The sequence below is a fragment of the Diadema antillarum genome, unplaced genomic scaffold (genome assembly GCF_040938485.1).
Source record: "Diadema antillarum isolate AM-2024a unplaced genomic scaffold, OU_Dant_1.0 seq00000049_RagTag, whole genome shotgun sequence".
In the NCBI taxonomy this organism is placed as follows: Eukaryota; Metazoa; Echinodermata; class Echinoidea; order Diadematoida; family Diadematidae; genus Diadema; species Diadema antillarum.
In genome coordinates this window covers 1,059,635-1,170,000 of record NW_027271158.1, presented here as the reverse complement: position 1 = coordinate 1,170,000, position 110,366 = coordinate 1,059,635, and the positions used below count along the sequence as shown (strand labels likewise).

The 110,366-nt window shown below is 38.0% G+C and overlaps 2 protein-coding genes across 2 annotated transcripts; one reads left to right on the top strand and one right to left on the bottom strand.

The window, feature by feature from the left end:
- The first annotated feature begins 3,650 nt into the window (after nucleotides 1-3,650).
- Nucleotides 3,651-97,760, top strand: LOC139725552 (phosphatidylinositol 3,4,5-trisphosphate 5-phosphatase 1-like). The gene is made up of 26 exons (XM_071636643.1): nucleotides 3,651-4,108; nucleotides 28,123-28,189; nucleotides 46,949-47,090; nucleotides 55,615-55,864; nucleotides 68,493-68,586; nucleotides 69,365-69,445; nucleotides 73,317-73,556; nucleotides 74,484-74,622; nucleotides 77,014-77,108; nucleotides 79,183-79,285; nucleotides 80,016-80,224; nucleotides 81,083-81,200; nucleotides 81,870-81,966; nucleotides 83,411-83,549; nucleotides 84,306-84,405; nucleotides 85,498-85,586; nucleotides 86,435-86,516; nucleotides 87,793-87,882; nucleotides 88,879-88,998; nucleotides 90,071-90,165; nucleotides 90,859-90,946; nucleotides 91,623-91,719; nucleotides 92,376-92,443; nucleotides 93,152-93,244; nucleotides 93,645-94,567; nucleotides 97,525-97,760. The coding sequence occupies exons 1-26, from the start codon at nucleotides 3,969-3,971 to the stop codon at nucleotides 97,741-97,743; spliced, it is 3,978 nt and encodes a 1,325-aa protein (XP_071492744.1). The 5' UTR covers nucleotides 3,651-3,968; the 3' UTR covers nucleotides 97,744-97,760.
- A 7,401-nt stretch (nucleotides 97,761-105,161) lies between these two features.
- On the bottom strand, nucleotides 105,162-110,091 carry LOC139725535 (mediator of RNA polymerase II transcription subunit 11-like). The gene is made up of 3 exons (XM_071636621.1): nucleotides 109,930-110,091; nucleotides 107,968-108,098; nucleotides 105,162-106,312 (listed from the first exon to the last, which is right to left on the bottom strand). The coding sequence occupies exons 1-3, from the start codon at nucleotides 110,006-110,008 to the stop codon at nucleotides 106,187-106,189; spliced, it is 336 nt and encodes a 111-aa protein (XP_071492722.1). The 5' UTR covers nucleotides 110,009-110,091; the 3' UTR covers nucleotides 105,162-106,186.
- Nucleotides 110,092-110,366: the final 275 nt, after the last annotated feature.

Below are 110,366 nucleotides of genomic sequence, written 5' to 3'. Positions count from 1 at the left end.
TATATATATATATATAATATATTACATGGCCCCAATACAAACATTAACGTCAACGCACCTATATACTGCACACGCACAGCACTCACTCACATCTTTGGTTTCCCTCTAAATCATACTATTGCAATAGGAAAAAAAAATACTTTTCGTGAGAGGCAAACCCAAACTATATTCCTAATGAGGCCATCAGCTCAGTCAAGCCATGCTGACGGTCTCCTGTTTCCTTATTGAATCAAAATAATGTATAACACTGCTTTTTCTGTATCATATACAACTATAAATGTTATAAGATTTTTGTTATGCATGTAGTATAAACTGCACTTTCGTATCGCTCCTTTGTCATTTAGTTATGTTTTTTTTTTTTGGTTTAAATTTTTCATACCCATGTAATTCATTTTGATTTGATTTGAAAAGCAAAATAAATACGGTACGAACGAACGAACGAACGAACCTGTAGTTTGACTGAAATTGCGTGCTGCCTTTTATACTGTTCTGAAATGGCTCTGGTATAGTGAATGATATCATATACACTCAACTTGATTCGTCAGCACCTTTGCTGACTAGGCCCCCCGTATGACATAGATATTGTTTCACGATTTGATAGGTCATGTGCATTGATATGCATGAATTTGTAGATTTTAGGCATTAATTTTTTTTTGGGGAAAAGCCTGACAAATCTAGAGCCGGAGAAATTCACGAACTGTCGATAATGTGCGTATTGGACAGTTTACGAAAACCAGAAATCTTCAGTCATAAGCGGTCACAGAGAGGGTTTTCTCGAAATCGGGTCAGTATATACCACCCGCACACATCCCCTACGGACAATTTGTTATTACACTTCATCATAATAACAGAATAACAGCATGAGTTACCCTGTCAGATCTGTGTCCCTGAGTCATCCTGTATGTAAATAGACCGAATTCTTTCTCTCAGTCTATAAGATTGACAAGAAAGTTGTCATGCGTACTCGGTATAGGACCGAGAACAGGTTGTACAGAATATTTACAGCAGCTTTCTCGTGACCACTGCACGAGTACAATGTATTATCATAATTGCTGCACTTGTTGGATGACCTTCGAATATAGGAGGGAAAAAAAGATCCTCAGGCAGGGATACTGTAAAAATGCCTACCTGCAAATGTGTGTGAGAGTTATTTGAACACCACATACAACTTCTCAATTTCATAACACTCGTGTGTGACATCTGTGACTTGCACACGCGCATGTCCATATAAAATGACTCACAGAGAGCTCTCATATCATATACTTCCACAAAAGAGTCATCGTTTTCAAAGAGGATAAAATTTGCATTCAAGTGCTATAAAAGGAACAATGAGGGGCAGGGACTACACCAGGGACTACACCAGATGCAACATTTTATTAAAGAGGGGATTTCCCCCTCTCTGTATATGGAATACAATCCAGTTCGGAGTTAACTCATGCAGTCATGGGCCATGCGGTACGAATGACATTTCTTTTTTTTTTCCTCAGTCGGTTAGGGGCACTTCACTCGTTTTCAGAGCGACATAATGCATAAGTTTTACGTAAAAATATATATTATGGAATTCATCAATCCTGTTCGAACAATGAACTTGCGTAGACTAAGATGACTAGAATGATTCGTGAATTAACACTTGGGAAAGCATCCATTTCATTATTTTGCATTGAATGTATTAACAATCTCTTTCTATTGACATTGCCAAATACCACTTTTGCTGTCAGGTGGATGTGCTGGCAAGCAGCAAGGATTACATGAATAATCATAACATCACAGATGCTTATCCCACTTAAAAACTAAAATGCCTGTTCATACGACTTTTTTTTTTTCTGGCCTATACTCATGCGCAAAGTAGAACTGCAAACTGACTTATTAAACCCAGTTCAAATTAAAGCAGTAAAGCAAAAATTAATTTTCAGTTAAATCGTGACAGTAGTGACATTGATAAGAATTTGCTTTGTTTTGTTTTGTTTTTGTTTTTTTCAGCTAGACCAATAAAGAAAAGAAAAGAAAGAAATCAAGAAAAAGCCTAGGAAAGAACATGGATAAAAAAGTCAAGAGAAGAAAAGAGCAAAAAGAAAATATAGGGCCCCGAAAAGGGAAAGAAAGATAAAAGAAGATACAAAGTTAAGTAGAACAAAGATATGTATAACCACACTAGTATAGTAAAGTAAAGGAAAGTAAAGTAAAGTAAAGTATATAGAGATAATTAAGATAGAAAAAATCCGCCGTATGGTTGAAACGCTCACCAGGGTAGTCTAATAGTAAATGCGGTCAGAATTCGTTATTTTGAAGGTCTGCGATTCCGAAAATAAAATAAGTTTCGTTATTTCGAGGGTTCGTTAATTCGAAAACGAAAAAAAAAAAAAAGAAAGAAAGAAAGAAAAAAAAAAGGTTCGTATCATTATGGGTTCATCAAGCAAGCACCTTTTTTTATTATCGGATTGACGATGCTTAGGAATATCAAACCTTATTTCATTTTAGGAATTACGAACCTTCGGAAATACTCTATGGTTCGAATCATAATAAACCTTTTTCTCATTCTCGGATCATATTAACATCTAGGTAATAATAATAATAATGATAATCATGATATTAATAATGATAATTATAATAGATACATTTTTTTTGCGCCATTTTCCATTCCGATTAGATGCCCAAGCAAGGCGCTTTGCACCGAAGCAAAAAGACTGAAAAATACCATAAAGAAGCCAGAAGAAGAAGAAGAAGAAGAAGAAGGAAGAAGAAAAGAAAAAGAAATGAATACTGTTTTTAAACGCACGGTTAAACAAGTAGAAATTTAGGCTGTTTCTAGAAGTACGTAGTTTGAGTTTTTCAGCTCAAAAGAAAATTCCACAGTATGGTACAGCTTGAGCGAAAGCTCGTCCCCCCTCGTTTGATTGTAGAAATAATATGGACTTTCCTCGTCACTCATGGTGAAAATATGTTGTATAGAAGAAAAAAAATCAGAATCATTGATACAGTTTATAAGAAAAAATATGATTAATTCACAACTAGGGAAGCGCTGAAATCACCGTACACAACTTTTTGACACAACTTTTTGATAGAGCGATTCGAAACGGATTCAGGGATTGTAGACCTATAACTTTCCATGATCACAAGTGGATTTGAACATCAAATGTTATAGCATTTTTCCCTTGAAAGATTACATTGAGGATAACTGAATCAACATTGTTGCATGACCTAAATAAGAATACCATTACCCATACTTTTTTTTTTAATCATCCTGCCTGCGATTTCATCATAGCTATCCGGTACTTGCTCAAACAACGCCTCTACTATGAACTCAAAAGTAAGAAAGCCTATTTATTACAAACTCGATCAAGACAAACTACTCAGCAGTTATTATGTGAGATCAAAAGAATGAACAATTAGCTGTTTTTTCTTGTCACAATCACAACCACAATCTACACATATAGCTCTTTTGGGTTCTCTCAAAAGCAGACGACCAAAATTAGACAGTGCACTCAGGAAACATAATAGACAGCAGATTCATGTCCCCCCCCCCCCCCCCCCCCCACCTTACCTCCTCCCCCTCCCCGCCCAAGCAGACGCTACATACGGCTAAACCCTAAACAACCTTGAAACAACTAAATATAGCGCCCATATTCCCAACCCGGAAGTTCCAAGTGGAAAATAAACATAAGCCGTCTCACAGTTCCTACTTTTATTTGACGGATGAATATTTTCTTTTCGAGAATCCAGCCATTACTTGTCGTTATGGGTTTACTGGATCTTGAGGCAGTGGTAAGATCGTCTGTCCACGTATGGAAGTAATTGGAGAGTCGATTTGAACAGATGGTCAGCTGAAAAGTAATACGGACACTGCACGTGTAGTATGTTGTGGTCGTCTTGCCATCATCACACGGGCTTACAACTGACTGGGCTTAGCTTTGTTGCTGTGAGAAATCCATAACCATATATTCCACGTTGGAAAGTAACGGCGGAACAATATGGCTACACACTTTCCGTGGTATCACGGAAGTATATCGCGACTAAAAACCGAACAACTCTTACATCAGTCTGGGAAAGATGGGACCTTTGTGGTACGAGATAGTGAAAATATCAGAGGAGCATATGTGTTGTCAGTTCTGTGAGTATTACTTTGTCGTAAATTGAGATATTTCAGCATCATATTTTGTCGACAGTTTGCGGTGCACCACCCGCAGCTTTTCAATAGGGTATCGGTGGCCCCATTCTACCCCAGAGTTTCGGCGCGGTTGTGAGCGTCGGAGACGTACCCATGTGCACAATACGCACAACGTCTGTGTTTGAGAAAACAGTGAATCACTAACGTGCATTTGTCAATATGAGAGATAGGCAGAAGACTAAACTAAGCCAATGTTGAATTAAATACGTTCAAGCATATTTTGTACTCCCATTTTGATATTACAACCTACTGTACTAACACATTACTATTACTATGAATAGGTACGGTAGGTCTACTTCGTACTTGTCTAGCTTGGCAACTCAATGCAAGATGACGATTGACCTTGCCTTGTGAAAAAATGTTATTTTAATGGAATAGTAATTATACAATGTATTTGTAGTCAACAGGGCAAGAGTTCCATATGTACCCCCTACAAAAAAAATTCAAGTGATGTATAAGTAATATGATTGAATTTAGGTGGCTTTATTAGGGTTTAGGGTTAGACTTTAGAGGTTAATAGGCCAAGGTTAGTCTATTAGGGCAATGTATACTCTCGGTGTCCTTTAGGGTAACACGGACCCCGGAGTCCTACAACACTATATAGGTGGGGGGGGGGGGGGGGGGTACATATGAAACTCTTTTCGTCAACAGCAAATAGATGGAACATGGAAGAGTTCCTTTTGGGACAGCCACAAAAAAAAAAAAGAAAAAAAAAGAAGAAAGAAAGCTTTGGATATGTTTTAGTGAAAACAAATGTATGTAGAAAATTTTGGGGGTCACTACATCTGTAAATACTTAGGCAGTTAGGGTATGAATTATAATGCAGACTCCTATATCTTGAGTCCTAGGGCAGGGTACTCAGACTCTTGAGAGATTCTAGGGTCAGGGTGTGATTCAGGACAGGGTTTGGATTCGGGTTAAGTAGGAAAGTGTTAAAGGACAAGTTCACCTTCATAGACATGTGGGTTGAGTGAATGCAGCAATATTAGTAGAACACATCAGTGAGCTAGAGTTTGAGGAAAATCGGACAATTCGTTCGAAAGTTATGAATTTTTGAGGTGTCTGCTCAGTCACGGCTGGATGAGAAGACTACTATAGCTTGTGATGTCACATGTGTACAATGATATAAAGAAAGAATAAAGAAAATTCATCATATTTCCATTTTTCTCGCGTAACAAAAGAACACTCGACTTCTCACTTTCAGAAGGCAGGGGAAATAATATTACCCTTAACATATGTCAGTAACAAGTTGAAGAAATGCACACTTTAATCAAAAAGTACTTTTGTGAAATTCTCTTTTTATTTTCCTTATATTGTTGTATGCATGCGACATCACACACTGTAGTAGTCTTCTCATCCAGCAGTGACTGCGCAGATAATTTAAAAATTCATAACTTTTGAACGTATTGTCCGATTTTCCAAAAACTTTCACTTATGTGTTCTACTAATATTATTGCCTTCACTCAATCCACATGTATATGAAGGTGGACTTGTCCTTTAAAGATGGAGTAGAATATATTTCTCTCTGTTGATGTCATGTCTGACGCAGCCGAAGAGTTGTGCGCTTTAATAACTATATGTGGTACCAGGTGCTTTGACGAAAGGGCGTATCTGTAATCAAGGAATCAAGGCTGTGCTTTCATAGCAGAAAAGACCTCCCCTGCCACAGTTTGCTCTCTCCCTCTCTCTCTCTCTCTCTCTTTCATTGTGCTGGCAACAATTAATATAATACGTATGCTTTAAACTCTAGTAGCAAATCAAATACACTTGTACAGTGTAAAAATTACTTTTACGTGCAGAAAGTATAAAAACATGATGGAACATGCTTTAGAGTGCCCGGGTATTTTATTTGAAAGATCAAATATGCCATCTGAAGAAAAGAAATTAACAAGTGCATGATTTGTGATTGTTTGCGCAATGGAAAAATATTGAAGAGGACCTGATTTTTATTTCATTTTGATGGTGCTTTACAAGGACTGAAGGAAAATAGAATTAAATTTGATTTGAATTCTTTCATAAACTGTCCTCAACAAATTTTAGTAAAGTGGTATCTCATCTAAACTTTTCTTGTAATTTAGTGAGATGTGAAACTTTTTCTTTGTCTCCAAAATTTGTCTTGGAGATAGAGACATCTTTGTCTAAATTTGTCTTGGAGATGCCGAGCACTGTATGAAAGTATAGAGGAAGGTTAAAACATTCCCTTGTAATGCTTTTTCACCCAAACATGTGTTTGCATGGATTATGATGATATTCCACTCTTCCCATTCATGAGATAACATTTCCCTGTGTTAAAGGTATCGTATAGTTTTTGTTGAGACCTAATTTCAGGTTTGTAACATTTTTTGGTGAGATAATGAGAAACCTCTTATGAAATATGAAAGAGCATCTAATTCCAAGAGGAATTCAACGTTTATTTGATGAAAATTGGTTTTGAAATGGCTGAGATATCCAAAACAGAGTGATTCTAATAAGTGTGGGACCCACACTTTATTACGATTGCTTTGTTTTACTTTGTTTTTGGATGTTTCATTCATTCCAAACCCGATTTTAATCAAATAAACTTTGAATTCCTCTTAAAATGGTGTGCTCTGTACTATTTCATTTAAGTGTTTTCTTGGTATCTCGCAAAAAGTTAAAAGCCCAGTTCTCATCTCCACCAATGCTGTACCATCCCTTTAAGGTTGGTTGGTTAGTAGTATATTCTGATAACTCATGTTTCGGGTGGCTATCCAGAAAGGAACTCTTTCCATAAATAATTTTAACAGTACCACACATTTGGCAAACAACACATCTATAGTTTAGAATGTTGCTCTATAGTGGATGTTGTACAAACTGTAGATCTGACATGGTGTGCTACTGCCAATTTCAGATAACTTTCTAGGATTGTGAAATAAAAAAATGTGTGATGGATTTAAGTAAGGGGAGCCTGAGTCATTCAATGTGGTCGTATTGCATATAATTCTGAGATTCTGCAATTCTATGAACACAGTCTACATAGTGTAATGCATAATTAATGATAATAATGATAATGATAATAATAATGATGATGATGATGAGGATGATGATGATGATGATGGGGATGATGATGATGATGATGATGATAATAATAATAATAATGATAATAATACAATACATTTATTAGGTGCTTAATATGGATGTTTCTAAGCACACAGTTTACTGGAAAATCAATACTTAATTCAAAATAATACAAAAATGCAAAAATACTCGCCCCCCCCAAAAAAAAAAAAAAAAAAAAAAGAAAAAAAAAGGAAAAAAAAAGAAAAAAGAAAAATGTCAACTCGTCAGTTTTGTTTGTCCACTGAACTGGGATGCTGGGGTTAGGAAAAGTCTACATTTTTAAAAAAGACAATAACTTGGTGACAACTTACACTTGTAATATTTCTAACAAAATAACTTTGTTCACAAAACAAGTGTCAAGTTTCTCACAAAAACTTTTAAAGTTGATGGCTAACTAACATTATCTATTGCACACTTGTTCATCCTATGATGTGCATTGAGGTTCTAACAATGAGGTTGCCAGCTAGCGCTCAAAAGGTGGCAATCTTGAGATCAGTGGGCATGATGAAGTTCAACTCGGCAAGTGTACCTTACTGCGATATACTGCATTACCTGTAGAACAACGTCTGAATGTTTAAAGCAGGGAGTCGGTCTTGAATTTATAGAAAGTGTAGAAATGTGAGAAAACTTGATATCATCAAATTTGACTTTGAAATGTTCTCAGCGATATAGAATGGAACTCTGACTACCCTTTTTATAATGCCAACAAGTCAGAGAGAAAAAAATGCAGGTTGCTTCTAATATTTCAAAAGAGTGTTTATAAAACACTTCTATTTTAGACCACAGCTGGAATCAGCACTGCATACAATCGCGGGATAGGTGTCATTTCCTGATATTACATGTGCCTTCCCCGTGAGCTATATTAAAGAGACAAGCCACACCATGTTCATGTTGGCTTTTAGAGTACCGATATTTCTCAAACAAACAGACCTTCTAATTTTGTCATATTTTGTTCGATATTTAGTGAAATTGAAAAAGAAGTATAATACTTAACATCATAATTTATGGAGTTGTCACAGCTTTGCACTGATGGGGAAGGGGTTTGTGGTAGGTACATTATGCACCAAAAACTTGATTTGTATTTTGCCTCTAAGTGCACGTCAACTTGAGAGTTGTGAACTGATCACATCATCGCATCCAATACTTTGTGTAGGGATGTGTATAGCAGATATGAATAATAGTATGAATATAATAGTGTAAAAAGTGAAGTTAGCAGAAATTATAAGTCTATGTTTAGTTTTCAATCATTTTGGCTGACTGCGCTTTCAATAGTCCACTGGATATGAAGTGTTTTTCCACTTTAAACCAATTTGGAGTGGGATAGGAAGTGCACTCTGGTCAGACCAAGCCAGAGTAGTCTACAACTACAGCTGACTTCCCTTGATATTGTGGGCATAATTTTAAGTGAATTAAAGGGAAAATCCTGTATACCAAGCTCACTATACACTGTACAATGAGGTACCACTTTCAAGAAGGTGACGAATTTGGCAGTCCTGATCTTCCTTTACTGTAATTAGTATGTTTACAATGAGGTACCGGTTAAAACGAGGTAAAACTCGGTGGTCCTGGGCCCTGTTTTATGAAGAGTTATAATTGATTATAGTTGATTTCTATCATAAGTCTATGGCAGCCTGTGTGGTAAGGAAATTCATAATCGATTATATCTTTTGATAAAACAGGGCCCTGGTGATCTTGTTAACAGGGTTTCTCTGTAGTACTATCATACCAGTACATCATTGATAAACTCATTAGATAGACCTTGTACATGTGGTACATAGTTTATCAAGAGTGACCAGAGCCAGTGTATTCTGGCGGCTTTCTTCAAAGTGTTATATCTTGTATCATGACAAACTTTCAACTTTCAGATAAGCCTAATTATGGAACATAAGACACCGACCTTTCGCTTTCGGATTCAATAATTATTGTTCTGTAAATGAAAGATATACAGATTGTATCCTGTTGTGGGAGATTGAAGCCTGGGAAAATGATGATGATAGCTTTCAGACACCCACATGAACGATTGTTAAAGGGGAAATGTCACTCCATTATCAACTCAACAGTAATGAAAAAAGAAAGTCAAACAAACATGACAATAAAAAAAGTCATTATGTAGATCCAAAAAAGAAAATTATAAAATGTATTAATATTAATGTTTGATTTCTTTTTTTTTTTTTTTTTTTTTTTTTTTTTTTTTGGGGGGGGGGGACAAAATGTGACAGCGATGACAGTCACTGTATGCAGATGAGATCAGGGTCCCGTTTCATAAAACTTGTTATCAGTAACAAAATTTGCCACATTTCTATGACAAATTTGCTCTCAACCAATCAGATGCAAGGATTTTAGTAGCTTATAACAACTATCATAACTTGCTATTGATAACAAGTTTTATGAAATGGGGCCCAGGTGCTGTTTTAAATGCTGCTTCTCAACTCTCACAGGGAATTACTGAAAATACAATGTACACGTAGGTCATAAATCTTTCTTATCACAGAATGTTAACAACTTTAAAATGATTTGGTGCAAAGGATGTGATTTCCTGTTAAATTAATTCTTGCAAAAGAGAGGAAATTTGGTACAGTTTTAAAGTTTGTATGTATTGTGTACACAGAAAAGAACAGTGTATCCAGCAATATCACACGAGATTTACTGTAAGCAAGCTCACATTAGTGGTGTCCAAAAGAAGCTGAGGTAAAGATAGCGATAAACATGCACTTAGATTAACAGAAGTATAGCCCCTACTCACACTCTTATTCTTGTTCCAACCTACAATGTATAAATTTACTGTGTGAGATGGGCCACCTCATCTATCATTGTAGTAGGCTTCCTTGACCAATCTGGCCTGTAACTCCTCTCATGCTTCACAAACATTACTATACTGTATGTCCCCCAAAAAAATTACGAGGAGACCCTCCGCAATGATATCTTTAAAGATAGTGAATCAATCCAAATACAAATTCAGGGTAGGAAACTATAACTCATTGCCCACATCTTACAGAAAACTCAATTCGATTTGCTTCAGTGGTCAAAGAGAAATAAGGAATTTTGTAGAGGATGTCAAGAATAACATCTCTTCCTTCAAAGTTCTGTCTATTGTATTCACACACAAAAGCATCGAAGCGCTAAACTTGGAAGAATCAGACTCATGACATGCTTTACAACATTCCACATTTCTCTGTGACCGCTTAACCAAATTGAATGAGGTTTTCTGCAAAATAGAGCTATAGATATTATATTTTAAGACCCTGCAGTAGCATTTAGGCAGTTTAATCATATTGGGTGTTATCAATGCGAAAATTTGATTGTAATTTTTTTTTGGACATACTGTACTGTGGCAGTCGACTCAAGATTAAGCCAGTTTACATGGATCTCTGAACTTTTGAGAGAGAATGGGGTTGCATATACTAGTGCATTGTACTTCTGTACTACACAGAGAGTGGTGCAATAACCCATTAGTCACTAAAACCCCCAAAACTGCCTGTCCTTTTTATACTTTACCGCGTTACCATTTTTTAAAAATAGATATATTATTTTTGTAAGTTTTGAAAATGCCAAAGGTCGAAGGTCAATGAATGTATGTCAGAATACCTAGTTGTGACACCCCATTCTCTTGGTAAACTTGTAGGCTTTCAAATAAACATGATAACTTATGATAGACAAAAATAAACATGCAGTGAGCTATTTCAAATCATTCAGATTGTTGTTAAAATGAGAGCAATATTGCTGCATACCTTCCAGTGAACCATAGGCCAAAAGGTTAAGATGTGAAATGAAGTTAGACAACAGTGTTGGTTTGTTTTAACGTGACTGCTATGGAATAAATGCTTGAAAGCACGCAACCATGAGACTGACAGTGTCATGTTCGCTCTTAAGGACTAGGCAATGAGGACTAGGCGATGCGGAATAGGCAATGATGAGTAGGCAATGAGGATTGGGCAGTGCGGACTAGACAGTGAGGACTAGGCAATGAGGAATAAGCAGTGAGGATTGGGCAATGAGGACTAGGCAATGATGACTAGGCAATGAGGACTAGGCAGTGAGGACTAGGCAGTGAGGACTAGGCAATGAGGACTAGGCAGTGAGGACTAGGCAGTGAGGACTACAGGGTTGTAGGCAGTGAGGACTAGGCAGTGAGGACTAAGCAATGAGGACTAGGCAATGAGGACTAGGCAATGATGACTAGGCAATGAGAACTAGGCAGTGAGGACTAGGCAGTGAGGACTAGGCAGTGAGGACTACAGGGTTGTAGGCAGTGAGGACGAGGCAGTGAGGACTAAGCAATGATGACTAGGCAATGAGGACTAGGCAATGATGACTAGATGCAATGAGGACTAGGCAGTGAGGACTAGGCAGTGAGGACTAGGCAGTGAGGACTCGGCAATGATGACTGGGCAATGATGACTGGGCAATGAGGACTAGGCAATGAGGACTAGGCAATGATGACTAGGCAATGAGGACTAGGCAGTGAGGACTAGGCGGCAATGAGGACTAGGCAGTGATGACCAGGCAATGAGGACTAGGCAATGAGGACTAGGCAGTGATGACTAGGCAATTAGGACTAGGCAATGAGGACTAGGCAGTGATGACCAGTCAATGATAACTAGGCAATTAGGACTAGGCAATGAGGACTAGGCGATGATGACTAAGCAATGATAAAGAATAAATAAAGCTTTGAAATTACAGACGTTCTACTAATTTTGTGTCTGATCGAGTCTCATCAATCTTTAATCATTAGAATTATCTTTATCTTTTCATTATTTTTTTTTAATAATGTCAACTGAAACATTGTGTGGAATTGTATTTTAATTAGCTCATTTGTAGCTGTCATTGTGGAAGCTCATCGAAGATGTGGTTGGCTATCTTTTTGTTTACATTATCTGGTCATCAAAACTAATTCAAAGTACTTCGTCTTCTTCATGACTCTGTTTTCCATAGTGCTATGTGTCATCTCTCGATACCATCTGTTGTTATTAATCTTCATTGTCCGGACTTGGGAATAGTAATACATTGTACTCACTCAATCTCATAATTCATGTCTGAGTGAACAGTGTGATGGTGGTGGTGGTGGGGGTGGGGGGGGGGGGGGGGGGGAGGGGGCAACTCTTGTTGTTTTGCTGTGTTCAGGTGACATATATATGCACTCATTTTGCACTATTGTCTGGAAATTTTGAATATAATTGATGTGAAGTTTAGAGATAACCAGTTAGTAACCTAGCGCATACAGTTGTATATTTCTTTTCACAAAGATACTGAAGCATGTTGTTATATAAATCACAAGGAACCTATCAAAAAGAAATGGTTAATCATAATTTTACATCAAAACTTCTTTTCAGTAATTGTACAGTGCTTTGTGACATATCAAATGCTGTGAATTGGGACTTGCAAGACAATTTCACATGTGATTGAAGCAATGATTTCTACAGAGTGATGGGATGCGATATGCTAAGAACTATATATATCCCTTTTAGTTCTAGGAGAAACGTTAGTGATTTTACACCTTGGATTATGATATTACTACAGTGTACCTAAGGTATTCATGTTTAGGAAACAGGAGGCAATTATTGCTACAATGTAGTAATTTGCAAAATATCAGTCAACTTGCAACATTTGTGAAAACAAAAACCATGAAATGAAATACTACATGATATTATACAGTATACTGTTTTGAGTGCTATTTGAAGGTTTGAATACAGACCTCACAAAAATCTAATTTTTTGGTGTTTTCATGTGTTTATTGTCAGATGACCTGACACATTTCCTGTCTTTTCCCTGTAGGAGATAAGCGTATGTGCAGTGCTTACCTCAGAGAAGTGTATTTAGTGAATTGGGCCAGAAATACCACGGTATTTTGTGAATGAGAATGGAGTACCAACTGAAATACCATGGTGTCTGTTACGGTCATGTCATCAGTGAGAACACAACAGTGACGACAAATTACCATGGCATTTATAGTACCGCAGTAATTCCAATGTAAATACACTTTAGAGTCAGACTAGAATAGAGAGTTACCATCTCACTTATTCTACAAAGTGCTGTATACACCATACTGTAAAACGAGGAATTTTCGCGTGCATTTTAATTTCGCGAATTTTGCGAGTGCCAAAATTCGCGAAATTAATTTTATGCACGCGAAAGTTTTTGTCTACACTACATGCATTGAACGCCAGTGGCAATTCGCGAAAATTTCATGCCACGAAAAAGGCTGTCGGCTGCAATTCGCGAAAATTTCATGCTGCAAATATATCATGTTTTATAGTATTCTTTGTGAGGTTTTTATTCTTGCAAATTTTGCTACTTAGTTGGGTCTAAGCGAATTTAGCAACACATGAAATCATTAACTCGATCTCGACATGAATGTGGTGTGTATTTAACCATGCATACGTTTCTCCGTTCGTAACTGTACTCCACGATCGCAAATTTGACCACTTGCTGAATTGTTGGGAAATTCTGAGTCAAGAAAATTTAGCATGTCCCCAGTAGAGTGGGTGAGAGTGAATGGGAGAAACACCATCAGCTCTCCCCCCCATGGGCTGCCTAATCAAAATGTTATGCATTGAAAAACGGCATGTGTCCAGACCCACGTAGTATGTTCCTAGCACTCTTTCTGAGGCTCATCCAAACATTGTTTTGTTTGTTTGTTGTTGTTTTTTTTTTGTTATCTGATTTCAGGAGAGAAATGGCAGCAAAAAAAAAAAAAATATGAAGACCTCTTTAGTCTTTTTGTTTTTTGTTTTTTTGCTTGTCAGCCAATTTGACAAGAGAATTGTCATTGGGTGAACCCCCCCCCCCCCCCCCCCCCCCCCCCCCCCGCTTAGCAAATAGCTAGATGTACCCCTGGAATATGATCTCTGTGAACAGATGAATTTGTGCAAACTTTCTTTTCATTCTGCCATTGTCTTCTTCCTTCCCTGAGCTCTGGGCATTCTTATATATCCTCTTTTTCCTGTGCGTCATTTTCGACGGAAACTGAAACGTGCTGCAAGAAGACCAACTTGTAGAAATGTGCCCATGCGGCGCTCACTGCTGAGAAGTCACCTTCTTGCTTTCTTATGGTAAACAGGGTGGCGAGACGAGCTTTAATAGAACATTCTATTTGCATCTTGTAACTCTCTTGCACTAAAGAGCGAGCTAGGTTAATTTTGAAGAGACAACTTCTCTCTTTCTGGTCCTGTAGAAGGCACCTTGATGTGTTTCACCAAGTTGCTTTCACATAGTGTGTATGACATGAATTCATTGCTAGTTTTTGGTCATCAATCTCTATATAGTGTACTGTATACATTGAATATTTCACAAGTTTTTATTTTTGCAAATTTTTGCGAGTCAGGTGCTATTTGTGAATTTAAAGACATGCTGAAATAGTCACTCTGATCCTGACGTGAATGTGATGTGCACATACATTTCTCTGTTCAGTACTGTACTCCACAGTTTCCAATTTAACCAACCCTCACAAAATCGTTGTGAAGTCCCAATATGGTGTAATAGTATGTTTGGAACCTGAAGTGTTGACATTCGTTACTAAATTTTAGATCATCAGTCTCTATAGTGTAACTTGTGATTGTTTAATCTGTTCTTACAGCTGGTGATTTACATGTAACTACATGAAATGATTAATTACATGGTAAACACAGCTGGTCTTAGAGGACTAACTTATGTTGTTTAGAGACTAAACTGATCATTATCTTCCTAAGTGCGTATAAAAGTTCTTGTTGTTGATCTGTGAAGTGATTTTAACAATTTGATGAATCTGTCATTTAAGGGGATGGTATAGTTTTGGTTGAGATGGGGCTTCGGGTTTCCAACTTTTTTTGTGAGATAATGCGAAACCTCTTGAAATAGGAAAGAGCATAGAATTCTAGGAGGAATTTAAGTTTGTATTTGATAAAAATTGACTTTGAAATGGCTGAGATATCCAAAGGCAAAGTAAAACAAAGCAGTCCTAATAAAAGATGCCACCTTTTATAAGAACCTCTTTGATTTTGTTTCTAGAATAAACTGTCTACAGTTATGGTTTATTGAGAAAATCAGTGATATTCTCTATCTCCTTATGTTTGCAGCTTTATTGCGAAATGTTTGTGCAGTAGGGTATTTTGTGACCAGTACAACTTAACATTACATCATGCAACAAGTCATTGATCCCTATGTTGATTAGTGGCTTTAAAGTTCAAATGATAGACCTCGATAGCAAAGATTATGATGGCGATCACAAAACGCTGCTGTATGATCAGTTTGGCAGTCAGATGTAAACGGCGGGGTTAAAGCTATTTTTATAGTTGAAGCTCTGCCTGTACAAATGTATTTCAGGTCACCTAAGGTCATAGAAATGTTGAAAGGAAATCTCACTCTTGATACTCAATTTAACCTGTTTACTCCTACATCACACATATTTTTACAGGTTTTACCCTTAAATACTTCTCCGTGGAACAGGTGTGGAAGAAGTGGTAGGATTTGTACTGCAAAATGGTTGCTCATTACATTGTATTGCAACAATGTTCTTCACTGTGTAGTGTTAGAAGATTTGTTGAAGGTGTGAGTACGTCATCTATTGAGCTACTGTAGAGCTATAATGGTGCTGATACGCCCTAAGCAGATAAGCCCTAAAGCCTATACATGGGATGTTGAGAGAGCCAGCTATTTTTTTTCCCCCGTCCTCCTGCCCGTGAGCCGGAGGGGAGCGGGGGAAGTTAGCAGGCCCACCATCTGGCCAGCTCGCCGAGCGCTGTCGCCTTCTGGAAGGCAAAGGAAACGCTTCCTGTAGATTAGGCGAGTCGTGATAGACACGATTGTACGGCTTTCCCGAATTGCCTTCAGACTACTTGGAAACGCCGTTATTTTTAAAAATCGACCTGTCAGCATGCAATCATAGTAAATCTCATTCCGGTAGAAAATTACGTCAATTTACATGATTTGCTAAAAAGCAATCTAATGGATGTGGTTATCAGAAAGTTGAAAATCAATATTTCCCTTCCCTTGCTGTGAACTATTTTTGGAAGACAAACTTTTACCTGTAGACTTCCATGATAAATTGTATAATGTGCATGACATATATTCAGTGGTGGTTTATATTCACACGTTTTGTAAACTGAGTGATGTTAGCTTGCAAAATCAACAAAATGGCAACTATGGACTGGTAGGAAATCACAAATTTTGTTTTGTGGAATGTGGTTCTCAATAGCAAAATTGTCTTAAAAGCTTGCAATCTAGGAAATATAGATAATATATGCTTGCAAAATATGCAGCATATTATACAGAACATATTAGACTTCTATAAGAGGTTTCGGGGAATCAGACATACATAAGAGATGGGGGGGGGGGGGTGGGTTAGTGTGTGCAGGTTTTGAATTGTTTTCCCAAGGATATGATTTTATTTGATTTGACAAGGTGTCAAAAAAAACCCCCAAAAGACAATTTTCAATGGATTACAGATTTACATCACAATCAGCTTACATACTGTTTTGTAAACAAATGATAATGGAAATATACCTGTAGTGTACCAAGACGACACAATTGTTATTATTAGTATTTTTGGAGTAACCTGAACAAGTACAGTATCTCCTAACAAAAATATCATCCATTGCCACTGTAACAGTAGTGCAATAGACTTTCCAGAAATGTTCCAAGTCCAGTATTCAAACGTGTACATAAATAGCCAACTGCTGTAGAATGCATCAATTAGTCGTAGAATACTCACAAACACACATGGATGTAGATAGGCTTAACATGCAGACATGTGAGACTTTGGAACTGAACTGTGCTCTTGTTGAAACAGTTAGGAAGGGCTTTGCCAATGTTAACTACATGACCTTTTTAAAAGTGGAGATAAGAAAAGAACCTGATATAGATTCCGATTGGAATGCAAACTGTTACAACAGGAAAGAATTTGAGACAAACAGGAAAAATACTTGTGTACAACAACAACAACAAGAAGAAACAAAACCGTCTGGCAAATATAACTTTATGAATTACCCAGACATTTTAGGATTGTAATTACAAATACAAATGATTAAAAAAAAGATAAGCTTGTTGTCAGAATGTTGCTTTGTAACAAGACATCTTCTGCTTTGTGACCATAAAGAAAGAAGAAAATAATGGTGGGGGATGTTCCTTCCAAAATTGATTATGATTCACCAAACTTAATCTGGAGGGGGGGGGGGGGGGGGGAGGAGGAGACCTGGTACCTTGCTTGTATTGAAAGCTTTAAAGCAACAAACGAAAAACCCTGAACATTTCTAGATTTTACGTAGAAACTATGGTAAACGTTGTGAGGCAATTACATATAAGCAACTCACCACTTGCATATTCATATTGACAGTTCAAGAACTTTTTTTTTTGTGAAAAAAAGTTAAACTTCACAATTTCATAACTACCCTCCTTGTTATCTGATTCCGATCTAATTTTCATGTTGTGCTTGTATAATTTTACTCTTTCTTTCTGGACTAACTTTTGAGTAGTCTGCAGTTTCCCTTTAAAGAAAGAGCCATTAGATGATCAAAAGATATCACCCATATGACTGATACTAGAAACTTGTAAAGCATCTACGTGATATAAAAAAAAGTAGATCATCATAAGGAGAGAGAGAGAGGGAGAGAGAGAGGTAAACGTTGACCCACGAGGGAGCCCTCCTTTCATCGTGGGCCTCGGAAATGGGGCAGACCTTGCTAGGCGTTTCCTCTGGGAGGAAGAGTCAAATTTATTGGCAGGAATCAAAACAGACGCAGAGCGGCTACCGCCACGATGGTCGCAATGGCAACAGATCGCTGGGCAGAATGACACTTGATACCCCAGCGCCTGGCTTGCCTTGCCTCGATGTTGGGGTACGATGAACATAGCCGCTTCTTTCTTCAAATATGCACATTATGAATACCACTATGAAGATGAACACTGCATAGACAAACAGTGCAGATGAGTGAATGATTTACTTTTCGTGGGGTATTAAAAGAAAGGTTGGAAAGAGACTATCCAATCAAAACTCCATAAACTGACTGTTTTGAACTGCCTATTTCCTGTGTCTGGTGGATTGACAATGACTTATTCTGTAAAGCTCTCTTTGCCATTATGACGATAGATAAAGAAATCCATATTATGCACAATTGTTCATGCTCTTGCTGAATAGGATTTGAAACTTTTGCTGAGTTCTTCAAATCGATGTGCTGTTTGCTGTCATTGGTCTCTCATTCCTCGTCAATGTAGAAAAATAGATTTTAGATATTGTATAGAATTATCAACTTCAGAAGACAGTATATCTTGTGTAGTTATGATGGCAGCATGAAGACATGGCTTGACCTGATACATTTGTCTGTTTCTGAGAACACACTACAGTATTCAGAGAAAACAGGAAGGAAACATCTCACTGCTTCTACCCTTCATCCATCTTAGTGCCACAGCATGGCAGCCATATATATTTGATTCCAAGAAAAATCTTGAATAAGATTGGGTTACAAATTTTGAAATTTTGCCAAAGAAGGAACCTTCATCATGTAAGTGCTAGGTTACTAAGTTATTTACTTGTGATCAGTGAAGTCCTAGAAAGCACACACAAGTGAATGAGTGTTGTTTGGTGCATTAGATATCTCGTTCAAACTTATGATTACATGGCTGTAAGGAAACTTTGTTACAGCTGTGTAAACATTCAAGTCCAGAAATTATTATCTACAGCTGTATATAATATTGTCTTTTTATTTAATTTGTTAGGCCGTGACAAATTTTCGAAATACCGAAAAGACAACAAAAAAACAACTAAACTGCTGGGAGTCACCTGTAAATAATTTTGGGTGAAGAATTTTCAAAGCTTTTTGATTGCTGAATTTATTACTGATTGTCAAACTGGCAACATACCAAGAAGATTAAAGTTTTAATTTCTCTCTCTAACTCTTTCTGATTTTGTGCAGATCATTGATTAAATGCATTTAAGTAGTTCTATTCTAATTTTTTCTCCAATGTAGGATTCAGAGTGAAATTCAGTTGCCAATTTAAGGATGAAAGTATGATAACTTCTGCAGCAAACTAATCCCAGGACCTGATGGGTTAGACCAAGTACTGTAAAAGTGTGGAAATTTTCGCTCATTTTCTGCAACCAGAAGGTAGTGCGAAAATAAAAGCACCCAAATATTTTTGCATGCCATATGTTCCAGTAATTAATGTCCTGATTCCGCGCGGCATTAAAACATGGGAAATTTATCTTACACGGCCCAGCACAAAAAATTACTCATGCAAAAATAATATTATCCAGTTTTACAGTATTCTTGATTCCATGGTTTACAGGGAGAAATTTTATGCCATGTTCATATTTCTTTGCAGAACCACCTTCAAAACCAATGGCTTAATTGTCCCATTGAGGATAAGCTGATTTTGCTATAATATGTACTGTATACGCTGTTATTTTCGCGCACAGATATTTTCACGAATGATGAGGTCATAGACATTTTCGCGAGATGTTGTTTTTGCGAATCATCACTGACTTTTATTTTAATGCTCTATTAACACAGCGCATGGAGGCATTTCGCGTGTTGTTAAATTCGCGATCCAACTGTGATTCGCGAAAATTAAACCCTCACGAAAATAACGGCTTATACAGTATTTTCCACAGACACCTGACTAAAGGGTACTCAGCACTCGTCTTCAATGCCATAAAGATTATCAGTCGTTGGTGTTATTGATGTGCGCTATTTGTTTGCTTGTTTGCACCTGGTAGAACACCGGTGTCTGTATTTTTGCAAAGCCTGCAGGGAACAATTAATGCCACCCTATACTTTGATGGATTAATGAATGAATTTTGAATTTATTACCCACGCCGATGAAAATCGGCAGGGGGTTATGTAAAGGGTTCCGTATGTTTGTTTGTTTGTTTGTTTGTTTGTTTTTTTGTTTTTTTGTTTGTTTGTTTGTTTGTTTGTTTGTTTGTGTACAAGATAACAAGAGAACGGGTAAACGGATTTGCACGAAATGTTCAGGGAATGTTTGGATAATGACAGGAAAGAATCGATTAGATTTTGGTGATAATCGGTTGACCCTTGCAAATTCTGTGTGACCTTGAAGTTTTGACCCCATGGTATAGTGACCATTCCGAAAATTTCCCGTTTCTCACTTTGCGATTTTCCGCTACCATACGAAGACATAAACTCCCCAACGATCCGACTTCGCTGCTCAAATGTTCGTAAGAATTCCGAAATTTACGTTTAGGCCTATTTGAGGGACTATGTCCTTCTAGATTTATGAAAGTTCGTTCTCCGTCATCACAAACTGGCCCGTATTTTGATGATTTTTCAAATTAACATTGATTGTTTTTTTCGTTGGAGGAGCATTTTGCTCGGTCGCAGTCACACTGCACGATATGCGTGCTCAATGTCAATGCGTGTGCAAGGCCGCTGAAAATGCATCGCGCTCTACACTGTTGGTGCAAAATTGCACCGGGGACGTTGCGGCGCTCGTTGGTGGCCGAATACTGGTGCAGTAGACATTTGCATTCAACCCTTGCATTGAATAATTCCCGTAGACACTAATCATAGGGGTAATTGCCTAGGGGGTACGTAAATTTTGTTTTTCTTTTTTGCTTTTGTGGATACCATCAAAGATCGTACACTCATACGACCTTTGATATCATCACACTCTCGGCTTGCTATAATCAAAATATCCCGCAAGAAAACGGCGTATTTCTCGATTTTTAGCGCTTTTTCCGCGACCCGTCGCGTAGACAATACTCTTAAAACTGGACTTAATTCGCGCGCGCTTGGAAAAGTTCCGATTCTGCACTTTTGACGGTGGAATTTGGGATTTTCGATGGATTTTTGGAGGAGACTTAAGGACTTTCCTGTACGTGAATGAGTGTTAATACCGTATGTGTAATTATGTGATTTGCGTGTGATGTGACTGTAGAACCAAAGATCGTACACTTCAGTGTACGATCTTTGGTAGAACTCACTGGCTGGTGATAAAGCACGCTGGCAATTAAGTGGCCGAATTCTGGTAGATGACCGAATGCACATTATGTTTACCCCGACTTTGTACTTAGGCGTGGGTCTGCCGCCTTTGACGGCCCCTCTCTAGTTATCCAATGCAATAATAATCATTGTGCTTGGTTGTAAGTATGCAGTCACGTAGAAAAAGCAAGGATAGTAGGAAGCAGAAAATAGCATGAATGCTAAAGTCGAGTCTGGCCCCTTTCAATTCAAGCTGTTGCAAAGTACTTGTATTTTTTCTTATTTATCTATTTTTTTTTTTACTGTGCAGTAATATGTTACCACAGTTATTTTTCTCCCTTATTAGTAGTGCAATAATTTGATAAAGAGTTCAATTGTGTCAATTTGTACAGGACAGAGAAAATTGTGACATGAGTACTTTTGTGAGATTCAGTGATACGTTTGATTATGGATGAAAATATCTTTGTAGCTCAAAAACTGAAATGGTGTTTTGTTTCATAGACTAACTGTAGCTTTAAAGTGGAGTATTGTACAAATATTATGTAGGCGTCAGTTGGAAGTGGTTGTAACTTTCTGGATCAAGTTACCTCCTATATAGGAAATGAAAATGGTTTGGGATTTCTTGAATTTCATATTATTTTTTATATCCTCAATATCACATTCCTTTTTGGCCTCTTGATAGCTCTGGCCTAGTTTTCTAAACATCATGTTGAGAATGAAACATGGGGATTTTGTTCTACAGTGTTTTTGGTTGAAAAGATGAAAATCCAGCACTGTTGTACGGACTATGAGAATTGATACTGTAGTAGCAATAATTTGCTCAACAATCTGTACTTTACTGCAATATAAAGGTAAAATGTAGTCTTTGAAACCAGTATAACAATTTGTTTGTTGGTAAATGAACTATCTAGTTAAGTCAGTGTTTTGATTATTAAGTGGTGGGATTCAGACTATCTCCATGCTCAAAATGTATCAAACACAAATGCCACATTTCGTCTCCATTCGAATAGTACATGTATAGATTTGCATAGTACATGTATAGATTTGCATGATGTTTATGTATAGATTTGCATGATGTTTATGTGTGTGTACTTATACTTTAGACTAACTTTAGTTGATGTACTCCTTTACTGTTAAAATCTTGGTGTGATACAGTAGGGAGAAATTTGCTTTTACATTTGTTATTATTATCATATTTGTTATTACCCACGCCGATGAAAATCGGCAGGGGGTTATGTAAAGGGTTCCGTATGTTTGTTTGTTTGTTTGTTTGTTTGTTTGTTTGTTTTTTTGTTTTTTTGTTTGTTTGTTTGTTTGTTTGTTTGTATGTTTGTTTGTTTGTTTGTTTGTTTGTTTGTTTGTTTGTGTACAAGATAACAAGAGAACGGGTAAACGGATTTGCACGAAATGTTCAGGGAATGTTTGGATAATGACAGGAAAGAATCGATTAGATTTTGGTGATAATCGGTTGACCCTTGCAAATTCTGTGTGACCTTGAAGTTTTGACCCCATGGTATAGTGACCATTCCGAAAATTTCCCGTTTCTCACTTTGCGATTTTCCGCTACCATACGAAGACATAAACTCCCCAACGATCCGACTTCGCTGCTCAAATGTTCGTAAGAATTCCGAAATTTACGTTTAGGCCTATTTGAGGGACTATGTCCTTCTAGATTTATGAAAGTTCGTTCTCCGTCATCACAAACTGGCCCGTATTTTGATGATTTTTCAAATTAACATTGATTGTTTTTTTCGTTGGAGAAGCATTTTGCTCGGTCGCAGTCACACTGCACGATATGCGTGCTCAATGTCAATGCGTGTGCAAGGCCGCTGAAAATGCATCGCGCTCTACACTGTTGGTGCAAAATTGCACCGGGGACGTTGCGGCGCTCGTTTGGTGGCCGAATACTGGTGCAGTAGACATTTGCATTCAACCCTTGCATTGAATAATTCCCGTAGACACTAATCATAGGGGTAATTGCCTAGGGGGTACGTAAATTTTGTTTTTCTTTTTTGCTTTTGTGGATACCATCAAAGATCGTACACTCATACGACCTTTGATATTTGATGATTTTTCAAATTAACATTGATTGTTTTTTTCGTTGGAGGAGCATTTTGCTCGGTCGCAGTCACACTGCACGATATGCGTGCTCAATGTCAATGCGTGTGCAAGGCCTGAAAATGCATCGCGCTCTACACTGTTGGTGCAAAATTGCACCGGGGACGTTGCGGCGCTCGTTGGTGGCCGAATACTTGTGCAGTAGACATTTGCATTCAACCCTTGCATTGAATAATTCCCGTAGACACTAATCATAGGGGTAATTGCCTAGGGGGTACGTAAATTTTGTTTTTCTTTTTTGCTTTTGTGGATACCATCAAAGATCGTACACTCATACGACCTTTGATATCATCACACTCTCGGCTTGCTATAATCAAAATATCCCGCAAGAAAACGGCGTATTTCTCGATTTTTAGCGCTTTTTCCGCGACCCGTCGCGTAGACAATACTCTTAAAACTGGACTTAATTCGCGCGCGCTTGGAAAAGTTCCGATTCTGCACTTTTGACGGTGGAATTTGGGATTTTTGATGGATTTTTGGAGGAGACTTAAGGACTTTCCTGTACGTGAATGAGTGTTAATACCGTATGTGTAATTATGTGATTTGCGTGTGATGTGACTGTAGAACCAAAGATCGTACACTTCAGTGTACGATCTTTGGTAGAACTCACTGGCTGGTGATAAAGCACACTGGCAATTAAGTGGCCGAATTCTGGTAGATGACCGAATGCACATTATGTTTACCCCGACTTTGTACTTAGGCGTGGGTCTGCCGCCTTTGACGGCCCCTCTCTAGTTATTATTATTATTATTATTATTATTATTATTATTATTATTATTATTATTATTATTATTATTATTATTATCCTCGTCATCATCATCATCATCATTATTGTCATTATTACTACTACTACAGCTACAATTGTTATTTTCACATTGCTATCAGTAGGAATATCATGTTATCTTCAATTTTTACCAAGTGCTTGATTTTGCCGATAAATCTTTACAGCACTTACAATTCACAACACCTATGCTGAATCATGCCTTATCATTTTATGCTTAATTCTTGTTGCAGAAATGTGCAACATCATAAGAAAAAAAACACCTTGTGTTATCAGTAGCTGCATGTCATGATAAAATAGCCAGAAAGTAGCAAGCAGTGTGTGGTAAAGCCTTATCACGTTGTCCATCTGTTTGTAGGCGTGTGGATGCAACTATGTTGAGTACCATATGACAGCAACGATCACTGACAGTTCACCATTGAATGGAACAGAATTACTGCTATAAATAAACCAGCTTTTCATGCCAAACAGCTGATGCCAAAATTGTCAGGTTCTTCAAGTTTGTCTGCCAAAACACTACCTGCAATAACACTGCCCATTTTAAAGTCATAAATAATAATCGCCAGTATACAGATACAACACAGATCTGGACTGCATGCATTGGCTATAGACATAAAGGAATAACAACATACATACTAAGTAGTTTATGTCAAACGTTGATGATTAGTATAGCATTCTAATACAGCACACTTGAGATTATTTCTCTCTGAATTTGATGGATAACCATCCTATTATTTCAGATTTTCATGAAGTATACTTAAAGGAGAACATTTTTTGCAATCTTAAAACTGAGTGTTTCACAAAATGAAAGAGACAATGGCCCACAGTATACAATGTACATGGCAATTATTAAGTCTTCCTTGTAAAGTTTTGGCTTGAGAAGATGTCTGTGCAGTAAGCACATGAAAGAGAATTTCAAGAATGCTCTTAGGTTGATATTTGCAGGTAGGGGTGTAGATTTGAACTTTTAGCTTTTTAGCATGAGACTTCAGCTAAAATTGTATTTCTAAGTTGGTATACTGCCTGTAGTTGTTCAAATGTGCATGACATTATATGGCTTTGCTATTAACTCTTTATGTGCCATTTTCACATGCCCGACTCATGCGTGCCAAGTTTGCATATTTTGCTCAAACGCACAAACCCGCACAAACCAATCGATAAATCACCAAATGCCGCAGTACAACGAAAACTTCAATCGCTATTCCATTCCTGTCACATGTAGCTCGCATTATGTAGTGATTGAATATCAACCTGTGTTCCCTATTGGATTTGTAAGTAAATTCTAATTTTCTGTCACTGTTTACAAGGGCAAAATTTATGCTTTGACAACTTAGTACCTACTGATCATTTGAAAGAAAAGTAATCATAGATTTGTCATAAAATTCACATATAGCCTATCTCAGCATTTTTTCTACAACTTTACTTTTTGCATGTCCAGTCTAACATACATCTATAAAAAGTTACATGGATCTAAAAACAGAATGTTTTCCCCAAATGCAAGCCTACGTGTAGTCGGAGAATAATGTGGCACACAGGAGGTTTACACAGTGGCACATAAAGAGTTAATAAAGAGAACTACTGCGTCAAAATCACGTCACCAGATATCTTGCTGTCTGTTACTATAAAGAAGAAGTGTAACAACCTGAAGAATTTGTTAATTAGAGTTGCTCATCTGCATAGAATACAAGGGAACTTACCTGGTAAACCCCAGCAGTCATATCTATTAAACATCTTACAGTGTCTGTTGGTATTAGCAAACATGATTGTATGAAAGCACCCCCCTTTAATACTAGAAAAGGGAAATTCCCTTGCATATGAAACTGTACAAGGGAAGCCTATGTCAGATAGTGTGTGTGACGCGGAGTGTGTGTGTGTGGGTCAAAGTATCTCTGTGTGTGATACACATTTCATAACTTCCTGTACTGGAAAAAGCTACCCCGTTTCCAAATAAGACACCCTTTTTTGTGACCCCCACCGGGAGGAATATCACAGTGTAGATGTGGTTACAATATCATCTGGAAAGAATAAATGTTGAAAAGTATGATTTTTCCCGTCTTCAAATCCTTTGCAGTTCCTTTTGTATGATGTATGCTTCTCTCTAGATCTCTGAGTTCTACTTGTTTCTGTTTGATGGAGTGTAAAACAATAGTCTCCTGTTAAGTGCCATAAAAAAATTTTTAATCATTGTTCAAAGGAGCATAGTATCATCACAAAGACCCAACATGCATGACAGTTACACTGTTACAGATTAAAAGACTCAACAAATGTATTTAGCTAAACTTCAACCAGAAAGTAACACAAAAACTAGTAGATCATCCAATTTGGTTGCGTTTATGTTCTTTGCAATTTAATATCTTAATTCATTCTACTGATTTTCTTCTTGATATTTATTATGCCTCAGCCACAGGGTGTTGCTAGAGCCATTATATTTTTGGGTGCTGTTCATTATTCCGAAGGTTCGTTATTCCGAAGGTTCGTTAATCCAAAACACACAAATTCCCTATGCCTAGAGGTTCGTTTATCCGAAAATGAAAAAGGGTTCGTTAATCCGAACATTTGTGGCGTTATTCTGAAGGTTTGTTAATCCGAAAATGAAATAGGGTGCGCTATTCCGAAGGCTCGATTATCCGAAAATTAAATAAGGTTTGTTATTCCGATGGTTTGTTAATCCGAAAATGAAATAGGGTTCGTTATTCCGAAGGTTCGTTGATCCGAAATGAAATAAGGTCCGTAACGAACCTTCGGAATAACGAGCCTTATTTCATTTTCGGATTAACGAACCTTCGGAATGGCGAACCTTATTTCATTTTCGGATTAACGAACCCTCGGAATAACGAACCTTTGGAATAAAGATCCATCGGAACAACGAACCTTTGGAATAACGAACTGTAACCATATTTTCAGGTTGTTCATCTGTTCATAATTGATTTTGTGGCTTACATTTTACATAAAAACCATGTTAGGTATGCACATGAAACTTGGCATGTGTACATCACAATTGCTTACTAATGAGTGGATGAAACTGAGCTCACATGCTCAAGGTCAAAGATCATGGTCAAATGCTAAAATTTCACTATTTGATGAATGATGAAACAGCATTTATATAGCACTATTTATCTTTAGAAACATTTCAAAGACTCTGCCTATGACATTTTCTGCCAGTCACTGATAAAGTACTAATATGTTAAACAAAAGACACTGGAATGCACCTCCCCGTAGACTAAGCATAACTTCCATGTTTCATTGTCTTTTGTTAATCAGTTCAGTAACAAGCTATAAACATGCTAGTTTTGCTTGGTCTAGGGGAAGGTGCATTCCAGTGTCTTAAATTGTTAACCACATCAACACTTAAGCAATGATTGACAGATGATATCACTGGCAGAAACTTGGGGTTAAGGAGGTTGTTTTTTTTTTCTGTAGGCAAATGCAAGTTATCTGAAAAAAGGAGAATAATTATTGTAGAATATAGCATGTATTTAGAAGTTCATTTGGCCACATAGTGATTGAGGGTGTCATGAATCGACACAAGTCGTGCATTTGCATTGCATACCCAGTAGTTCCTTTTATGGCAAGAGGAACTGTTTGTGCAGTCTGGATTTATTGAACCCCTGAGCAGAGTTCGAGCAAAGAATGATGATGATAGTAATGACCATAATAGTGATATAAAATCCATCCCCCACCACACACAAAACCCGACAACGAAAGCTTTCTAAATTCCTCCCATTCAAAAACCCAGGATTCTAGTAAAATACAGTTGGTTTGCTTTTATGCCAAGCATCAAGCATAGCACCTTTATTTTCCCCTTGATTTTATTTCAGCTTTAAACTGATATCTCTATTGGAATTATATATCTACATGTAGGTGTACAACCTGCATTCTCATACAGTGGTTCTTACACTCATCAACTTCACAGTGACATCAGTATAGCCCCATCTAGAGGGCATAACCATATAGGGTGTGCAGTGTGTACATGATCTAATGACATGTTGGAGAATGACTTTTGATGGCGAATAATTACTTATCCTTCTCTCTCTCTCTCTCTCTCTCTCTCCCAAACTTATTTTCTCTAGATGTGATGGCCGGATATATCAGTACAGAATTGTGCCAAACGTTGATGGCACTGGATTCCTCATGAAGGTGAGTTCATGACAAGATCTTTGCTGCCATAATGGCAACCATTTTGTAGTACATTTAAAACAAAACAGATGATTACAAATTATATGCATTGGATGGGAGTTGGTTGATTATGGAATTTATTTACCATGGTTGATAAGCTGCGATCTGTTGACTGACACATATATATTAGACATAATAAATGTTACTTCTGATGGCTATCTTCCAAAAATTGGTACCTTTTTTTTAAACCTGAAAATTAAAAGTATTATGTGAAAAACAGGGGAGAAGAGTTTATTATGCTAATTATGAATGTATGAACATGTGTTGGACAAATTGTGCATGATGCTCTCCAATTTTGTGCAAAATTTGGCATGGCCTGCACAGACGATATTTACATGGATAAAATCATTAGTCAATGTGCCAGTTAACAAATTTTAGCCTGTCTACCAGAACATGATAGACCTGTGTCCTGTGGGTAATTTTCATTATTTTGCGGTTTCATTAATCTGAAAGTGAAACAAGGTTCATTATTCTTAAAGTGTGCAATTAAAGAAACACTTATTCCATATACCTTTATGTTTTTTTTTAAATCTGAAGATGAAATAGGGTTTGTTAATCCAAATATTTGTGACATTATTCCAAAAGTTTGTTATTCCATAGGTTTGTTGGTCTGAAAATGAAATGTTAATGATTCATCATTATGAAGGTTCATTAATCTAAAAATTAAATATGGTTCATAATTCCACGAAGGTTTGATAATGTGAAAATGAAGTAAGGTTTGTTAATTCGAAAAAGAATAAAAAAGTGCTTACAAATGAACATTTGGAATGAAAAAAAAAATTGTTTTTTGGATTAATGGGCGTTCGTAGTAACAAACTTTTTTCTTTTTCAGATTAGCAAACCTTTTGAATAGTAAATGTTCTTTCATGTTCGGAATTACGAATCTTTGGAATAACGGACTGTAAATGAGTCTAGTTACCAAACAGCAGACTAGAGATTATAGTGTACACATGGTTAGTGTGTCAGTAGCCATGTTGGTCAGGGAACTTTGGGTGCGTTTATCAACTCCTTTTCTCGGCAGAAACAGGTTATCCAAACAGCTTTCAAGGAATTTTTACGAGTTGATAAACGCAAAGCTGTTTTGATAGCCCTTTAGGAAAGCCTTTTACGAAAGGGTGCGTTTATCAACTCTCCTTTCTCGGCAGAAACAGGTTATCCAAACAGCTTTCAAGGAATTTTCACGAGTTGATAAACGCAACGCTGTTTTGAAAGCCCTTTAGGAAAGCCTTTTCGAAAGCCCGAAATTTGTGACGATCCAAACAGGTTTCCTAAACAGGTTATCAGAAACCTGTTTGTAAAAGCCTTTTGAAGTTGATAAATGCAAAGCTGTTTTGAAAGCCCTTTAGGTCGCCCAATACTGCGGTTGCGCAACCATGCGTTTCCAGTTTCTGAAAAGACGCGCGCCACATAAAGTGCACACGAGTACGTGTACACAGGTGTATACATACAGCTGTGTGTAATGCACACATATGCTTGGAACAAGGAGATGTTTCTCTCACCAACAAGGTTTGAGAAATAAAGTAACAACAGTCTCATTCCCTTTGATCCCATGTCTCATGCCGCTACTCAGAAATATTTGAAGTATGTGCTAAACTGGAGCTGCCTCTCAGATAGGAAGACAATTGATTCATGTGGCATTGTATCATGACTCCTCACTCTCAAAGGAAGATATGTCTTTATGATGGTAATTGCTTTTCGCCGTCCCTTCTTAGAAAACAAGCGGCACATTAATAGTACAGGCAGTCAGGGCTTTGGAAAGGGCTCTCGAAAGGGCTATGGAAAGGGCTATGGAAAGGGCTATCGACAGTTGATAAACGCAGCCGACGAAAACAAGCGGCACATTAATAGTACAGGGAGTGGACAGGGCTTTCGAAAGGGCTATGGAAAGGGCTTTCGAAAGGGCTATGGAAAGGGCTATGGAAAGGGCTATCGAAAGGGCTTTCGAAAGTCGTTTAAACTGGGGAAAGTTGATAAACGCAGCCTTTGAGAGTTGTGTATGTGTGTGTGGTTAAAAGAGAAAAGTTGAATCAACTACAAATGTACTCATGGTGGGAATACACCAGGATGAATTAGAATCATGACTATGGGCAGCCCAGCATTGACAGGTAGTTTATTGCTCCAATTGTAGTACTACTGCAACATGAATGGAAACCATGCAGAGCTGGCTGGTTATAGGTAAGGTTTCACATGTATCATATACTTTTCCCTTGCTTGAAATATTGAAGGACTTGTTTTGTGACTTTAAAAAAAAAGATATAACGAGACAAGACAAATCATTACAAGACGGTACAGGACAGTACAGAACAAAAGAGAACTGCAATTTTCACTGAACTCCACAAACATCATGCAAATGAACAGATTCCAAATAACAACCATAACCTGTTACATTTGTGAACTCAAGAGGGAGCTGTTCAGTGAGATCACAGATTTGTAGCTGAAGTCACAAGCACAGTAGTTGGTATTTTAGTGCTGTATTTCTCATTGTGTTATCATTATCTGAATAGATGTTTCCATTTCTGACTTTGTAGCATTTGATTGAGTCATATGAATTATTCTTGGTGCAGCTTTGGTTTTACCCATTGTCACTTTAGTGAACCAATGAATAATGTATCTTGGAAATGCAGAAATAACACGGCTTGGAAAGTTCCTGTGATATAGCCAGTAATAGTGTTAGAAAATGTTTGCTCTTTTCCTTTCATGAACCTTTATTTTAATTTGTGAAAGAGAGAAAGTCAGGGGGTAAGAGAGACACATTTCTTAAACTTGTTATAGTGATGAAAGTGACATAAGTTAAGTAATTATCCAAATTCATGATATGATGTCATCTTTAATATTCATTCAAAAAAGAAATATCTCTCATTGGTATGGAGATTAATTTTTTTTTCTTATGTGCAAACCATACACAAACAAGTACCAGTTCATTTCATTTCATTTATTTCCACAGGGTAGATAAAAAGACATACAAACATTACATGAGCGCAACTTACATCATGCAAGATGCAATGCAATAAATATATAACATGTGGGGGAATCAACAATAGGCCATAAAGGCCTTTCAAAGGCTGATCCCTGACAATTAAAAATGGTACAATTATTAATTACTATCACAGAACAAAACATTACAGAATACAATGGACTATACAGATGACAAAACATTACAATAAACAAGTGATTAGGCAAGCAAAATATTATCTAAGTCATTCATGCATGTGTCAAACGAGATTACTGAATCAAAAGAAATTGTTTATACTTTCTTTTAAAATGACGAAAGACTAATGGTACTTTTAATGTTGTCTGGTAAGTTATTCCACAAAAGTGGGCCCGCATACCTTATAGTACGTCTAGAAGCATTGTATTTATAAAATGGAACATATAACTTCTTTAATACTTCTTTCATTTAATCTTAGGGAACATCACATTTGCAGTGATTTTTTTTTATAATCAGAGGATTTGGATGTGTTTTTTTTAATGCTAAATGTGTTTGAAGTTTCAGGTGAAATTTGAAACCTAGTGATCTGCCAGGACGTGTTATCTCGTAACAGAATTTGTGGGTAAATTAGAGGGGAAGGCAATGAGTGTCATCAGTTAAAAGCTAGACAGGAAATACAAAGCAACAGCAAGGCAAGGACATTGGAAAAGAATAAATGAAAGATGTACTTGTAGATATCAAATTAGTGCCAACTGTTTCCTTGGATAATCTGTGGCCTTGTGCACATGAAATTCCAACCTTGGCCTTGGATAATCTTTTCACTTTCCTGCAAAATAGGTTTTTTTTTTCTCCCTCAGCATGAGCTGATGGTATGTTTTACATTCTTAACCCGTTGAGGACGGTTTGATTTTGCTACAACACGCATTTCTCATAGACGGTTGCCCGAGTATACTCGGGACTCGTCCTCAACGGGTTAACAAGCATGGCTTTAATTTCATTGCTGCATTTTTCATACTCTTCTTTGGGAAGAAAGAGTATGACAAAGATGATTTATTCATCTGTAGTGCTGTTCTCATTGCACTCAAGATATTGTGTTTCTTGTTTCGCGATCAGGATAGCGACCCAAATTTCACATTTTTTGCAGTGAGAACAGAAATAATACCTTTTTTTTTTGCGCGATTTGGGTTGTGATCCAAATCGCACAAATTAGTGTTTGTTTTTTTTTGCAAAAAAACCAAGTTGTGCAGTAAGAATGGTAACTGCAAAATAAAATGTGAGACATTATATCCCACAATGCACCACGAATGTTGCTCCTTGCTATTTTCACCATGCTTTGGCGTGCCGCAATATATTGAATAGGCCTTGAGACGTAGACTAGTAAGCACACATGTACCATTCATAACACGCACGGGTCAGCTCTTCACAAATAATCATGACCCAAATACTTTTTTTTTTAAAACAGTGAGAACACTGAATCAAAAAGACGTTTCCCTGATCACTACCCAAATTTTGAAATTTTTGCAAGTTGTATGTGTCTAAGCGTATCCATTCATTTTTTAATCATTTATCTATTCATTTACTTATTCATTCTTTCATTCATTAATTTATACATTCATTCATATATTCAATTCATTTCAATTCAGTTCATATATTTTATTATCATTCTTCTTTTTCCCAACAAAACATAACACAAGATAAATCAGGTATTACATCATAAACAAAAACATTTGCCTTTGCAATAGATAAATGAAATCGATAAACATAAGAGCGCATACTGGCAAAAAAGATGATACAAAGTCATGCTTCAGTTGAAAAAAAAAGAATAGAGAGGTCCACTAAAAAGCAAAGTTTGTATATTGTGAACCACTCATAAAAGTTATGAAGTACTTATTTACAAACACTTGTCACAAATATGATATAAGACAGGATGGGACAAAATATTAATTCACTCATTTAACTATCTTTTGCCATTTGCAATCACTAATAATGATAATGATAAAGTGATATTTCTCAGGCTGAATTCAGTATTCGGTGACATTCTCCATTGCTATAGGCCTTGCTGTGAAAAACATATTGAACAGTGAAAGCCATATTTCATCAGTTATATCTCCATTTAATAAATTTTATATTTTTCTAAGCTTTTCATCTGTCCAGTCAAGCCCCATCAAGGTTTAAGCTACTGTAGCTTTGATCGTTATCCAGAGCGAATCAGAAGTCAGATATATATGGGCCTATTAAAGCGTTATACACAAAACCATGAACATTTAAAAGCCAAGAATACACAAAGCTCTGTGAATCTGTGCTACAGAGTTCAGGGACATGGATCTACATGATCTAAATTTAGTCGCATCAAGGCTGCGTTTCTCGAAAGAAGGGGATTTCTATAAAGCACGGCATTAAAAATTCTCCTATCAGTCCTTTCAAAATAGTCTCTGATTTGGGCAAGCGAATCCCAAATCCGACATCATACAATGTACTTGACATTCAACGGCACTCAACATATCGTGTGTCCTTTCCATGTCATCAAAATCTCAACATTCCCATAACTTTTAGGGATAGATGAAAGTAATTCATGTTTAGTTTTTGAAGTGATAGGGCAAAAATTTGTCAAGGATGGTACTTATGTGCAATGCTGAATTTGATTAGGATACTTCATCGATCTAGATTTTGCTTTCATGCAATAACTGTTTTCCGTACATTGGTCTTTACTATATCTACTACTTCATTTAATTGATATACATTCTTTCTCATTCTTGTGCTTCTTCTCCAACCCATTCCAAGCATTGTTGATCACTATTCAGATCTCACTATGGATAGAACACATGATACATGACACTTGGAGTTCTGCCAGTACTACTGACATAAATATTGATGTATGATCACGATGACAAGTTTAATGATTCTTCCTGCATCTGCCTGAATTGTTGTAGGGGAAAAAAATTTGCAGGGTGAGCAGGAATGAAATAAGAAAATAAATATAAGTGAAAGAGATTTACCTTTCCCCATTGCTTAGACAAAGTTTTTCAAGTCATTTAAAAAAAAAAAATGAGATTCTGAACTAGTGGAAGCTGCTGTAAAGATGTTATTAGTATCACACTGTGCTGACTGCAGAAAAGGAAAAAATAGATTTGTCACATGACTTCCACTGTTATACCTGTGGCCACGTGTGAAATGAGCAGCTAGCTGGCTGGGCTCCTTTTACGTCATGATCAAGGGTAGTGTGCGACAGACTGTTCTGCCAATCATGCACATGCAGATTTTGTGGCATAAACTCACAATCCTTTTTTTTTTCCTTTTCGGTGCTGTAACTTTGCAAGTTTTAGCTGCATAGTGAATGGAAAGGTCACATGATTTTGAGTGCCGCGATATTTCCCGATGAGAATGAGCCCAAAGTACCCCGAGCTGATGAGGTAAAGATTCTTACCCTTCCCCCACCACCTGTCAAAAGTCTGCACCCCCATCCCTTGCGCATCTCCCCCTCCTCCCCCTTCCCCAATCTCTCTGAGCTATCGTTTTGTAAGCTCGATGGGGGAAACACGTGCAGTGCCTAAAGCTTAGTGTCAGGTTCAAAGTTGTCCCGGCCTCTGGAATGCTGGAATGACTGGCTAAATTTGCCTCCTCCCCACATGTTTCACGTTGCACACTAGGAGCGCTGCGGCATTAATACGTCGTCAGGTCTTTAAGCCCGTCTCATGGATAGCATTATCACTGTCGCAATCCCTCGAGCCCCTGCGTTTCTAATCCCAGTGCGGAGTCTACCATTACTGCACTGTCAAGGTTTAAAGTGTAACACCACTCAGTGTACGAATTAAACGTAATAGAAAGAATATGACCAAAACTAATAGAAATATGTGGTATTTGAAAAAAAAAAGTGAAACTTGAGACATTTAAGACATTCACATATTTTCATCAAACTGTTTGCATTCATAATCATATTCCCTGATGCAAATTACAAGGAGGTCGTGATAATCTTTATTGTGTTGCATTTTTGCTGGTAGCTTCATCAGAAATCTTCACTAAATTTGATTCCCCCCCCCTTCGTGAATTCAAATAGATTATAGGAAATCTGCTCATCACATGAAAAGTTGTGAATAATTTTGTAATGATGATTAATGCAAACAAGAATTTTTCTTTAGGAGGAAAATGCAATTGCTCAGTTATTAATTCCAAAATGATCTTACCATTCACATCCTTGGCATAGACTTGTGTTGTGAGGTGATGACACATATTCTTCTATGCATAATGATGGCTACTAATACCACTGTCTTGTGAAATATGTGAAACTAGAAGAATTCATAATTTTTTTGACCAAGTTTAGTAAACTTGCACTTTTTTCTTGATTCTTGTTAATGTGGTCAACTGCATGACTGGTATGTTTTGAATAAAAGATGCAGAAGTATCTGTCTCTTGAGCTTTGTGTTAAAAAGTACTGACAGAATTCTGAGATCTCAGTATGACATACTTCACGGCATGACTTTCGCTTTGTGTCAGGGAGGATGAGGAATTATTTATCACACATGATGAATATCATATGGAAATTTATTATCCACACTTAACAAGAGATACCAGAATAAAAAAACAAACAAACATTTATATGAATATTTTGTTTCCTATCCTTCACCCATGTAAGCCTATGTTAATAAATGTAAACAAGTTGACAATCAGATTCAAAATATATGTGAAATTCATTGTGCAAAAATTGTCCTTCTCAGCTATACTTAGACCCAAATATAAAGAAGAGTAAGTGTTTAGGTTCAAACTGAAGTGATACTATGATGGCTTGCATTTAGGATTTGACAATTTCACCTAGCAAATAAGAAACAAAATGACTCTGCTAAAATGTATTGGTCTGGAGACAAGAGAATGTAGTGGTAAAAAAAGTATATATATTGTATAGCCAATTTTGATAGCTTTTTTTTTCTTTTTTTCAGCAGAATGGATCCCCGAGTGGTTTGCATTTACGTGCATAGTTACCATGACTGAAACAGAGAGACAGATTAAATGTCCTTTCGACCCCCTTCATTTTTGAGAGCGTGCCATCAGAGGGAAAAGTGGGGGAACTCCCATTGTGATCCAGACCATACTCTGCCAATCCTCCCCCTCCTTTAGTACTGAAACAATAGCACACCTTGCCCCACCCCTTCCAATATCCTATCCCCCTCCCCCTCCCCCCTGGCTCCCTCCAATACCCTTGATGTTGATTGACCTTCTCAACAGACCCCAAATCCATCGCCTTCTTCTTGCTCTTCCCCCTCTGTGCCAATGCCGTGGTGACATGGCAAGCTCTCTGCCAACGACGACGAAGAGGGTTTTTTCACTCCCTCCCGTGACTAACCACAGTGTGCTTCTTTCCACCTCCCCCACCCCCATGCCGGCCCTACATTCTCACACTGCCCCCCCCCTCCCCCTTTCCTTTGGGCAGGAATGCAAACCTTATTGCTCATTACCTACTCTCTCATCTTGTCTCGGCACAAGAGAATTAGCGGAGAAGGTGAATCCCTTTTCCCAGTCGTGGCTTTGATTCTCGCTCACCATCGAATCGTTTCTCGATAGGTGACCCCCCCAAGAGGCTGTTTTGCGCAAAGCATCGCTGGCAAACAGTATGCCATGCCCTGGTGACGCACCTACAATACCCCCAGCGCGCACCACGCCACCAGATTTCAAACACGGATCACAGACTGTGACGTTGGCCGTGTGTGACGGTGGAAGTCGGGAGCACTTCACAGGTACAGGGATTTCGGAGCGTCTTAGTCACTCGCTCTGCGCTAGAATTCTGTCACAACTTTGTCAATCAGCGACCTGTGCGGCATCAGCTGCTAAGTCTCATGTTCTCTTTGGCACATTAATCCGAGCAATGATCTTCATCGCACACGTTTGCCCCCTCCATTGTGGTTGAAAGAGGCATCACCGTGGTGCTTTCCGAAGGGTGTCTGTAGATGTCTTCTGAATCTTTCGCGCAAATGTTTGTTCATCGGCGTAAGTTCAAGACAATAGTGGATAGGCACGACTGTCTGAGACAGATAAAGGCCATGCCGGTATTGTCTTCAAGTTTGGAAATGATTAGGCTTGATGCTCTCGAACAGGCGTGACATTTGGATGGCTCGAAGTAGCCCAATTTGTGCCGTCACGAGTAATTCCCCATCGAACCGCCTCGACTTTTCTCTTGCTGCACTCCTCCCTGGGTGTCTTTCCTATTTCTCTCTCTCATTGCGAAGAATGCGACATGTGCTTTCCCTTTTCTCAGGAAATAGTTTCTTCATCTTAGTCACTCAGATGACGTTGTGACGGAATCTGCAGTTGGATGCACTTGCGCCAAGCCTGGAATCGGCTTTGGAATCAATCGGGTGCTGTCTCACGACAAGAATGATAAATGGATTCGCACTATCGTTGGGAATGCCTACAGATAATGCCACTGTATAGAGTGGGATTTTGACTGTGGATTTTTTTATCTTCTCGTCAAAGTTTTTTTTTTTTTTGACACAGTGGATGTGGTTCATGGTTTTTATGTGGGGGACTGCCATCTGGAGTATATATGCATGGACAACAAGTACCACCTATCAATTTAAATGAATAGAAGCTACCTGCATGGGGCAAAGAAGAATCGTTGCAGTCTTGAATGAAATGTGACGTACTGTACATCTCTCAAGCAGGATTGACTGAACGAAGGGTCTTCTATTTGCATTGCAACGTGACACTGTTATGGCACGGAGTATTAAAGAGGGACGACCAGTGACTCACAAAATTAAATGGACTGAATCATGAACCAGATTAGACAACACAGTATGTCACTCGGAAGGAAATGGCGCAACTGCATAGTCATTTTTTGCAAATTATGTTGTAGTAATGACCAGTATTCCACTTGACTTGAGATCTGTGTTTATCTTCTACTTCTGTTCGATGCTGCTTCAGGGATGCAACTTGTAGTGAAACTACCGCACGTTTTTAGAACGAGAAGCAGTTCAACTTTTGAGTGTGGTGATTTATAGATGTGTTCAAAGCAGCTGCCAGTGCACAGGGATGTTTCACCGAAGCTAAACTTGTTAGAACATCCAGGCCACGGCGGAAACCAACCAGAATTTTCCTGGACGACCTTGCTTATCTTCCCCCATTGTGTGTTTGGAATCACATTCGCAACGGAACATCAGTCCATGGCAAATTTTTTGACAGATGCTGTGTGGGATGTGGTAAATAAAGCAGAACCTCACTGTGCTAGGGTGTATATAAACTGACTGACTTTTACTGAATGACATTGCGTCTGGTGAATCTTTCGGTCTGGCTGGCACACGTTGCAACAGTAATTGCATGTACCTCATCGACTGAAAGAGATGACCAGATAAGTGAGAAAGTAGACTCTATTGCAGACACAACTTTTATGAAATTTCACATTTACTGTGAGCAAGCAGAGGGAGATAGGAGTTTAAACACCCCCCCCCCACCACCACCACCTCAAAACAAGAGAAAAACCAAAAAACACAACAACAACAACAAAAGTTTAGAGGTTTTGGACTCTCGTATGATGATTAATACCCTGGGCTATACAAATCGAGTCAAGGTTATAGCAGCCAGGGAAAAGTGCAGTGGAAAATCAGACAGCGATACTGTTTGTTCTTTCTTTTTTTCATCGTTGGCTCAGAGTCAATTGCTGTGAAGTTTTAGCTGATTTGATGTTACATAAAGTGAGGGAATGCTTTCTTTGGCTTGCAGTGTGGCTCATGCTTCGGAATTGTAGTATGTTGTGGTGCACTGAGCAGGACTCGACTACGATTTTCTGTTGGATTTGAACTCATGCTTATGAGCTCGTGCATCATCGCCCCAGCTCTGACAGTGCTAGATCGTTTCAGATGATACCTCACTGTGGAACATCATGAGAATGAGATGTTGCATTCACACGTTCGATGAGGAAACGTGAGATATGTTGATGATTCAGTTCCGCTTTTGGGGGTGCATTTCATGAGAACAGCATTCCTGTTGGCACCGCTCTGGTTTTCAATGCGACACAAAGACCGACGCTGGTGTGCGACATGCAGCCCTAAAATTTGGCAGTAACTTTGATTCTCGTTTGCGTTATGTGCAACATTTGTGAGCGGTAACCAACTGTTATGAGGAGGAAGTTACTCGTTTTCCCCGAACAGCAGGAAACAACAGCAACCACATCAAACTGTAATGCGAGAACAATACCTTTTGGGAAACATTGGACTGAAGGGGGAGGATGCACAATCAAGGACATTCCTTTCGCTGATGTTGCGACATTGAAACTGTGTAGACGGACACATTGATATGTGAAGTGCTTCCAGTAGGTATACAAAAATTAGTACATGGGTCATTTTTCCACCATGATCAAGACAGCGGTAGCCCAGTTTGCCTTCCAGAGCCAGTATGGCCGCAGCAAGACCCCAGTCCCCCCACCGCGGAGGAGGACCAACCCAGTTAGGGCCAGGTCCAAGGTAGCACGGTTCCATGTAAGTAACAGGACTACCACAGCATTTAATATCATCACCGTATGTTCTTCTAGTTCCCAGGGCCAATCCCCTCTGTATATTAAAGCACAGCTCATCCAAAGGGCCCAGTCATAATATTGCCGAAGCATGGTCAGATATTAGTGATACCCATTTACAAACACGGGTCTTAACTATTAACGTGCCATGGTCGCCGAACGGCGACCTTAGTCCTGACATGCCATGGTCGCCGATCGGCGACTAAGAACAGCGAGAAAAACATTGATCATTTAAGTTCTTGTGGTACTGTAATGTGTTACACCAAGCAACTGCCAATGATATGTACTGGTAGCTGATTAGCATAGCCATCGTTTCCACTAAAAATATGATCATGCTTACATTGGAAAATTTTGAGTAAATACACAATTTTTCAGCTAGATGTATTTTTTTCACATCGGGAAAATCCGCAGCGGGCGCACCCTCTGCGAGATGTGTATGGATCAAAAGTCTCATAGGTAAACCACGCGTGTGTATGCTATTGACTCTGCGTGTATTGTCTATGCGGTTCCACTCGCGTTGTTCCGCTTGGACGCTGTCCTGCGGGAAGCTGCTTTGATTTTGTCCCTCAAAGAGGGTCAGCTTTCGTTCGTCGGTCAAGTCTTTCATCCTTTTGTTTTGGTGAACGTCACTAATCGTCCCCATGCTAGCATAGGAATTGCGCGTGGACAAAGGCCTGCCGATTTCAATAGAGTACGCCCGCCCGCGGTCCGCATAGACAAAAGGAGGATTAGCAGGTTCTTCCTTCTCAGGTGGACAAAAGACACTATTCCAGGGCCCGGGACAATTACTTTAGTTTCAAATACAGGATCTGGGACTAAAGGACTCAGATTTGGGAATGAATTACTGAGGCAGAAAGAGAAATTGCTAAGACAAAATAAACTGCAAGTATCTTTGGAATCATACAATTCTAGAAGGCAATTTTGTTATCATTTGAAAGAGGAAATGTTGCTCTAAAACTTTCTCACAGAGTCAAGGGAGCGTTCCATTGAAGAAAAAACAAGACTGACTCTTTTTTTTCCATACTACACAAAAATTTCTAATAATTTTTTTGATATATCAAATATTTCTGCAATATTTCAGATTCAGATAGATATTGTGGCAAACTGACTGCATGACACGAAAGAGCAAACATTTCTTGATATATGTTGTATAGAACTCAATTCAAAACAGTCAATAGTTTCAGAGATATGGCGGTTTCAAATTTCATTGTCAGTCCAGTTTCGAAACGTTCTGGCGTTAGGTAAAAACCTCTGGCACGTTAGGGGTTTTGGGCCTGGCACATTAAGAGTTAAAGGGACAGAGTTTAGACTGGGTGCAGCATTTTTGGTCAAGGATCTATGCACAAGGTGGGGTTTGAACCCATGATCCAATGGGTCTAGAATCATATCCACTACACCACAGTGCCCCCACCTTGTTACTCTTCACTCATTGGTGCTTGAGTTCATCTGTAGGGGGTGTTTTGATTTTTCTCTGCTATTAAATAATGAGCTTCAATGATAATGTGAGTGGATACAACAAACCAGGAGTTATTTTGTTTGGCATGGTAACTAGACTTTTGTTCTAATAGTTGTGTTTGATTTACCCTGAAGTGATGCAAAACCAAGTGTAAATACTGCTGCATTTTTTTTGAACAGTGATGTTTCTGGTGCAAATTCATGATCAGAGAGAAGTGAAACTAACCAAATGTTGTAACCACAACATGGCAAGGAAGCCACCTGTTACAGATTTTTTGTTGTTGATGTGTTTGATTTACCTTGAAGTGATGTAAAATCAAGTGTAAATACTGCTGCATTTTTTTTAAACAATGATGTTTGTGGTGCAAATTCATGATCAGAGAGAAGCCATTTGTTATAAAATTGGAAACTTTTGTGCAAATGAATGTCACTTTGGGCAAATTTTACTTGACTTCACTTGTGTGTCATTTTGTGGACAAGAATATTTTTGTACATAAAATGGTATGTTTAGAAATATGGTATTATTTTTTGTCAATACTTTGTGGAGTGCCAAATTCTTGAAAATTTCCAAGCTAGTAAATATTTTAGGTTTTCAATCATTGATTGGTAAGAAAGAAAATTTCATGCTGCAAAATATCTTGCTTTACACTAGCAAGTCTACACGCGGATCGCACTTCCCCACAATTTCGTAAGTGTTTAAATTCACAATCATGGAGTATAGGTAATGAAGAGAGAAATGTTGCTTGCATGGCATATTCATGTCGAGATCAGAGTTGATATTTATGACTGTTGTAAATTTGCAAAAAACAACTGACTCGCAAAAAAAAAAAAAAAAAAATTAATCTTGTGAAATATATGGCTTATACATTTTGTCATACAATATCAGAAACTAACTAATACTTGGTTGTAACCCTTGTTTTAGACATTGAAATACTACAAGCTTGAAATAGATTTGCTCGGAGGTGAATATATCGCCAGTTTGAAGGAGTTTCACATGTGCATCACGCCTGCTGACTCAACCCTTAACCTGTTGCTTAAAATATCACGTCTCGTGTCTGTTGAATGCCTATGACAAGACTACACCGCCCTCTCCTTACGCCAGCCACACCTCCTATAGCTGGAAGGTCTAGTGTTTCATGTAGACTACTCCAAAATTAGTTAATTGATTTCTATTCAGTGTGGTTGAGTGAAGGCTTGTTTTTGACTCTCGGCTGTTTTTTGGTTTTGAGTGCAACGTGTGAGTGTGCGGCGGACCTGCCTGCTTCCTCCCATGATGTTGGTGCATCCCAGCATGTCCCATGTTTTTTTTTCCCCATTCATTATTTTCTTTATCCCTGTCCCATGTTGTTGGATGCACATACCTCCATGGGTTAGTGTAAATCCCTCTAATCACCAAGGATTAGTTCCCCCTTCCAAAACAGGGGAGAGAAATTTCCCCCATCCTTGTGTGATGGTTAGACGTCCTCCCGCAGCTTCGACTTGTTATTTGCTCACCGGTAAAATTCTGTAGCTGCCCAGTATCAGTAGTTGGTCGCTAGTAATTGCTTGCTCTGCTACATGAGTTCACCTATGTCTATGTGGATTGAGTAGATGCGGCAATATTGTTTAAACACATCAGGGAAAGTTTGAGGAAAATCTGACAATCTGTTCAAAAGTTATGAATTTTTAAAGTTTTGGTGCAGCCATTGCTGGATGAGAAGACTACGGCACTTGTGATGTCAAATATGTATATAAAGGAAATATTAAGAAGATTCAACAAATTTTCACATTTTCTCACATAACGAAAGAGCCCTTTGCTCACCTCTTTCAGATATTCAGGAGGAACGATACTGCCTTTTACTATGTCAGTAGCAAATCAAGGTAATATGTTCCTTTCATTCCCCCCAAAATGAAATTTTATGGAATTTTCTTTTTGTTTTCCTCATAAGTTCTAAGGTAGGTTGCCAAAAATCAGTAGATTTTAGTGAAATATCAGTAGCCAGTTCAAATCTTTAAAAAGTGGTGTTGTTCCTTCAGAATGGAGTAAAGTTGGCAAGCATGTGAATGTGATTGCTCTAAATGTGACTCATTTCTGAACATTATCAACTGGTACACAAAACCATTAGTGTATCACGGTAGATAATTAGGTGATGTCCACTCTCTGTTTCAAGGCTATTAATCACATGGTTGACTCACATCTATAGCATGGGCAATGGCTATTCACTTTCTGGAGCACACCTGTGAGGAAAGATGGTGAACATTACATAGCTAGCAGTACACACCTTTCATATGTGTGATAAGGAAATCTTTTATGCTAGCTAGGCATTGTGAAATCATAAGAATGATAACTGAATTAAAACCATATATTAATTTACTCATTTCATTTCATTTCATTTCATTTCCGACAAAAGATAGAAGTACCAAACATATCATGCAATTGAATACATAAACAATACACATATTGTACATTCAGGATAAAAGATAATATAATCACAATATGATAGGTTGTAAAAATGCATGATTTATTTGTATTCATTCTATTCCTGGTTTTCTTTAAACCTTTGAGCAAATTTGATAATTTTTTTTGATTTTTGTACTAGTAAATCTCTCTGTGCTACAGTGTACAAGTAAAACACTGAAAGATGGAGGTCTGGAATACTCCATGGCAGTATGATAATAACACCTATCTTCGGTTTGACAGTCATATTACAATTATTAGACTCACACAATACTTCTGTCTTTCAGTGTTATCGTATAAAACCACATTATATATATGATCATATATTAAATATATGTGCCTTTTTGATGTGGTCATGTGTTCTTTTTGCGGATCCAACTTTCCCACTCAAAATACCAGACTAAGTTGACAAATGAAAATCTATCTTGATTTGTCATTCTTACATAACAATTGGTTTTAATAGGGAAGACTCGAGTATCCGTGGTTTTCCCCCAAATAGTTTAGAGACGTCAGATTTTGAATCCCATTCTATGAATTTCAAAAATCTCATCATGATGAAGGCTATGACACATTCATGCTTCCCCCGACGCATGTGCGCGAGACATTTCGTCATGGAAACGAATTTACCCAGTCTGTCAGTCACAGTATACTTCCTCTGTGTGGGATGGTCTCCAGAGTGCTGTGTGTTTGTACAAGTACTGTAGCATACGGCATGTATTTCGCAAAATTTTTATTTTTGTGAATTTTGTGAGTCAGGTGCTATTCGTAATTTCAAAAACTTATGAAAGTATTAACTCTGGTCCTGACGTGCATGTGACGTGAAAGCATACATTTTTCTGTTCAGTCCTGTACTCCGGTTTTTGCGAATTTAACCACTTGCGGAACTGTTGGGAAGCCCAGATTCGTGAAAATTAGACTTGCTAAATATGTATGACGTACAGTAGCTGATTCAGCCTACAATGAAAATTGAATATCAGCTCCTTAGACACTGTGATAGTTTGTCCACCAATTCTTTGTATAATTATATGTTTTGTTTCTTATTTGAACATTATCACAGAATTTCAGGTCTATTCACACAGTATTGATGAGATTCATACTGTTGAAATGTGTTGTCAGTCCACAGTTGAAATGTCATTAAATGCTTTTCAAGGAATTGAATTTGAAAAAAAAAAAACCGATTTGATTGGAATGGAATGGAATAGAATTGAATTGAATTAAATGGAATCTATCATTCATTCTTATCCCATTTATACTATACATTGTGCAAGTAGATGTGTCAGATTGATCATTTTGTTTTTAAAACATTACGAATGGGGTTATTAATGTTTAAGAGGACTGTAATAAATATCCTTTAAATCATGAGTCCCTAACTCCTATAAATGCTTTTTTGCATAGTTTCAAATGGATGATTCATATTAGGTGGTAGGAAAGTCACTGTGTCCTTTAAAAATAAAATAATGTTTGAATGTAATTAGAAGAATACACACTAAATCAAGTGCAACTCCTTGAACCAAGGGTCTGACGTCAGAGCTTACGTAGACCTCCCAGTGGGTTATAAAGCAATATTCGGATGAAAATTTTCCTTACAGATGAGCTGGGAAAAGGATTTTGTAGCTGGAGCAGTGGTGTTTTGGTATAATGAGCAATCCATGTTTACATTGATGTGTGAGTCATAAAATGAATAATGGCTGGTCATTGAACCTCCTTAATTCACTCACCTTGGCGTAACAGCATAGTCCCCCTTCCTGTCCCTCACCCACTCGCTGTACTCCTACATTCATTCTCCATTGGTGGTAGGCTGAGGAAGAGTGATGGTGTGTGGGGGGAATCCCCCAACTCACATAGTGCACCACATGTGTCTAGTGACACATTCCCATACGTAAATTACTCCTTAAAGGATAACATTTGTGAGTCATTCTGCTCTGAAGGCCCACAAAAGAAGCTACTCATGACATGATCCCACGTGAGGTTGAGCACTAGTAATAGCACCCAATGTGTCATCTCGCATCCCCTGGGTAATTCATCCATTAATTATTATGGCTTGATAAAGAAGGTTGACTACATGTATGACATCTTTAAAAATATGTAGTGCCCGAGTCAGAAACTACTCCCCAGCATACTACACAGCATATGATTCTACGAAGATAGAGTCATAGTCCTAAAAATGTGATGACTATCAATAGTACAAGTGTATGTATTCAAATTGGCAACACATTAAACAAACTAGTGATATGAGTGCCTATTATTGCAGGATATTATTAAAACTTTTCACTTACGCATGTAGATCACTTTAGGACAGGAACAAGTAAGATTGTCGCAGACACAGCCTGTTGTAAAGCTTTTGAAGTCAGTGGAGACTACACTTTGACGTTAATGGACCATTTCAGGCTTGAATCTGAATCTAAATCTGAATCTGAATCTGAATCTGAATCTGAATCTGAATCTGAATCTGAATCTGAATCTTGTGCTAGTTTTTTTTTTGCCATGAATTAGCAAATTAAATGTGATTTTATATCCAGTCATCTACTGTAGATGGCAAAATGTCAATAGTCAAAGGTCAAAGGATCATGAAAGTCGTAACCTTTGCTCGGAGCATGAGCCCTTCTGTAGGTGCTTCTAAGGTAAGGAGCTAAAGAATGTTGTGAAATTCGTGTTAGATTATTCAAAAATTGTATCTTTAAGAAAATTACTAAAACTTGCTGATAGTCTTTTCATTGTTCTCACTACTCTTTGACATGGCCCTGCTATCATTAATTACCCAAGGAAGGCATTTCACAAAGTTGGACTTAGTTTATGGCAGGTCATTCATGCCCTTGTACCTATCCAGTGCATACCAGGGGGATTTTAAATGGGCATGATGATGGCCAACCATACACTTGTAGCTTAACCCGTTGAGGTCGGGCTGATTTTGCTACAACACACATTTCCCATAGACACTTGCCCGAGTACACTCGGGACTCGTTCTCAACGTGTTAAGTGCGATTGAAATCAAACTTGATTTCATGATCAGTACATCTTATAGTGAAACACCCTCCAGAAATGTCATACGCCTATCATTATAGGTAGAACAGATCTATTATTGACTCCATGTTTGTCAGGACATCACAATGAATAACATTTTGTGAAATGTTTTTCAGCCGCAAAGTTGTGAAATCTTAATCATAGTGTGCGTGTGCAGTGATCTAAAGAATAAAAGATGGATTTTTTTTTTTCTGATGTCTTATATGGTACTTTAGTGTATGCTGGTGAGGATGGTGTCATTGACAGCTTTGTCTGGATCAGAAAGCATTTCTGGACATCTACTAACAGTTGATATTGGCATCTTGCACTCACAAATAATATAATATGTTCACACACTCTCTCTATACTCTCTCTCTCCCTCTCTGCGCATCTTCTATCCTGCAGTCTTCGGACCCAAACAGTAAGTTCCATCCGTTCAGCAACCTGTCGGAGCTGGTCAACAGCTACACGGTGACCAACAATGGTCTCTGCTGCTCCCTCCAACATCCGGTGGAGGCCAAGAAAGATGAGGAGGAGCAAGAATCGGGTGAGTTGATTGGTAGGCCTGGGACCACGAAGTACCCCATTTTGGTATCTAGAACCGTAGGAGTATTACGGGAAAGATGATAACTCTGAATCCTGATACTCTGTACTGGAGGTGACATGACATTTGTTCCTGTGACAATTTCTACGGTCCTATTTTCTCCAAAGACTTAGGGTTAGGGTTAGGGTTGTGGTAGGGTTTTAGGTTTAGTTTGATATGAGGATTAGGGTAAGGGTTATGTTTATGGGTAGAATTTATGTTTGGCTATTCAAGCTTGCAGATACAAAGTTCTTGGGAGCAATTGTTGCAGTCCTGAGCAAATGTCATAGAACCGTGCTGTGGAGTAGGTAAATGAAGCTTGCATAAGCCTAGGTTGGCAGTTCTTCGAAGGGATGGAAAATCCTGACCCCAAGAATGCATTCTGTCACCACGCTAATGCCGAACGTGTCTTTCTTCACTCATACTGTACTCCCCCTTTTCATTCCCTTACTTCACACATGTATAGACCTTGCCAGAGGTTAGATGCACTGCATAAGAAAAGTTGTTGCCATTATGACGTTAACATCATCATGACCAAAGTCAGAATCATATAGTAGCAATGTTAGTAATTTCAAGAGCTCTGTATACAAGGAACTGTATTTGTGACTGCCCAGCTCAAAATCTACAAAAAGTCCCAGATTGGGATTCTCTGTAATGGACCAAAATATGTCATTTGGGTTGACAAACTCCAAATTTAAAGTTTGTTTTACCTGATAGACTATTTTTTTCTCTTCATGCTGTCAAAATTTGGTGGCTGAAAATAGGGCCAAAATTGAGATATTAATGTCTTTTCTGGACCGTTTAATCTCTTTATGTCAGTCACTTTTTGAATGGGTTAGGATTGTGTAATTTTAACAAGTTATTTATCATTTTAAAGCTTGGAGCAAACTCTTAAAATATGTACAAAAATATCAATTTCAGCCTACTTTTTGTGAGTTTTTAGCTTGGCGGTCACATACAGTGTTGATGACTGCACAAACCGTAAAGGGAATGGTATTACAGATCATGGCATTATGAGCTAACAGGGCGTGGCTCGGAGAGTATGTCATTTGTAATATGGACAGTGTGATACCTTTCACGGTTTGTGTGATTGGTGGCTGTTGTAATGCCACATCTATTATTGCAGTAATTGACGGGAATGTCACACATTGTCTGACAGTGGTAAAAGTGCAATACCAGAGGAATTCAATGATTTGGCAAATATAGCCCTATTCCCTTAAAAAAAGTCAGCAATCTTTGTGGAAATGTGTGTATGTCAATGGGAGATTTGCATGGCCATGCTGCTATCACCACATCTAAAGTTGCATTCTAGTGTACTGCTATAATAGAATGGTGATATGGATCCTGATCAAATGATTGGCTGAGAGTAATCACATGACCAGTCTTTCATTTTGCCTAACATGCCCAGTGGGCATAAGTTTTTTTACTAATGACCGGTACTAATGACCAATGTTAGGGACTGCTCAGAGATACCACAATCGCTCAAAGACATGACTTTGTTCATTCAGATGGCTTGTACGCCATTGTGAATGGACAAGATTTCATTGTTTTGTTTACGAGCAAAAATGGCTAATTTTATCAAATGACAAGGATCTACTTCATAATTCTCTAAAGGAAATACTATAATACCCATCATTTTGTTTGGCATTTAATTGTATAATTACCTACACCTGGCCCTTTGAAATAGTCCAAACACCTTTGACTATCGCCTCGGGCATGCTAGACTTTTCAAAAGTTACTGTATACACTGGATATTTCGGGAGGTTCTTATTTTTGCGAATTTCGCGAGTCGGGTGCTATTCACAAATTTAAAAACAAGCGAAAATATTAACTCAGATTCCGACATGAATGTGACGTGCACGCATACATCTCTCCATTCAGTTCTGTACTCCACAATCGCAAATTTAACCACTCGCGAAATTGTCGAGAAGTCCCGATTCATGGAAAATTAGACTTGCTAAATATATGGCGTATACAGTACATTGTATCTTGTGTGCATGGGTTTCTTACTAGTCCTTTCACTGATGGGTATTATTTGTATACTACTATCGTGGTTTCATGATGTTGCGGAAAATCTAAAATTCCACAACTTTCTTGGTTTGGGTTGGATTTTTATGGAACCTGTAACTATTCTGCTCGTGCAATTGCTCTCGTTTCATTACAGTCAACTTTAAAGAACATGATGTGGTATTGCAGTTTTAAGTAGTGATCATCATTATCTCATTCCCTGGTGTGGTATGAATCACAATGCCATTGAAGTAAAGTTTGAAATGGAACAAATTTTCCATGCTGAATCACTTAATTCTTGTAGTTTTTCTGCATCAGTAGAATTTGAAACTCTACAAAATGAAAACATGAAAGGTATCTTGTTATCATGAATTCAGAATCTTCTGTGATGTCATCAATCAGCTTCAACAGTCTGACAAATTACAGTGAAACAAGTAGAGTATAGCTGTCTTCCCAAACTTGATGGTACAACATAAGAGAAGGTTGATGGTACGTCTCGTGTACTACAGTAGTTATGGGTCACCGACACCATACTTTGACCATACATAGAGACCTTGATAGGAAGTCCATTATCATGGTGTATTTGCCTGATCATACAAGATTATTATTTGGCCTTGGGAACGTTGTCATATGCCCCCATTTCTCCAGGCCGAAAGCAAAGTACAAATGCATAGGAGGGACTAAGTATTGACGACTTCATCAAATAGTTATTTGTCCATTTTTGACAATCATTGTAAAAAATGGACAAATAACTATTTGATGAAGTCGTCGATACTTAGTCCCTCCTATGCACGTAAATAGCATGCATCTCCTTTTCCCATTTGCAACAGTGCACTGAAATCATTGGTCAGCCAGTAACACTGAGCAGATAGCATGTCAGTGTTGGCATTTTTGAATAAAAAGTATTCAATTAACACAACATCTTGTTTGAGACAGTAGCCAAATTTATGCAAGGAAAAAACTGTCCTTCTTCTGGTACATTATAGTTGCAGAAATAGAATTGCAAAACCTCCATATTGAAGGACTTTTATCTCAATGATAATTTCATGAATGAATTAATTTGCACACACAAGCAATAAGAATTGTTCAAATGATCTATCAAAAATATTTGCAGACCTTGTTCAAACAAGAATTTTTAGAAGCTGGGAAATGTGGTGATGAAGTGTTCCCCTTTAAAGCGGAGGACCTCATGACAGTTGACAGGTGTCATAAGAGCCGGGATGCCGAATCAGCAGGTTAGATCAGCCAACGTTAGATAGCTCTGCAGGGACTCACCCTCCTGGGGTAGAGGAAAACCCCCCATGAGCTCAATGGATGAGTCCACTGATTACCAGCCAATTTCCTGGGCAGACAGATAGTGGTGATGGAGGTGGAACCAAATTGTTTGGTGGGGGGTTTAAAGGAAAGGATGGGGAGGGAACAGAACTTTCTGTGTTTATTTTGCTTTTTTGCCTCTTGCTGCTGCTGTCTGTATTACATTACAAAACTGTCAACTTCAAGGTCCACCATTTCCGTGCCGTGAATTGGGGTTGAATGTACTTGACTGTAATATTTATGTACCAGGTAGTCACTGAAAATTTTGGATTCATTTCTTTGCATAATATGTAGAAGATAACATGAACTCAGTTAAAAACTTATACTTTCCCCCGTGATGTAAAATGGACAACCTTAACCCTTCGAACCCTGAATTATTTGCATGTTTTGTGAGCTATGCCCTGAATTATTTGACATACTTCGCATATTTCACTTACGTATAAAAATATGCCAAAATAAGAATTAATAGATGTAGGAATGTGAACAAATCAAGATCACATAAATTCTTTATTAGTCTACAATGAAAAGTAGTAACACATAAAAATGAAATAATGATTATCATATGTGAAGGAATGTGCTGACAAGTTAGAATAAGAAAACTTCCTTCTTCTGACTAACATTTTCTTCCGTGCCTTCGCTGTGACCATCACCATCTTGGCCATGACCACTTGCTCCATCAGCACACTGACTATGATCTCCCCCGCTTGCACCCGGCTGGGAGGTGCTTACAGAACCACTAAATCCACTAACATACCTCCTGCAACCTCATCCCCGTATCAATTTCGTCCTCAAGATCACTACCTTGACAATATTCAGAGTCATCAATGTCTTCTGCATTTTTTCACTTTTTTTCTGATCAAAATGCACGAAAACTACGCCTGAAATGCACAGGTCCCGTACATTGCCATAACTGAGCAGGAAGTCATATCAAGCTGCAAAGAAGTCATATGATGTGAGGCCGGTAAACCGGCCTTTCGTGTTATTTTGCTTTCACGGCGTGGCCAGAAAACTGGCCATTTGGATTCAAAGGGTTAACACTGAGGGTTCCATTGTGACCAGACAAGTGACCTCTGGTGAAACGTTCAGTTTCCCTTTTTTTGGTCTTTTGTTTTGCTTTTTACGACAACCTTATAATGTAGATGTCTCTTTGGTGTCATTGGCAGCCTTCTGGTATAATAGAAAAGTATAAAATTGAGAAGGAGTGTACATATTGTAGTACCTTGAGTATGTGTCATCTTCGGAGCACTGCCTTTGTGCAGCAATACACCATGCGCCATTTTATGTCAGCCCGTTAGTGTGAAATTGAAACTGTGTAGTTACTTTTGCTGGTACTTTAGATTGAGTATTTTAATATGGATGTTGTGACACCAGGGTGAAATCAAGGATTTTTATCAGTCAGTGCAATCATGAGAGGAATATTCCGACAGGCGGAACTGGAGAGAGATTGAAACAGTTTGTGATACTCGTATGTGTGTTCAGTTGTCGGTAGGACACGTGGGTGATTACTGAGGATAACTTGATGTGGCAAAGTATGTACCTGTGGATTTTGAAATCGTTTCTGAAAGCCATGATATACGGTAGCGGCAATAATTATCATGCACTGTGTCCAAGTCCAGTAAGATATTGTGATTTATTGCCAATAAATAATTGACTACAAATTACCAAATGATTGGTTTTGATTGGTTTATGGCATGATTAGGTTTGATGTTTTGAGCTGCAGTCAACTAGTGAGCCTTTGTGCAGCTTTCTTTGGCTGTGATTTATCTGCTGGTTGCTTTGACATGGCATGCGAGTTTTCTTCATCACTTTTAATTGTTTGTTTTTTTTACATGTGAATGTTTCTCATCAAATCTGCACCATCTGATCATATGTTTTTTGTGTGTTTGTTTTCCTGTTGTCTGTTCATAAAGTTTGTGTTTCGTTTTGTTTTCTTCAAAATCAGAGTACAGTTCACCTCATTGGGTAGTTTTAGAGGATGTTAATAACAAGTGGTTAGGATTGCTGAACACTTTGACAGATAATTCCATCGCAAACTTCACTTCAAGTTCGGCAGAATCAGGAATAATTGCATTATACCCATTAGCACAAGGCCAAACTTGAATATGAGTGATTCTCCCCTGCAAACAAACAAACTATAAAAGCCTGTGGCTTGTTCTGTTCATTGTAGAAATATCAAAGCAATGGGTGGTAGGTCTGTGAGTGAGGCGTGTTCATCCCTGGCCCCAAAACACTTCCCCTCTTCATTCAAATCTTCCGAAGCCGACTGATTTCTAGAATTCAGCTTGCAGACCTGTGACCAGAGAATCTACTTGAACATAGAACTGGACTCTTTCCTCGTTGAGAATGGCGTGCAAACTGGTTCCACATAATTTGCTAGATCACAGGATAAATTTTTCAAGATTTTCACAAAGTCCTCGCTGAACATGCTGCGTATCACAAATTAAAGTATCAATGACAAGTATTTAGTTCGTGAAAAAACAATGACAACAACTATAGTTTTAAGATCCTCTTGTTATCAGGCTGCAAGTCTTTAACTTTGATCTTGGGAAGCCTTACGGGAGTTTGACAAGATCATGCAAGTTGAAAGTCTGATGTAGGAAATGATTAATACTTGACTTCAAACTTTTCTTAATAGCTTGCCTGAATAACACATTGACCTGTTTTATTGTAGTGCTTTATAAACGAGGAGTCATCTTTTGCAATCGTTGAAGAAAAGTGAAGAAAAATTCTGCTTTCTTGTGATAAAAGATAACCCTCTGGATTTCACATGAAGTCATTTTTTGGGGTGTTTTTTTTTCTTTTGCAAAGATGTGGAAGCATGCAAGTGTCAAAAATTTATCTATAGATCATTTTAGAAATTGTGTCATGAAAGAGTTAATAGAAATCTTCATTTATTGCCCCATAAATCAGACTAAGATAATCTAGATTTTCAATGCTTACTGAGTTTCAGCTACTGATGAATACAGATCTTTCTCATACAAGAATCCTCTTGAGTTTCTTTGCAAAGATGTCAAAGTGTGTAACTTGTCAAAAGCTGTTGTGGATTTCGAAAGGCTGTGTCCGGCCAGACAAGTGGCTTGGACAGGGAAGAGGGTCTGGGTGAGAGACTAAGCCACGTAGAGCCGCGTTCTATTTTTGGAGTCTGGAGACAGTGGAAGTTCATCCGCCGACTGCGAAGATTGAAGGAAGATAACGCGAGGGGGAAGTTTGTCATATTGAATCTCGCTGGGAGGATGTCAAATTATAAGTGGAAGATCGGGCGGAATGTTTTGAAGCCCTCGTTTGAAGTTTTTTTTTTTTTTTTGTTCTTTCGTGTCATTGTTAGTTGTACGTGCTGTACGAGGATATGTAGTGTTATGATAACTTATGTCTCTTCTTACTTTTCTGTGTTTGTGTGCTTGATAATGCCTCAATCTTTGATGTAATCAAGTGATATGAGTCACAATGTCATAGGATGGCTTTTATTCAGATGCCAGCTCTTGTACTGTATCCTGAACAGACTTCTTTTTTTTTTATGAGTGAGTTAGATCTGTTTGATATCCGTGTAATTAATACATACATGACTGCAGAATATGAATGATGTACTGTATAAGCTGTTATTTTCGCGGACAGATATTTTCGTGAATGAGGAGGTCACGGACATTTTCGCGGGATGTTGTTTTCGCGATGTGACACCGAGGCTATCGTAAGGCCACCATTAGCCTAGTGTACGGTGACATTTTGGCGTGTTGTATAAATTGGCGGTCCAGCCGTGATTTGCCAAATTCGCGAAAATTAAACCCTCGCGAAAATAACAGCGTATACAGTAATGTATTGTAATATAGCAATGTGACCACAATGAAATACTTGGAATTTAGTGTGCAGGCACAAGTAAATAAATGCCACCAATTCTGTATAAATGCAAACAAAGGGAAACTGACCAGAAATTAATGTAATTTATTAGTGATAAATTGAGCAAAGAAAATGGGATTCCATCGGGATTGGAACCCAAGACCTGTGGATTGCTACATTGTAGGCCAGTGCTCTACTGACTGAGCTGTAGAAAGCTTTTTAAAGGTATACACTGTAGGGCATTCCACAAGATTCAGCCCTTATGAGGTATAATTGCAAGACCTTCAAAGAACTTTGTCATGTCTCTTTAACATTTTGTTACATTATCCCTTATTCTGCTTTCTTGTACTTGTAAAATTTTGGCAGAACACTTCCTGATTTGATATGGAAAGGTTTCTGCAATATTGTGAAGTCAAATTAGGTGAAGTCATTTCATTTAATGTATGCCCTTTGCCTTTCAACCAATCATACACTGCTGTTCCAGAAACGATCAGGAAAGGTTCTGAAATTCCTGTAGAGTTGTGAAATGATTTCTCAGTTCTGATATCCACCCTTGTCCTTCTACCCCTGTGCCTACTTTGCCTGATATGATGAAGTGAAGATCTGCTGAAATGCTACACATTTGTGCCTACTTTGTGTGTGTTACAGTAGAATCTTGTTAAAATATTAAGGGGGATATAGTGAGATTCCTGACATGAGGAAATCATTTTGTAGACCATTTCTTTGATGTTCTATTGTCTTTATATCTGATGATGGTAATGAGATACCTGACATAATGAAGAAATGTCAGTATTACCAAGCAGCTCATCATAAGCAAGGTTCCCTTTATTTCCCACTGTACTCCTACCAATCTTTTTGTTGCAGTTTGTTATTCTGAAGATTCATTATTCCCAAGGTTCGATAATCCAAAAATGAAAACAGGTTTGTTATTCCGAAGGTTTGTTAATCCGAAAATGAAATACGGTTTGTGATTCTGGAGGTTCATTAGTACATGTATGCTTCATCTTTACATTTTTGTATGAACCATATTTCATTTTTGGATTAACTATAAACTTTTGGAATAACAAACCTCATTTCATTTTTGGCATTGTGAACCATCACAATAATGAGCCTTCAAAATAACGGCACAAATGTTCGGATTAATGAACCCTTTCTTATTTACGGAGTAACGAACCTCTAGATATACAAAATTTGTTTGATTGGAATAACTAACACCTAATAACGACCCTTTGGAATAATGAGCCGTATTTCATTTTCAGATTAAATGAACTGTAGGATTAACAAGGCCTTAGAATAACGAAAACCACCCCAATCTTTCTACCAATCTCACCTACAGAGGATGAGGACGAAGAAAAGTATTCGGGTGTGGATCTGACTCCATCTCCCGATGGCCCCGAACACCTCCTCCAGGCACGTCTGGATGCCATGGACCTCGCCCCACTTGAGGCGGGCGACTTCGTGGGACGCCTCAAGGAGTACGTGGCCAAGGGAGTGCGGGAAGACTCAGCGGAAGTCGTCAGGGGTGGGTGCACTCACCCCACCCAGCTACGGAACCTGGTTATGGCTTCCACCAAAGAACTCACCAGGTAGGTGGAAGAAATGGCAAGATACAGTCGATTCTTACTTGCAACCTTGACCACTGTAATCGCCTTCATTTGTCTAAATTCTTGTCTTTCCCAATAATGTATACAGCATGTATTTAGTAAGTCTAATTTTTCGCGAATCTTTACTTCGTGACAGTTATGTGAGTGGTTCAATTCGCAAACGTTGAGTACAGTAATCAGAGCAGAGAAATGTACACATGCACATTGCATTTATGACCAGTTCAGAGCTCATACTTCCATGGGTTTTTAGATTCGCGAATAGTACTTTAAAAACTGTAAAACATACGGAGTATATGGTATACTGTCCAACATACCAATGTTGTTTTCAAGTAGAAGTTATGAGGTCTCATAACTTTTACTTGAAAAACAACAAAAATCGAAATGTGATTGAACAGGGATATCAAACATGTGAAATCCAGAGGGCTACAAAAGGTGATCAAAGTGATATATCTGCTGCAGTAAATGGTCAGTAATTAATGCTGCATATACGGCTGGCCACTTTAATCTTGTGATAATGTGCATCATGCATTGAAATGAGGCTGTAGTTGGCATCTGCCCCATTCTCTTTGAGGTCCCTGATAAAGCCAAATTTCTGTCCTGAGTGCTATGTGAGTGTACGAAAAACTGCCACCAATTCATAGTGGATAATAAGAAAACAGTAACTAAAGCAAGACGAATAGATATAGGCAGTGGATGCTTCCACAGTTTGTAGTCTCGCTGCATCAGACATATCGCTTAGCAAAGACATTTAGCTTTTGAATAAAGCAAAGACAATTAGATAGCTGCATTCTCCACCTACAACTGTATATTATAGGCTAGGAACATCACTAATGTCACCATGCTCCAATTCTTGACAGATAAGGAGCAAATGACATTGTACAGATGCCTATCTTTCTAGATTTTAAACATTGCCTAGTTGGTATTTTTAGTCACTGATCTATCTGTGCCGAGATTGTGTCAAATACTGTATACTGGATGCTGGGATAGAGGTTTAGGAAGGGGTAGTGTATATTGTGGATACTGACTAGAACCTGTTGCATTGCATGTCTTTAAAAACTGTCATGAAATAAGTCCTCAGAGCCTCCTGTTAATCATCATCCTGATGACTTGTACATTGTAGTTAACTGAATATTATTCCTTATCCTTGGGCCACTTTGGGGGAATTCGTCTCAGCATGCTTATCCGTCGCTAATTCGCCAGAATTCCGTCGACATTACGAAATGAGTAGATTGTCTTCTCGGCCGACTTGAGTTGGCATTCACGGTGACGTAGTTTGCAGCCTTGCCAATAATCACCAGTGTCAAGATGACATTCATCAAAGCAAATTATAAAAAATGATATGCATAGTGCTTTGTTGTTGTTGTTGTTTGTGATTTTTTTTTATTTTTAAAACCCAGGAGCCAGCTGTCTAAGTAGGGATTTCCCCTACTCTAGAATTCTCGCGCCCGCTCCACCCGTGGCATAGCTAATACATGTATATGATGAGTCATGTTGATTGTGGAATACCGGACTAATAAAACCCCTCACATCCTCCTTCCTCATCCCTTCTAAGAAATGGAAGAGTCCTCGGTGCATGCTTCATGAAAGAGGTTGTTAGATGGTGTGCTAAATTGTTTACCATGTAACAGCATCAAATTTCCTGGACCTGTTAATGTGCGAATGCCAGGATTCTTTCTCTGTTTTAATAACCTCATTAAAGTGAGAAGATTGTTGAACATTATCATAACCCACTGTATTCTTCATATGAAAAGGATATTTACAAGAACTCAGTTTTGTTATCAGGACACTGTTGCACAAAAAGATGCAATCAAACGCAAGTCAGAAATCAAATATAAGTCAGGTATCGGCCAATCATCATCGAGTATTCAGAGACTTATGCTTGATTTTCAACCTTATGTTTGATGTCAACTTTGTTGCATCAGGGTTCGACATTACATGTAGCAGCACAGTGGCCCAGTGGCCTGGGGCCAGTAAAACTTGATGTCGGGCCACCAAATGTCCAGAAAAAGCTATCTTTTGGTGGCCAGATCGGGCATTGTAAGATTCGAAACAAATTTTTTATTTTTCCCCTTGTTTTGGGGCCACAACATTCTTTTTTGGGCCACCAAAATGTCAGATTCAAAGATTTTAGTGGCCTGACCGGGCCACCGGAGGGAAAAAAAAATGTAGAGCACTGTTCAGTCTTGGATCGAATCCCAAACCTGCTCCATATCCTGTGATGTGATATTGTTCGTTGTTGCCTGGCAACAGTATGATAAGTCTTCCTCTCTCCTCATTTCTTCACTTTGACCCCTTGCGACCCCCATCACTTAAATGTGAGATGAAATGTTGCTCTTAAGTCATCATTCCTTCTGTAATCAGCTTTTGGATGTTTACAAAATATTCCGAGGTATGCACATGGTGTACTGCATGAGCATACGGCTAGCATCTCTCAGGTCATGCAGTGAATTTGCACAAATTGCACCTACATGTAATTCTGTGGCATTTCTGGTGATATTTTGCGTTTTGAAGCCACAGCTAAGAAGTGGTCATCCTGATAAGTTGATCAATTTTGCGCATGCACACTTGAGATGAAGAGAAATATGTTATGGTTGGATGTTGGAAGCTAAATTTGTAGAGTCTATTGGGAAAATGCCACTGTCAACAGCGCATATTGGACATGCTCTGAAATTGGATGCATACAAGTTGCAGGCACGGAACATTTGTGTATATTATAAAGCTGAATTGCTTTATAAATGTCATAATTGAACATAATGGCAGAGAGACTGATACACGCATAATCATGAAAGGACGTGAGACGAAAAAAAAAGAACAGAAAAAAAGATGCCTTTGTGCTTGAAAGTGAAATTAGAAAGAGCCAGGTCATTGTGTGAAAGTAGAGATCTTCGACAATGAATCACAGACTTAGAAATGATATGTGCTGAGTTTTTTTATTATTATTTTTTTAATGTATGCTCTTACAGCTTTGATGATGTCAAATAATGTCTGAAGCTTTTAGAAAATTCGCTACTGTCATTTTTTTTTTTTAAACAATTCAATTTCTGTGGTTGCAAGTTGTGGCTATGAGAGTATAGAGATTGCTGCACTATACGCATGTTTCTGATGTGGGCGATGTTAGTAACGAAATCCATCTGGCAGTGTGAGGAAAAAGCTGACCTTCTCTATGAGTCATCCCAGGTTGTTATGCCTTGAACATCACAATGGCAATGAAATATGAGTATTTTATTCCAGGGTGTTCAGACGCAAAAAATTCTAACTACAACGGTATAGCTATATGATGAATATATACATCTGAACGCTGACTAAACAAAATGACGTATAACAAAATGATGGTTAGTGTGACATTTCAAACTAGAACTCGATAACAAATCAGCATTCCATCATGTCCATTGTGCGTCTGAACGTATGGCGACCATAGTATGGTATAACTGGGCAAGGCTTAATGTGAGCTCATGCAAAAGGTGACCCTATTCCTGTCGCTAGCAGCCATGTCATGACCATAACAACATGCGCAGTGGAAAACTGTGCATCTGTGTGACGATTTCCAGAACGGTCAAGATTAGCGTCTGAACCATGTCTGAACGGTCTGTCAGCTATACAATGATTCTTTATACGTTGTTTCTTTATCAAATTTTGGTATAAACTGGCTTGCGTCTGAACAGGGGGATCTTCACATACCAGCAATTTTTTTTTTCTCTTTTTTTTTTTTTTTTTTGAGTGCGGCAAGTGTTTGCGAGTAAAGGACTTCTACCTTGAACGTGGTGTGACATTGTCTGCATGTTCTTTTTCCCTTCAGCGATTCCTCCTCCCCTTGCGTTAATTTATTGCTGTTATCAAGAAGAGGAAGTTGGAGGGGATATGGAATCTTGCCAGAGCGAAAAAACATATTATATTTTGGCTGAGCAGTCTCCTCTTTGGTTGCACTATGTCTAGTATTCAGAATGAGACAAACTGTGGTACATGTTCAGTATGTTGCTGTCTGCAATTTACTACATTCTGGCATTATATGAAAGCATAATGGTTTGAATACTTTAGTACTTAGTAAAAAGATATGTTTCTTTCCATCGTTGATTTGTACAATATAAGTCATTCCATGTGGCTGTTAATAAAGCAATTATTCTTTTAAATGAGGCAACCTCAAGACAAATGGCTATATTAAAAGTTCCTTATCTTATTTCAATATGAGCCTTAAAGGACAAGTTCACCTTCATAAACATAAGGATTGAGAGAATGTATAGCAATATTAGTAGAACACATCATTGAAAGTTTGAGGAAAATCAGACAATCCGTTCAAAAGTTATGAATTTTTGAAGTTTTTGTGCAGTACCCGCTGGATGAGAAGACTACTGCAGTGTATGAATAACTTAGATGTCACATGCGTACAACAATATAAGGAAAATATAAAGAGAATTTCACAAAATTCCATCTTTTGAGAAAAGTACACATTCCCCTGACTCGTTACCGACAAATGTTATGGGTAATATTATTCCCCCTGCCTTTAGAAAGAGGCAAGTCAAGTGCACTTTTATTATGCCAAAAAAGTGAAAATATGTTGAATTTTCTGTTACATTTTCTTTATACTGTTGTACGCATATGACTCACAAGCTGTAGTAGTCTCCTCATCCAGCGGTTCCAACACAAAAATTTAAAAAATTCATAACTTTTCCATCGATTGTGCAATTTTCCTCAAACTTTCACTGATGTGTTCTACTAATATTGTTGCATTTTCTCAATCCTTATGTTTATGAAGGTGAACTTGTCCTTTAAGAAGATATACCCTATACCAGATGAAATGTCATTTCATATTCTTGAATACATAGGTGTGTGGGGATGACATAACTGTCAATTCCAGATCTGTATCTTGAATATCAATCAACCAAATATCAACATTGGTTTCAAAGACTTGGTACCGGTACACCTGTGGCTTGGGGAATTTATGGGTGGTCCAATCAAATAGATGTTCTTTTGCTGCCTGACGGGTACTGTAAAACACGATATATTCGCGGCATGAAAATTTTGCGAATTAATTGGAGCCAACAGCCTTTCTTGCAGCATGAAATTTCGTGACTTGCCACTGGCATCCAATGCATATTTTGTAGGCAAGAACTTTTGTGTGCATTTTAATTTCGTGAATGTTGCCGCTCACAAAATTCGCGAAATTAAAATGCACGAGAACATTCCTCGTTTTACAGTACTTTTGAAAACCAGGAATAGCAACAGTCAGCAAATATGTGCATTGAAGTGTGCCTCTCATCAGTAATGATCGACTCCAATCAAGATAAAGGGAATTAAAGGGATGTTTAACAGTATTGGTGCAGATGAGAATTGGGCTTTTAAATTTTTGCGAGATACCAAAAAAACACTTATGATGTAGTACAGAACATACCATTTTAAGAGGAATTCAAAGTTTATTTGATGAAAATCGGGTTTAGAATTACTGAAACATCCAAAAAACAAAGTAAAACAAAGCGATCGTAATAAAGTGTGGGTCCGTCCCACACTTTATTAGAATCGCTCTTTTTTTGACATATCTCAGCCATTTCAAAATCAATTTTCATCAAATTAACGTTGAATTCCTCATAGAATTACATGCTCTTTCATATTTCATAGGAGGTTTCTCATTATCTCACCAAAAAGTGTTAGAAACCTGAAATTAGGTCTCAACCAAAACTATACGATCCCTTTAAGCTGTTTCATTACCAGTCTGTAGCAAACCTATTTGCACATAATGTCAACAGCATATCATAATAGATGACCTGAAACAAGAAAGTGAGCAAAGAGTTAAAGGGGCATTCCAGATGATTTTCATAATTTCACATCATGTACATGTACATAAATCGACAACTCCATGTATAGATTAATTTGTGGAATTTATTTTGGTCCTTGAGCAGAGAAACCAATACTGTGAAAAATTGTAAACAAATCACACTGAACAATGTTGATGACATTGTATTAGCCTCACTTATTTGAATCAGAAATGTAGCAGTGTAATTCCATTACAATACTGCTTGCTTAACAAGTTCCCCTATGTACGTACAATCTGTGCGTGCCCTCTTTTTTTTTTTTGTTCTGCTTCCTTGAGCCCCAACTCATGCATTCTTATGGCAAGGCTGCCATATCAACATCCTTGTTCATTGCAATTTGATATAAACTTTGAAAACATTCTTATTCCTCATCCCAATCACTATAAATTCTGAAACTCTGTACTCATTACTATGACTAATTTATTGTTGTTTAAATGTAAAAGTCTGAAAATCATCCACAGGTCTCCTTAAAGAGACTTTGACATTAGCTACTGTAATTAAAGGAAGAGAGGAATTTCAAACCCAACGCATTCTAATGCCAGTTATCATGAATGAACAAAATGAGGATGGTTTTGTTGGAGATGGATGTTCCTTTCTGATGAGGTAATAGTGCTTGGGAACATGGTTCAGATTAAATTCTGCCTAGTCCTTTTGCTACTAACCAGGATTTCATGTTGTATTGTCTTTTTCTAAAAGCATCCCAGATTGGATTACATCATGAGGAAGTTTTTAGAGAGGCTTTTGTTACTGACTCTAGTCTGAAAGGACATCATGGAACACAGGTTGAGGTTTTCCTCGTGCTCATGTGCCGTGAAATTTCCTTGTTCCTTAGAGTGCACTTTTTCGCCAGGTATCCCTCCAGTTGGTTGTCTGTGGGTACTAATGCTGTGAGCCATAGCTTCACGATGTGAATTTGTGATGCTGTTCAGAAGAATTTTGATAATGAATTGATGAGTTGACGTGTCATGTTCTCGGGCAGCATTGGGTTCACTGCATGTGAAGTATTTAGAAGTGCCAGGAATATTTTATTTCATTTCCTTTTTGCAGGGATGCCAGAGAAAAATTTATTAAAATCATGGAGCTGCCCACACAGAGATGTGATAACTTTTTACAGTGATGTTCTTGGTTGAGAGGAGCTAACGGTAGCATCTCAACCTTACACTGCCATTCCTTGTGTTGCTTGGCTTCGAGGTTCATGGATTATTCACTGATGAATGTGAGGATTCATCTGAGCCGAGGAGTGCTATGTCAAATCATGGATTTCAGGTGTATTGTGCTAAGCCAGCAAGAAGGCAGCATGGAGGAGTGTTTCTTATAATCTCCTGATAGCGATGGTGTCTTCCGTCGGAGAGATCAGTATAATGAAACAGTGATTGTGATATGTTTAGCTGTTTCAGGAAGACTGATTAATCAAAGATTGGACTGAGAACCCATGTATGCATGACTGCTAACAAAAGACTTGTCAATATCAGCTTCTCATGCCCAATTTCCTCAAGCAGATACAATCAGGTAAGGATTGAAGTCTGCCATTTGCATTTGACGGGTATTTTAACTCATGGAAAGATTGAGCTCTGAAGGTATTTGTACGTCTTGATGTGAGTGATCCACACTATAGCTCAAAACTATTCCTTTTAATATTTATTTATCTATCTGTTTGGATCGAAGGTAAAATGACCATGTTTTTGTCATGACTCCAGCAGAGGTTCAAATAAAATCATTATCATTAGAAAAGCATCATGACTTCAATTTTTTTTTTAAATCTTTGTGAATTCTCTTTGTTACCCCCCTCCCATTGATTCACACTCAAACACTGCAACAGAATTATTTCATTTATTTCCTGCACTAAACGTCAGAATGTCATCAGCTAAAATGTTTGAAATGTTACTGTTTTCCCAAATCCCATCTTTCTCACTAATTTTGGTGGAAATTGGGAAAAATTTACCAAAGGAAAAGAAAAGCATTTTGGAAGTTTCTGTCGGTATGTTTGAAATCAATATTAAGAAAAAAAAAATAATTGGACATTGTTATTCTTGTCCACTAGCACGATTGAGAAGTAAAACCCTTCAGATTGCAATATTGTACTCAGAATCAACCTAAACTTTTTTTTTTTAAACATCTCCATTCTTGGATCCACCAAGCAAAATTAGATATATGTCTGTTTTGAAAAATGCAATTCAAATTTGGAATCAAGATTCATAAAAATTGACTAGATCAGCTTGAAATGTGTCTCTCTACGCTTGAACAGACAGGTTCCTTTTACAAGGTAGGTACCTCTCTACATGATGTACTGTAAAGCAAGTCATGTGGGGTTATGAATGTATCAGTGTTTCTTTGGAGTGTTCACATTTTAGCAGATTCCCTTTATCTGTGCCCTTTATGCCCTTATTTGGGAATGTAGCATAAATGGAGTGCATACATACTGAACAGTGGTGCATATTGACCCTGATAATTACAAGGTTACGAATGAGTACGAGCGAGCAAGAAAGGCATACTCGACTTGGCCACCGGCCAGTTACGTTTCGAGAGTTGCGTTTGTGAGTATGTATGTCGCGATCACGTTTGTCGCAATCACGTTTGTCGCAATCCTGCACCGGGGCCCTCAATTGATGCACACATGTGTAGGAGAGCCTTCAAAATATCACATGTGTGTACCTCAAACCGATGGCCATTTATTGAGGAGGAGCCCTCAAACAATTGCTGCAAAGTGGCGATGAATCCCCCAGTCTATCAGAGCTCAGGGGGGTGTTTGGATGAGTCAGTGTGTAGAAAGGAAACCAGCCAGGGTGTTAAGGTGACCCCTCGTTCACCTGTTACTGGTCTGACATTTGTGGTTTGGAGAAACCAAACAGTCACCTCATCATCTCTTGACACATTTATATGCTTGTACCTGTTGATTCTCTATTCTTCTCTATCCCTTCCCCCCCCCCCCCCTTTTCCCATTTTCACACTATGCCCCATTTTCATCTCCTTATTTTCTCATGTTATCTCTTTTTTAAAGTATGAATAACAACAAAATATGTCTTTTGACTATACAAATGCTACCATAACTCTGTGTTCATTATTGTAGCTCAAAAATTTGTCTGTGTGAAGCATGTACAAGTAATAATCAATATGACCCACACAGGAATGTTGTAATTTGACATCCCCCCCCCCCCATCTACAACTGTATATCACGTTTAGCCTCATTTTCATATTTTTTCATTTTATTTATTCTACTTTTTTAAAATAAAGCAGAAACAATAACATCATACATTAAATTGTGCACATACTTCTGTTGACTTTGTCGTCTTTTCTAAAGCTCAAAGTTTTGCTAGTGTGAAACAGGGACTGGTAGTATGACCTTTATGTAGAAATTTGGTGGTTTGATATGAAGGCTGAAGTTTGGTATGTTCGATGTTGCATTAGGAAGTGATAATTCATTGTTACCAGACTTGCAGGTGTTGCTTCCTTCCTCTTATCAGGGCAAATGAATCAGAAAAAAAAGGAGTTTATCGATCTGGCTTTTTGTTTTTTCCAGACATAATTAAAATTGTGAGACTGCATAGAGGAAGGTAATTTTCCATGTAACAATGTCTGTCTGGGGATATATCAGCAAATTTGTTGAAAATCAATAAACGACGTAGCGGGCAAGGCCTCACAGAGAATCTAGATAAATGTAAAAGCTTTAGGCAAAATCCTGAAGTTATTGCAAAAGCAAATTTTTCCTCTTCCAATGAAATAAATGAAGATCCTTATCAATATCATGTGACAGCAGTGATTAGACATTAAGGAAAAAGAAAAACTTTTATGGAAAAAGCTTGGTTTTCAGAGGGAGTACATTATAGTTCTTATGAACAAACATGTATATATTCAATACTACTGAGACATTCATACAATTTTCTTCATATATTACCATATATGCCGGTCCATTCGTGCAACTTCTGAATAGTTTCTCTGCGTGATATTGTTCCAAAAGATTTTAGGGGTGGGCAGTTGTATCTTTCAAGATACATTTCATTCTCGAAACATGATGGGTCCTTTAATTGTTGTTTTTGGTTGATGACATGACGGGTGATGATTAAATTGCCTGCGTAGACTATTGCGGTGGCTCTCCTTACACAGTCAGGTCTTGTAGGAAATTGTCGTCATCAGTACAAATGGGGCGGCCTACAATTTCAGAGATTTTTCGAAGTGATGTAATTGATTCGGGCATTGTGTAATATCTATATCTGTCTCCTCTGTCATGACGAGTATGTAAAGCATGAGGATGCTCTGATTTTTGAGGATGTCATTAATTTGTTCATGTGGAACATGGGATGTGAGGTAGAAAATATTGGACAGTTTCGTTCTTGAAACTGAGAAGTTGTTGTTCATGTTAAACATGGGAAATGTTAATTTGTCTGATGCCAAGGTGTACTGTAATCCAGTGTAGTTTTGTACAAATGTACAAGTTAACCCATTGAGGACGGGCTGATTTTGATACAACACGCATTTTCCATAGACATTTGCCCGAGTATACTCGGGACTTGTCCTCAACGGGTTAAGGGTTGGTAGATGTCTGTCTTTACTCTCTGTGTATTCTCATAATGCTGTCCACAGAACGGAAACAAAGTGAGATATTTCTGTGCAAAGAAAATGAAAGTACAATTAGGGATCTTTTCTTGAGGTAGGTATGGATTTCTTACGTGTTGATAGAGTGTGAAGAAAGTAGGAGATGCCTGATAACAATTTATCTGTATCCAAGTACTTGTTTTCCTTCCAAATGAAAGTTTAAAAAAAGAAAAGAAAATGTTAGTCTTTCTGCTGAATTGGTATGATGATAGATTGTCACAGATTTGCTGACCAAGCTTTGTATAATCATATTCAAACAGATGAAACAACACTCAGATTTAGAAAAGAATTTGAGATTACTCTGTCAGTATCAAATTATATTTGATCAAATATCTTCTATGAACAAATATTACTATCCTTTCAAATGAATTTCGTAACAGATTTTCTAAGATAGCTGCTTGCTGGAAATCTTGAGTTAATTAATTGTGGCCATTTGTAGATTTTTATCATTTTTTTAAAGGCAGTGAACAGTTATATTTAACAGCAATTTTTTCCTTTTTTTTTGGTCATACCTTCATCTTTAATAACACACCAGGCATATGTAGGACCAAGCAACTCAAAAAAAAAAAAAAAAACCCAAAAAACCATGGAAGCATTGTGATAATCAAATGTCTTGAAAGGGAAATCCCATCCAAATATTATGTTGTTTTGAATATGAAAACAGAAAAATTAGGGAAGTAGATCAATGAAAATATGGGAGAAAAAACATCAGACATAAAGAAAGAGTTATGAACTACAAAAGTTTGGAGGGTATGAATAGTTGACATGTATAATGTACAAGTACCGGTAGGTATTGAGCAGTTCTGCATTCAGTTTGTACAAAAAATGTACCAATTTCCATTTTTCTCAAATATTTTTGCATAAACAGAACTTAAATGCTGAGGAGGACATACAAAAACATACTTTATTCTCACTACAAATTGTACATACCAACCAAGAACAGGTTTCAAAACAATTTTTTTTTTTTTGGGGGGGGGGGAGGGGGCAAAAATGGAAATTGGTGAGTTTTTGTGTACATATTGAATGGAGAGCTGCTTAATATGTGTACATCACACTGAATTGCCAATTTGTCTTAAACTCTAAACTTTTTCACTTCATAGCTTGTTTTGTGTGTCTGATTACTTTTTTCTCATATTTTCACTGATCTATGTCTCTGACTTTCCTATTTTTATACAAAGCAACATGATGGAATTTCCCCCTAAGAGGTGCAGTAGTTTGTTTGTAAGATATATTGTGAGTATAACAAAGCCTAGCTGTATAACTGATTATTTACATGCACAAATACAGTATGTAAATAAAGACAAGGCTCAGACTTAGCACTGCTGTATCTGATGGTTGGAAAAATTAGGCCATAATAGAGTGACATTTGTTACTGTCAGTTCGCATCATGGTTTTTATGAGAAATGTAGGAAATCTGCAATACCTGCCTTTTCATTCCATTTGACATAAACGCTGGGATGAATGTTGCCTATGACAGACATCTACTGTCATGACATTAGTTTGGGAGAATAGCATGAAGAAAGCCACGATCTGACCTTGGAGGCTCTCTTCTCCATCTGTGCAATTTCCTCCTCACATTTACCCAACCTCGTTACCGTGGCAACGCTCGCAGTTCTTGCCTCCCGAGGGGGGCGTGCAAACCCCAGCACTATACACCCACTGCGTGGTGTCAGAATGCTCACGCAGGACAATGATGTTGTCAGATTCATTTTATCGTGATCTTGACGACGTCCGGGCGGCCTCCTCAAGTATGCCCCCAGTGGTCGCACAGAGTAAATCTCTATTCATCTGGGTGCCAAGTTGGAGGAAAGGGGAGCAGAGGGAAGATTTGCAGAACTTCACTAAGCCCCACTGAAAAATCTCTTTTGAAAAAAACCACAAGTAACCTTCAGTGCTTGGATGGTGCAGTGAACTTCCTCTTTGGCATTCGTATATCAATTGAAAGACAAATTCTTTCTTCCTTTTCTTTGTTGCTGAAACCATCTGCTCGAAAGAAAAGTTACACAGGTACAAGATATGAGTATATCAAACAATCTTTATCTTTGCTGTAATGAGTAAAAACATATTACACACATAGATGTATACCAAAAGATATGATTGTGTATATGCGCACAGTGTTACGTTTTGCTTGACACAGGGTTAAAAACAAAATGATATCAGTTTTTCATCAAATCTTGTCGTTTATGTTTATTTTTTTTTTTTCAAATTCACTCCAGGCAACTGAGGATATTTCAGCTGCAGCTTGATGCAATGCAGTGTCTGTTTGACGTACAGCTCCCATCAAACAAGAAATTCACCCTGCAAGAAGTGGTAAGAGTTCCCAATTAGATTTGCTCCATTTTTTGTTTTGTTTATTGTGTAAGCTGAACATTTACTATAACCTGCAAATGATTCACATGTGGCCGTATCCTTGTCCAAGAAAGTTTACTCAAATCACTATAAGGTCCATATCGAAACTAAACTGTGATTCTTCTCAAAATACCATGAAAAATCAATATGAGCTTCTTTTTCATTGGTGTAGAGGTGCATGCATAGTGTTGTTATACTTTTTACCACACTGGCAATATATTCAGCCATGTAAGCTTAAGACTTACTGCAAAATTGATGACAATCAAAAAATTATAAGTATAGTGGGCAAAAACTTTCACATGCATTTCACTTTCGTGAATCCGCCCCTTGCAAAAGTTTCATGCATGCAAACATTTCTGGTTTTACAGTATTTAGAAGAGATTTATTTTATGTGAGAATCACAATTCGTTTCAAAACTTTTGATATAAAAGAACATAATGTATTTGGCTCATATCCTCCTCAAAGCTCACCATTATTCAAAATCTAATGACACTTACTTGAGTGGTTGGTACCTTTTAGAAGGTGATACCTTTCGATAGTGTAAAATGCTTTGTAAATAATATGATAATAGTTTCAGTGTTACTGACATGCATTCGCATTTTCTGTTGTAATAGATGCATGCGCACTTTCCACTAAGTATAAAGTAGTGTTTTGTGGAAGATTAGAAAACAAACATTTGTGTTTGAAAATCTTGATATCATATCATGTGGCCATTTTGTTGATCCCATTTTATCACTAGCCGGAGTACGAGAGCAGCCCAGAAAATCTCTACAAGCGCTTTGCGGAATGTGAGAAACAGGTCAAGAGCTTGGAGTCAAAGGTTAGTCTTTTCGGTAAAGGTTAAAGGTCAACCATTTAATGAGACTAACATTGTGTTCAGCAGAGGAAAAGTTCTGTGAAGAAAAACGTGTCTTTCATGAAGCTAATAATGTCAAAATATAGTGAAAGAACACTGACAATTTTTGTAGGGATACTTTTAGAGAGAAACATGAAAAGTTTTACTGTGCTTTTGAGTTTGTGAAAATTCTCATAAAGCTAAGAGCTAAGGAACTCAAATGGTGCTTCAGATGTGGAAGTATATGTGTTGTATACATGTCTTACAGATTGGTTTACTGTCATACAATTTACTACTATTAAAATGATAATATCATACCATGTGTTTTCTGATGATCAAAAGTGAGGCTTTCTTTGTGGAAGCCACTGATAAAACAAAGATTTTCTTTTGTTTCGCATTTGTCGAGTCATTGGTGTCATAGATTTTTTAATGAATAATTATATTTCCAACTCAATTCCAGATTAAAAAAGAAAGAAAATCAGTGACAAAACTCGGTTCAAAGGTGTACAGATGATTCAGGTAAATCTTAGGACAGGATAAAAGATACGGTCATAAAACACTAACTGTGAAAAGAAAATAACCGTGCTCTATAACACAGTAAGTTTATTAATAGTTGATGTCTTGTATACCAGGCATTTATATATGTTAGTTTATGCAGAAGGAAATTACTACAAAACATTAAAAATATGTCTCAGTATTGCTCAGAAATTCCTCCTGAACTAGATTCCATCTCAGCTCCTGCATTCCTCCCTGTGCCTTCCCTCCCCATCTGTTTGCAATCTGAAGAGCATTACATGGACATCTACATTGATATTACAGATTGCGTCATTTTATAAGATACAAGTCCAGGGCCCTGTTTTATGAAGAGTTAAAATTGATTATAAAGTTGATTTCAACTCTAAGTCTATGGCAACCTGTGTGGTAAGGACATTTAAAATCGATTTTATCTTTTGATAAAACGGGGCCCTGATAAAGGGAGACAAATTTGACATCTGCTGTTCGTCTTTTGTCTTATATCACTGTGCAGATATCGCCTGTGCTGATGCCTTATATGGCAGAATTGCAGGCCAGGTTCAAATTAGTCTGAGAAGAAAGAGTAAAATGTTCCAAGCACAACGGTGAAAATTTGATCAAAATCAGATTAATTGTAACAAAGTTTTGCAATTTTAAAGATTCTCTCATTTTTTAGGTGATACGCTATCAGCGTATCACCTATTGTGATTGTCAAAATCTCTCTTTATTTCTTTTTATTCTTCTTTCTTTCTGGACAATTTTGTGTCATCAATATCTCAAGAATGACATTACGGAATAACATGACATTTTCAGGGAACATGTCTCATAACAATATCTAGCCACAATAAGGTTTTCATGACATTAACGTCTCTATGACGTCATCTAGGCGCCATTTTGTGATTTTCGGACCATGTTACATGATCGATCATAACTTCATAACTAAAGGTCATTTCTGTATCATTTTTTGTGGACATAAAGTTCAGGTCACGCTCTATCTTTCTTTCTCTGATGCTAATTACCTAGGACGTCATCTAGGACACGTAAGCGCGCGTCAAACTTTTAAAAGGCTCAAAACAACTTTCCAATGGGAAATCTCGAAGTTTCAGACAATTTTAAGCGTTTCAAACGATTTTGCGCGTGCGCGTCCGTCCGCGCGTTTTCGCGCGCACAGCGCGTCAGTAACATGAAAATGCACTTTTTTTGACTGATTTGGATTCCTGATACTTTGAGTAACAATATCCATTGATTTCTGATCGATTCTGACAAATAACAAAGGAATGCACTTGCGTCAAAGTTCAAATTTCGCCTGCGCGTCTATGTGCAAATATAGTGAAAAAACATGTCTTTGTTTATTTCGCCATAGCTCTTTAAAACGTCAGGTTACCCTATGTTTTTATTGCATATTACAAAAGCATATAAATTGGACATAACGTTTCAAGTATCATTATTTCCATAATTACATTATGACGTCATCATATCGTCATCTGAAATCAAAAAAGTGGAATTAATTTTGTTAAGGTACTGTTTCTGACATTCATTTGCTCGTATCTCTGTTGTTTAAGCTCAATATTATCCCAAATTCAGATATGTTGTACTTTGAACATTTGCCTTTTAAGTCCATGTCATGCTTTTGATATTTGATGACGTCATCATACCTTAAATTGTGATTAAAGGTAAAGACGCAAAATCGGACAAGTTTACGTGTATTGTCTATGGGAGGTGATTTTTTTTTAAACCATGCATTGACTTAACAACGTTTAAGCACCTTTATCTCAGCTGATTTTGCTTCATTTCCTCTGAAACTTTAGTATGTTGTAGCTGAGACAATAAGCTGCAGTAATCATGCATTTTATTCTTTGAAATCTCCTCATCTGATTGACAATTTTGCAGTTCAAAACTGAAAATGAAAATGGAATGTAGACAAAACGATTTCACATGTATCTTTCACATACATAAGTTTACGTTCCCCATATTTTCTCGTCGAGACGTATGGCCGAGTGGTTAAAGGCGCCGTCTCAGAGACGTGAGATTGCGGGTTCGAACCCCACAAGATCTCGAAACAATTTTTTTTATTTTACTTTTTTTTCTTCAATTTGTATTCTATATTCGTCCATGTAGAAATCACGTTCGTATATAAACGCACCTATACACACACACAGACACACACACACGCCATATCCCTCTTTTTGTGTGTTGGAGACCACATTGCTTCGACTGCAGCAACATTTTGCAGGTTGACTTTGTCAAACCGATCATAGTATGTAATGACGACGACTGAGGTGTTGTACTTTGAACAATTGTCTTTCAAGACGATGTCATCGTTTTGTAATTTGATGACGTCATTACACTGAAAATTGTGATTAAAGGCAAGGTATGAAAACCAGCCGATTATAGGTTTTATGTCTGCGGGACGTATTTTTTTCCCAAGTTGCCAGAAATGGCATAGCGACCTCAGTCGTTACAAGGCCGCTTTTCCGTCTAGCAATGCAATAGATGTTCACACGGCCACGTTAGTTGAGTGGGCATTGACTTTCCCCCTGTTATATCTATACATTATTTTTTTTTGTCTTACCATTTCCGTGGATGACCCGTGGCCGAGTGGTTACAGAAACGGTTTCGCATGCACGCTCAATATAACTTCAAGGTGCCTATATCACATTCTTTTCTTTGTCGATCACAGATGACTGTCATCTGATGACCACAAGCGTATCACCTAACTCGTCCTCAATGTGACGAGTTTTCATGTCTCGTGCAAATTAGTTCTCAAACAGTTGATATGAATATGCAAATGAGTGAGCTGATGATTTCATTACCTCACAATTTCCCATTGATTGTGCACAAAAAAAATGATGAAAATCAATTTTTTCTGCCATAAAAGTGTAAACCATTATGTAACTCCATGCCGAATAACTTCAAAGTAATGGTCAGTCACTGAAAGATATGTTAGGATTTGAACTTAAAATTTCTAGATTTTATGTACACACTTTAGACAAGTTGTGAGGCAATGACATCATCATATCATTTGCCTATTCATATTGACAGTTCAAGAACTATTTTTCTGAAAACAAGGGAAGAAAACAAGGGAAGCTTCACATTTTCATAAAATTCCCTCATTTCTATCCAATTTTCATCAAATTTTCACTGTTGTGCTAGAAAAGATTTTACTCCTTCTTTTTAGACTAAATTTTGACTGGTCTGGGGAGTACCCCTTTGACCCGTTTAGGACAAGTCCCGAGTATACTCGGGCAGATGTCTATGGGAAATGCATGTTGTAGCAAAATCAGCCCGTTCTCAAAGGGTTAAGTTACGGATAGATGTCATGACATTTCCTTTCCTGCCCCAGGTCAAAGCCACGCTGAGTGACCTCCACAAACCAGCAGTGGACAACCGGTCGTCACACGCCCCCAGCTTGCCCCTGTCCGAGGGCCACTCCCGTGGTACGGAGGAGATCAATGGTGATGATGATGACGACTTCGATGAGGATGAACCCGCGACATACATGGCCACACCAGACAGTATGACCTCAGCCATTCGGAGTCACCGGGAGATTCCGACAAGGAATATTCTTCCTACACCATTTGAGGTGAGGGAAAAGGAAAGAGGAGGAAAGATGCATTATGATTGAACTAATCGGTGGAATGATTTTGTCTCAATACTTATATTAGTTTGAGGTGAATCTGAATTGAAACTTCGTATATTATGTTCAGCCATTTCGGACAAACAAAGTCAAGAAAAAATATATATAATTATGCTTGTAAAAATGTACTATGAATTAATAGAAATGGTTTGGGATGCTCACAAAAGCACAATGGAATGCCACTGAAAAAAAAAATGAAAAACATAGAAAAAAGATTATAAAGTACTCCTTCAAAAGAGCACATAATAGTTGTCAACTGTTTTATCTTGACCAGGGTGATGATTTTTCTATCGTTCATTCATAGCTTCATCATCATGCCTATTAAAGAAAGAGATTATTTTAATACCTACCGGTATACAGCAATTCCAAGCATCTCCACCTTGTTAGTTAGCAGTGATATCCCACATTTGAGATGAAATACATCATATTTTTCCTATTATAGGCAATGTTTTTTGCACAGTCTTCATTTTGCAAATACCAGTCGTCTTGTGAAATTCAGGAAATTAAAAACATTGTGAAGTAATGACATATGGTGTGATGCATTCTTGCCTTAATCATGAAGCAATGTGATGTTAGAATGAATCAGATTATCGTAGTGTTTATTAAAGATGACATAAAACAGATAATGCCAGAACTCATGAAATATAGCCAGAAAGTTTCACAGTAATAGTAATAAGGTAGTGAGGCAAAATTTAGTAAAACTGATGTCCCTCCTCTGTTTGTGAAAGAGCCATGGTGTTGAAAAAATTATAAAAGAGGTATTTTCAGTCTTGCATGTGGCCCTGACCTATATCTTATGACTATTGCAAGAATACCAAGCTAGTCAAGGTCAACATGACAATTTCCCCCCCCCCCACCTTTCTTCTGTTACAGGTCAAAGTACTGAATGTCCCCGCGCTGACCCATCCAAAGGTCAAGCTGACCGTCGACATGGCGACAGGCCAGCTAGTCGTGGCGAAAATCACTGGGAAGGAGATGAACGAAGAGGTCCAGATGTTGACACATGACAAACGTGAGTATTCATTTCATCCGAATTTCATTTTGAATAGTTCATTTCATTTCACTTAATTACTGTATTGAAATAATATGAAATTATTACAAAGTAACACTTGTTTCAAATGTTTTGACCTAACAGAAATTATGATTACAACCATGTGTACACATATCGGCTGGAGTGGTGATTTCATCACCCTCAGAATTCTCCAGCTCTTTTGCACACAAAAAATTTGATTGAAATCATGCTTTTGGTTGATCTCTTTCCCTGTAAAATTGTCATTGCTAGGGTTTTACATGACTACAGTAGTTTGACATGAAGGATATATACATTTTATTTCAATGGATTTCATGTAAGAATCATGTAAAACTATGGAAATATAAGTTTTTGTTTAGCTCAGTGGGAGACTTGTGAGTTGATGATGTCATCACCATTGCCAATTTGAATACGTGGCTGTGACTGATATCACTGATTCATTAAAACATTAAAAATGTTAAAATCAAGTAATTTCATAAACTGTAGGTCTGATTTTGATGAAACTTCAACCTTTCTGTACAACCATATGGAGAAAACATTTTTATTTCACAAACATTTTGAATGAGTTAATTGTATGTTTGCATTTGATAGCATTTACATTTGTAGCTGGTTTTTTGTTGTTTGTCCTTAAAGCACATAGCAATGCAATTAATGGCAGTGATTGTGTAGGTGCTATACGAGCACTATATTATCAGTATTATGATTGTTTTGTTCATATGATTTTCCTCTTCATTCGTTACAACCGACTTAAACATGGCGTTGAATTGCACATCCAGAGTGACATTCAAGCTAACAAAAATAAAAATCATTACATTATAACATTGCAATGAGTCGCTGGGGGAGGGGGCAGAGGGGGCAGGCCCAATCTGAAACGAAAATAGAAAAATGATGATTTTGCTTGACAGAAGCTGCAAAGCCTTTCGTGAAATCTCCCCTCTGCTCCCCCGTAGGGCTGATTAGTCTGGCAGATCATTCCCCATCTGAATTTTTTAGTCATCTCTCTCAGCTGTGAGGAAATATTTGAGTGATTTGCAAGGGGATTAGCGAGGGATTAGTGACTGACTGCCAGATCTGGTGTCCTCCCCCCCCCCCTTCCCCCCCATGTCACTATCAGTGGGTGATAGATCCCCCCTCTGGGTGGGTATTACTGACAGTCGTAACTTTGATTGGCTTCATTATCACTTTAAAGCTCCACAATGTTTTCGAGGTTAAAGAGACTGTACAGTTCTGGTTGAGGTGAGGATTTAGCTTTTAACGTTCTGCGAGATATTCAGAAACCACTCTATGAGATGTCAAAGAGCATGTAATTCTAAGGGAATCAAAAGTTTATTTGATGAAAATTGGTTTTGAAATGGATGAGATATCAAAAAACAAGTGAAACAAAGAGATCCGAATGAAAGGCGTGGCCTGTCATCTTTTATTATTATCACTTTTTTGATATCTCAGCCATTTGAAAACCAATTTTCATCAAATAAATGTTGAATCGTTTTTAAAATTACATGCTCTTACATATTTCAGAAGAGGTTTCTCATAATATCTCACTTAGGAATGTTATAAACATGAATCCTCACCTCAACCAGTACTGTTCAGTCCCTTTAATGAGTAGAGTAGAAACAAATGCAACTGGCGAAGTTAAGATCTGGTATGATGATGACAACTGATAAGAGTTTTAATGAGACTGAGCAAAACTCAAGACTTATCAAATAAGGGACACTTCAAGAACTTTTTAGAGGGATTCATCATTGAGGCAGCTTATCTCAGTTATTTTGAAAGTGGAAAGGTCCAGTTCATGGTCACCATTTTTCCATTGCAAATGTTGTGAACCCCTTTTGCAAATATATCACAAAATTTTGTATGATTGAGGAATAATGTTTGGCATCACTGTTCTACCAGTAATACACCTCAGACCTTTTTTTTTTTGTGAATAAAAATGAAAAACTAACCATTGTCACTCAAGAATATGCTCCCCTTTTGTACAGAGAATAACAGTTGGATTTTTTTTTTTTTGGGGGGGGGGGGTAGACTGAATAAATTCACTGGAAATCTATTGTTTCCCCCTCCATCAAAAAGAAGTTTCCTGTTCTATCATTGTAAGGAAAGGTCCTAATAGCCCACCTCTGCAATATACCAACTTATGAAATAGATCTAATTCTCAGGAGTGTCAGATTGACACACAACGTTATAATTAGTAGAGGTCAATTTTCATAAATCTCTGAGAAGTTAGATTAGGGGAACATTAACCTGTATGCCATGTCTTATCCTCTAGCTCTGCTTCCATGGTTATCCTTGTCACAAAATGGTTCTTGTCTTCTTTATATCCTTTGTGATGTATTTCCTTGTTCTTTCATGATTTTCTCTTTTGTTCCACCATAGTTGCCCAGCTCATAAAGTCGAGGACCAGCAACACCAAGTTGGCAATCAAACTGACCAATGGGAAGAAGAAGGAGTACGCCTTCGAAGATGCCAAGGTGAGAGCCTGGGAAGATAATTTGTTTGTATTTTGTCAGTCACACAATAGACCCATTCACACAATTACCACTAGTCGCGATTATTTGGGTCATTATTTGAATCAGGACTCAAAAAACGTTTTATTCTATGCGTGTGGACATACTGATTGTGACTATCAGTAAGATTCAAGTCACCATCCATGCACCACTAAAAGTATGAAGTTAATGATGATACAGATTTTAAAGTTTGAAGTATTGAAGAATCCAGAGATTCCGATACCCTGTGATAAATTTTGTGTGACATGGCATCTGTGCCATACAAGGCAGTATGTAGATTATTTGTAGTATAGCTATGTTGTCCTTATCCTGCATGATATATTTTATGCTGACACAATTTTCCTTTAGTCACAACAATTTCCTAGAAGAGGGACAGTGTCTGACACCTAAAGGTGGCAGATTTACTCTGAGGCCAGTAAGGGGATGATGAGTCAAACAGGATTCGATTTGGCTTATTAGCTATTGCGATCGCTCTTCGTCCGGCGTGCGTCGTGCGTCGTGCGTCGTGCGTCGTGCGTCGTGCGTCGTCCGTCGTCCGTCGTGCGTAAACTTTTTACATTTTCATCTTCTTCTTGAGAACCCCATGACCGATTTTCACCAAACTTGGCAGGTAGCATCCCTAGGGGGATAGGATCTCAATTTGTTCAAATGGGCACCATGGCTCACCTGGGGGGCCCCAGGGGTCCCAAACACACTAAAATTAAGGAATTTTTAAAAATCTTCTTCTCTAGAACCAGAAGTGATAGGGCTTAATTGATACTATGAGTAAGTACATTGATGACTGTAGTTTCAAGTTTGTTCATGGGGGAATCAGGGGTGCCCCCCTTGGGACCCAGGGGAGGGGGCCGGGGAGGGGTCCTAATGGGGCCTAAATTGTACATTTTCATCTTCACTTTGAGATCGCCATGTCTGATTTTAACCAAACTTGGTAGGTAGCATCCCTAGGGGGATAGTATCTCAATTTGTTCAAATGGGCACCATGGCCCACCTGGGGGGTCCCCAGGGGGCCCAAACCCTCTAAAATTAAGGAACCTTTAAAAATCTTCTCTAGAACCAGAAGTGATTAGGGCTTAGATGATACTATGAGTTAGTACATTGATGACTGTAGTTTCAAGTTTGTTCATGGGGTTGGCGGAGTCAGGGGTGCCCCCCCCCCCCCCCCCCCCCCCCCCCTTGGGACCCAGGAGAGGGATGGGGAGAAGTCCTGCAGTTGTAATGGAGCCTGAATTGTACATGATCATCTTCTTCTTGAAAAACCTCATGATGAATTTTGACCAAACTTAGCAGGTAACATCCCTATGGGGATAGAATCTCAATTCCTTCAAATGGGCACCATGTCCCTCTTGAGAGGCCCCTAGGGGTCCCACCCCCCCCCCCCCACATTAAGGAATATTTAAAATCTTCTGCTCTAGAACCAGAAATGATAAAGCAAAGTTAATACCATGAGTTTGTACATTGATGACTTTAGTTCCAAGTTTGTTTATTGCAAATCCAGGGCTGCCTGCCCCCCCCCCCCCCCCCCCCCCCCCCCGAGTTGAGGGGGGATCCATATGCAGACCGAAGTTTCCAATGTTCTCAGGTAAGAGTGTGCAAGAATGTGTGGAAGGTGAAATTGCGATACTCAGGTGAGCGCGTGACCCGCGGGTCTCTTGTTTCCCTTTGTCAGGAAACCAATGACTTGCATTTTGTATCGCAGAAGTTCAAAGATCAAACAGAATATGTTCTATATTGCCATTTCCTGAAACTGATTAAGATTCGAGCTACTGTATAAATATGTGGTGTGCAATGTGCATGTATGAGTATTATTTCCAGACCAAATCTAACTTTCCAGGTAATTTTAGACAGACAGAGAAGTACAAATCATATTATTGCACAGTATACGAGTATTTCTACTGTGTTTACCCACATGCTTGTCTTTATCATTCTTAGATTGAGATTTAAATCCAATTTTCTGTGGTGGATTTGCCTTGAGGTTTGCATCAGATCATTCCAGCATAACAGCTTGTGATACCTGTGTTGACTGTCTGTGTTTCCATAGAAACGGGAGACCTTTTGTCAGATGCTTCAGTACATGAAGATGGTTCACTCTAAGAGTAAAGAGGTCGACCAACTTTCCCTCTTCATTGGAACATGGAACATGGGTGAGTATCCTATAATTCATACACTAGCCAGCTGAGATATTAGTGTTTTATGTGAACTGAATGTAACTGTCATAAGGCTGGCCAGAAAACATCACTACAAGTAGTACAGTATGTCCCCCCCCCAAAAAAAAAAAAAAAATACTGTCATATTTTTGTGTTTTTGCATCAATAACTTCCAATATGAATGAACAGTCTAAATGCTATTTCAGGGTCTTAAAATGTAACATCTGAGCTGTATTTTACTGAAAATCTTATTAAATTTGGTAAAGTGGTCACAGAGATATATGGATTGTTGTAAAGCATGTCATGGGTCTGACTCTTCCAAGTTTAGCACTTGGATGCTCTTGGAACTGCATAATTAATGTGTGAACACAGTAGACAGAACTTGGAGGGAAGGGATTCCTGACATGCTCTACAAAACTCCTCATTTCTCTTTGACCACCCAAGCAAATCGGATGGGGTTTTCTGTAAGATGTTGGTAATAAGTTATAGTGGAAAACCCTGAAAGTGTGTTTGGATTGATTCACTATTCTTAAAGTCATCATTGCGGAGGGTCCCATTGTAATTTGTTTGTTTGTTTGTTGTTGTTGTTGTTTTTTTTTTTTGGGGGGGACATACAGTATGTACAAACACAAAATAAGCCCTTTCAAGTTCTTCATGCAGAATGTTGCACTCACACACACACACTAGCACGTTGTGTCATGATTTCATCCCATCTCCACGACGACAGGGGACGCCCCGCCCCCGAACTCCATCACGTCGTGGCTGACGTGCCAGGGGGACGGCAAGACGCGGGACAGTCGTCTGGTCTACATGCCGCACGACCTCTACGTCATTGGCACGCAGGAGAGCACGCTGAGCGAGAGGGACTGGCTGACACGCCTCAAGGCAGAGATACAGGGCATCTGCCGCGGTCCCGGAGAAAAGGAATACGTCGTGGTACGTCCACCTTATATATCACACCTCTTGTCTACCTCCAAATTTAGCAGAAAATATCCATTGTTACATATCATGCTGAAATTTTGAAATCCTCTTGTATCTGAGTGCGTGACCGTGAAGTTATTTCTTTTTTCTTCTTTTTAGACTGTGACTGCAAGAAGAAGGAACTATCCTTTGTGGTATAGTTTGAAAATGAACTACATCTTTTGTGATCGAGCACAAAAAATTACTCTTGCCAAAATTCCACTTTTACAGTTAATAAGAGTAAAATGTAGAAAATATTGACATTGCTGTAGGGTATTTTGTCAATCAGTTGCAATACAGAGAAAATTAGTCTTGTATTCTCAAGTTTCCCATTGATTTACACACAAATCCTTTCTAAATTTCCTTCCTTGATGTGAAATTATAACCAAGAGGATGCATTTCTTTTGGCACCAAAATTTTGCAATAGAACTCATCAGTGTTGACTTTCTGAGGGAAATGTTTGTAGTTTCTCAATTATCTCCCAAGAACGTCATTTTTTATTATTTTTTTTTTTTGGTATAAATCAATGATATTGCTATAAATTTGTGACATCATTACCCCAGCTAATTGCATTTAGGTTGATACCAGTATTATTACTTGTTGAAAACATGTGACTCCTATTTCCTTGATTTTGAAGAAATTATACCAATCTATGCATCTGTTTTTACTCTATTCATCAAAGTTTTAATAATGTGAACATTGCTTGGAAGTGTACATCAAGTTTGCCTAGGATAAAATCAGTAGCAACAACAGTGATGGCCTGAACAAACCCCAATGTGACCCCGAACCGCACCGCAATGGTATTTGTTTCAATATTTTGTTGTTGTTGCCTAGGTGACATCCTGTTCTTTGTGGGGCATCCGACTAGCAGTACTTGTCAAACCAGATCATCAACACAGAATCAGTCACGTCAGGGAGTCCACTGTCAAGACTGGCATTGCCAATGCTCTCGGTGGGTCAAAGGTCAAATGTAAATGCCAGGGTACTCTAAAGGGTCAAAGGTTGTATGTTGTCAATTGAGGATACATGAATTAAACTTTGGGTTGTTTTTTTTTTTGACCTTGCAACATTGCAACAAATCATGAAGTCATGCAGTTGCATTTGTTGTGTCATTGGAAGTTCCAATTGACATATCTGTATCAAATAAATCTCGTCATTTAGAGCATTGATATCCACATTCACATCTACAATCTGTATGATTTTGACATTGGTTACATGATAAAATGTAGCAAAGTCACAAAAATGACACAAAAAGAAGCATTTCATAATTTTCATTGAAGATCATGAATTAAACAATGCGTCTCAAAATTTGTTTGAAGTAAACAGTCTTTATCATGTGACATCTTCTGTAACATAATGTGCTGATGTGAAATTGTAAAAATAAGAATGCTCATACTTCTGTTCAGTTTTGCACTGCTTACATATCTATGATTGTTTGGGACTGACCCTCTTCAACTTCAAGTTTAATGGGCAATATTTGGCTCAGATTACTTTATACTCAATATCCACAAATGATTAGGCTATAAATGTATGAATGCAGTGATCAATACTTCACACATTGAGGGAAAAAATGTAGTAATATGATACCTTTTTTTTTCAAAATTTCACCTGCTTGGTACAGGCAACAAAGGAGCAGTGGGTGTTTCTTTCTATTTCAATGGTACTTCATTTTGCTTCGTCAACTGCCACCTGACGTCAGGCACGGAGAAATGTCTCAGGTTAGTAAATTGATCAGTGCAGGTGTTTTTCCGTAGAAAAGTTTTTCTGTGTTTTAACAAGATGGCAGTGTCTGAGGACAAGATTTATATGTTCCACAGTAGATTTACTGACAATATTATACCTTTTTTACAAAATAATTTGCTTATCAGCCATATTTTGTGTCAGATGCGTACGTAGATTGATGAGAGAAGACCTTTTCATGGCATTTGTGTGCAATGAACCACAGATAATGCCTTCTGTCAAGGTAGGATGCTTTATAATAGATCTTCAGCTCTTTAGATGGTAATCTGTAGAGGGAATCTAGCTTCAGATTAGTGAGGATTTCTTTGTAATAATTACTAAAAGAAAAGAGCTAGGGTGGTATTCTGAAAATCTTCCTAAGTTTCTTCGTAAGTTTCTTCCTAAGTCAGAAACTTCGGAAGTGCCTAGGAAAGACAAAATTGGTATTCTGAAATTTCTTCCTAGGCACTTCTTAATGCAAATTAGGCCTTCCTTATCCCCGCCCACGTTCTTTCTTAAGCCAATACAAAATGCCGTATCATAAGGAACTGACCAATGACAATCGCATATTACTATGACATAGGGTCAAATACACGTGTGCGCGGCATGTCCCCTTTCTCACGCTCATTTCGCGCATCAAGGTACATGTGCGCGCAGTGAATGACAAGCGCGCCTATCACAATATCTGCAGCTTGCTATTCTTAACAACGTACTTAGGACAGGGGTGGAGCTTTCCTAAATATTTTCCTAAAATTCTTTCCTAGGTGCATTCTAGAATACCAACTTCTTCCTAAGTCAGAAATTTGCGTACTCCCGCCCCTTTCCTAAGTTTCTTCCTAAGTCTAGGAAAAAAACTTAGGAACAGACTTAGGAAGAAACTTAGGAAGATTTTCAGAATACCACTTAGGAAAAAATCCTGACTTAGGAAGAAATTTCTTCCTAGGAAGGATTTCAGAATACCACCCCTAGTATCTACATTGTGTCCTCAGTGTTTGATGTGAATCTTTTTGCTTTATATCTGTATGTGAGTAAAGTATATGGTAGTTTGGAAATTGTTTAGTTAATGAACCCCAATTATAAGCTGTGCTTCTCGGGATCCTGACCACGACCATAATTCACTTATTGTCGTGTGCATTTGTAAGCATGCATGCCAATGATTTTATCGTTCTTTCATCACGCATATATTGCAATTTGATTGTCAAGTCAAATTGTTGTTCAAAACTGTTTATGATTTTGAATTTGTATTAATCATTGAGTGATTGGTTCAAATAGACTGAGTAGAATTAAACTGAATTGAATTGAATTGAAATCTTTGTGGGACCAACACAAAATTTAACTAAAGAAAAAAAAATAGAAAGTAATGCTCGAAAAAAGTGATACCATTGTTTGTGTCATATTACAATGTTGCCAATGACTTTATCATTCTTCCAATAATTGTCATAGGAGGAATAACAACTTCCATGATATCCTAAAAGGACTCAGTCTTGGAAACAAGGGACTAAATCTCTTCGATCTCAACAACCAGTTCCACCACGTTTTCTGGCTGGGTGACCTCAACTATCGCATCGACTGGAACGTGCAGGTGAGCCAGGCTGGTTGCAAAATGAATGATTTCATGAAAATACACTAGCAGCCATGGTTTTGCAGGAGAGGAACTGTATAGTGAACAGTTAGACAGAGACATACAAACTGTTTGATGGAACAACAACTGAAAATATTAATTTTCTGCCAATCATTGCATTATTCTGTAGTCCATGTGCAGTGTACTTTCCTGCTGGCTACTGTACAGTGTATATGCCATATACACTATTCAGTGCAGTGTAGTAGTCTCCTTATCCAGTGGTGACGACACAGAAACTTTAAAGATTCATAACTTTTGTAACAGATTGTCAAATTTCTTCAAACTTTAATTGATGTGTTCTACTAATATCGCTGCTTTCACTCAGTCCACATGTGTATTTGGGCTCTGGTTTCCTTTACTTTTGGTAAAGAGAATAGACAAATTATTTTAGGACAATGAAGTTTCTGAAGTTTCCTGAGGGAGGATATGTATGACAGTGAGACCTTGAAATAAATTCTGTTGCATTTGTCACATATGTGATATATCTAAGCAGTAGGGAGCCATTTTTAAAATATTTTTTAAACCAATGTAATAACCATTTCAAACATCTGCAACTATCAGTTCAACAAGTATATTACATATATATCTATATCCCTTTCTTTGTGCATTTTGTGTTAAGAGAAATGCACAGTAGAAGAGTTTGTTATAAATTTGTATGTGTAATATGCGTATAAATCATTTGCTATTTTCTCGTATAATTTTTCCTTTTTTTTCTAGGAAATCCTTCAAAACATCAAAGTGAAAAACTATGATGTCCTGATCGACCACGACCAGCTCAAGATCGAGAAGGACCAGGGTCACATCTTTGTAGCCTTTGGTATGACTGGAAGATTTTGATTTGTTGAGCTCTAATGATGACATACTGCTTGAGTGGAATGTGTTGCTGTAAAAATAGATATTTTCGCGTGACTAATTTTTCGCACTTGGCCGGGTAAGAGGAGTTTCGCATGTTTTTAATTCCGCGGAATCCAGACATCAACTACTGGGACATAGCACGCAAAAATATTCGCGTGCTTTTATTTTCGTGCTAGCTTCTGGTTGCGCGAAATGCTCGAAAATTTCAACCCCGCGAAAATTTTCACTTTTACAGTACTATGAAAGTAAAGCTGAGAAATATTTGTGACAAAGAGAACAAGGAAGTACTGTAAAACGAGGAATGTTCGCGTACATTTTAAAAGTTCGCGTGCATTTTAAAAATGCATTTGAAAGATCTTGTCTGCACTATACATATTGAACATTAGAGGCAACTCACGAAAATTTCATGCTGCGAAAAAGGCCATTGGCTCCATTTCGCAAAAAATTTCATGCTGCGAAGATATCGTGTTTTACAGTACAAAGTCTTGTAGCTGTCAAGCTGCTCTTTTGGTGCGTTAGATGCATGCTTTTTTTGCCTCATTCGATCACCATACTGTTGCATTCCCTCTACGTTATACCAGATGGATTGTTCTGCAGATACTCTGTACTCCGCAATAAATGATTTGCACGTTATAAAATGTGCCGAAAAGAAAAAAAAGGAAAAACTGAATTGCTAAATGTGTAACTGCTTTTCAATTAGGCAGCAAATTTTAAAGATTAAAGTTCATATTTCTGTCTCAAATTGACAACCTTTTTTTTTGTGCAGACTAAATGAAGTTACCCAGTTCCCTCTAATCTCTCAATAATATTGTAGGATACAAAGTAGAATTCAGAGTTGCCAATTTGATGAGGACAATATGATAATCTCTGCAGCAAAATTACCCCAGAACTTGGTCAGTTAACTCGTCGAGGCAATAGATACCGGTACAGTGTTTGTATAGATTGATGCACAATTTGCAGTCTTAGCACATTGTTTGAAAATTTGATGTGATGCAAGTACTACCACGTACGCTGTAGATTCATTTTGTACAATTTTCTGACCTGATTTTTGCAGATGAAGATGAAATCACATTTCCCCCGACATACCGGTACGAGATTGGACATCGGTCGGTGTATGCCTACAAGAAAATTAAGAAAACAGGAGTAAGTACACTTCTCTCAGATCTCTTCAAGAACAGTATGTAATGATCTTCATTCTAGTGCATAAATCTGTAAAAGATGTAGCCTTTTTATAATTATAATTCCTAAGAGTGCATTGTACAGTGCATTATGTCTGCCATTAGATTCTATGACATTTCACATTTTCCAGTACATATTTTCACATTATGAATAGATAGTGCCATGTACAGATGTGTGGAAGTCATTATGGCCCTTGAACAGATAAACCAATACTCTGAAAAACCAATGTGGACATAATACACTGAACAATGCTGATGACAGAGAAGGCTCTCATAATCAAGTAGTGTAGCAATGTGATTCCATTACGAAGTATAATACCACTTAATTTGCTTCACTAGTCCACCTGTGTAGAATCTATGCATGCTTTTTTCTTTTGTTCTGCTTCCTTGACCACCCAATGTGAAGCTTCTATGTTATCATCCTTGCTCATTGTAATTTGTTATGAATTTTGAAAACATTCTTATTCCTCATCCCAATCACTATAAATTCTGAAACCCAGTAAAACCAATTTAAAGTTGTTCAAATACAAAAGTCTCAAAATCATCGGTAGGTCTCCCATACGTAGTATTTGTTTGTTCGTTTGGTTTTTTTTTTTGGGGGGGGGGTTGTGTGTCTGTCTGTCCTTGACAATGTTATCTTGATTTAAAAGGATTTCTTGGTTATCCGCTCTAATATTCATGGCTTTCACTTTAAGGCTATCAATATCCCCCCTTTTTTTTGTAAGATGAGTCATGATTTGACTTTGTTTTGAACCAACATCTGAAAGAATGGATCTGACCTGACAGATGTCTGGATTTTTCCCAATTTTCCAGGTACGAATCAACCAGCCATCTTGGTGTGACCGAGTGCTCTGGAAGTCCTATCCGGAAACACATGTGATCAATACAACCTACGGTAAGAGAGAAAAAGCAAAAATGTCTCTTGTTTGATAAATCACTCTTTGTTTTTTTTCTTGTATCTAATCTGACCACTTCCTGGTAGCCTCTTCGATTGTCCCTCTTTTTTTTTTCCCAGCAAAACAAAGTCGAACATGGCATTGTCGGACCGTTTGTAGCTGTTTCATTTCCTGGAAAATGCAGCTGTGAACAAGCAAGTCCATGCTTGTCTCCTCGTGGAATATATCTTTAACCCCTTGTGTGCTTTGGAGTGTCGTTTGGCTCGGAAAACCCCATAGTGTTTTTCATAGTGTCTAATGTCCCTGGCTGGGAAAGGGTTATGTAAATGCAAATATTGAAGGTCACTTTGTATTGTAGAGTGTCTGTTTCTCGCAGCATGGTTACACCAGCAGTTTGTGACCTGTTGAGATAAGCTGAGAAATGCATGTTCAGTAAGGTGGGCAACTTTTAGTATTCATAGATTATTTTCACAATGACCTTACACTGTATATCTTAAAGGAGGTTGACGATGAAACCCAAATATGTATGTGAATTGAGGGAAGACAGCATTGTTAGAACACATCAGCAAAGTTTTAGGAAAAATCGGACTGTCCATTCAAAGGTTATGAATTTTAAAACAAGATGAATCCCAAAATATGTATGTGAATTGAGGGAATGCAGCATTGTTACCGGTAGAGTGCATCAGCAAAGTTTGAGGAAAATTGGACTATCCGTTCAAAGTTTATGAATTTTTAAAGTTTCAATGCAACCACCGCTGGATGAAGAGACTACAATACTTTATGATTTCATGTACGGACAATGATATATATTTAAAAGAAAATACAAGAAAAATTCAACACATTTTCACCTTTCTAGCATAATGAAAGAGCACATGTCTTGTAAACCTCTTTCAGAAAGCAGGAGGAATAATATTACTCTTAACATATACCAGTAACAAGCCAAGGGAAGGTGTACTTTTCACACACACACACACACACACACACACACACACACGCACACACACACACACACAAAATAAAATTTTATGGAATTCTCTTTTCTCTGATGTGTTTTTACTAATATTGCTGCATTCACTTAATCTCTGTGTGTATTTGGGTTTCATTCCCCTTACAGAGTGTTATCCCATGATGAGCTACATAGTAGAAAAACAAAACAAAACAGTGCCCCAAAAGTGGCAATGGAATATAATAAAGTGTGTTCAGTCTAGTTGTACTTGCTGCTAGTTATTCAATCAATGAGCTGATTGCCTGAAATTCCTTCATCTTCTTTTGCAGGTTGCACCACGGACATTGTAACCAGTGACCACTCGCCGGTCTTTGCCACCTTTGATGTTGGAATCTCCTGTTCAACTGCAATGCCAAAGGGTACAATATCTCTGAATTCTTCATGTGCTTTGAGTGCTGAGTGGCACAGAAGACCCCATAGCATTTTACACACTGTCCAAAGTCTCTTGCACAAAAAGGGTGATACTCTAATAGACAGCAATAATGAATGATGATGTTGATAATAATAATAATGAACAAAATGATAATGGAATTGATGATAATGGAGCGATACTTTGTAAATACAAGTACAGGTGACTCCTGTTATAACAAAGTCCTTAGGACAGGCACTTTTCTTTTGTCATATCAAAATTTCATCATAGCCAAACAATTAGGTATATAAAGATATATACGTGATAATTTTAGGACCTGAATTTTTGTACTTTGTTGTAATGAGAATTTTGTTATAACTGTGTTCGTTTGTGCAGGAGTGCAATGTATTATGTGTGTAGGTATATGTATATGTAAATGTAACAGAATAATGAGGTACCATTTCCTCAGTATGGACTGTGCTATTCCTGAATGCACTTCCAGGGGGCCCTGCCATTATAACCACCCCTGCTTTGCTAGATACTCTCTGTAACACCTACGTGTATATATAACAGGATATTCTTGACTATAAAGAGTGTTTGCCTCTGGGCAGACTTAATTTGTTGGGAAACAAGGTACTTTTTTTTGGGTGATAATTTCAGACATTTTAGGAGTACAAGGTTTTCATTCTGTGACAACTGCAAGTTCTGGGAATGTTTCAACAAAACTGTAGAGCATCGAGATAGAAAAATCATCTCACAATAAAGATTAACTTTACAATTCTTAAGTTGGAGGCCATGTCAATGTATGTCATATGCAATCTGCAAGTGCATAATGCATGTTTATCAGTGGCGGATCCAGGGGGAGGGGTGCATTTGCCCCCGTTTAATTTTGCAAAGGTGCCCCCTCTTTACAGAATTCCTGGATCCACCCCTGTATATGGTGTATATATTAGACAAAAGTTGTAATTGATTATTTTTTCGCCAACTTTTTTTTTGCGATGAGCAGAGCAGTCGGAGGGGGAAACACCCGGTGTGAAAATCACTTTCACGGCAGTGGACGCCACTATCATCACCAGTACATGCAGCAGCAAGTTTTACCTTGAGTTCTTCTCAACCTGCCTTGAGGGTAAGCCAGTAAAGACTTGCTCCGCAAGAAAGCAAATCAAAGGATAGCAGCTAGGCAAGCACCTGTCTCTATCTCTTGTATCTCTTCTGTTGGACAATAGATGGCGCCCTCCACATTCTATTAGTAATGAGTCTCCCTTCATGAATTCAAGAGGGAAATAAACAAAGTTGATTTTGGAATGTATACCATCATACTTGAAAGTTGTTTTGTTCTTGCAGTTGATTTCAAACTTTGAGATGTATGCTTGTTGTTGTTGTTTTGGATAAATTGGAAGACAAAAACGATAGCTTTCCTGTTTTCCAACAATTTTTCTGTAACAAAATCATTTGATACCAAAGTGTCATGCATCAAAATTCAAGACATACTCCACCCTAAATCCACTAACTCCTTATGTTTAAATAGTCGGAAATGAACATATTTATGGATCTGATCGTGCCCAGTGATCACCATCTAGCACCTTCGAGAATTGCGATGAAAAAAATTCCATCTCTCAGGCAGATGTAAATTTTAGAGAAATTTGATGCGACTGATTGACAATTTGCCCTACGTCGACATTTATAAGCACTGAATTGATCTTTTTTTTTTTAGTAGTAGCCATGATAAAAGAAATCATGGGCATACGTACTCGAGCAAGATTTGAACCTACACTGTATGACCTCCTGATCTCCGGACAGGCGGCATCTCCACTAGACCACCGAGGTTCTGTCCGACAGCAAGTGAAGGTTCTAGTCCTTATAGCATGCAGCGGGTACTGCGTAATTATTCAAATTCATGAAATTCTTCCGTCAAGACATTTTTCATTGCAACTGATTGACAAATTGCCCTACATCTACATCGACGTAAATAAGCGCTGAATTGATCAGTGTTTTAGTTCAAATTGCCCTACAACTGTACATCGATGTAAATAAAGTGTAATTATTCAAATTCATGAAATTCTTCCGTCGAGATGTTTTTCATTGCAACTGATTGACAAATTGCCCTACATCGATGTAAATCAGTTGCAATGAAAAACATCTCGATGGAAGAATTTCATGAATTTGACAAATTTGATGCGATTGTCATGTCTTTACAGTGAAGTCGGTCAGGAGTGGTCACAACTACCTCTGTAATCAGAATAACACGTACAAAGAGACCAAACCTTCGTGGAGCAAGGAGCAACTACCCAAGGTGAGATACAAACCTACATGGATTTTAGTCTGTGGAAAGACAACATGATTCATACAATCGACCTTGCCTATTAGTTGAATCTATTTGGACTGCAGAAATAGCTTTGCCTTAGAGAAAATTTGATTTATGAGGGATTAAAGTAAATAGAATATAAAGAGAAGAGGACTTGTAATGAATAGACTATCGACTTAGGCAATTATTTGACTGAAGGGAGGTCAACTTAGGTAAGAATGACTTTATTTATAACAGACATGTGTATTTTTACATGCACACACATACAAGCAGGCACATACAGATGCCGTAGATGCTGAATTCGCGACACACATTTTGGAAGAGTAAGGTTAATGTTTCTGCCTGAAATTGGCAATATAAGAAATCTTCTGACTCTGTGTTTTTTGCAGATTCTCACAGATTTAATTAAGTCAACCAGTGTCATCTAATTTGTTTTCAATGTAGGATACACAGAAAGATTCAGGGTTACCAATTTAATGACAAGATGGTGATTTTTACTGCCAAAGTTCCCCAGGACATAATAATGGATGAAATTGAAGTTTTGATGACATTCACCAGCTAGTTGTGTGCTACAAGCTGATGGAATTAAAAAACCAAATGTGGGGTAATTGTATGTTAGCTTCTCAAATTTAGTTTGGGCTTTATCTCCAATATCATTTCTGCCTTTGATGTTGCAAACAGCTGAGCCCAATCGTGTCCGACGTGGAATACCTGGAAGAACAGTTTGTGCTTGTGGCAATCAAGTCGGAAGACAGTGATGAGTCGTATGGTGAGCATTCGCATGGTAGCTTTAACTCCACCAAAAAAAAAAAAGAGAAAAAAAAATGGTCATTGTGATTCACATTCATTTTTCGTTGTTTAATGTTTGTAGGTTCATATTTAGCAACTAGTAAAATTAATCAGGATTATATGACAGATTGACTTACAGGGTATGTGATTGTATATCACAATGCTTGACTTTCACATTTGAAATGTTGTCACATTACCACTTACTTGCAGACTTTCACTTTACGTGTATTTATTTTTTTACATGCTTTATGAGGTGGTGCTCCACTGTGAAACACTACTATGCTTTCTGCATGTCATACTGTGGTGTATGAATTGAGTGTTGATCGAAGTTTTCTGTGCAACTGTGTGTTATACTGCCTGTCATGTAAATGGCCCCTTTAACCTGCTACTATATCATCACTAACTGAGACTAAATGTGATTTCATGACTCTGGATATCACTCCAAGACATAGATATGTATCACTGAAAGATATGATTTAAATGAAATTCATCATGGGGGGAAGGGACTTTGTGATAATATGGCTACATTTTAAACCACATTTCAAACTCTGTCAGAACATTACGAATACTGACAATGTTAAAACTGGTGAATGCTCGTTGTATCAGCAGTCTCTATGTAAAAATATTGACATTCCATGCTTCTGCTGCTTCTCCAGGCGAGTTTGTCGTGTCATTGAGGAACCGTTTTGCGGCGACACCAGTTCCCTTCAAGAGTATCCTGACACACCAGGGCCAAAGGACAGGAAAAGTGGAGTGAGTGATAAAAAGTTCTTCTCTAATGAAGCAGTTTTGGTGTTACGGTCGTCAGAAGTAATGTACAAGTGTATAGTTCCAAAAATGTATTGAATGAAAAAAAAAATTATTTACTTATATGTTTTGGTGTTACAGACCTCTTAAGTCTGATTGGCTGATTTCTCTGAACTTGTCGGATATAATTGACTTGTCAGACATTTTATCTGACAAGTTCCTTCATGAAATACTCCCCAGAAGTGATGTGTAGATCCAAAAATACATATAAAAAATCATATGATAGTTGTTTCTATGTTTTAGATCTTATTGTGGCATAGTTTAAGAATGATTTTATGAAATAATTTTGTTAAATGAGTAATTTTTAAAAGATTTTTTTGATTTAGACTGTTTTGGACAGTTTTGTCACCTGAAAGTGGATGAATGAAATGTGAGTCATTTAAAAACAGAAATGAAATTATCACAATTATGAAAGTTATGGTGTTGTTGTGGTGGTCAAAGGTTGAAATATTATTTAGGGATTCAAGAGACAAATTTCTGTATGTGTGTGAATGAATGCTCATACTACAGAGACTAAGGACTTGATGTCAAGAACCAATGATGATTTCAGAGTATCAAGCGAACTTTGATGCTAAACACATCATCTTTTATGTTCCCTGCAGGGGTATGGTGCATGTCAAGGCACGTGACGAGAGTTTGTATGGTGGCTTCCGAAAGATCAAGACTTACGGTAAGATTTTCATTCTCTGTGTCTGTCAGGTGGCTCTCTCATGGATGCCTAAACAGAGGCTCCGAATGGTGTGTCTAGTACAAAGTGACTAATAACCCGTCATCACATCAACAGAGGAAATTCTATGACATCAGAGTGCCATTTCTTTTAAGATTAACACTTATATCCTGAAACTAAATGCAAGTGTGCTGCCGTTACACAGTAATGCACTAGTCAATTGTAGTCCTGACCCCCTGTCACCCAGGGATGACCGGGACTTGCATCAAGTTGCATTTTTATGATGCTACACTATCCCAGCCAAATCCTGGTCAAGTCCGCGACTGGCCAGGCAATATTTGTATAGAAATCTTCGGCCAAGTCCCAGACAGGGCGGGCAATAGTTGAGTAGAAATGCCTGTCCAACTGCCCGCCACACCAGGTGGTGTTTGAGACGGTCAAAAATATTCCTGTATGTATTAAATGTTTGTCCTCAAACCCTCATGCATTCCCTACCCACTCGGGCAAAAAAAAAAAGAAAAAAAAAAAGCTAAAATCCACAACCAACTTGGATACAAACACTGGCCGTCCGTGGGTACCCAGGGGCCGGGACTAGAATTGTCAAGTGCGTAATGCATGTAAGTTCTTATCAAACGTAGATATTTACTCCCTTTTCCTTTGTCTCTTCGGAGAAAGTCTTGTATTAAATGTTTCTTTCTTTGTTCTTGACAGAGTTGGTGCAATTTGAGGACAAGACGGACAGCTTGTCTTCAGGTGATGCAAGCGACGAAACAACATCAGCCAAAATCCACGCAAAAACTAAAGGTGAGGTGAACGTTGGCTTACCCCCTAAGTGCCAGCAATAGGAAAGTCTTTAATTCTTTCATAATTCTTGTAAGCTACAATATTTTCCTCACAGATGTAAAATATTTGAAGCGAGTGAAACAAATTGATTATCTGTTTAATATATTTCTTGTAACAATGAACAAGTCTTAACTGTAAATGTTTTGATTTGCAAAGACATTTTTGTCTTGGGAAAGAGAAAATACAACATATTCATATTTTCAAGAAAAAGTTCTAATCTCAGTAAGTTGTATATTTCATATTTCTAGAGGAACAATTGCACTTTGAATGTGCCATTTTCATGCATCCATGTTATCATCGATTGACATAGTTTGTATTTGTTGCTGTGATGTTTTGACTGTTTCTCTTTTTACTGATCCAGCGTGTATTGAGAACACCAAGGCTAAGGTGAGACAATGGGTCAATAAAACTTGCAGCGAAGAAGCAGCCAGGAAATCTCAAGAGGGAGCCCCACCCGTACCGACGGCCCCCCGCCCGAGAGATTTGACCATTCCCATCGCCTCGCTCTCCCCTCCGGTTGGAGACCCGGCCCCCATCCCACCCAGCCGCAGAAAAAATGGGGGCAAGCCAGCAGCCGCCAAGGCAAGTGGCAGTAATGGAGTGGAAGAAGACTTGAACACCCCTCCCCCACTCCCTCCTCCCAGAGTGGGGGCCAGCCCCATGGAGACGGGGGAGTACATGGGGTTGTGTCTGGACGCCCCGCCCAACTCGAGTCGTACCATACCAGGGAAGCAGAGCGCGATGACCATAGAGTCAGATGGGAGTTACCAAGTCACCAAGCCCAAACTGCGCACCTGCAGATCTGTCCCCTCCGAGTCCAACACTGGGGACATGCCCCCTCCCTTGCCCTCAAGGCAGTTGCCTCCTCCGCGTGTCTTTGGCTCGGACAGTAATTCCCCACCCCCTCTCCCAGCGAGGCCGATGGCAATGCAGAGGGTCGTTGAGAGACCTGACTCTGACACGTCGGACGAAGGCTGGACAGGCGGTCACTCCCCGCCCCGCAGGACCCCGCCGCCCCTCCCCCTGGGTCAGAGCAAGTCAAATGTCACCAGGCTGCGAGATCATTGGGAGAACCGGTCCAGCCGAGAATCCTCGCCGGACAGCTCCACCTCTAGCATCGACACGAAGCCCACCCTCCCGGTCAGACTGGCCCCGGAGGGCCGCGCCTCCTCCTCCTCCAACGACGACGGCTCTCTTTTCCACGTGGATGGGATGCCGCCCCCTCTCCCAGCCAAATCCAAGATGAACACGCCCCCTCGAAGGACCACTGATACAGACCTTGAAGTGCGTAGAGTTAAAGTCATCTTTACTTAAAGTCATTGCCATTCAAACCATGATATTACCATCCTTATTACCTCATTCATCTAGATATCAGAAAAGCTCAACCACTCGTGCAATAGGAAGATTATATTCCGAGTTGTATCCATCAAACACGCCCATTAGTTTCCACTTTCAAATGGGTTTCTTTGCTGTGCGACAGCATAAGTTGCCTGCTGAGGCAGCATAGGTGAAGCGATAAAGATATCATTTAAGTCCACAGAAGTTGTGTGGTTATTCCCAAAGCTACATGAAACATACATGTACACTGAACTCATTTAGATGTCATTGCTAAAGAACTCATGTCACAATGATTACTCAAGGTTTTCTTTCGCATAAATGAAAAGAAAATTAATCTTTTCTCAAAGTGCCTGAATTTCTGCTGAGATTTTGTAACTACATTGTAGTTGAATTTTTTTTTGCTGTTGTTTGCTGAAATCATGTTTATTAGAGCTTCTAGCCACTTCTTTTTTTTCATTCTGGAGTACCTGTACAAATCCCATCAGCTATATGTATCTAAAGAATAGACTGACAACCTAACTTAGTGTCTAATGCCAGGAGTCCAGATCCAAACCTCTGTACTTTTACTCATTATAATAGTCTTTCATCCAGGCTTTGTAGCAATTTGGAATTGAAAGAGGTTTGATGATAATGTTGCAAAAGATGTGATTGACTATTAAAAATGATATATGGTTCAACTGCTTGAACCAATTGAGGAAGAACATGCAAAAGCCGCACTTTTTTTTTTGAATTCCACAAAAGGCTCACATGTATCAGTGCTCTGACTCTGTACATGTGGACTGTTGCAGTGTGAATCTTTTTTTTTGCTTTTTGCCTTTCTTTCACAAAAATTGAAAAGCATTTTAATAAACATATTGCTGCAGTGCTTTTGAGTAGACCTCATGAGCTGAATGCACACTTGAATTACAGTGCACTTTAAGTTTGCACCATTTTATGTTTTGCCGTGCCACAACTTGTGACCCAGAAGGTGCCAATAGTATGAAATGAACAAATTTCAACACTAATCAATTCAGTGCTTATTTACGTCGATGTAGGGCAATTTGTCAATCAGTTGCAATGAACAAATTTCACTTTTCAAATTTCATTTGCCTGTTCTTTGCTGTAACTGTGGCTGTGGCAGTTAAACTGCAGGGGGGAAAAAAAGAGGGAGAAAAAGTGTGAAATCCTTTTTTCTTTGTAGAATGAGAAAAGCCTAATTTAGATTTTGTAACCGTGGTCAATGCTTTGGTTGAATATGGCAAGGATGAAAGCACTTTTCGTTGCAGGCATGGGTAAAGTTTATTTGTCAATTTTCACCCGAGACAAAGACACAGGTTTTTTTTTATTTTGTCTTTGCATCATAATTGCTGATTCATTTCAGACAATCTAAGACAATTCTATGACATATTTATGGAAAGATGTTTTTATGAGGAGACTCCAATGTGTTTCCTGTAATATGTTGTCTTCCCCTTAATAGAAGTATTGATGAGGGAGGTATTTCATCTACAGGGACTTTAACCTCCACTGTTTAGGGGGGATCCCATATTAAGTTCAAATGTCTTTCATAGTCAGGTTGACTTTAGTAAAGAGAGTCCAATCAAAGTCAGAGTAATGGAAGTTTAAGTAGAATTGGATTTGAAATTCAAAAAGATATTGAACTTTCATTTTCCCAAATTTTCAGAAACAGTGACAGTTGTCAGAAGCACTGATGCAAATTATTGAGATGATGATGCTATAGCTTCCTTTTCTTCCGTGTGCCATTACGAAGAGCTTCTCTAAATTTCCTCTCTTTTGAATCAGAAATAAAGGAGTTGTAGTCTTTGCATGAAATTGTTGTAGAGTTGTTACAAGATATAAAGTGAACACAAACCAAGGTAAACTGACCAGAAATGTATGTACTTCATAAGTGAAAATTTGAGCAAAGAAAAATGAGATTTCATTTTCTTTGCTGAATTTTTTACTTACGAATGACATAAAATGATGAATTTACAGGGAAAAGTAGTTGTAGATGCAAATTTTTTGCAAAACATAACGTTTTCTTCACAAATCAGTGGGAAAGTTGTTAGGTGACAACTTGTGCATAATGTGACTGATGTAAATGTATTGCAAAAATATGTGAAGCTTTGAAGTTCTTGTTTTATATTCATTTGAAGGAAACCTCTTCCATTCTCATTTGCATTTACCCTATATATTGAAGCCAGTTTTAATCGGAATTGGCATCACAATTCAAGCATAAAGTTGCGAGTAAATTTTGGGGTTTACACTTTCTTTCTATCCATGAAGAGAAATAATATTTTTTATGTTAGTGATGTCTAGTTTGCATGACAAGACTAGAGGGATAACCAAGCAATTTAGTATCCAAGAAATTTCAACTTCTGGTTTAATATATCGTTTAAAAAAAGAAGAAAAAAAATCTGTTTGTGAGGCACATATTAGTCATTCTTATGGAGCAGTGTTAAACAAGAGAGTTTCAGTCAGTTTTGTAACTTCCTTCAAAATATTTGTTAGCATATTTTTCAGTAGTCAAAATGAGGCAAGCTCACATCTAGTTTTAGAACGAAGTTTGATTTTGTTTCATATTGCACCAAGCCTGAGTAGTATGGCTAATGACTACACTGTAGTTTCCCACTCTTCTACAAGCCCAGATACGACACCTGCAATATCTATTAAGTTTCACCAAAGAAGTTGCGTAGCGGCACCACACACAAAACTTGCATGCTTGTTTATATCATTTCTGTTTCAGATGGACTAAAGAGCTTGATTAATTGCATGTCTTAGACGTCTCTAACCCCGGCTTTCTACCTGTGTCTCTGGTTCTCGTTTTCCCCAACCCCCCCGGCTCTGGCCACTTGATTACCCACCACACCCACTCCCCACCCACCCCCTTTATACACCTGCACGGCATGTGGCACCCCCACGAGCAGGACTATGACAGCCTGCGGCAGCCGATCACGATCACGGAGTGGCTGAGCAACCTGGGACTGATGCAGTACAAGCAGCAGCTCTACGACAATGGCTGGGACAACGTGGCCTTCCTCGACACCATCTCCGACGTCGACCTCATCAACGCCAAGGTGGAGGATCCCAAGCATCGACGACGGATGCTTGAGAGCATTGGTTGCATCATGGCCATGCAACGATGAGGAAAATTGTTGGGGGGGGGGGGGAGGGAGGAGGAGTTTTGTTGCCATGGGAACACAGCAAGGGATAATGAGTAGATGATTTTTTGATACTGTATAAGCCGTTATTTTCGTGAGGGTTTAATTTTCACAAATTTCGCGAATCACAGTTGCACCGCAAATTCAAAAATACTTGAAAATGTCACCATGCGCTAAGGTTATAGTATGCTTATGAAGGCCTCTGTGTGAATTCGCGAAAACAACATCTCACGAAAAGGTCCGTGACCTCCTCATTCACGAAAATAACAGCTTACACAGTATTCTGTTTTGTTTGATGTCTCTCTGGCGTAGCATTAGATGAAGCTCCGTGCAAAGCACTGTCGGTAAGCAGCACCGTAACTCAAGCACCTAGAATAGTGGTGTGGCTGGAAAAGAAAAAGGTGACACCAATTCTGATTTCAGAGCCTGTCTTTTGGTCATAGGAGCTGCTATATCTGGCAGCAGAATGCTTGAAAAGCTCATGTTTTGATGGAAGATACTAACGTTTGCGTGCTCTGAACTGCTCCTTAAAATTTCCACGTGAATGCAAATTCTTCAGGACTGGCAGAAAAGGCATACTACAGACATGGGACCACATTTCTTACATAATACTCAACATGCCATGGTTTAGGATGAGACCTAAGCATTCCATAAAAGCTCACACTGAAGACAATTAGCAGTACATGACCACAGTTCAATGTGTTCCTCAAAATCTTCTGTCTGAATATTAGAGAAACTTTGAAACTTTTCTGCAATGAGATTAGGGTGGTAGGAAATGACATATGTGAATTGTTCTTCATTATTTTGTTTCATCGATTACCAGGAGCACCATCTTGAATGGACATCTTCAGTGATTTTATCTTATGTATGCTGATTGTATGTATTAAATGAGAAAAGCAAGAAAATATATGCAATCCTGAGTCACAAGGATTATTGTTTTTGATAGTTTTGTATGTTATCAACTTTCTGCATCCTCATTTTCATTTTTTTTTTCTTTGCTGTGGAAACTGCAGTATGCAGAAACGTCAGTAGATTACATTTTGCTGAATCATTTGTATATAGGATATGATAAAAAATGAAATATGTACTTCCTGTCTTGTGTAGAAGGATTTGTTTTATATACCAAAACTTCCACATTCTGCATTTACTCAGAACCTATTGTTTCAGCTTTATTTTTATACGGACAGTGGAATATTGTGTTTGTTTGTTGTTTTTTTTCGCATACATGAGTTACATGTTGTAAAATATTACTAGTACCTGTGTATGAAATTCATCATGTAACAGCATGTCCTAGGCTTGGACTTACCTGGGTCCTTTCTGCAGTTTGCAGTAAGACAATGAAGTTAATTTGGGAAACGTTTGTGATCTGATATTTGTTCATCTCGGGTTATGAATGGAGTGCGTGAGAAAGCAAATGTGCGAAAAAAGCAAATGATGCATTTCTTGCAATGTTCAATCAGGTGGCAACTATTCTTTTCATATGTTTGCTGTGCAAATTATTAGGAAACATGAGGGTATATAAATGCTGAAGTATCATTCCATTGTGTAAACATGAGTGGATGTTGTTAGTGTTTTTGTTTTTTCTTTACCAGTTAATGCCTGGTACCTGCAAATCATGTTGTGTAATTGGAAATCTGTGCGTATGTTGTTAGGAGTTTCATCTTGATATCAAAATATCTTTGAGATTTGTAATGTATTGATTAAAAAGCTGTAACCCTCATGCATCTGTAAGGTGGTGGAATTTGTTTAAAATTGTGATATGACAATATCTAATTAAGATCGGTGTCAAAAACCATATCTGTATTTCAGTGTCTCCTTTGCATTTATGATGAATCATTTATTCAAAGTTCATGAAAATACATTAAAGTCAGCAATATTGGCACACAGAATTTTACATGAATGTGTTTCTGTTGGTAATACATACAAATCATCTGACCAATGCACAGCACCGTAGTAAAACTACTTTCAACAAATTAAAAAAGATATATGTGTTCATTTTATGTTTATGTTGTGATACCATGTGGTAAAATTCACTAAAGAGCCATGTCAGATAATTTGTTGGCATGTAAAGGAAACAATCAACTCAGTACTGTCTACACTATAATATTTCTGTAGTGTAGTATTTCATGAATTGGGACCAGTAAGATATGCAAATGTTTGAATTTGCAATCGCAAACCACAGCATCTGAATGAGTAATGAGTAGTGTCACTTTTCAAGAACCAAAGTCTGCAATATCTTATCTGGGAGATGATATTCAGGGCATATTCACACCAAATGACCCCACCCCCCCCCCCCCCCAAAAAAAAAAAAAAAAAAAAAAGAAAAAAAGAAAAAAAAGAAGGGAAATGCAGCAAAATGTATGACCTATGCAGTCTATTCTTTGATAGTTAGATCAAGGAGAATGCACTCTAAGCTTGTTCCATAGGTTCTTCATGCACTTGGTGGTCCTTGGATGAGATTTCTTTGGGGTTGTCAAAATCAATTTCAAAATATGTAATGCCTATCAATGATACCCATTTTTAATGTACTGTAACATGGGCATCAATCATGTGGTAAAAGTTTAAAGAAAATACCAACTCTTAACTAGGTCACTAGTCATATTCCAATATACCCATTGACTTTCTGAAAGTACCCATTTCCTAAATCTGTGACTCTTCTGCTTCATCACATTTTATTCATTTGGGGGGGGGGGGGGGGGGGGGGAGGGGATTCCTGTGAAAGATTGGGAACATTCTGTCAACCCCAGGGGGATGAGAGACCCTGTTTAACTGGTCACCCATAGGGTGTGGTCTGGGGGAGTGGATAGGCAGGAGGCGACTCATAAATAAACTGTAGCATGGAGTCATGAAAGCAAATTTCATATGTCAGGAACAAGGCTTGTATGATAGAGCTCCCACTAGCATCCTTAAAGGGGACAAGGGGGGGGGGGGGTTATATAGCCAATGCAATAGAAATCTTGGTGGTGGAGACACTGTCTTTCTGCATATGTGTCTTTCTTGTATCAAAAGACTTAACTTTATCATTACCAGTACACTCAGTTTCTTGCAATGCAAGCGATGACGTTCTGTTGGACACATGTGCATTCATTTGGTTTTTTTTTCTCTCTCTCTCTCTCTCAAGCAATGTGTGCAATTCTTGATCAATATGGGCCAAGTTGGATAGTTACATTTTTTTCTTCACTCATAAATAAACATATTTTCATTAATGTCTGTCCCCATAGCAAGCCATCCTGCAGCAACACTACAAGATTCTATCTCTCTGTCATCAAGTTTGCATTATCATCAAGCAATATTCTAAATACATTTTTATACGTTTTTTGTGCATTTGAGTGTAAAGTTTCATTTTGAAATGAAATGGATAAAAGAATGTATGAGAAGTTTTTGTTACACATGCATGCTAGATGATACATCTATGAATCATGGTAATGATGATGATACAATATACACGTACATGGGGTAGTTGGTTTTCATGTAACATCTTTCTATCATTTCGTAGAGCTCATAGGGCACTATAACATGTTATATGACTCGATCTGCCAAATTACCTGGTGAACAGTGAATGTTGCATTGTAACTGGTCTCCCCAGCATCTCAAAATGAGGTTGATCTCGCTCAAGTTGACAGAGTTCACCCAACTAGTGGACTTTTAATGCTAATTTAAGCTCACCAATGTGGCTTTAATGCCGTTGCCCTCAACATGTTGGGACATAAAGTCATCATAATGCGCCGTGGGTAACACAAGAAATAAAATTTTACTGACACAGTAATTGCATGGGCAGTTCAGCAATTATGTCTGAAAAATAAACCTAAAATGAAACAGAATTTAGAGTTAGAAGCTCATCTGGTATTAAAACAGAATCGTCTTCATTTGTTTATTACAGATACAATTGAGGTGGACAGAAGTCATACAAGTAGGGAAAAAAAGTGAACATGTTTCAGTCTTAACTTCATTAAATTAGCTTAAAATGGTTGAAGCAATGTTATCAACTTGTTCCAGCGATTACGACTACATATTGCTAAATAATTCCATGCATGCCACCACAATGTGGTATAATTACCATGTAAGAGAAGCATTTATCTTCCTTATATGAGCATTCGATGTCAAATTTTGATACAAAGGTTTTTGGCTACATAAATGCATTGTGAATTAGAGTGCGCTCCCTATATGATAGTATTAGTATCTAGGATTTGTAGAAGTTGCATATTTGAACAACTTGATCGAAAACCATGCTAACCTCTGCAATCTTTCCAATGTTTATGTGGCAGCCACTGTAAATGGATTTACTGTGGTCAACTTGACTACATGTGGCAATATTAATATGTACAGTTTTATGTCAAACAGACTTTTGTATTTCGTGTCTTGTGCGTGTAGAACAATGCATTTCTGTATGTATACATACTAATTAGTCTGTAAATTTTTGTAATGGGCGTGTAAAAATTCCTCAAGATAGTTATTTGTATATCACAGTTTGCTACTACTCAACTTGACTATAAAAAAAAGGGAGAAATAAGAAAAATATTTTTGTTACTTCTATTCCAGCTGTATACTCAATGGTAATACAATGTATAAATATTGATGTTGTGAACCAAATGAAACATCATTATTGTCCTGTGCCTTTCTTGCCTATTTTTTCCTTTCATGTTATGCGGTTGTGTGCATCCATGCGGTGTTTGTGTGTGTGTGTGTGTGTATTTGTGTGTTCTCGCGAACAGCTTTGATCGGGGATATCGTAGTCTTTCACTCCAGGTAACCGGGGATACATTTCACACCGGGCATATGCCCGTTTGTTCAGAGTTTTTAAAACAAGTTTTTTAAAAAAAGCCCTCTTAAGGCCCTAGGGGTACCTTAGGGGTATGTAATGCACCTGCCCATTCTGCATATAATAGAACCTGTATGTAAGCGAGTAGTTTTCACACTATTCAAATAGGGAAATTTGACAATTTTTACACGTACCCGCGATTGTTGTGTTTGATCCTCTTCACTACATGAAACCTAATTTTTCACTTCTTAAACTGAATCTAAGTGTTATTTTTTATGGTTTGTCTATCTTAATTAGTTAATTTATTGGAAAAAAAACCCACAAACAAATGATATAATACGCCCAGTTTATACCTTTAGCAAACTGTCACATCCCTGGTTGAAGCATCTAACAAGAATGTATGTGGTGTAGAATTAATGGTCAATACTGTACTGTACATGTACTGCAAATTCACAGGTGGAGCAAAGGAGGAGAGATGGAGAGAGATGGGAGACAGAAAGATATGTTGGTAGATGGGTATAGATAGAAAGGTAGATAGTTTGGCAGACAGACAGACAGAAAGACAGGTTCATGTATTATAGATTGGTAGATACATGTACAGTATGTAGAAAGGTAGATAGGATGGGTGGGTGGATGGATAAGATAGGTACACCTGTAGATGGATAGATAATAGATAGGATGAGTGATAGCTAAGATAGGTAGAAGGATCGGTACATAGGATAGGTGGATAAATAAGATAGGTAGATGGATATGTAGATAGGATGGGTGGATGGATAAGATACAGTGTAGGTAGATGGATACTGTAAAACAGACATTCGCGACATGAAATTTTCGCAAATTCCATTGGCATTCAATGTATATATATAGTATAGATAAGATCTTTGGCATGCATCTTTGTTTCGCAAAAATTAGCTCTCGTGAAAAAATTAGCATGCGAACATACAATAGGTAGATAGGATATGTAAATAGTAGATAGAGTAGGTAGATGGATAGTTAGATATGATGTTTAGATATATAAGATAGGCAGATGGATAGGTAGATAAGATGGAAGGATAGATAAGATAGGCAGATGGATAGGTAGATAGGATAGGTGGATAAAGATAGGCAGATGGATAGCGTCACTGGGGCGACAAGACCTCGTATCTACAAAATGTCAAATGTTCAGGAAAGCAAAAAAAAAACATGGCAGCCACAGCACTATAGTGAATGGGATAGCCTTTCCTTTGACATGCTGTGGTGGCTTCATTTTTGGAGTAAGACAGTTGGGATTTGGACAGGACATCACTTAACCCATTATTTGACCATTAATTCAAAAAAGTCATTTTCACCAAAATTTCAGATACGAAGTCTTGTCACCCCAGCGACGATAGGTAGATAGGATGGGAGGATAGATAGATATTCAGATGGATAGGTAGATAGGATGGAAAGAGAGGTGGATGGATTTATAGGCAGCTGATTATGTAGATCGGTATTTGTGGATAATAGCTGGGTACATAGTCATATGAATAGATCAGTAGGGAGACTTGGTTGGCATTGGATGACACTTAGTTTTGTGAAATACCAAACATCAACATTCATATAATGTTTGCATTAGAAAATCCTATTAAATTTGAATGTGAACTGGTTTAATTGAAATCATACACGCTGTATCTCAGTCCACCTAAAACAAACAAATCATCGTCTGCCCGGCAGAAGGACCTTAAGGCTTACGCGCTCAAAAAATCACAAAAAATGATGGTCACACCGTATGAAAGAGCTTTCAAAACTCTAATTACAGTGTATGTCACAAACCTAAAATTCAATTTTTGGGGAAATTTCATGCTTGGGCCCTTCTGCCGGGCAGGGGACAAATTTAAGTATCTTCGTCATTGAACCTGTTGATATATTTCTCTGTGCTAAAACTCAACTATGATTAAACTTTGACTGATGCAATGCTCATACCAGTTAAAAACTTTGAAAAAGAAATGTAGAGAAAACTGAGAGAGGTTTGGGACGAAGTCACCCCCTCTATGATAAGTCTACCAGCATTTTGACACAATCTCATTTCAGCCCCACAAATCAACCACAGAATCAGGAGATGCACAAAAGATCTGGAAGACAGCACATCTGATAATCTAGTTACAATCACTTTTATTTGTACATCTGTGGAATACAGAACTAAAATCAGTGATCAATTACTGTGTACAAAAGTGACGCTTCTTCATGAGAGGACATACACAATGCAAACATGATGTTATGGGCTAAAAAGGGAGGGAAAGTGAACTTTATATCTGCAATAGAATCATTTAATGTGTTCAGGTGAAAGCCCTTTCAGTTTGGTCGAATCGCTTTTTCGCTCATATATTCACGTAACTCAACAATTAATTCTGATGTACTAATGAGAATTTAGACGTTAACAACCTAGCCCTGTCCCTACAAAACAATGACACACAAACACCACAAAATACAAATTGTAACTAAGCATTGGTGGAAACGGGCAGTATGGTAAGTTCTTCCTTTACCATCTGTTTGAAAAAGCAAAAGTGTGCATACTATTCATTGATACATAAATGAGCATACTGAGCATTCTGTGTTTGAGCAATTACCCCAGATAAAGTAAAAAAAAAAAAAAAATACTCCCTTTTTTTTTGGGGGGGGGGGTGTGAAGGAGGGCATGTTCACACTTCATTACTCTAATCCATGTTATTCTCAATTCTGCACTCCTTGGAAAAACAAATGGCATATATGGATTCTGTATTGATACAAGTCAGTGGCTACCAATACTTGCAATACTGAGGGGCTTGTGATATCTATGAAAAGAATCAAAGAATATCTAAGTATCCCCAGTGAAGATAAAAAATTTCTGCTGTAACATCTGATGAGATTGGGGCGAGCACCCTTCCTTAACTAATGCCTCAGGGGTAAAGGCATAAAACAAGAGGGAAAAGAAAAGATGAGCTCTATCAGGTGTTGTGCGACTGACCAATGAAATGTCCTGCAAATTGAGAGAATCACTAACATTGGCAACATAACTGCATTCCAGAAAATGTCAGACACCATGGCATGGAACAACTTCTAAAGATTCACAACCAAAGTTATGGCTGTTAATAACAGTGAGTATGGGAAATATACCCACTGGTGTCTTCCAGCAATGTCTGAAAGTGCCAAGGTGTAAATATTACACCAGCTGCAGAGCTTAACCCAGGTGTTAAGGTTAAGCTTGGTGTACAAGGAAATCAAGGTGTAGTTGTCAACCAAGAGTAAAGAAATACCATGGTGTATATATGGGTCAACACACTTGGGAAAGTAATAGCTAACCCAAATGTACAGCATAACCCTTGTGTAAAGGTCAACACATGAATACAAGTTAACCAAAGTGTACAGGGTAATGCTGGTGAAAATGTTAACACAAATATACAGATAACACAGGTGTAAAGGTATGAACCCAGAATAAGGTTTCCCTGTATGGGTGTCGTCAGTTCCTGCATGCTTCATATTACAATCACCCCGGACTCTTGGGCAGCGCAGTGTGCCAATGCACCACGTGGAGTGCTAGCAGTGGGACCAAGCTCCTCCCACAAATTTATCTGCCCACACCAAACCACAGTGTATGGTCCTCTGTGACTTCCGAGGAAGGCAATACCAGGAGGTTGCCCGTGGTGACCGTATCTCCGTTTCGCGCTACATGGGCTACATGGACAGGGTGCCCTTTATCTCCATCAGCTTGGTCTTGGCATTCTCCAGCCGGTGGATGGCCATCTGGGCCTCCTTCTGGGCCGGGTAGCTTGACCCTTCGTGCGGCTGCCCTGTTGACACCTGTCAGGGGAGAGATTGGGGAAAGGCAAAGAGAGAAGATACAGAGTTTACTACATTCTGCTGCTGTCTTTTGTTCAGCTCAATTCATCAAATGTACAATTCCATAACACACACCACATTAAAGCTTCAACAGAGTAACATCAAATGACCACTTAAAGGGATGTATGTAGTATTGGTTGAGGTGAGGATTTAGCTTTTAAATTTTTGCAAGATACTTAGTTCTAAATGACTTTAGAAATATGAAAGAGCATACAATTCTTAGTAGCATTCAAAGTTTATTTCATGAAAATTGGTTTTGAAATGGCAAAGATATCCAAAAACAAATCCAAAGTGATCCTAATAAAAGGTGGGTCCTACATTTTATTAGGACGAATTGGTTTTCTGGATATCGCAACCATTTCAAAACTGATTTTCATCAAATAAACTTTGAATCCCTCCTAGAATTGTTTGCTCTTTAATATTTCATAATAGTGACTTCTAATTATCTCATAAAAAGTAAAAACCTGAATCTCCTCCTCAACCAAAACTATACCATCCCTTTAAAGGACAAGTCCACCTTCATAGACATGTGGATTGAGTGAATGTAGCAATATTAGTAGAACACATCAGCAAGAGTTTGAGGAATATCAGACAATCCGTTTAAAAGCTATGAATTTTTGAAGTTCCTGCTTAGTCACTGCTGGATGAAAAGACTACTACAGCTTGTGATGTCACATGTGTACAACTATGTAAAGAAAGTATAAGGAAAATTCAAGATATTTTCACTTTTCTCGCATAATAATAAAACATTTGACTTCCCTCTTTCAGAAGGCAAGAGAAATAATATTACTCATAACATACATCAGTGACGAGTCGAGGAAATGTGCACTTTTTTCAAAAAGTAACATTTTGTGCAATTCTCTTTATATTTTCCTTATATCGTTGTACGCATGTGACATCATACACTCTAGTAGTCTTCTCATCCAGCAGTGATTGTGCAGATACTTAAAAAATTCATAACTTTTGAACTGATTGTCCGATTTTCCCCAAACTTTCACTGATGTGTTCTACAAATAATGCTGCATTCACTCAATCTACATGTATACAAAGGTGGACTTGTCCTTTAATGAGTATGGTACAAGTCTCATCAAAATCAGACATAAAGTAATAAAGTTATGTAATTTGAAAGTTTCAAGTTTTTCAACAGTGAAATTATTCTCAAATATATAAATATGCCATTGATGTTCCTTCACTTCTGGATGTGAAAGAAAAACTTGCAGCCTCTGCATCAATTTGCTGCACTGGGTAACTTAGCAATGACTTTTAGAGGATAATGAGTTATACTTGCTAAGAAAATTAGATAGCACAAACAGCCATTTGTGATGCTTTTGGCACAGACCACTGGGGAGCTCCGAGTTGATATCATCACATCCCCTACTTTGCACTATCTGTGACAACATGTGAAATTTATAAACCATCTTAAATTGCCAGTCTAATATTGATGGAAATCCTGGTGTATCACTATTTATACTCTAGTTCTTAATGGCGATTTGATCTTGGGTATTGAATTGCAGTTTAAGGGCAACACATACAGTATCAACTGTGTTTTCATGATCCTCCGGCAGGAGCATTTTTAACTCCCCCCCCCCCCCCCCCATGGCATATAAAGCATTCACCTGCGACAGATAGTTGATCTGCTCCGTCAACCTTTTCTCCACAGACTCAAGCGTCTTGACGAAGGTCTTTGTGTTGGTCTCGATCTGCTTTTCCACTGGTCTGTCCTTGGACAGCTCCAGGACCACTTTACCTAACGACAGAAAAGGAGACGAAAGTTACGTTCTCATCGTAAAAATGTCGAAATTTGGGTCGTGATCAAGGTCACATCTTTTTGATTCAGTTTTCACTGTAAACATTTTTGAAACTTGGGTCATGATCATTTGCGAAGAGCTGACCTGTGCATGCACATGAACAATGGTGTGCTTACTACGTCACGATGCCAATATACTGTAAAATGAGGAATGTTCGCATGCATTTTAATTTCGCGAATTTCGCGAGCGCTGGAATTCGCGAAATTAAAATGCACGCGAAAGTTCTTACACAATATGCATTGGATGCCAGTTGCAATTCACGAAAATTTCATGCTGCGAGAAAGGCCATTGGCTCCAATTCGCGAAATTTTCATGCCGTGAATATATCATGTTTTACAGTACTGCGCTGTGTCACAGCTTGTAAAAATAGCAAGGAGCAACACGCACAGTGCTCTGTACAAATTCATGTCTTTTTGCAAAAAAATTGCACAAACTACTGAGGTTTGGATGGTGACCCAAATCTCGCAAAATAACACATTTCTGTTCACACTATAGAATAGTAAAATATGGGTTGTGATCCTTATCACAACCTGATATAATGTGTTGTTTTGAATGCAATTAGAATGGACCAAAGGAAATAAAAGGTCACATGGGACCGACTTTGCTGCAGGTAGGGCCTACACCTGGATGCAACTTTGGTGGAAATATTGACCAATATAAATATGGAGACTGCAGAGTATATGAATCCGAACTCACAATTCGGAGCATAGTTTCAGTATACCGGTATTAATCATGTTACTATCATTTGCAGCTACATTGCAAAGCCAAGAAAAATCAATTTCTGAGAAGAAATACTGCTTAAAATATAGTCAAGTTTAAACTGAATATACTCATAGTACATTCTTATGCTTATTCTCAAATTCTTTAAAATTCTAGATGAATTTGTTAAGAAGTCAAATTAGTACAGAGAGACCAGGTCATAGTTCTAATACTTCTATCATATTCCATAGACTTGCAATGACACTGAAAGAAAACATTCTTACACAGAAATTTTGATAATTTAAGACATAAACGTTAGTAATTAGAAGAAATGACTTCACATTTATAAACTTTAACACTTAACAGTGCAGTGCATGCCCATTTTTTATGCGAATGAATCATGAACGGGAAAAATTGTTAAAAATTCCTCTTTTTTTTAGTCTTGCCACAGGAAGTATTTTGTAATCATGCCCCCCCCCCCCAAAAACAGCAAACACACCTTTTTTTCAATCATGACTAGACATATGAGAAGACTTTGTCTAGACGCTAACTGATAGTGTAACAGTTAGACCTATCGAAATATAGACATCTATCTTGAATTCTACTAAAATCAACACAGTTAACTGTTAGTGTTAGTGTTTCAAATTGCTTAAAAAAAGGATAAATTTAATTATCAAAAAAAGGATAAATTTAATTATCAAAAAATGTGTAACGTTACCTTACATTAACAAAAGGTCTTTAAAATACATTCACATGCATGCCTAAACTGACTCACAGACCTTATTCTTTTCTGCATAAATATATATGCTATATGGCACCCTTGGACCATGGGATGGCATTTGTGAATATCACTACTCTCTGCTGGTGCTGGTACATTATCGTATGGTGCTACATCTACTCTCTAAAGCCAGTAGGCGGATCATGAGGAATGAAGAGAAGGTTCGATTGACATTGCATTCAATACGCGGTAGTCTTTGTCTAAAAAATACAACCAAGATTGATTTAAAAAGAACACCACCACCAAATCATCTATTATATGGCATTAATATGCAATGAGAATTTGAACTCCACCTGCATTTTGAACAACACAGGCGATATCAGTCTCGATGTTTTCGAGTTGCTTCAGTCGATCTTCAAAACTGGACGACATTGTGCAAGTTCGTCGTCAGTCGGTCGTTCAGTACCACGCCACAGTGCAGTGTACGCATACAAGTACGGCCATACGGCCAGGGGCTCTCCTTCAGTAATTTTGTATGCGGCTTTCTGCGGGAAGTAGTGGGCCCGACCCGGCGGCGCGACCCGGTGAATAGAGCAGTCACTGAGAGGGTAGCTCGCTGCGCTCGAGAGCGCCACTGCACAGAGAATGATGGTAATTGATCTCACAAAATAAATATTCATCAGTGGTACATCGATTTTAGAAGCGTCCATTTCTAAGAGGGTAGATACAAAAGTAAGGATTCGATGGGCAACTGATATTGTATTGAGAAACCACTGAGCTGCACTAGCTT

Coding starts and splice junctions, on each gene's coding strand:
- LOC139725552 (XM_071636643.1), top strand. CDS start 3,969: ATGGCTACACACTTTCCGTGGTATCACGGAAGTATATCGCGACTAAAA. Junction 69,446..73,316: donor TCAAGAGCTTGGAGTCAAAG/GTTAGTCTTTTC, acceptor TTCCTGCCCCAG/GTCAAAGCCACGCTGAGTGA. Junction 86,517..87,792: donor TGTGATCAATACAACCTACG/GTAAGAGAGAAA, acceptor CTTCTTTTGCAG/GTTGCACCACGGACATTGTA.
- LOC139725535 (XM_071636621.1), bottom strand. CDS start 110,008: ATGTCGTCCAGTTTTGAAGATCGACTGAAGCAACTCGAAAACATCGAG. Junction 108,099..109,929: donor CTGTGTTGTTCAAAATGCAG/GTGGAGTTCAAA, acceptor TTCTGTCGTTAG/GTAAAGTGGTCCTGGAGCTG. Junction 106,313..107,967: donor AGATCAACTATCTGTCGCAG/GTGAATGCTTTA, acceptor CTCCCCTGACAG/GTGTCAACAGGGCAGCCGCA.